Source organism: Phaethon aethereus, assembly GCF_964289735.1.
Source record: "Phaethon aethereus genome assembly, chromosome: 3".
Taxonomy (NCBI): domain Eukaryota; kingdom Metazoa; phylum Chordata; class Aves; order Phaethontiformes; family Phaethontidae; genus Phaethon; species Phaethon aethereus.
Genome location: NC_138576.1, coordinates 109,315,657 through 109,454,930, shown reverse-complemented (window position 1 = coordinate 109,454,930; position 139,274 = coordinate 109,315,657). Strand labels below are relative to the sequence as shown.

At 39.5% G+C, this 139,274-nt stretch overlaps 4 protein-coding genes across 8 annotated transcripts; 2 read left to right on the top strand and 2 right to left on the bottom strand.

Annotated features, from left to right (window-relative positions):
• Positions 1-34,434: 34,434 nt before the first annotated feature.
• WDR26 (WD repeat domain 26) lies at positions 34,435-62,475 on the top strand (the record flags this gene model as incomplete). 2 transcript variants are annotated; one of them, XM_081997147.1, is made up of 14 exons in its annotated part: positions 34,435-34,854; positions 36,481-36,580; positions 36,711-36,767; positions 43,379-43,515; positions 44,091-44,188; positions 45,008-45,164; positions 49,863-50,001; positions 54,084-54,224; positions 55,565-55,684; positions 56,458-56,603; positions 57,120-57,198; positions 57,774-57,903; positions 60,734-60,919; positions 62,450-62,475. In XM_081997147.1, the coding sequence occupies exons 1-14, from the start codon at positions 34,505-34,507 to the stop codon at positions 62,473-62,475; spliced, it is 1,866 nt and encodes a 621-aa protein (XP_081853273.1). In that variant the 5' UTR covers positions 34,435-34,504. The 2 variants fall into 2 exon arrangements, with proteins under 2 accessions (XP_081853273.1, XP_081853274.1); XM_081997148.1 differs by having other exon boundaries at positions 34,436-34,854; positions 36,711-36,818.
• A 9,848-nt stretch (positions 62,476-72,323) lies between these two features.
• On the bottom strand, positions 72,324-81,308 carry CNIH4 (cornichon family member 4; the record flags this gene model as incomplete). 3 transcript variants are annotated; one of them, XM_081997386.1, is made up of 5 exons in its annotated part: positions 81,216-81,308; positions 79,395-79,463; positions 78,223-78,335; positions 72,943-73,083; positions 72,324-72,351 (listed from the first exon to the last, which is right to left on the bottom strand). In XM_081997386.1, exons 1-5 carry the CDS (start codon positions 81,282-81,284, stop codon positions 72,324-72,326), a joined length of 420 nt encoding a protein of 139 aa, XP_081853512.1. In that variant the 5' UTR covers positions 81,285-81,308. The 3 variants fall into 3 exon arrangements, with proteins under 3 accessions (XP_081853512.1, XP_081853513.1, XP_081853511.1); XM_081997387.1 differs by lacking the exon at positions 72,943-73,083; XM_081997385.1 differs by lacking the exon at positions 72,324-72,351 and having other exon boundaries at positions 72,725-73,083.
• A 388-nt stretch (positions 81,309-81,696) lies between these two features.
• Positions 81,697-125,301, top strand: NVL (nuclear VCP like). Of its 2 annotated transcripts, none has more exons than XM_081997146.1 (23): positions 81,697-81,841; positions 83,397-83,470; positions 84,578-84,630; positions 84,720-84,816; positions 85,717-85,771; positions 86,298-86,564; positions 88,101-88,227; positions 88,523-88,599; positions 88,883-89,017; positions 91,179-91,280; positions 93,176-93,293; positions 93,771-93,915; positions 97,241-97,472; positions 99,999-100,217; positions 100,851-100,955; positions 101,706-101,768; positions 103,136-103,255; positions 105,081-105,180; positions 112,754-112,860; positions 117,036-117,112; positions 118,589-118,677; positions 123,266-123,336; positions 125,165-125,301. In XM_081997146.1, the coding sequence occupies exons 1-23, from the start codon at positions 81,785-81,787 to the stop codon at positions 125,207-125,209; spliced, it is 2,535 nt and encodes an 844-aa protein (XP_081853272.1). In that variant the 5' UTR covers positions 81,697-81,784; the 3' UTR covers positions 125,210-125,301. The 2 variants fall into 2 exon arrangements, with proteins under 2 accessions (XP_081853272.1, XP_081853271.1); XM_081997145.1 differs by having other exon boundaries at positions 97,241-97,511.
• A 6,782-nt stretch (positions 125,302-132,083) lies between these two features.
• On the bottom strand, positions 132,084-136,204 carry DEGS1 (delta 4-desaturase, sphingolipid 1; the record flags this gene model as incomplete). The annotated part of the gene is made up of 3 exons (XM_081997384.1): positions 132,084-132,230; positions 134,361-135,103; positions 136,123-136,204. 3 exons carry the CDS (start codon positions 136,202-136,204, stop codon positions 132,084-132,086), a joined length of 972 nt encoding a protein of 323 aa, XP_081853510.1.
• Between the last annotated feature and the right edge of the window lie 3,070 nt (positions 136,205-139,274).

Genomic DNA, 139,274 nt, shown 5'->3' with positions numbered 1-139,274 from the left:
AGCTGGGGTTAAACCACAACAATTATTTTTAATATAATATGCACTTTTATCCTGAGGAAAGAGTGCTGATTTGAATCAGGATTCAAGGACAGTAATTAATAAACCAACCAGGAATAAACTGATGTAAGTAACCTTTTATAATTGAGCTGCTCCAAACTGTACATGTGATTTGATGCTTTAAGAAGGACAGAACATGGCAAATAGTAATGAGCTTTGCTGTCATACAGGGATGCAGTAAATGCATTGTAATTCTCTGACCTTTTAATTCTTTTGTATCTGAAATCCTGCAGAGCATATGCTTGCGAAAGTAAATGGTTTATTCATAACCACACATTTTGAAAAGAACTGTAAATGAGGTACAGAAGGCATCTTTGGATTTTATTTCTTTTTTGCCACTGTTACTTTAGTATCTGTATATATGTTACTAAAAAAACCCCCCAAAAAAACATTTCTTTCTGGAGCGCTTATATGTATACAGATATATATATACACACATATCTATAAAAATATAAATATACTGTAAAGAATTAAATAATAAGACAGAGGTGGAAACAACCATTAAATCTCAGATCAGGACTAGACTCCAAAGTAAAGATTCTTCTGTTTTTCATCTCTCTCATCTTCATTTACATTCCAGCTATGTATTTGGAGCTATTCAATGATAGGCAAAATATTTGTTTCTCATTTTGCAAGGAGACAGTTCAACAGCCCAACACTTCCAAGATCACGCAGTCTTTCCTGATACTGATTTTGAAACATATGGCCCATTAGCCATATTTCTAGTCATTAATCATTGCTAGTGGCCATCTAATTACAAAAGTTTCTGATACACAGTGAAAGGACAATCTATCGAGATGCATTTAGGACATTTTTGTCCTACTGAATTCTTCTTACATTATACCATGAGGATACCTTAAGTATCCTGAGATATTTAAGTGGTGCAGAGTCATGGAAAGGTTTACCCTTCACTAAGTACATCTCCGAGATTTGTCTCAGTAATCACTAAAAAGTCTTCCTTACCTCCATCTTGTTACAAACTCATTACACCTCTCTGTGGCAGGAGGACCTCGCAGCAGGGAGCCGTTCCTTTGTCATTTCTGAACGAGACTACTGCAAATCACGGCATCTGAGGCAAGCGGTGAAAATCATACGGATGTGCCTGACCCTTTTCTCACTGGTTTAAGCCTCTGTGAACACAGCAGGAGCATCAGTCTGTCTATTAGCTCCCTATCCGTTTCTAAGGTCTTGGTCCTAACCTTCAAATGAACTGATGGATCTGATCCTAGCTGCATGAGAAATTACGTTCCAGCACCCCGCTGTGCTTCTTTGAAATATTGCATATCACAGAGGCCAGAACAGAAGGTGTGGGAGCTGAGGATGCAGCATTATCATCTGAAGGGATCTGGAATACACCAGACAAATACAGAGTATAACCACCTTTAGAAAAAAACTGTTGCTTTCAAAACTGCTATTTTAACACTGCTCTCTGCTGTTCAGCGGCTCGTTTTAGCAGCCACAGTCTCAGATGTAGCACCTCATCTTTCATTCTGCTGTCTTCAAAATTTCACGAACGCCCGTGCTTCCTCCAGGTCGTGTATTCCCAAGCCATTCCCAGAAGGGACTGCTGTTCTCACCCTGCGGCACACACCTCTAACCTGGGAGTGCAGCAGCAAAAAATCTTCAGCACGCTGAAGCATGGAGATGAATTTCAGACCAAGTAGAATGTCAGTTAGAAACAGAAAGTAAATTCCTGTTCAGATTGATTAAAAAAAAAAAAAGTTTGTATTCTCTCTTCTCATCATTAAGCAGAGTCTGTTTCTGTTAAATGTATTTGCTGATAGGTCGCACAAGGTACTTCAAACTTAACAATACTTCCTAGCACAAGTTTTCACAGGAGCTGGTTTTGTAGGCTGTATCCCACAGTATACACAAGCAGATCATGACAGTGTGTTTGTAAAACCTTCAGAGAAAGGTTTTTTTCCAAAAAACTGTAAAACTGTGGAATGCTACAGTTATCACTGAAACATGTTTTGTGGTTTGGATTTGGTGTTTGTAAACAGAAAGTATTTGTCTTTACCATGCATACTTATTGGAAAATATGATTGCAGGTTCCTGAAGGAACTAAAGAATCAAGCAGATCTTTTTTTGCAATACAGCCTGACCCATTTCATGCAGAGGCATTACAAGAGGATAGATAGTGGTGCTGCTTTTGTACAGCTGGTGCTGAGATGCTGATTTCCAAAGCTATCACTCTACAAATATTATCGTAAGTCAAAGCACAAACAGAGAGGATTTGGGATTTTTTACTTAAGGATGGCTTTTTACTTTGTGAGGATCTCTATGAAGGGACCAAAAAAATTCAGCCACTAGATGAATAGGAACAAAGGAGTACATCCGGTGAGCAACAGACAGCCCTCAAAATTAAATGACATCCAATGTTCCTATAGACGTTGTGAAAACAGATGGAGTAGCTTAGTGAGCTTGAGATGTCCTTACGTTAGCAGGTCTCAGAGTACTTGATTTTATATATGAGATTACCTTTTGTGCTAGATGATGAAAGGATCTGAACGCACTAAAAGCTAAAATGACCATAAGTCCACCAACAAGGTGGTATACCCTCAGCCAAGGTGGTTCATAGTTTTAAGTGTAAGATATTACTGCTAGAGTAAAAGCCATTACATTAATCGTAGTAGAGAACTGTCACTCATTAGACTGAGTATCTTTTCATAATACAACTGACTCTCTCTTTCGTGAACTTTAAATAGTGTTAAATAATTTAAAATGCTTATATACAAATTGCCATAATTGGGCTTTACTGCTGATATCCCATAGAGTTTAATGGAAGCATTTCATACTCTTATGCATTATTATTTTAGGTTATCTGCAGATTCCAGATGAAACGACTGCATTCCTTTATGGTCAGTTCATTTTTGAAAGGTTACCTTTGCAATAATAAAGGCAAGCGACATTTTGTTAATGAAGTCTTACTTTCAGACACCAGGAATATGATAGTTCACAAACCCACTGACAATAATCCCATTTTACTCCTAGGCAAATAAATACGCTATTTCACCAGCTGTTAGCAAGAATACTGTTCCCACCTTCTTTTGTAGAAATCGTCTGAATAAAATTTATCTACTGCTTTATTTATAGAATCATAGGGAAGTTTATGTTGGAAGGGACCTCGGGACGTCGGTAGTCCAATCTCCTGCTCAAAGCATGGCCAAATGCAAGGTCAGACTCGTTGCTCAGGGCTTTGTTTGGTCAAGTCTTGAAAACCCCCAAGGATGGAGATGTTCTAACCTCTCTGGGCAACCTGTTCCACTGCCTGTCTCAGGTCGTCAGCAGACTTGTCAGTTCCCAGCCTGTGTCGTTGCCAGGGCTTATTCCTTCTCTAGTACAGGACTTTACATTTATTCTTGTTGAACTTCATAAGGTTCCTGTCAGGCCATGATCTCCGTGTCTAATCATTGAAATCCACTTTAAAAAGCACAGATTACTATGCAATACAGAAATGTTCCTAAAGAGCAAAATAAGACCGTTCAGAGCATGACTCTATACTGCTTTGGTTCCACTATTGGCTTGCCAGCCGATATCAGAATTATACATGATAATACTCATGCCCGTAATCCCCACTGGCAAAACTGGGGCTTCAGATTTGCTACTTAGATCACTCACCTGAACTAACTGATCTCAGTAACTGTTCTGTCCCATGCTTTGATAACCGGCACTACAGAGGCATAATATACATTTTGACCGTTCATGTCACTGAAAACGCGCTAGCAAATAGAAGACTGTGTGAGAACAGGGAATCCAGGGCTTTTCCATTATCTGCAGGGTTAGTGGCGTGATAGTGTGAGCAGAGATCTCACTGCACCTCTTCATGCTTAAGCCGTGCTTTTCTGCCCCGTTTCTCCAGCCTTCTCTCCCTGCTACTGCACAGTTCTTGCTCACTAGCCTGCCTTTCCCTTATCTTCTTGCTACTTTATAGTCTCAGCCTGAGCCATCCACTGCCTCCCACTTCCTCACCTCCTCCAAATTCAGCTTTTGTCTCCTGGGAGTGCTTTAAGACTGCTTCCTCACCAGTGATGAACTATCTGGCAGGATACTAAGCACTCCAGAAAGACAGGATCTCTGCTCTTGGTTCCAGGACAGAGTACCAAAAGCAAGTGGAAATAGCAATTGCAGGGAAGGTCCCACTTTAAAGCACGATGAGTGAAATGGAATGGGGAAATAATTTGCTTAATTCCAACAGATCTCTAATAACTATGTGTGAAATTTTTTGAAGGATTAGAATTAGCCAGAGACCATAATTATTCATGGCAACAGCAGAAGTCATGTTCATTTTACAAAAGTTACCTCTTTCCAGATGTGAAGTCCTTCCAATACATAGAGAAGGCAAGAGTCTTTCATAAATTAGTAATAAGATTTTCAGCATTGGCAAAATAGCGTCTACTTTTCTTTCTATGAATTTTTTTCTGAACTGTTCAAGAGCTTTAGCCTGGAGATGAAACCTGACATAAAAACGGGACCCCCTGAAGGGAATAGAGAGTAAGATCTTAACATGGAATATCTGAAACAGCCTTAATTGCCTTTGACATTACCTGTTTTGATTCTGATCAATACATGGAAACGTCACACAAGTAATTCTTGCTAAGATTGGTTAATCCTGCAAAGAAGGAATTTAATTTGGGTCTGTGCTGGGGAGAGAGTGGGCTCCAACTTTATCAATTCTGAATAACTGAATTCCCTCAAGGGAATGAAATTGGAATAACAAATTTTCTGAACAACTAACCTACGAGAAATCCTTCATCAGTCACTGAAGATCCTGCATATCTAGCTATGCTAATAAGACAATTTGCGTAAGAGATGCATTCGTCCAAACACTGAAATAACATTTTGGGCCAAATTCCTCTGATTTTAACGGTGTTTCATTTTTTCCCACCCCAGAGCCTGAAACATTCTGCTAATATACAAGCCCTGCTGGTTGCTCCCACCCATTGCAGGCTCTTTCAGGTCATACCTCATGGCTCCGTCATTCTGAACAGAGAAGCCAGAAGAGTCAAATATGTGATGCCCTTCAACAGTTCTCCTTCTCAGAGGAAGATTAAATTCTCTCATATTAAACTAAAATCTCCTTCCTCTCTATCTCTTTATACTGAGACTGCTGTTGAATGCTGCTGAAGGCTACTGAGTCTTTGCTGTCCAGAAAACAACAATCTGGGGCAGTAAACCAAAGCCTGGTGTCTTTCCTATAGTTCAGAAAAATTTCAGTATTTCACCAAACTGACATATGTGTTCTAACTGAATTAGCGGTCTTAGTCATTTTTAACTTGCACACGTAAGTGAATGGTTACAATACGGTCTGCATAAATAACAGTGTTGACTAATGAATGCATACACGTTAACTTGTGGCTGTATTTATTCAGGAAAAGTGTTTCCACTTTTGATGCAGTTTTATGAGAGGTGAGTACATCTGTGATGTGAAAGGAAGGAGAGGCTATGCAAGACGTAGAGCAGCACGCACTGCACCGACAGCACGGATGGACTGGTCGCCATCAGCTCAGGACCCTTGCAACCCTGCCTCCTTGTCCTCTGCCTCTGCTCAATTAGTATCAGGTTTTACTGATCTCTGTTTAAAGGGGAAAAAATCAATTGCCCAAAAGCCGTGAGTTGTATTATTAGTACATCAATAACAGAACTCTTTATCAAATGCTGAATTTAATTAAAGATTGTCCACACTGATCCCCTAAGCTCTTGTAACTTTGAAATGTATTTCTGATGTTGTACCAGAGAGAAAACTAAAACCCCATAAATAGGGATATTTTTAACTGTAGGAGTTAAACTAGTGATTGTAGCACTCTGTATCTCTTAGAATTTCTAGTCAGTTCAGCTAAAGTCCCTCATGAAAACTATTTTAGCATTTGACAACAAGAACTGAAGAATTCGTACTGTGAATTGGAAAAATACCAGAAGAAAAGGTTGGAGGTGGCAAGGGAGGAGTGGGAACATGTTTAGCAAGAAGTATCGTGAGAATGCTATGCTGAAAGATCATTCCTATTCTAAACATAAACCTTTAATACATTAGCCATCCTATTTTTACCATCATATAAAATATCTCTAGTCTGAAGCAGATCCAGCAAGACAAGGTGATTCTCTGCGATTTACCCATCTCTTATGAAGAAGAGAATGGGAAAGGTTTGACAGCCTGGTTGGAGGTTCTAGCGCGTTTCATACCGCAAATACATTATCTTCATTTGGGTTCTGTCTTCTGTTTCTTTCTGTTATCTTGAAAAGTCTAAGTAAACTTGCCTGGACCACAAGGATCAGATAATGAAAGTTTGAGTCTAGATCTTTGGCAAATATTCAGAATGCCATCTGAAGTTTAACTCCAGGAATAGCTAGGAGAAACAGTGATTGTGATGTAGTAAGTAAAAATTCTGCCCATGTTGGGCTTGTTTTTGGAAGTTAGTATAAAATCTATGTCATTCAGAGTTGCCTTTTTCCGAGTCCTGTATGTTTTGTACCTACATTAATCAGTAAGGACAAGCTATGTGTTCTTTTGTTAAGCCAATTTTTGCTTTTATTTCTGAGACAAAAGTGGCTGAGCGGGGACAGGTGCCAGCTCGAGTCATCCATGCTCTCCCAATGGAGCTCTCCCGTGTTGTTTCTTAAAGACCTTACTTGTCACTCAGAACTCTGAAGCAGTTGTTCACTGGAAGATCAATGAAATACAAGTCTCAGAGATTGCTAGAGAAACGGAAGAGCTAAATGTGATCTTAACTAGTCATTACCTGGGAAGAGAACAATGACTCATGTCAACTTCAGAAAGTTAACAGCCTTTAAGAAACTATCATGACTCACAAGTACTGCACACACACACACAAACCTGTTTCTCAGTTCAAGGCATTTAGTTCTTCTATAGAGAAACGAAGGTCTCTTCTCCTTGAACAGCTTTACATTAATGTAATTGCCTTGACATCAGCCAGCTCATTGATTCAGAGGGGTACATGCTATATATATGTTTCTTGCTGACTGGGTTGAATAAATTGTTGGCCTATAAAATGATGTGAAACTGCACATAATAGGAATGAGTTGGGTTTTTTTCCACCTAGCAGCTGTTGTAAGAGTTTGCTTTGGATTGCTATTAAAGTAACTCACAAAATCAAACTGAATCCAGGCAGGTTTTCTTTGTGGACATGGTTATCTAAAAGGGAAATATTTTTCAGCAAGTATTTAGGTGTGGGGTTATTTTGGTTTCTGAAGCATTCATTTTAGTGACAATCATTCCATATCCATCAAAACAATTAACGTAAGCAAAACCATGCAGTTAAGCAAAGCTAATAAAGTTGGCAGTCTCGGGCTTGAAACGGAAGCAGAGATGACATTTTAGCAGTACTGGCATTTCCAGTTCCTGTTAATGATCTATCAGTTACTGTTGTCACTAAAGTGTATATGTATGCTACCTTCCGAGAGGCACTTTGAACATCCTGGTAGCTTAAAATCAGAAAGCGTCTTTGCTGATTTGAGCTGCGGAAGAGTTTTCCACAGTGATGATGTGAACATGACCAGGCAAAACACATGCATTCGGTGGAGATCATGCTGCAGGGAAAGGTAACACACTGGACAACTCCCTGCGTATTCTTCATATCTTTGCTCTGGCCCAGATGGAGAAGATAATTTGTGATAATTAGGGTGTAAATCTCCGAGCACTGCAGCTTAGCTGCCCTAATTCCCACTAAGGCCACTTTGTCTTGCTCAGCGAAAGTAATCTTGCTTTGAAAGTACAGTAAGCTATTTTGCCTTTACCACTGAAGTGTCTCCAGCAAAACCAGTGTGAATTAGAGAACTGTAACTTCACACTCAGTGTGGATTCATATTAATTTCCTTCTGTTAAAATGCCCATAAACAGGCGAGGTGGCTTGAAGCTGACTAGCAGGCTAATAAATGCCCAGAAAGAAAAAAAAGTCTATCACAAAAGTGACGAAAGTCACTGGGAATATGAATTAAGATGCTCTATGTCCACTAACAGCATTACTGGGTTCATGTTCACCTTGAAGAGGAGGGACTGTTTCTAGTGCATCCCAAGGAAGAAGGTAAAAATATTGCAAACGAGCTTAAGTGGCTGAGTAAACAGCTCGATATGCCGTAACAACTAACTCCTCGTCTGAGCAACTAGCGTGGCAAGGTGCGCTCAACACGCTGCGTTGAGCCTGACACAGCGGCCGAGAGAAATGGTCCTCTGATGGTTGTTCACCAGACTGTCGTGATAAGCAAATACAATTCTTATCAGAAAGGCGCCCGCCTTGCGAAACTCGGGAGCGTACCAAGCACAACGATACTCTCCTGCTAAGCATCTCAGTGCAAGCAAAGAGGAACAAAGACGTAAGTGCTCTTCTGCTCCAGCAAATGGTGGCTCTACACTAACATCCAGAAGCTGCGCTAGGGAGCGTCTATGCCTTTACCCATTCCAAAACCATCCTGCGTGGATTATTTCGTCCCGCAGGGCTGCCAGGTCTGAATTAAACCCAAACACATTACGTGGTTTCCAATCCTTTGATTGTATTTATCAATATTCTTTGTTCACAGGTATGGGACTTTCTTTGAACTTACTTAATAAAAATATGCTCGTAAAACACTGACCATCTGTCCGAAGGGTCATACTGTGTTTTCTTAAGGTGCAATTTAAGTGTGTTCTGAAAAAGGCACGGAGGGCTGCGAGTTGCTTTAAGTCGAGTCTATTTACTTACGTGTTTAGCAACATATTCTCCCTTTCATGTCTTAGAAACCAGCAGGAGCAAGTTAAAATGAACGAAACCAACTTGTTGACTTTTAAGAAGCAAAAATAAAAATGTTGCCTCTGTTAGCTACAAAAGTGCATGAATAGCAAAACCAGCTGCATTTTCCCAACACAGTGTTAATAGTCAGATAAAAATGTCAACCAAACCTTCCTTAACCTACATTTGAAAATGTTGTGTGAAACAGTGTCAAAATCTAAGCGTTAGGACATCTGGCTTTAATTGCTCTTTCCTTTTCCCAAGGCCTGTTACATTCTTAATAGAAAGAACTTTATTCCATTTGATACAATTTTACATTGATTAATCATCTTACTTTTTATTCAAGCGTCTTCAAATGTTTTCTGAGATTTAGAGAAGAACAATACCTGAAATACTTTTTAAAAAAGTCTACCTACCTACTAAAAAAAGAGAAAACCTAGATTTTTTAAAGCCCAAATATTCAGACTGCTGCTTTGTTATTATATCTGATGGACAGGGTAGCTACATTTCAGAAAAGAGATGAAACCCTGCTACCAGCCAGAACCTTTTGGGTGAGTTTGTGTGGAGGATCATACTTTATTGACACAAGCAGAAGGAGAAATACTAATCTCTCTGCAATTGGTAAGTGCTGTGCAGAAGCAGGGAAAGACAGTGGAGTAAACAAAGAGCAGAGGAAAGCACAGCCTCAAAATTTAACATTAGAGCAGGCAGCTGAACTGCACAAGCACATTTAGAAATAATTGAGCTGCTCTGTTTGGTACTTCAGAGGTCACAAACTACGTTGGTTCTTTGCTTATTGAAAGTATCCATTCAGTTGAGTGACCTCTGTTATTTATCTTTAGGTTTCATCCTAGGTATAGGCGACTTTCATGGCAAAGAATGCATAGAACTTGTAAATCTCTGAGGACTTACTCAAGGTACATGAAGTCTGAAACAAAAGCCAGGGTATGGCCTTCCTGTGCAGAGCAGTCTGGCTCCAACTTTGTTTATAGTCTTTTTTTTTTCTGCTCTTTTATGACTGCTAGGTACCATATTATGAATGGACTTGAGAGCAAGAAGTGGGAGAGGTGCGGGAAATACAGAAGAAGATGAAAAATGGCTGGGATAGGAGAGGATTAGGACAGGGACTGACCTTTCACCACTCCAAACAGTGCAAGCTACTGACCTGTCCGGTGAAGAAATGCCTAAGGAAATCCTCAGATTTCGTGTCCATGTCTGCTGGAAGTTTTGACACACCTACATCCACCAACCACCTGTTATACCAGGGGAAACCTCCAGGAAAGAATGATCTGGTTGTGAAAATTAGGTTTGTTACGGCCTTGTAGGACAAGTGACTTAGCCCCCAGAAGGCAGGCTGCAATGGAAGTGCGGGGAAGAAAGAAATGTCTCAAATTGTTAAAAAAGGAAAGGTCCAGTTATCCCATGAGTTGTATTTTGTGTCCAGTTCTGGGTTCCTCAGCACAAGAGAGACAGGGACATACTGGAGAGTCCAGCAAAGGGCCATGAAGATGATTTTAAGGGACGGAGCATCGCTTATAAGAGGAAATTCTGAGCGCTCGGACTATTGAGCCTAGAGAAGGAAGACTCAGGGGAATCATACCAATGTGTATAAATACCTGAAGGGAGGGTGCAACGAGGATGGAGCCAGGCTCTTCTCAGTGGTATCTCCATACAGGACAAGAGGCAACGGGCACGAACTAAAACACAGGGCGTTCCCTCTGAACATCAGAAAATACTTTTTTACTGTTGGGTGACTGAGCACTGGCACAGATTGCCCAGAGAGGTTGTGCAGCCTTCCTCCTTGGCGATACTGAAAAGCTATCTGGGCAACCTGTTTTAGGTGACCCCGCTTGAGCAGGGGGGTTGGACCAGGTGGCCTCCTGCTCTCCCTTCCAACCTCAACCATTCTGTGACTCTGTGATTCTGTGATCCATTGCTACTGAGCATGGGGAATAGTCAGTTTGTTTTACAGGTTTCCTAACTTTATTTAGGAGACGTGCTACAGAAATCAGTGAAGTAGATCACAGGTGGGAAAGGCCCCAGTTTCTTAACTTCAGGCTGACAAGGTTGAAGCTCCGAGGATGAGCTACGGACACAGAAGAAATACAGCAACCCTCCAGCCGATTAAGGAACAACCCAGGTCTGTTATCAAGAGTCTTACACAGTTCTTGCCAGGTGACTGTAAAATATGGTTTTGAAATAATTATTTTAGCCTGCTATTGTGAGTAGGACAAATGAAGATAAAAGTTCAAGGCTGTAACGTTTCTCTAAAGAAATCAATGGGAACGTAGAGTTTATTTACACTAGTTATTTGTGCAATCCCCATTACAGCAGTACCAGTACTCTTCCCAATATTTAATGTACTTCTCTTCACAATAATGCTGTAAGGCCAGTGAATCTGTGAAACTGCACAGTCAAAATACAAGATTCATGTACCCCGAGAGAAAAGGCTGTGATAAGACTCAGTAAACCAATCATGAAGAGTAACCCAGTGACGAGATATCTCCTCGAGGAAAAGCATACGTGATTTCTAGGTCCTGCTTTTAACATTTCAGATCTGCCAATACCACTAAATCCAAATATATTGGAGTGACTGTACATGCACAGATCAGCTTGGCATGTGCCATCAGCCCAGCACAGGGTAGGACAGGCGTTTTTAGGCAGTGACTGAGCTCTTAATATGCACCTGTGCAGCTGCTATCATCTGAGTTTTGGTCACCTGGGAACAAGACATTATTTTCCTGCTGTCTGAAACGATAGCAATTACCTGTAAGAACACGCTGCTCTGGAAGGCTTAGCAGGTGTGTTGTTTACCTATTTTATCCAATGAATGATTACATTTAAAGTAGATAAATAAGCCTGGAAGCACTACTTACTTAGGCACGCAGCTAACCAGCTGAACTTACAACTCAAATAACTAAATGATTTTATGAATCTGACCCTAAAATGACTTACCAAAAGCCACAGAATGAGCAGTCCTGCCTCAGTCCCAGGCTCTCATCTTAGTCGCATGACTATCTTTTCTCCCTCATCTTCTCTCCCTGTGGCCTGATTTTTCAAAGAAAGTGACTATAAATTTAGAAGAATATAAATCCAGGACTGGACATGCATTATAGAAAAAAAATCATGTGGTGAACATCTCAGCAAGGTTTGAACATGTTTTTTCATCTTCTCAGTGCTTGGCTGTAATAGAAATACACTACTAGTAGCTCCCAATTAATAGATTTCTCAAAGTATCTGCCAGACTGCAATGTTACTTGTCTTTGTACCTTATCAAACGAAAATCCAATCCTGAAGCACTTCCAAAATACAAATAATACATATGTATTATGTATACAAATAATAAATTTTACTTTTCTCAGTGTACCCACAGATGTTCCATGAGTGTGAACCACTCATACGAAGAAGGCTTTCAAATCAGATCCATACCTCACAGATTGTATTCAAACCAATACTCAAAGAACCATAAGAGAATATATTTTGTGTTTCGTTTTTATTTTGCAGAGGACTTTTTATTAAAAAGTAAGTTGTAATAATGCTGAGTTCCAGCTTCTGCAAAAGAACAGAGGCAGAGTTAAGCTACATCACTTACTCTAGGCTTGAAAACATTGTGCATGGCCATTGAGAGGTTAAATTCTTTAGAAAGTCCAACACTGATTTCAGGACAAAATATTTTCACAACGCTGATACCAGCACACTTTGGGATTGAAAGGCAAAGCCTTCAATTAATCCAATTCTGCCAGGACAAACATCTTCCCGAATTTAGTGTTAGAGAGAGCATCTTCCTGGGCATGAGCTCTGGAGCCTACAGCACCAAGCAGGGAAGGGAGCGGGATGACAATTGGCAGGAGAAAGGTCTCCTACTGGCTCCGATTCCCACATTTGTGGAAATCCAACCCCCACTTTCACCACTGTAGCTCTTGAGAAGCAAAGCAGTATCTTAGAAAATATCAGTGCTGGAAAGAAATTCTAGGTATTAATCTGAGAGTATGGATAATAACTTCAATTTTATGAGCAGGGTCCGGAACCTGTCATTCCGACAGAATTATGCAGATTTGGTGCCCCCTGCTGTCATTCGTTTTACTGCCAGAGTGACCGATGGAAAATATGTGTGGAAAAAAGTGCTAAGTGCACCGAACTGCACAGAACACCTCCAAAGGACAAACTAAGGACCCCGCTTAAAAAACCTTAAATTAGAGTGTGAGTCCACAGACTCTTTTGGTGAAGCATCCAGGTGCTGAGAATAGCAGAGCTGTACGTTGGTAGTGATCACAAACAGGGAAAAAGCATCAAGTGCGCTATTACCGAAGGGAACCTCATGGAGACTTGAACTTCAGCCTTGGCACACCTCCGTGGCTTGACAGCAAGACCACAGAAACGACTCAGTCTTTTGTGGGGATAAAAACACATGAAATCTTTGTGGTCTCTCTTTCCTTGCTCCGCACTGGGTCTTCTACATTTCTGACTCTCACCCCCAAACAGAGGTGGTGGAGTCACCATCACTGGAAATGTTCAAAAAAACATGTGGACGTGGCACTTTGGGACATGGTTTAGTGGGCATGGTGGTGTTGGGTTAACGGTTGGACTTGATGATCTTAAAGGTCTTTCCCAACCTTAATGATTCTATGGTTCTGTAAATAGACTCTAAATACTTTTATATTATGGTAGCATCTAGAGTTCTCAAGAAATATTGGTACCAATGGTCCTCCCAGGTACATACTGGGTGCATCCACATAAGCTTTTGTATTAACTAAACTGGAAGAGGTGCTCCGGGAGTCTACACAATACCCTACCCACCTCCTGAAAGGGACAACCATAGAGTTAACCCAAAGTAAAACCACCCCGATGCATACCGCGTGGCTGTTGGGACAACAGCACAACCTGTTTCTCTCCACAGAGCCGATCCTCGCGGGCCACGCTGCATGCTAAGGGAGATGCGGTATCCACTTAACATGAGACTCACCCACTGAATCTCACTGCCGCCAAGGGTGGTTGCCTAACCTCTCCTCTCCTCTAGCTGCTCATTCCCTGTCCATCCATTTCGTTAGCACCAGCAACCGTCTGGTGGCACGCAGGGCTTGCTTAATTTCCAGACTCAATTAAAAACTAATCTTTTTTTTTTTTTTTTTTAAATGCCAGTGCTGATTTTCCATTGGATCAGTTTGTTGTGTGGTCACGTGGGTGCCTGGGCTGATGTAAGAAGGGGGAGGAATGTCCCTTTTGGCACCAGTACAGTCTTAGATTGGTTTAAGCTAATCATGAAAATTCTGGCCTAAATTAAATAAGGGCGTGAAGTGCCAACAGGTGCAACGGCTTGTCCAAAGTAATACAGCACATTTCTAGCAGAGCTGGATTGAAATCCTGGTATAATCAATGGCCGAGATTTTATACCCCTAATTTTTTTAATTTCTCCATTGGTTTCTTGTCCCTTCCCTGTACTTCTCCTGGAATACTACACAGTGTAAGTGATGATGAAGCAAAGCTACAGTGCCCCACCTGAGCCTCTGCAGAGCACCAGATGAGACTTTTTGAGGAAGAATGCCTGTTTAAGTGATTTTCTACTGTCAATCAACAGTAGGCTAAGAACTGATAATTTTGTCTCTTTATTCTCAAAGACTTGACTTTACAGGGACCTTTGTTCAGCAGTCACAGCAATAAATCAGTCAGTCAGTTACTTCCTCCCTTCGGCATCTGTGCTTGAAGGTGAAAAAAACCTATAAAAACTCCATAGAGAATCATAGAATCACAGAATAGTTTGGGTTGGAAGGGACCTTGAAAGGTCATCTAGTCCAACCCCCCTGCAGTGAGCAGGGACATCTTCAGCTAGATCAGGTTGCTCAGAGCCCCGTCCAGCCTGACCTGGAATGTCTCCAGGGATGGGGCATCTGCCACCTCTCTGGGCAACCTGTGCCAGTGTTTCACCACCCTCATTGTGAAAAATGTCTTCTTATACCTAGTCTGAATCTGCCCTCTTTTACTTTAAAACCATTACCCCTTGTCCTACCGCTACAGGCCCTGCTAAAAATTCTGTCCCCATCTTTCTTATAAGCCCCCTTTAGGTACTGGAAGGCAGCAATAAGGTCTCCCCGGAGCCTTCTCTTCCCCAGGCTGAACAAGGAGGAGAGCAAGAGAGCAAGAAGGAAGCAAGAAGGAGCAGTCCTGGCTTGCTGCAACAGGGGCATTTAGTGACTGAGACCGGTGCCTGTATTCAGGAAAACACTGGTGCTACGATGGCGTTGTGCTGTACTTCAAACAGACGCGCGGCCGGGGATGCCTCATCATTTCATATTCTCCTGGTGTTAGAAGGCTTTTAGGACTGACGTTGAAACGAGTCACCGACTGTTCTGGAAAGGCTTTATGGTGAACAAGATGAAATTTCTGTCATTTGTAGGGTCTGAGAAGGTTTTTCAACTTCAAGAGAAAAGAATTTATGCAGCTTCTCTGACACTTATTTATATACACAAGTGTTAAACAGCCATTTTCAACTCTTGAACTCCTGTGACTTAGTGAGAGGGCATGATCTGTATTACATCTGCTGTAGCACTATTTAAACAAACATCCTTTAAAACATCTTGCTCACTCCCATCACCCAGAAATCCTATTTTGTATTTTGCATGTTTTCTTTTTACACCTCAGCATTCAGAACACTAGAAGGCAGTTCAGCCTGCTAATTATTAAACGTTGCACCCTGATACAAAATCAACTTGCTTACTACATCCTTTATACTTCTTACTTTACTCGGAGTACCGGCTGCAGGGGCTGAGTCCAAAAATTCATTTCTATCTCTTCTGACTGTTGTGTAAGTCGGAGGTCTGTCCTCTTTTTACCCCTTTTCAGGGTGAAACACATCCACACACAGCCATGTTAGGGGTTGTGCAAGAAGAAGATTATGAGGGTGGATCCACTTGTTTTGATCTCCCGACAGGGCACTGTGGCTCACCCTGCTTCCAGGCTCCAGGGCTGCTCCTGCCACCGCCTTCCTGCTCTTTTTCCAGTCCTAAGCTCTCTTCTTTCACACTTTTTCTTTTCCTTCTCCCTGAAATTAATAAATTAATGTGCGTATCTAACAGCAACCACTTGCAAAGAGCCAGGCCTTGACGCTCTTGAGAGCAAGGAGCTAATTTTTACCTTTTGAAATGAACTTGAGCACTGGAAGAGCTGGTTTGTCACAGAAGGGTGGTGTGAAAAGAGGGATGAGTGTGGAGGTTTAAGTCAGAAAGTCTTATTATCGCTAGACCTCAGGGCACCAGCTAATCAGTAGGGGTGCAGCTTTATGGGAAAAAGTGTACTTTACGATATTTATGTTTGTATCTGAAATATTTGGGTTTGGTGAGACATCAGAGACACTTCATCAGCCACCAGTGTGCCGCATCAGAGCAATTAATAACAATTACCGGGAGATTCCTTTCCAGTGCATGGCAGGACCCCGTGTGCAGGAAGGGATGGAATACATCACTACTCATGCTCTTCCAAGCTCTTCCCAACATATAAACTAAGGCAAATATCAACACACATGTCAAACTTCTTTCTTCCCTCAGCATACTCTTTTTCCTATCATTCAAGTATTGGAACACATTTCTTCCAGGCAGCACATATCTGGATCTTCTTTTATCTAAAAATGCAGATTTGTACATTGTGAGTTGTAGCTTTCTCCTCATAGGATAAGCAAACACTTTTCCAATAAAGAATGCAGAACCGGGCAACAAAAAACCCAAACTCAGTTCACAGTGTAAACAAAAGATCTTGCACTTACTACACTTGTTAGACATCCTGTCTCGAATAGGATGGCAAATTGCCCGAGGCCTTGTTTATGCTGGCTAGCAAAATGCTATAAACAAAGTAGAAGACAAACTGGTTTCTAACATGATTTGTCCAGTCTGCGAGGACTAAAATCCTTTTTAGGCTTTTTGAGGCTAAAGAGCAACAACCACAACAACAACAACAAACCGAGTGGGAGGATTGAAATGAGCTACATGTAATAAAAAAAACCCCAAGAGCAGGAATCTGTGACCCAGAGCCAGAATTCAAGTAATTCGAATATAGAATAAACAGTGGAGGGACTCTAAGCAAAAACAAAGTTCTGCAGCAAATATCCGTATTTCAGGGTTAAAGAGCAAAAGATCTGTTCATGGTATATATTCTTATGTTCTTTTATGTTCTTATGTTGGAACAACTTTATATCACATACTTTTGTTCTTATCAGAAGCTGGAAGACAAAAACACTCTTCATCCTGCAGTTAAGAACACCAGGTGAGAAACTATTAGTCTACATAGTCAACAATGCATTTTATGAAGCATTATTTCATTTTATTTGAGTGCACTCTTCTATCTGTTTCCATCTATTGTTACCTATGGTATCTTTAGACTGTAAGCTCTTGAGAGTAGGACTAACTTTTTCTTTGTGTCCTTGTAAAGATCAGGACAGCAGGATCTGTAACCAGGACTACAAAATGTTACAGGAATCTGAGTAATGACATATAAAAATTCTGTATTTTTCTTTGTAAACAAATTTAGTTCCAACATGTGCAGTTTTTGTGAGGTATTTTTATCTTGAGTTCAGTATTTAAGCATTTTGGTCATGACGAATATTTCATGTGATTTCATGTGCAACATGGATGGTCGTAAAAAAAGTGTGAAAAAGAAAATATTGATGTTCTTGGAAATTAATGCTGTAACACAGCCTTTCAGCGTGTGTCTCTGTGTGTGTGCACGCGTGTACATGTGCGTATGTGTGTCTCGAAAGTCTCGTTGCTCCCTTTCTGGCCGCAGTTTTGCTGCATGGAAACTGGGTAGGGGAGAGATGAATAAATGGTGGGAATTCAGATGTCATCCCAATTCTGGATGTAGAGAGAGCACACGCGGTCAGGGAGCTGAAGAGCACTTCTGAGGCACACAGTATAGACACAGCTAACACAGCCAAGAAGAGGGCCTTAGGCAATAACTGACTTTGCAGCTCTGCCTAATCTCCAGTTTTATAACTGTGTGCCTTCTGAAGTTGCTCCTTGTGCTGCGTAACTCTTCCTACCTGTACGAAAAAGCTTCGGTAGTTTCATGAGACATTCCCAGACAATAGATATAACGATATATATATGAGGCATGTGCTGCTTGGTCCACTGCAATTAGATGTTATGAATTTCGATGGTATTCCTTCATTTAAACCAGGCCACCAAGAGTAAATATTTTATGGTCAGTGATCCATAAACAATAGAATTGAATTTCTCATTTACTGGGTGTATGGTACTAAATCTGTATCTGGTGCTCTGTAATAAAACACAGCTCATAAAGTAATATTATGCTTTTGAATATAAATAAGATGCATTATACACAACATATCATTTAATCATTCTTGACTACGGCATAAACGGTTGGAGGTGAATGCCGTCTAGACTAATACTAAGTACACCTTGCACCTTTACGAACATACTGGCTGAAGTACTTATCAGCCATGCACACAAGCAATTTGCTCTAAGCCACACAATGAGTCAGTGGCAAACAAAGGAGGGGAAACAAGGTCCCTTTATCTCCCAGAGTTCTTCTGCGCCAGGTTCTTGCCAACAAGAATTAAAAGCCATTTCATACTTCACAGTGATAAAGTAACTTTGTCAGTCATCCAGTGTGTTTTATCGCAGCTGTAACCTCAGCCTCACAAGATATTAGGAAGTTTTGTACAAGTAGATAAAAATACATATATATTTGTTAAACAGGGTAAAACCTAAATTAAATGGATGAAAGTCTTACAGCTCCTGAAAGAGGTTATTTTTACTATCCATCTGTACACATTACCAAGGGAAAAAAGCACTACTCTTAAAGGCACACTTTTACTGTGTAAACCTCAGTGTTTTCTGTAGCCTTCAGGTTCACTGCAGTCATTCTGCACTACATTTTTATGGTTCTTTAAATGACCACTGGGTGTCACAGTTATCAACAGTAAACCCTACACTTGGAGGACTTTCCCAGGTTCGTTTCAAAACAGATTCGTATTATCAGGGATAACACCAATTCCTATACCCTATTAATAGCTACCTCCGTTTGAAGATGAGGAAATGGTTTCCTCAATAAAAATAAAAATCAGACAGTTAATACAAAGTCTGTTCTTCTAGATACTATAGCAGAATGGAGGTTTGTCTTTCAAATTTATTCTGCAGGTAAGATCCTGTCATACTGCACATTTGTGAAGTATTTTCACTGCTAGAGTGGAATGAGGCAACTCTAGACTTCATGGACTTGAGGAATAATTTCCATAGGCTGTCTCTTTCAAAAAATATGTGGCAAGAGAATCAATTCTTTCCTCTCCATTTCTTAAGAAACCCATTCACTCCAAGAAACTCTAAACATTATTTCCTAGCACACATAACACTACTGTCTTATGCTTCAGGTCCCAGCTCTCAGCATTACGCAACTAGCAGAAGAATGTGAGTTTTCACATTTTTCCATTTAAAAGTAAGTTTGTGGTCTTCATCACAGAAAAGAAAATGTGACCCTGGTATAATCGGTGCCTATTCAAGTTTGCAGACAATAGCTTTAAAACATGTGAACTGCTTTGTATCTTTGCTCAGCTGTGAGCTCCAAAGGGACAAGCCAGTGTTAATCCCATGAAGGACCCCGTCTGATGAGGAGTGTATCTGGTCGGCTGCTTTCACCCACCCACATGTATGCCTTACACCTGGAGTAATGGAGAGCTGCTCCATGCATCCAAAGCGTAGGCAGCACCAAGTAAATTATTTGCAATTATACAGGCTACCATACTACATAATTTAAACCATGTAACCATAAAGCTGCGGTTTAGACTCCAAACGCTCTGAACAAATACTAGCAGGAAGGGCTGGCACGGCTGTGGGCACCTGGGAGAGGACACAGTGGACAGCCAAAGTGTGTCAGGAGAAGCAGGCTGGTGCTCCTAAGTGCCTGAGGCCACCACGATGTCTGCAGGATGCTCAGGGAGCCCTTGCAGTGCATGTGCTAAGGGATACCGGTCTGGAGCAGGTGCGGAGATCAGTCAGGACCTCAGGTTTGGGATCATCCCGGACAACAGAGGTTTTGGGATCTTTGCCAGGACCTGTAAGATGTGTAGAAGGAAGAAGGAAGGTATTTCCTGGCATATATTGGATTTGACATTTGAGAGCTGAACGAAGTAGTGTGGGCCTAATTCTAATTCTGTCCCCACCAGCTTGGCAACTTGTAGCTGCTTCCACATTTCACGTTTTCTCATTCCCTACTTTTTATTACCCATCTCTGACTTGATGGGTAAGAAAGATGGGTTTTCTTACCCATCTCTGACATCTCAGAAATGGAGAGAACTAAAAATGGCCGCAGAGAAGTAACTGAATCCCTGAAAATCAGGCTCAACAGAAGCACCTACAGTTCTGGCCACAGTTCAGGTGATGGGTGAGAGATACAGGCTGAGACATGGGCAGGTGAGACAGGAATGCCAAACAGGCACTGTCATAAGAGATGTGTAACACATGGCAGGCATCAGCCTCTCTCTTATGCACTACGTTTAGGGCCCCAGATCGCCTTAAGCAAAAATCGCCCTGCCTTGCCCAGTGTTTCCCAACTCCTCCATCTCAGACATTTGCTGCCTGATTGGCTAAAATGACTGTCTCAGCCAGAATTGCATTTTTTTCTTATTTTTTCCTTTAACCTATTTTCACCCAAGTCCAGATGTTCATGAAAAGGCACACTCAGAAGAATGTAAGCATTATCTGACACATAAAAGATGGATGCAGAGAGGAAGAGAATTGAGCTGTTCTTCATGCCCAGCATGGCACGATAAGAAGTAATGGGTGTAAACTGCAGGTGGGAGGTTTACATTAGACATTCAAAATGGCTTTTTAACAGTAGGCATGGTTAAGGACTTGAATAGATTTCTTGAGGAGGCTGTGAAGGATTTCAAAAACGCATTAGACAAACGTTTATCAGGAATCTTATTGGTATACGCGTTTGCAGAATGGAGCAAAGAATGGATTGTTCAAGGTCCCTTCCAGTCCTGTTTTCCTGTGATTTTATGATTCAAGGATGTCTAATGGCCTTTCTTCTACTAAGGATTGGTCTTAAACAAAACTCACAGTATTAAACCACTGCCAGCAAAAAAACAGGAAGGATTTTCTTTTAAATTAACATTATTCCGATTCCCTCTCTCCTTACTCAGAAAGCCTTCCCACTCTTCAACATACTCAACTGCAAAGCTGAATGCAGCCAGTAAAATACTGAAAGCTTTCTACTAGCAGCACTGATAGCACTGTGGCCACAATGCAGCAAGCGATCTGAAATCTATATTTCTTTTGACCAAGTTCTCACCCCTCACACCCTTCTCTCCTCCTCCCCACCCTAACACAATACCTAATCTTCTAAATTACTGGAGCCATTATGCACACTTTCATTAACATAGCAGGTGCAGTTATTTAGACCATTAATGTCCTAGCAGTAGTGTAAGTTGGGAGTGACCCCACTGCAAATTAACAGTCCAGACACAAGAGAGGAATGGTCCTTTAAAATACAGCTGGAAAGCTTCCCCTGTACCCAAACAGGACTTGGTCCAGTGTCTGAAAGCTGCTCCCTTAACACAAGTCACTTGAATTGGAGGAGAAAAGTGTTACAGATTAATTCTGGTTTGTGGAGAAAAGAGGCTCTTTTCTTCCAGCTGAAGTTAAAAGCTGCCAGCAAGCATCAGCAACCTATTTGCAAATTTTGGACTGAGTCCTCATGTGATTTGACCTCCGCTATTGTATTATTTCTATGAAGTCAGTTACCAAAAGCTTCTCTGGTTCAAATGTATTTTTTCTGCCCTTTCCCTTCACACTACTGTGCCACTATTTGTCTTCCCTTTTCCCTTCCCATCGCTTCTCAGTAATGACTTCCTTTCCAATACTTTGAAAGACTGATGCCAGCACTAAGAAAAAACCTACAGTGGAGTCCCCCCTATACAAACTGTTCTGTTTATGTTACGTTCCCATTTTGTCTCCTCTTTCTCAAGTGCCAACTTACTGGAGCATGGACAGACATTCATTTTATGCTTGTACTAAATATCTACAAAAATAGGGTTCACCTTGCCTGGGCCTATATATAGGGATTACTGGTACATGGATGTTTAAAATATCATGTTTATGTACTGTAACTAATGCAATGTAATATAATGTCAGATTGTGGGAACCACCATAGACCTTCCTAAGGAAACAGAAAAAATAACCTCCGGGAATTCCTCCTGAAGTATTACACAACAAAAAAAAAGAAAAACAGGAGATGCAGAAAGGACAGTATGATATATCATATTGAGAATGCTCCTGCGCTGCTCACAACCCCGCATATTGAACCACACTGACAATTACTGAATACAGTACTGGCCGCGGAGCGCGGTCCCACAGCGTTTGTTTGGTATTTGAATCACCTGTGCTACATATTCTGAATAACTTTGGTTTAGCTACCTGACTTCTTATTCATATAAACCTGTAGTTAAATGTAGGATATGACTGCACAGCTCAGCGCAGCGCTCCTACCAAAGTCCAAAACAAGATGCTGTGTAGGTGTGTCATCAGGGCACTCCACCCCGGCTAATTAGCACGGCAAGCAGCTGGGAAGGCAGCCCACGGCAGGAGACCTGCGGCTCCCACAGCCTCAGCCCATAGCCCAGTGTCCCTGTGGGAACTGGAATGAGCAGGCCAAGTGTTGGACCCACCTCGCTTCAAAGGCTTAAAGAAATAGCCTTTTGACATCTGTGGAGAACATATGGATGTAAAGATAAGATCTGCTTCTCGTTCAACTGATGGACCTCTTTAAGTGAGATGCCGGTCCAGCTAGGCACAGTGGTCCTTCTTGTTCACAGCCGCCTAAATTGTTCTTCTTCTGCAGACCTACAAGGATATCAATGTGATCAGAAGTTACAAGAAGTCAGGTCTTATGTTGCTGTTGATTGATTATGTCATTCAATAAATGCTAATTTGTTTCAATGGACCCTACTGTGACCTCATACCAATAAGAATTACAGAAAACCTGCCACTGAAGCCAGTAGAATTACACAGGTGTAAGCCAGTCTTAAACCAATGTAAATGTAACTTAAGTAAACAAATAACAGGCCCAATATATCACGTATCTGAACTTACTAAAATAGACAGCTATACCAAATATTATTTGGAGTAATCACCACAGGTCATACCCAGTGAACCTCATTCCGAGTGTTTTTTTAATTTTACTTGTTCTTCCTCACATAAAACATCTTCAATGTAAAGAAAGAAGGATTAAGCCAAACAATTCCATGAAATCATTAGGTTCCCGCCACAAACACAAATCAGATACGCACAAGAATAAAAAGCCAGTTTGGCAAGATACCTTAATGCCAAGTCAGGTCGGTCAGGTTATAATAATTTCTAATTAACACTCTTACAAGTTTCAGTGTTATTTATTTGCATGTCAGTGTCACTCAGAACAATACAATATTCTTTTCTGCCTACGAGAACCTCTAAAAAATGAGAAAGAAGAACTTGCAGCTTTCAGACAAACAGTAATGACAAATAAAATTGATGGCTGAACCTGTCAACCCTTGGTGAAAGCATCTGTAGAAATGAGAAGACTGATATATGTCCACTGATCAAGAAAAGCATAAATCAGAAGAGGTTGAATACCACTGAAGCTATGATTTCTACGGCTTATTTTGATTACATTTGTCCAAGCAGCAAAACCCATCTCAGAGGCCTTATACTGCCTTGCCCCTGGAAAAGCTCCCTTTTGAAACATGGAGTAGCACTGTTCCCTAAAGATCACAAAGGCCCAACATAAAATTCAGCAGGCTGAGCCTGCTAGAAGGTTTCATTAAAAAATTAAATATTTTAATTATATTTGGAAATTGCCTGATGGTGCAATAACTATGCAATATTATTCAAGAAGAATTGTTTCAAAAGCAGTCATGGAAGCAGTTCTGTTGACAATCTGAATCTGCCTCTACTTACTGTATTCAGAATATCTGTAGCTGAAAAAAATCAGACCAAATATCCATAGGGTTTTTTACATACGTTAGATTATTTATGATTTAAATTAATGTTTATAGGTGTACATGTTATATAGGTAAAATTATAAACCCATTAAGAATGTTGAAAGGCATAGCTAAAATTTTCATTCCTATGACAAACTTTAGAACATATATAAAGTAGCCTAGTCTTATTTTTCACATAATAGTGGGCATTTTTTGTTAACGTTATTAATTTTTTAATAATATTGATCAAAAATGTTAATATTTAATCAATGATAAAAGTAAGTAGTACAGGAATATATTAGTTCTGTGTAGAAGACAGATTAAGGATGTTTTCACATCAAATATCTCATAAGACTTCAGTAAAGTCATGATGTGTTGATACTGGTCGTTTTAAGGTACCTGCAAGGTCAAGCTTTTTTAACAATGAAGTAGATGATCCTATGTCTCTTCTCAATGTCGAAATAATGTTACCAAAACATTGACAAATGCGGCATTGCAAGTATCCGTTATGGGGTAAGTGACCTTATAAAATTTAGAAAATAATATGAAAAATGAATGTGTTTAGGGAACAAAAGGGCATATTTTAGACTTTTGTTGAGAAAGCTTTATTTCCAAGATGGGATAGCTGACATCTGTAATTTTTCTTGTTTCTACCAAGGAAAAGAGATTGTGGAAGTAACAAGAAACTGCTGGCAGTTTCGTATATTCAGAATGCTTACCGTGTTTAATCAGTAAGGGCTATTAAGCTTTCATCTTGGTTTTTGCTCCTGTGCAAGTAGCATAATATAAGTTTAATAATTTGCGTATTTTAAAAGCAACAAAACTAATTGAGCAGCAGTGACCACCCTTTACTATCTGATGAACTGCGCATATCAGACTCCAGCTAGGCCCAAGAACCACAAGACACATACCCTGAAGAACCAAGAGGATGGTGACCTCTGTGAGCAGCTTCCACGTAAGAGGTCATAGGTCTAGATCCTCAGAAATCCCTAAAAGTCATCCTAAGATCTTACCTGAGGATTTCCTTAGAGACCTGCTACTTCTTCAGGTGATCTGCCAATAGTGGCCTCAGCATCCCTTCCTGGCTAGTAATTTCCCCCAGATAAATATTAGAAACCATTATGAACTTGAAGACAGATCACCAAGAAGTGATGTGACAGTACGGCTCCATCTTGGCTTGCGAGCTGCATGCAATTCATGAGCCACAGGCCGGCCTCCCAGTATTATGGGAGTAGGCATTCAACTGTCGGAACTTACTGTGGCTGTCAATGCCATATTGGCATCTTTAACCCATGATATGACACTGTTTGCATTTTCAAATCTACCATTAAGTGGTAGAATTTAGGCCAGAATTTGCCTCTTTCAACTGTACTCACCTAGAAGTTAGTGACACAGTCTTATGTAGTTGGGTTAGGCTCCCCCTAATGTCAATGGAGAAAGATGCCAAAAAGTGATTTGTCCCATCCTAAGACAAGTGTTTGGAATGAATCACCTTTGTGGGTGCCTTCATCTCTCCAGAGGAAGCCTAGAAAAATAGATTGTGCTAGGTGCTTAACTTAGAGAGGTATAAAATCAGCCTAGATGAATATCGTGAATTATTTTCCTGCTAATACCATTGACACAACAGTAACAGCAAAGCGGATTTATCAAGCTACCGACTTTGCCTTTGTGTCGATGCTCCTGGCAAAATGGAATTTGTCCTGTTCAGCTGTGCCTTTGGCACTACAGGCCTTTGGCGTTGGAATTCTAACACCACAGGGGGTGGTGTTATGTTAGAACGGTATGGTTAGAATGGTCTTTTAGCTTCAGGGACAGAAGCCTTTGTTTTGAGGAGAAAAAGCCCGAGCTCATTTCAGAATGCACTGTGAGGTTTTGAGTGGCCACGGTGTGTGATATAGTTAGCCACTTCAAGGTGACGGATTTGTTCTAGTTCATAATATCAAGTTCCAACCATGCAATTGCAGCAAATAGTACTACCCGCAGAAGTATGTCTACACGTGCGCTGAAATATTTAAAAGACCAAGACTTTGATCCTAATTTTAAAAAACTTCCCTTTCCTCCTTCCAACTGGAACTACTTCCCACCGTGCCTCCCAGCTCTGAGTGTATCCAGCAGGACACGCTCCTCTCTCGGATGTGGCGTTCTGAAGAAGTGTTATTAAATAGGAGATACTTACAAAGAAGGTGTCAGTATTTATAGAAAACTAGGAACTAGTTGCAAAATTCTGCAGATGTAATTGAGTATATTGTATCATGTGCTGATGGACAAAAATAGGAATGACAATACATAGGGTGCCCTTCCCATTAGTCTGGTCATGAGTAATGCATCCAAATGAATGTCGGTAAAGCCTACCTACCACGCCATGCTTCAGAAACCCTCTCAGCATTCTTCTTCAAGAGAGAGGCCACAAAAACATAAAGGTTTAATCTGCATGTATTTGAAATTACTACATTATTTGTGAGGCAAAGATTCAAATAAGGTGTATTAGTCACCCCAAACAGGTGTCAGTAAAAACTATCTCCGCCTATATTCCACAGATTGTACCCTCTTTAAAAAAACAAGTATTTTTGATAATTTGGGGAACATTAAGTTTTCTATTTGAGAAATGAGGTTGGTTTAGTACCAAAGACCCAAATCTACCAGTCAAAGATTAAAAAAAATAAAGTAAAAAAAAAAAAATTTAACTGTAAGATACTAGGAGGCTTTGGAAAAGGATCTGAATAAACTCTTCTGGAAATCATAACGTAACATTTAAAGGTCATCAGATCACATGGGTTTAACATCTTACTGCTTGCTGTTAGCTACAGAAGGAACTTCTGTCTTGCCCGAGTGTCCTGAGAGCTTGACTGATCAGCCTTCGATACCGTACAATACTGTCATGCTATGACTCTCTTTCCCCCTCCTGCACCTCAGGCCAGTACAGTTCTGGAACAACATCGTTTTTTAAGCATGCAGAAGTAGTATCTTTGTGCTGGGTTATTGGTGGTGTCTTGTGTTCTTTATTACAGTAGCTGTTTGAAACTTTATGAGGTCTTAAGTATGAGAGGTAGTGACAGAGCTGATGTACTGGAAAACAGTGACAAATGAGATGAAGTGGTGAAGTTTTTTTACTATGTAAATGTATGGAGCCACATGAAGGAATCTTTTCTCTAATTTTGTGACTCTGATTTCTGATGTAAATACTATGCACTAACAAGGCTGGAGACGCTTGTGCAGCAAGTTGGATTTTAAGCAAAGATACAGCTGCAACAAAAACTAGTGATTCCCCTTAAAATAAGGGGCACTTAAATAGCAGTGCAATGACATTCTTGTGACAGTAACCTTTAATCTCTTGTCCAAAGCAAGTAAGAAGGGTCTGGCGGTTCACTTTTTTAAGTACGGACTTGGGAAAACCATATATTCCTGATTAAGAAGGGGAAAAAAAAATTACTAAGTAATCCCAGGGCTCCAAGGAGCTATTTACAAGTTTAACATTAAGATATAATCTACCGGTGATTACGTAACAATTTCCCCTCTCTGCCCATTCCAGAGTGGATATGAGATACTACAGTCTACATGCTCGGTCTTGAATTTTTAGTTCCAGGTGTAAGAGCTCATTGCAATATAACCCTCATTTTAAAAAACAGAAAAAGGAGAGAGAAAGGAGTAGTGTACATGTCATTCTGGGAGAGGCAGGGCCTAATTCAATGGCTAGGCATTAGAAAGTGGTGTGTTACCCCACTCAGGGCTAAGCTCTAGGAGCTATGTAGGAGTTGGCAGACACAATGAACAGGCCTGAAATAACAATTACCTTGAGAGCCATCAAGAATTAAAAAGCAGGGGAGCAGCCCTCCAGTAGGAAAAGTAAAATAACTGCAGCAATAGAAGGATAAATCTAAGCTCGCACAAAACCACCGAAAACCCATCTGAGCCCTGGACACGAAAACGACACACTAAGGAACACAGACTACGGGAGACTCTCTAAACAACGGCCTTGGAAAGCCCCGTGGGACAAAATCAGCGCTAGGCTTTTCCGTGGAACACCTGCCAGCTTCTGCTGCACACAATGGTCAGAAGGGGATTTAGTAAGTGTTAGAGTGAACATTCATGCCCATCAAGATGTGGAGGAGAAAAAAAAGTCCAAGCACGCCGTTATTGTGTCAGTTGCGACTGTGGAAACATCTCTTTGAAGCACAGACATGGTGGCTTACCATCTTTCCAAATCCTGGCTATACGTAACTTTCTAACATGTCTCAAAATGACTGATACACCACGGTGTACACAGCCAGATTTTGCAGGCTGATATCTAGGACAGTCCCAGACAGATAAATCATGCATGCAAAGCAAGCCTGACATGTCAGATTCACAGCATATGCAACATTGTCTTGCTGCACATGCTCAGAGAAGTTGCACAGTAAGTACAAGTCTGGCATCAGACGTCTTGCACATGCATGCTTTATCTGCCCATATGGATAAATCTGACTTCTCCCAATACATGGCATCCTGCACCTCCAGAAAGACACCTACAGCAACAGAAATACAGGGAAAGCCATGCCATGTATGCTCTTCCTATGAGCATTGACCATATATATATTGACCATATAATATGACACACTCTGTATTTAAACAGGATACTCCACACTAGATGGGATCCTCAGCACTTTCTGTCTCTCATTTTTGTTACCACACCATGCTGTGATTGCCCAGGAGAGTGCAGAGGTCAACATCAGTGTATGTACATGACTTTGGTGGACAGAAGACACAGTGTGATTACCTAATATTTAATTAGATTACAACAATAGCACTAAATGCCCTTATCCTTGCCACATGAGCTCATCTACAATGCAACACGATGTCCCTACTGAAGCTTTGGGACATAACCCCTGAGACATAACAATTATTGAGTCACCAATATTGTTCCCTCCCATACCACAGGGATTCTTCTAGGAAGTGTATTTATAATCACGGCAAAATTAAAGTTGGGTGAGATCCTTTGCAGGTCACTGGTTCAACCCCCTGCTCCAAACAGGGCTATCTTCAAAGCTAAACTAGGTTGCTCAAAGCCTTGTCCAGTTTACTTGTATCTCCATGGATGGAAAGTTCACAGCCACTCTGGGAACGTGTGCCAGTACTTGACCACTCTCACTTCGAACTTTTGTTTTCTTGTACATAGTTGGAATTTCTCTGGGTGGAACTTCTCACTTTTGTCTCTTGTCCTGTTGGTGCACATCTCAGAGAATAGCCTTGTGCCGTCTTCTCTATAATTCCCCCCAGGGAAGGTGAACACCGTAGTTAGATCCTGCTGTAGCCAAATCTACTTCCTCAGCTTCTCCTTGTACATCACATGGTCCAGCCCCTACCCCCTCAGCAGCCTCTGCTCAGCTTGCTCTAGGCTGTTGCTAGAGGACCCAAAATTGGACAGTGGATATCCAATGCGACCTCACCAGCGCTGCACAAAGAGCATATACCTGCTGGGTATATTGATAATGGATGTCTGTACGTGATGAACTCCCATGATGAACTTCCTTTGTCCAGCAGGATGGCCAGGCCCTTCTGTGCTGGGCTACTCCCAAGCCAGTTGGCTCTCAGCCTGTAGCGCTGTACGAGGATAGACTATCCCATGTGCAGGACTTTGCACTTGTCTCTGTTGACCATCACAAGGTCCTTGCTGGCCCATTCCTGCAGCTTGCCAAGGCCACTCTGGATGGCAGCTGTGGCCTCCAGTATGTCAGCTGATCTCCCTGGTCTGGCACGTAGATCAGCTGAAAACTTACTGAGGGTGCATTCTGTCCTACTCCTGAGTCAATGATGAACATATCAAACAGGACGTGCTCCAGCATTGATCCCTGATCCCTCCTAACTGGGCATCAGACTTCAAACCAATGAGGTGCTACCCTTCAAGCCTGGTGGTACAGCCAGTTTTTCACACACATAGTCTGCCCACCCCATCCACACCTCCCCAGTTATAAGGTTACTGAGGGAAACCCTGTCAAAGTTTACTAAGCCAAGCTTAAATGGCATTCTCTGCTTTGCCCTTGGTCACTAAGCCAGAAGTCAGTGAGGTTGGGTCAGACATAACTGAACTTAGAGGCATAACATTTGCATTTTTTCAGTCATCGGCAGTCTTCTCCTAAACACCACAGCCTTTCAAATGTCACAGGGAGTGAGCACAGAGTAACACTGTCCAGCTCCTTCAATGCTCAAATGCACACCAGCTGGTCCAGTGGACTTGTATATGCCCATTTTGATTCAGTAGACTTTAACTTGACTACTGTGGGTAGTCTCCTTCTTCCCCTATACTCTGCTAGCCATGGAAGCTTGGGAGATGCGGGTTTTTTCCCAGTAAAGGCCAAGATGAAGTATGGCTTGAGTATCTCAGCTTGAGTATCAGCATTTTCCTTGACCTTTATCAACTAGGTCAATCACCCAATTCTACAGCAGGCACACATTTTCCCTCGTCTTTCTGTTGCTGCCCATGTGCCTGCAGAAGCCCTTTTTGTTGCCCTTCACATTCTCCTTCAGTTGCAACTCCAGCCAAGCTTTGGCTTTCCCGATTCCACTCCTTTACTAAACTACCAACCATCTGCATGAAGTGATTGAGCTGCAGCCCAGTATAGTTTGCTTACAAATCCTCTATCTGTTGAATGCTTTCTAGAAATGCTATTTAAGGAAGGTGGTTGTTTTTTATCTGTATCTCATCTTTTGAAAGTTGCAAGCATATGCAGGTGCCTGTTCAAGCATTTATTTAGCTGGTACTGTGGAAAATGCCATTGTTGTAAATTATTCTTTCTTCCTTTTTTCTTTGTTATTAGTTGGTTTCTTTCCAGTAACCTCAAATTTGGTGCAGAAGAAAAGGAAAAGGAAAAATATACACACATATACCTGATAGGAGGGAATAAAACAATTCATTACTTTCATCATGCAAATTTGACTGCTAATCCATCTCTCCAGGATTTTCTCTAATATTTTGTAATATTTCAGTTCTGCCTAAGCAACTTCACATGATTATCTTAAAAAAAAACCCAGCCCCTTAATGAAAGAGTTCCTTCCTATTATTCAGATGTGGACTTCCTCTAAGGCAAAATGAAAAAAAAAAAAAAAGGAGAATGAGAGAAATTAGCCAAAGTTTTCTTAGTTGTAGTCAGCCCATAAGTGATAAACTCAAGGGTTTTTTTCTTTTTTAGCTTTCCACATCTAGAAAAGGGAGGTGTTTCTCGCTTTTCAAGCACTTGTATTTAGTCTAGAGTGTCCCAAGACGCTTTTCTTACACATAAAGATACCACTTGTTCTACATATTCTACACTTGCTCATTTCATTGGTTGGTTTTGATATGAAGCAATTGGTCTCTTCAGTCTTCCAAACTTTCACAATAACTAAGAAGTGTTTATGAAACATTTTCTATTAAAGATACCGCTCTGTAAAATAGGAAGTTGAGTTACAATATAGTCAGAATTGTACATATTCTGCATAGTTATGTATAACCTCTGTACTTCAGTAACATGGTTGATATTATGACAGCTGTATTTAAAGTTGCCAAAATTTGTCTTTAAAATTCCTCTTCTGGGTGTTGATAAGTTCGTCAATTTTTACTGCTGAACTGTTGCATTTATTCTCTACTTTTGAAGATGTCTGAATATGATGAATGCACATCTCTGTTATTATTATAAAACCCTCTGTTGTGAGTGAGATGTGTTTTGTATTTAACAGTTGATTTGTCCAATTGCTCAAAAAGCTGCACACTTACTTGGATTGTCATTAAATCTGCTCTCTCTCATAAGGGTGTGGAATAGAATTAGGATCCAAATCAGGGCTCAGCTGATGAAAGACTGACAAAGCACAGTGCCACTGCCCCTTTCCTGATTCTCTTTTTCCTTGCTGCAGCATAGGGAGGAAGGTCTGCTAGCCACAGACCTGTCTCTGAGGACCCTCTCCTGGTGACTAGTAGTAGCCTAGGTGAAGGAAAAGCCTTTTTTATGATTATGAAAACCATAGGTGGCAAAGGAGGAAAGGAGCAGGAACTGCCCTAGGAACTCTCCACATGTGGGCTAGGATCTGGCTGAGGCATGCTCTTCACACCTGGGACTCTAAATCATTCCCCCTCCACACCTTCAGGTCAGCTGGCATCCTGAGAAACTTTCAGATGTCATGTCCCAGTAACCGGGCCTGTACCATCCCAGCAATACCCAGCTTCTTCCTCCCAGCTCTTTGTGTTTCTGCTGGGATTTTTCCTCCCCCAAAGAGGAAAACGAGGCAGGAGTGGGAAGAACTTTCACTGTGATTAATGCACCAAGATGTACATCTTAAAGGTGATCTTTTAAGTTTTTTCAGCTCCAAACACTACTTTTACTCCAAGAATATTTCATTGAAATGAATGGGGCATACCGCAACTTTGTGAGACCCTTTTCTCTATCACAGATGGGTATATAGAGCCACTTACCCATGTGATACCATCCAGCTACAGGAAAGGGATTCTGCATTTCCTTCATCACAGATGTACTCTTCACAGGGTCATCAAGACGGGAGCTGGTGCGTGGGAGCAGCAGGCTACACGCAGGTACTTGCAGCAGTGACTGACTAGGGCACTGTGAGGGCAGCGTGGCAGGGCAAGGAGCTGGAGGGACAGTGGCACAAACGGGTATGGCGGGAAGGGGTTTTTACCCCCAGCTCCAGACACTGAAGCATAGGGCACGAAAGAATGATGGGCAACTTTACCTTCTGGAAAACCCAGTCTTGCTCTTTAGAGCTCGCTCTTGTAAGGTGCCTCCACAGGCTCTATGCTGCTCTCCGTACTGTTCCTGTCATCTTTACCCAAAACTTTGAATTAAAGATTCAGTGATGGCACCTGGGGAGGGGGAGGACTGAGGAAGAACTCAAGAATGATAAAAAGACAGAGTATGGAGACGAAAGGAGATACGGCAGTGGTGAAGTGGCTAAAACACAAGCAACACATTCTCCAGCAATGGCTGGTGAGCTAAGGAACACAAAATGAACACACTCCTCTCTCTGGAAGACCAGTGTTGAATTTAACACTACAGGCACAGCTGGGCAGTGCTCAGTGACAACATTCTTTCCGACTTCTCCCTTTGCTGTAAGAGTGCTTCAGCTGCTATCAGTCAAATACCTTCTGAGGCCTCTAAACAGGGCCAAGGTATGGTACCTACTTCAACTGGCCAGGCCTCTGTGAGGTCTCATCTCCTTCTCTGGTTTCATTCCTTTCATAGATTTTGTCTCTTGACAGACTTCTCCACTGGTCTTGGGCCCATGGTTTCCCTCAGTCAGACCTCCTCAAAGCTGCACTTGAAAGCAAGTACTATTGTCCAAACTTACCATTTTAACATAAGTGCTCCTAAAACCTCAGCTTCTGAAGGCAAAGATGATGAGGTATTAATCTCAGCTTTCATTAAGAAAAAAATTTTCCCTTTGGGTTTTGGAATAAAGCTTGAGAATATAAAAAAAGAAAATTCCAGGCTCTAAACCGAGTAACACACAACGTATTATTTCAAGACACTATTTTTAAAGACCAAGATTTCACTCGTCTCATGACTTTTCACCAGAGACTTGGCTGAGGATTTGAGTTTCCCTTCCATCGCACAGGAGGGGATGGGAGGGAGACACCTCAGAGCAGAGACTGGGACGCCCAAAATGCCCAGTGTCTTCCGACAACTGTGCCCCAACTCCCAACATTCCTGGAAGATCTATGACAAAAATGTCATTTTCTACCCGCTCCCATGCCAACGCACGCAGCAACTACAAAAGACAAGACCAGCAGCGGGTCTGAACCCTTCCAGTAACCAACCTGGGCAACCACAGGATACAGCTTCATTGAGCATTTATTCCTTTTTTAAAAAAAACCAACCCAGATTGCTTGAGGAAATTACTGTAAGCCTCTCCTGCCAGGTCACCTCCACCGCATTATGGGGGCAGCCAGTCCCACCGAGACGTGCCGGGCGGTGGGCACTCGCCACATGTCATGCGTGCCTTCGCACGTCTCCGCCATCGAGCTCTCGCCCCGGGTCTGACAGGCGCGGGCAGATGCACAGGACCCCCAGGAGTCCCGCGGGCAGGACGCCTACAGCCCCCATAGGTGTCAGCGGACCCCCGTCCCGGAGGCCGGGCGGGCGCGGCGCAAGACGACCTGCGGCAGCCCGGGAGGCCCCAGCGGGGCATCAGCGGCGACCCCGAGCCCTGCCCCGCTGCCGCCCCCCAGCATCTATAGGGCCCGTACCCCACCCCCAGCCCCGGGCGGCGGAAGTGTGTGTAGGGGGCAGTATAGGAATTTCCTGTGACGTCCCGGCCCGGACTCCATTAGGCTGCAGCTGGGCTGAGAGGAGACAAACCCAGCAGGCAGCGAGCGGAGCGGGCCGGGCGCCTGGGGCTGCCGGGCGGGGGCTCAGGGCAGCGGCGGCCGCTATCGCCAGAGGGAGCCCCGAGCGGGCGGCGGCGCTGCCTCCGGGACACCCGGGGGGCACAGGGCCCCGCTCCGCCTCCCCTCACCCCCGCCGCCTCCCCCTCCTCGCCCCCCCGGCTTCCCACCACGGCCGCTCTCGGCGAGGAAACTCTGGCCTCCGCTTCCTCCTCCTCCGACTCGGACACCGGCGGAGCCTCCCCGCCCCCGCGGAAGAAAGCCCGGGCCTCCCCGGCGGCGGCGGTGGAGGGAGCAGGAGAGCCCGGGGCTTCCGCGGGCAGAGCAGGCCTCACCTCGTCCCAGTCCCCCTCGCTCCCCGCCGGGCTCGCCCCCGCCGCCGCCCCGCTCAGAGGTAGCAGCAGCAGCGGCGTCGGTAGCGCTATGCAGGCCAACGGGGCAGGAGGGGGCCAGCAGCAGCAGCCGCCGCAGGGGCCGGCGGGCCCGGAGCTGGGCTGCCTAGGCGCCCAGAACGGCGAGGCCTCGGCGGGCACGGCCGCCAGCGACCAGCTGGCCCACGCCAACGGGCTGCTGCCTTCGGCCAACAGCGGCGGCGGCAGCCCCGGCGGCCTCAGCGTCAACAACGGGGTGCCCGCTGCCGGGGGCCCCGGCCCGGCCGCCGCGGAGCTGGGGGGCGGGGGCGGCAGTGCCCTGAAGAAGAAGAAGCGGCTCTCGCAGTCCGACGAGGACGTGATCCGGCTGATCGGGCAGCACCTTCATGGCCTGGGCCTCAAGTAAGTGGCCGTGGCCGCGGAGGCGGGGAGGCCGCGGGGGGTGAGGGGGAGCGCAGCCGCGGGTGGGGGGGTTCCTTCCCTCTCCGCGCCGGCCGGACCGCCTGACCGAAGGGCCTCCGAGGGGCCGGGGGAGGCCCCGCACGCACGCCCTGCCGTCCTTCTCTCCGTCCTTCTCTCCGTCCGCGGGGAGGGGGCGGCAAGGTCCGGCGCGGGGTCGCGGGAGGCCGGTGGTCCCCGCGAACGATGGGCAGCCCGAAGCGGGGAGCTGGGGCGCGGGGAGAGAAAGGGACCTCTGAAGGGAGGGGGTGTTGGTGGCAAAAAACTGCCCTATCGCAGCCTGGTAGTCCCTAACGAGGAGAGACCAGTGCCCGGGTGCGAGCGAGGCAGAGCCAGTGGGGCCCGCCCGCTCGCAAAAAAATGGAGCCGGAGATGTGTTTTCCAAGCCTGTGCCGGTCAGCCTGGTGTCTGCGAAGGGACAGGCCGGGAGCTTCCTCTGCCAGAAATGGCAACATGGAAGTCGAGTTGCACACCGATAAGGGTAGATTAATACAAATGTGTTAGTGGTGGAGAAGTTATCTGGTAAACATAATGGAGCCCGCAGCGGGGCGGGGGGTGTGGGGGGGGGCTTTTTGCAGATGAGCTCCAAGATTTGGCTTGTCAGCTTGGAGGAAGTGAGCACAAACTAAACTGCCACTTAAATAGGCTGTTTGGTTTCACTCTGAAAACCTTCGTCCCTGTAAATGTTGAAGGCCTCTGCAGATTTGTGCTGGACACATGTTTTTCATAATAACCTTATCTGTAGACTAGAAACAAGTATGTTGTCTCTTTCTTAAAATCAGAAATAAGGAAAATAATCTCCCAGTGGAGTAGGGGAAGCCTAAGAATTTAATCACAACAATTGCTTTGAGTAAAGCTAAAGCCAACACATCGTAATTTTGGAATTAGGCTAGAGAAGTCCTGTAAAGTCTTCACGTAGCTACCACAAAAGACAACTTCAAAACACTGTGGAATGGGTCAATTATAAAGAATTTAGCACATAAAATAAATTGCCTCTGACACAAGAGGCAAGTTTACAGCAACAGACAACTCGTGACTGTTCATAGACGACACCGCAGTAAATAAGCTATTTTTAGTGTAAAAGGGGGAGGGCTACAGGTTCATGAGTTTGTTTATTTTATTTTAAGGAGCCAGTCTTTTAATATGTGATGAAGAAGAAAAAGATGGGCCTGTTGCAGATGTAGGAGCTCTCTGTGTTCTTTTTTTTGGGGGGGGAGGGAGAGGGCAGGGGATAGTAGCCAGTAGCTAACAGCGTTCTAGTCTGTATCTTCCTTCATTAAGTTTATCTTCCGTGCAGGGATGGCTGTTTGTGGTGACTGGTAAGTCACATACTTGATGGTACTTCAGCGAAGCTTTCAAGCTCATTGACAACTTGCTTTAGATATAGGTAGCTGTTTACATGTCTCAGGCAGCTGAGGTAGTCTTTTTTGGACAAACATCTGAATCTGGTCATAGTATTCTTACTTTGATAAAAGTTACTTTTAAATATGGTTAACTGTTATCATGGCAGGCGGTATATTTGTGAGGGTAAAACTGGTCGGGTTTTTTTACACTGTATCTCTCCTGCAGCCAGACTGTTGATCTTCTCATGCAAGAGTCAGGATGTCGTTTAGAACATCCTTCTGCTACCAAATTCCGCAATCATGTCATGGAAGGAGAATGGGATAAGGTAACGTAGGGCTTATAGGACTGTATTAACCACTGTTTAAATTTATAGTATCTATGAGAGAATTCAAAATCCACCCTCCTTATATACTTTTTTGTTTGTGTGTTTTTTTTTCTTATGCTGATTTCTGCAGGCTGAGAACGACCTGAATGAACTTAAGGCCTTAGTGCATTCTCCGCATGCAATTGTGGTAAGAGGCACACTTGAACTCTTTCAGAGCTGTATAGTTGGACTAATTGTAGTGATGTAATCTTCCACTATGGAGTTGGTTGTCCATAGTTCTTGTTTTCTTTTTTGTTTACTTTAAGTGACTTGCATGCTGTCTCAAACGTCATACTAATCTGAACTTTAATTCTTTTTTAGAATGTAAGGTAGGAAGCCTGAAAGTATTGAGGCTAATATTTGGTGTATTGAATGTTTAAACTTTGTTAAGCATACTTGACTGATAAAATATAAATCCTGAAATAGGTCAGTTTCTGTAGAAACTGCCTATGTTGAATACTAATGTTGAACTTGGAATACTTCTCACAATCCGTGTTTATGGGAGTTAGGTTTTCTTGAGGGAAGAGAAGTTTAGAAATAAAATGCAGTAATACTAATGTGGAGTTGGCATTGTAATAGCATGTTACAAGAATATAGAGGCTGCTATAGACCATGAACAATACTGTTGCTTTTCCAGATGGCTTCTAAAGAGCAAATGCATTTGTATTGCTGTTTGGGATTTTATTTAGAGCTTTTTCTCTTTGGCTGGCTGTTTTTTAAAGATGAACCTAGAAATAAAAGGTCAAGTCATGGGGTTTACCAACAATTACAATATGTGTTGTTATGATTTCAGTTACTTTGAGGGAAGTGTTTCTTGGTTTGATTTTTCTATCTTGAGATGAAAATCATTACTTAGCTCTTCAAATGGCTTGTCCCTTTGTGTTTAATTTATTTTAATGAAATGAAGTTAGAACAACTATGGTCACTTGGGAAGAAAACAGTAGCAAGGCTTTTTGAAGTGTCTGTGACTGTAAACAATGAAGAATCAGCTGATGGCTGCTTAGCTCCACTTCTAGCTGATTCATTTGTTGTCAAGACAATTTCCTGTCTTGTGGGGGAGGGAGAGAAAGAGAGAACAGGAAGTGAAGTAGGAAAACAGATGTTTAACAAAACATCAGAGGATACTTAAGAGAAGTTTACATTCTGTTCTATTAATTTGGTCAAAGCTTAGCAGCTCTTGATTTGACTAGTAGTTCACTTTCTCTTTTCTCAAAGACTTGATATACATAAGATTTGTTGTTAAAATAGTTTAGAATATTGCATGCAGCTTTCAATAGTTTGTGGAGACTGAAAGTATGAAACCAATGTATGTGAATATGAATGGCCATTTGAAGCAGATTTTCTCATGTTTCTAACTTCTGAAGTTACCAAATTTCTCAGTAGTATTGAAGTGTTTTACATGTCTGGGAGTCAGGGGTTTAACTGAGTATTAGCATTGTAACTTTGGAGAACTTAATTTGAGGAAAAAGGGGACATTTTCCTTCTCTCATTTTGGAGGGCTCTGAAAGCATGCTGTTCTTCAATGTTGATGTCTAACTGCTTGAATAAAATTTGGTGCAATAAAAATACTTGGCTTAGATTGAACTTTACCTGAACCAAGTATTAATTATTTTTGTTAAAGTTCTGCTTTATATCAATTTCATATAATTTAAAACAGATAACAGTATTAAATGTCGTGTGTGTGTTAGTAAGACAATACTGATTTGCAAGAGTAAGTTGAGCTTGTGCGTGCTTCATCATGTGTGCACTGTCTCCACCTCCCTCCCCGCCCGACTCTTTTGTACGTGGTTGAGATTATGGGTGCGTATTAGTATAGTCAGCACCCAGCAAACTAGTGAAAGATCATAACAGGTAAGGAGGGATGCTTTATGCTCTGTAGGTAATCCTGCCTGCAACAGAGTCAGAGGTAATAAAGGTGATAAATGTCTTGATTAGGGAAAGTCCAAACAAGGACTGCAGGTAACTCTTCAACACCAGAAAATAAGATTTTGGATTTCCTGACTCCTGACTTGTGACTCATACTGTATGACTAGATGTTTCAAAAATGTGTGCATACAAGAAGAATGGGTACCTAGAAGTTTAGATGACACAGAGTATTTAACAAAGTAGGGTGTGTGTGTTTGGTGGTTTGTTTGGGGTTTTTTGGTGTGTGTTTTTTTCCTTATAGTTAATATGACCCGGACAAAATAATCAGGATATACTGCTGCTTTTGAGATGTCTGGTTAGTGAAGAGGATATGCATGTATTTTGAAAATTCTACTCCTGTTTTAATTTCCTTACTTCTGCAAAGTACTTCAAGATCTACAGGTGAAAACACTAAACATTAAATGGCTGATTTCAATTTGTAAACCTTTGCTGTGCGTTGATATGTTGGGGGGGATGACAGTCTGCTATTTCTATTTGTGTCAACACAACTGAGTGCTATATAGTGTGGCATTAGTCATGTTTACTTTTCCAGCATGTAAGATACAGCTGTCTTGAGACAACCTGTAGGAAAACTTTATAGTAGATGGAAGCATGTTGTTTTTCCTTGAGTAACCCTTAGTAAATATCAGCTTCAAGCCAGCCTGAAGTTTTGCTTACTTTAAGGCTACTCAAGCATATTATGGCATCTATCTGGGGTAACTAATTGAACCTAGGAAGAAACCTGGAGATTATTCCTCTATAGTCATCTACAATACACTTTCAAATTGTCCTCTTTACTTTTTATTTTCATGTACTTAAATGGGGCTTTCCTGCAGTTCTGGAGGTATACAGCCCACAGCAGGCAATATGACCAAAAAAGTGATTTATATCTTGTCATTTGAGCAAAGTGCTCCACCTGCCTGTATGGTGACCCTCTTGCGACCAGCATTAAGGGCAGTTCCCTGTTGGAATGAATTGCTCTTTAAGTGGCAGGATTTGGTATGGTTGAAGCCTTCTTAAATTGTATAGGCCAGAGTATTTTCTACCTTTTACATATCAAATCTTAGATTTAAGTTTTGGATGGTTTTTAAGTGCTTTTATAGTGTTTTACAAGACTATCAAAGTAATAAAGGCTAAAGACAAAGTAATGAAAATTGGGGTCTCAGTTCTGCAGGCTTTAAGCAGATAGCTACTGCATTAAGTTTGTCTTGAAACATTAGCTGATCATTTCAGCATGTCTTTTAGTTACTTCATTTCAAAGAAGAGTTGTTTCAGCAGTGTTTACTTATTTATTTTGAACTCTTAGTACAGTAATAAAACTGTTGTGGAGCTTGTTAAGATATGCAGGTCAAAAATAACACCAAAATATAATCCTGAAATTAGGTTATTATGCATTTTACTCTTTTAAACTCTTGAAGATTTGCTGCTGTAACCAGTGATCAAAATGGCCCAATTTCCTGACAGTGGTAGGATGCTTGTCCTATTATTTTCACAGTTGTGTTGCCAAGGCTTTCACCTTTGGTGACTTAGCGCTGGTCAATCGTGGTGCATGCAGAACTTCCTAGAATTTAAGATTCTGCAAGGGGCATTCCTACTAACAGTTAGGACAATGAAGAAGTACTAAACATTAATGTTGGTAATCAGGGATGTAGTGTGAAGAAAGCAAAATGCTGATAGTACATATGTTAAAACAAACAAAAACCTATTAACTCTGTCTTTAGTTTTGCCCCAGGGTGATCGGAGATTCAGCTTACACTTAAATAATAGCTTCTAGAAACAACAAGGTAATGAACTCTATCGTCATCCTCTCTATAGAGTAGAAAGGCAGGCTGAGGTAGTGATAACTGAACAAATCCAGCCATAGTGCAGTGCTGAAATTGTTGTACTGGACTCTTTCATGGGTTCTACAAGGTGAAGAATCTTTGTTATAAGCTGAACAGTGATGCTGTCTGGATTTAAATTGTTCAACAGTAAGGAGCGTAATGATGTTGAATTTCCATTGCAAACACTGAGATAACAACAATTCCCAGGAACTTGTATTATGTTGTACACGGTATAATTTGGATTATGATAATTTTTGTTTCCCTTCTTTGTAAGGCAGCTAAAGAATATGGGGAACGAGTAAGCTGTTCTTGTAGGTGCATTGCGTCAGATTAGTTTTATAGTCATTCTGTTCTACTTAAATAGTGGGGTTTGTGCTTTTACTTTACAGCTGCCAATACATAAACAGTTCTCCTTCCCTCTAGAAGAGGTTGTTTGAGCTCTAGATGAAGCAATGTACTCAAAATAGTCTTGTCTGCCATGAGAAGGTGGTATTGGAAGTAATGAGCAGTACTACTAGTGAAGCGCATAGGTAATTGAGAGAAAATGAAAACAAAATTCAGTTGTTCAGTGAAATCTATTTGTCAAAGTCACTAGTTGCCCAGAAATACGTAGTAGGAGGCTGTGAGTGCTCTGATACAAAAAATTACTTGAAATATGATGTCACTGGAGTGTGACTTCTGCCTTAAGGAGGCTGTATTCATGCCATTGTTTGATAACTGCTCCAAAACTTGCCCTACAGCATACTCAAAAGTGGCTTAGAAAACCAATTTAATTTCCCTATCAACACTTTACTCTAGTCCCTGCCTTTTGCTATAGATAAGTTACAATTTAACTGCTTATCTCTTATTCTAATTCTCCATTACATTAACAGCAGACTCCTGCATGAAGTGTACAGTACTGTGTTGTTCTGGAGGCTTTTATGTTCGTAAAATGCCAGTCACACATGGCACTGTGACTTTTTTTGGCAGTTATACTTTCTAACTCAACACTGAAGTTACACCTCTTCGGATAATTTGGCAACAGCACTCTGCATGGTAATGCTTCCATGGAATTGTTGGGACTGGTGTTGCAAAAACTGTGTTTTAGGGTTTTCTGCTCTTTTTTTCACTCTTCCCCCTGAAGAGATGCAATTAGCATGCCAAGTCCTAAAAGCAGGGAGGGAGAAAGAGTCATTAGATAGAGGTATGGTTGTCACACTTAAGGGAAAGATGATAAAAATTATATGCAGTGAATGGAGAAGGAAGGGTTGGAGGGATTATAGTTTTTATAACAAACTGGAAATATCATACTATTTTTTTATTTGGTGGTCGTAATCAGCGTGAGGTGACCAAGAGGAGTGAAACATGATATGTGACTACTATCTGAGCATCTCCATGCATCCTTGTGAGCATGTGCATAGCTGGGAGAGGAAGCTCTTATCCCTCCTGCTGCTAGTATGTAAGCAAACAGTGTGAGGTCTGCTGGCCTACTGCATGGAACCAACCACTGAGGTTGTAAATAGTTGGGATAGCTTTCTTTTGGTTTTCTGCATGTCAGAACACCAAAAAATGTTGCCTCACCTGGAAAAACTGTACAGTGATACTCTAACTTAAATTCCAAATTCAAATAAACTGAAGAGCTGGATAGGGAATATAATACGGGTTTGCCTGTCATGTACAGGACAATAGAGTACTACAGACACATTTGAACATAAATCATCTTTACTATGTAATGTTTTATGCTTCACAAAGCTGTGTGGTAAGTTAATAGCGCTGTATGTGGAAACTATTCTTTTGAAGAACAGAACATCTCTGGAAGCTAAAACTGCTTTATGTTTTAACTTTGGATTTTACATATAGTAAGCCTTAAACTTTCATGTAAACTTTAATAGGATGGGAGCATCTTAAACTTCCCAATTATCCCTCTGCTTAAGGAGGCTAGCAGTGTGTTTGAAACAGAGTAAACATTGACCAAATATGAGCATGAAAATAGTGAGGTGCCTGAGGTCTGACAGAGCAAAGGAAGCTGGTGATTGAACTAGTGGTGTATTCATTAGAAAAGTAAATGTGATTTGCTGCACTTAATCTTCATTCTGTTTCTCACTGATGTGTCTAAGAATGTAAATTTTCTTTTTTAACCTGGTGAGTCTTGTGGACCAGAAATGTCTTTTCTCTGTGATAACTGCTAGCAGTAAAGAAGATGTGCAAACACAGAATAGTTGGTTTCATCCAGAAACAACCAAACCGTGTTTCTAATAAATTGGTATTAGAAATTTCTAGGACTTCAGGTTTTTGAATATGGTAAATGAATGCCTCATTTTCTTTTTTTTATCCACAGACATTTGTTGTTAGAATAGCAGGCTTGATTATTTTTTTAAAAGAAAACAACCAAAAACTGTACAAGGTGAAAGGAAAACTATGAAATAGCAGTGATTACTTCTGAGAAGTGAAGTGATTCCTAAATACAGGAAACTTTTTTTTTTCCTGTAATCCTGAAAAATAATACAACACCCAATGAAAACAACTTAATGTGGAACTACAAAACAAAACCTCAGGCAGTGTCAATTTGTTATTGCTATCTGTTACGCAGCTATGCAAACAATCCATGTCAGCTCCTATGTAAGCAGTATGAGAACTTGAGTTGGCCTGATGTGTTCTGTGCTGTCATGCAGTCTTAAATATGTGATGAGCTGCTTTTGAGTGCTTTTCTTGATAGAATGTAAGATTGGGAAGCCTGTCTCATTCAGACTTTGAAGAATGGTGGCTGAAAATGTGAAAATATGGCATATGAAAATGAGACAAGTTGAAGGGGCATCTGAGAAATGATATAGGAGGATACATGTAGCTACATAAGGCAGGAAGGAAATTCATGGATAATTTGCTGCAATGTTGTCGAAAACCCAGCAAAAAGAAATTAAGTAATGAAACATTACATATAGCTGTATTTCTGAAGGGCATAGTAGAATGGTTTCTACTGTTCTGTTTAGGCTCAAACGTTTTCTGAAACTTCAGTCAACCTTTTTCCCCTGACTGCTGCTTTCTGTCATGTCAGAGGATGAAGTTTTTGCTGCTGCAGCAGAAGTACCTGGAATACCTGGAGGATGGCAAGGTCCTGGAGGCACTTCAAGTTCTACGCTGTGAACTGACGCCTCTGAAATATAATACAGAACGCATTCATGTCCTCAGTGGGTAAGTGTTTGGACTCAGAGAGCTCTTTCGGTGGAATTTTCTGAGGAATTCTATAGCTTTTTATAGCTGACACTATAAAACCTCAAACTGTATTAAATCTACTATCCTATTGATTAATAAGCTGTAGTGAGATGTGCTAAAATGGTGAGTAAAGGATACTATTCAGTAGACAATGTTCTATTTCAGATGCTTCAAAATAACCTGATTATGATTTACTTTTATAGTACTAGAACCCAAATTAATACATACACATGTATGGTCATCTGATCTTGAAAATTATTAACCTATAGGTGAATATAGTCTGGTTTGTTCTTAAATGAAAATAAGACATTTCTACCTTCCTAAAATATCTTTGTGGGTGGTTGTTTTTTCTATTGCCAATTTGTAGACATTTGTTCTGAAGAAGATGCATGTTTGTGTGGAAGAGTTCCCTGCCTCTTTTTCTACCAGTCTCAAGCTTAAGTCACCTATTTCCTGTTCATTAAGAATGTTATGATATAGATCATGCTTAAAAGTGAGAAGAATGATTCCAGAAAGACTTGGTCTGTTGGTGTGTGTGCGCTTTTTTTAAACAGGTATCTGATGTGTAGCCATGCAGAAGACTTGCGTGCAAAAGCAGAGTGGGAAGGGAAAGGAACAGCTTCCAGATCTAAACTTTTGGACAAACTCCAGAGTAAGATGTTCTAATGTTTAGAATTTATTCACACTGCTGTAAATCCAGTACATCTTTCATAGTGACGTATCCCAGGGAATTGACTTTAACTGCCTTTGCCGCTTGTTTTTGTATTTCTTGGTTAATGGGGATGCCTTTAGGTGCCTTTACCCTTTGGTCTTCTGTATCTAAACTTTTGCTGTCTCTGATAAACCGTTTGTAATAGGGGCTCTTATTTCTTAGCTCTGCTGCATGCACTAATACTATAACTTGGGGATGAAACATGCAGTTTGGGGGTGGAGGGGAGTGTTTTGTAAATGCCAGCTATACTAAGAGATTGAAGCTAGGTGTGGCCTATAACCACTGGTGATACTAGTACTGGTTTATAGTGGTTTCAGACCTTTCTATGAATTATGGCTTCTCCTTTCTCGTGGCTGTTGTAATACTATGTATCGGATTTGTAAAACCTATGGTATTCTTTATTTTGATAGTGTTAAGAGAGAATTCCTTAAATGAACACAGCTGATACTGTTGTTTTATAATTTTACAGATTTGGTTAAATACTAGGTTTTGAGTTAGCTTGTGTAAATGGTGCTTGTAGGTCAGGACAATATATACTATAACTACAAATACCTTGCGTACAGCTCTGCTTCCCAGAAGTTCATGCTTCTAATTACAGAGAGCTGTAAATTTGACAAGCTGTGTGCACTCTTTTCCTGTAGCTTTTAAGCTTTATTTACTAAGGGCTCTTCCAAAAACACCCAAATCAAAATATGCACTTAGCTGTAACTTGGTTTTGATGTATTTGTTTGTTTGTTTTTCTTAATAACTCTTTTAAAGCGTACCTACCCCCATCAGTGATGCTTCCTCCAAGGCGTTTACAGAACCTGCTACGTCAGGCTGTGGAACTACAACGGGACCGGTGCCTATATCATAATACCAAACTAGATAGTAATCTAGATTCTGTCTCGCTGCTAATAGATCATGTTTGTAGTAGGTAAGAAACCCTTTTGACCTTTAAAATGGGCAACAATACTTTTTCTTTGTATTTTAAAATAGTATAGTTGTACCTACTGTTAAAAGGAACATGAAAACTATTCTGAGTTGGTTTAACAGGAGTTGACTAGGATAAAACACTTCTCACTAAATGAGTAGCGAGGGGAGTAGAGAAGGTGTGTATAAAAGACTTTGGTAGCTGGATATGGGATAATGGGGTCAGACCGGAGCTTTAAAATTTTAATCAGACGGGTATGACTAGAATGTATTACTATGCTAATCCTTAGCCACTTGTTTCTCATAATTTTGGACAGACAGTCTGTTTGTTCATCAACATGTGATTGCTGTGTGTTTTCACTGGAGAATCACTAGTATGTTACTTACCCAGACTTTATCTTCAAGCTTGCTGGAATGCAGAAAGCCTACTGAAGCATACTTCATGAAGTCAACTTACAGCTTCCATTTTTAATAGTGGACAGTGAGGTGCTTTTGAACACAAAGGTTAAAACAGCAGAAATGGGCAATGGATATTTCTGTTTTACATAATATGAATGATATAAAGAACTATTTTCTCAGATTTGTAAGGTAGTAAGAATTGAATGTTTCTTATACCTACGTATTAGCTCTGCGACTATCTGGATAACGTCATTTTTTAACAAAACTGGTGCTGCTTCTGAATCTTCAGAATACCATACTCCAGTAGACATGAGGCAGAAAGATGTTTGCTTATAATAAATGTCTGAATTGAGTGGTTTTTCATCATCCAGGAGAACTTAGCCAAGAACCTAAAAACTCAGTGTAGCTTTTATGGAAGACTGCTGTGCATGGTGTAATAACAGAGTGAGGGCTAGGACACCTAGAAAATAAGGGCTTTATATGATACCCTATGTGTGTGTTCATGTAACAGGCCAATGCTTGGACTTAGAGGGGATTTTTTTTCATGTTAGGGTTAGCTCATCTGAGGAAGTTAAGTACTGATGAACTTGCTTATAGAAACTTCCTGAACTCAGCTGCTTTGACTTAGGTTCTTTAGTTACTTGGGATCTGTTTTTAAAGACACAGACTTCTATAGTACTTCACTGTAGCCATCCTAAGGTTTTAAAATTAATATCCTTGGCACTTCATGTATTCAAGTTACTTTTTTAGACTATCGTCTAGCTTGCAATTTGCTGTATCATATTGTTGCAGCAGTTTTGTGTGTGTGCATGGAAATTTGATTGTTCCCCACTTTAAGAGCTATTGGAAATTATCAGATACTGGAACTGTGGCTTCCCTAATTCAGAAGTGAGTCTTAAAATCAGACTAATAGAAAGAGATTTAATTTTAGTCTTCCTACAAGTATGTAAATAACACTGGGTGTTCTGAAGGGGTTTGATGTGATTAATCAAACCCCAAAGAGCATTCAAGCCAACAGTAAAGAGCATGGTTTACTGAAGTCAGACTAGCTGAAGCCGGATATAAAAGATACTATATGCCACAAATCTGGTCTTGAATTTCAGCCATCTCAATCTGTTTGCTGATGTAAGTTTGACCATAGTTTTTGGTGTTCTGGTTTTTTTTACCTAATGTGGTACTTCCTAAGCTTGTGTATTTGGTATGTATACATACATACTCATGACTACTTTAATTCCCAAAAAACCCCACTTCAAAATAAAGGCTTCCATTCTGTCCTCAACTCAACCTATTGTACCTACCTGTTGCAGGGGTCTGAGATCAGTATGTGGTGCGCTGTACATGCTGCCATGCTTGGGCATAATGAGGTGAGTTAAAGACAGTGGAAGCCAAATTTTGATTAAACTGACAGAAGTAACAGTAATCTAATAGCTTAGACAATTTAAGTTCTGTACTACTTAAATGATAGAACACTGACAACTTTCCCTTTTTTAGTTGGAACTAATCTGTTTTGAACTTCTGGCAGTATTTTGATCAAGCATGCTTGAATTGCACTACTAGGTAAATGTTTAACTAAAACTTAATCACTTCATAAAAGTGAGAGACAAGAGAGAGAAACTGCTGAGAGTGAAGGTGAGGGGTTTTATCTTATTGTATCTGAGATTTTGATGATGGAGAATTGATGCTCTTGGGGGTGGTCACTTCTGGTTTTGAGAGCCTTCACACTAGTTGAGTGTTTTGTTTGGTCTGTCATCCCCCCTCCTTGAATTCTTTTGTCTTGCCTACATGTAAATAAACTTTAGTCTTAGTTTACAAACCAACAGTAAAGCTCAAATGGGAGCTGAATGCTGCTGCTTTCTAGGTACTAGATTGCTGAGCATTTTTGAAAAAGAACCATTGTGGAAGTTGAGGAATAAATCTTCCATTGTAGGTACGGGGAATAAAAAAAAGTAGCTGTTTGTTTTATTTAGAATTTTGAACTTCTGTAAATACAGCAACAGAACTTTTAGATACTTTATTTCAGTATGTGAACAACATGATTCAAGTGTGTTGTGCCGAACAGAACAATTGGTAATGAAGCACTTCAAAAATGAGAAAATAAAAAAAAAACTTCGAGCTACAATTAATATCTAATTACCAAAACCAGAAACTGTTAGACATCTGGTTTTGGTTTCTTGTTTCGAGACTGCTGCTATCTCCTTCTGCAGAAGGTTTATTTAATATATGCTTTGCTATCTGTGAAGTCAACTTGTTGGATTGTATGTTTCATTAGTTAGGTGAAGAGAACTTCTTCTGAGAGTACTCTGATTTGACTGGATTGCGAATAACATAACTCAATATTGGGATGTGTCTGCAGCAGCTGTATCAACTGTGCCTGTTACCATTTTCAGGAACCCAAAGGCCACCTTACTATGAAAATTGTGTACTCCAGCATTATACTGCTTGCTCTTTGTGTCTGCAAAACCTTGGCTGCTTTTCTTAAGTTTTAAAATACAAGCGCTATTGTTCTATAGAGCATTTTTTTTAAATATGCTGAAAAGGCTTTCCTGGGACAGAGTGTGCCCCTTGTACTTTGTATGAGTTATGGATAAAGACTCTTTCACCTTCTAGAGCAAATTGCTGCTCTGAGGAAGAACATTAACTTATTACAATATGGCTAAATAATAACAAAACGCTCTTCCTGTAGGTGCACATATCTGCATAAGGGCTTGCCTACCTCCATGTAGACTTCAAGGAAAAAAATCTTCTTTCATGGGTGGGGCTTTTTACCTTGGGCTCAGTGGTGTTCTAGTGGCAACTAGACAGCTCCTGGTCAGCTTAAAGCAGGAGCAGAACAGACCTGTGTTCTCTATGAACAAGTAAGTAGACATTCCCAAGGAAGCCAACTACAGATATGTATAGGTATGTTTTGTTTATCCTCCTCTACCATAAGACAGGAATGAGGGTTATATGGTTGTTTAGTGCTGCTTGATAGTCTTTAAGCTGCTTGATGCTTTAGGAAGCATCTTCTAGTAAAAGAAAATTGATTGAGAGGATGTAGACCCTGTATGAAGCAGAACTCTTTCTAGCTTCTGGTAAGAAGGAGCCAGGCTGACAGACACCTGAAAAACTACCACCAAACTGTATTTTTAAACACAAATTTAAAGGAAGTAGAGGGGTTTTTTTAGGCCAGTTTATCTCCAGTGATAAGTACAACTGTACATTCACAGAGACTGTTGTTGCATTAGTACTGTTGTGTCCCATTAGAGTTGTGTTGCCCTGTTGTACTGAGCACCATAAAAGCTTAACATAAGACTAAACCACTTCAGGATGTCCGCAGTTCAAGAAAAAATGTCCGTGGTTAGCGACTGCCTTTTAGTGCATCTGAACAATGAACTTGTAGTTACTGCCGTGTTACTTATAAAAGCAGTCTGCTGTAAAAGCCTACATTTATTTTAGCTTAGCTCTCAAGTTCTTATACAGTGGGCAAGCTGTAAATAGGTAAGAACTGGAGAAAAGTTTTTAGTCTAACTTAATTATTTTGACTGTTAGACTTTCCTCAGTGTGTAACTAGAAGATTAAATATTAGCTCTAGAGAAGTGTTTGACTCTTCTCCTTCAGTAGTTTATCATATAATATCTTGGTTGATAAACACTTAATGTTTTACAAAATAACATAGATTTTTGTGAGGGAAAAGAGTTCAAGTTGAAAGCTCATAATGGTAACATGTTAGTTATAGTTCAGCTATTGTGTGTGGTACTCTACAAAGAAAGTGAAAAATTACACAAAATTAAGGCAAAGAAACACTTGTTTCTCTCTTGAATGTGATCTTGCAATGAGACTATTCTTTTACTCAACTTCTATGTAAGAATCACTTCTAAGGATTAAGCAAGATAAAGCTAAGGGAGTTAGGTACTTAGAAAAACCTCACATGTAAATAAAACATTGCACAACGTGGGGTTCAAAGCGGTTTGGACTCCACTATTTTCTATACATAATAGAAGTGTATAGTAGTAAGCTGTTATGCTCCTAATGAGGTCAGGTTTATTCCAAGTTATATGAAAGCATAACAAATGATGTAAGTAGAATGAGAATAGTTCTAAGTTCTTACAATTATTTATGATGACTTGGTGGTGTGAGCCTTTTACCAGATAAGACACTTCATTCTGTACTTTCTTGAAGCAGCTGTTAATAGAGGAATTGTCTAAGTTGTCTGGTTTTGCATTTAAATAAGTTTTTGGTGTAGCTTTTACTAGCTTGATTTACAAAAAAAAAATCTCTTACTGCTTTCTTATTAATCTGTGAATACATCCCTTTCTTTTCCCAGGAAACAGTTCCCATGCTATACACAGCAGATACTAACGGAGCACTGTAATGAAGTGTGGTTCTGTAAATTCTCCAATGATGGCACTAAACTAGCAACAGGATCTAAGGACACAACTGTTATTATATGGCAGGTTGATCCAGTAAGTGTGTAACGTGTTAAAATGTGTATGACTTGTCTTTCCCTTCCCTCTCCGCTTTCTCTTGCTAGGGTGGTTTGATTTTTTTTTTTTTTTTTTTTAGGACAAGCTAACATACACTGTAGCGTGCTGACTAGGGTATTTCTCTAGGATGTAAAAGACTGAAGATCATAGTCAGTGTAAGTTAGCAAAGGAGGACACTTGAAAACCTGATGCCAACAGGCTGCTTGGGGGCAGGAACTTTGTGTAGAACCTGCTGGTTCCGGCCAAGGGAAAGAAGGAGAAGCCGCCTTCCTTCCCTTGGAGGGAAGGAAGCCTTCTCAGCTTGAAGGCCTTGAAGCATAGTGTGAGAGCAGAAAGAGCATGGCAGTGAGGAACCATTCTAAATCACTCTTAGCAAGAGTTCGTCTGACCTATGTAGGTGACTAACCCTTTTCTCGTTATCCTGTTACTACTAGTATGCTTGGATTTAAATACTCAATCCATTTCACTATTCGTTACTCTATTTCTGAGTAATAAAATGGTATGTGCTAAACTGAAGTTGCATCAGTATACCACTTCATGTAAGATTTGCCTTGTCTTGACATGAAGGTTCAAACACTTGTCAGAATCCACTGACACATGGAAGTATACCCAGCCATTTTCTTGCAGATTGCGGTTTTAGGTTTTGATACTAATGTGTGGCACTGTTCCTCTTATGAAATATCCTTCAGCTACAAGATTTATCTTTCCTACCCGTATCTATTCTTACATAAATAAAAAGTTTAAGTGGTGATTCTAAGACTGTTTTAATTAACTGGTAGAAATGATGTGAAAATATGTCCATGTGTTTCAAAACATTTTAAAACTGCAAATAAACTTGAACATATGCACACAATATTTGAAGTTGTTAATGCTTGTAAAGAGCTATCAGAAATAAGATTCTTACAGTTTTTAACTGCAAACTGGTGTACTTGAGTGGAAGATGAAAGGTTTTTGTGGTTCTGTACTGGCTTTCAGTAGGATTTGAGAGCTGAACTTAATCCTCTTCTCCCACTACAGGTTAGGAAGCCATATAACTTGAGTTATAACTTTTTGTTATTAAGAAGATGGGAGAACTTGAAACCCTGTTCCATGTGCATAGTTGTTATAAAGCCCCTGAAGTAACAGCAAGTGCTGTGGGGTTTTCGGGCATAGAACCATTGTCGTTGGTTTGTTACTGGAGTCAGTGTGCTCTGGGCCAAGAGATGTGTAGCAGTTGACTTCCGTAGTTTATTTAGGAAATGATATGTATTTTTTTAACAGTAATTCTAAGTAAATTAAGGATCAAATGTTTTTGCTGTTGATTTGTCACTTGGTTGCAGAGGCACATCTTCCTTTTCTGTTGATGGGTTTTAATACCCAACATCTTGATTAGCACATTTTATAGTGAATTGTTAGCTAATATCTGATTAATCAAACCAAAGAAATGTTTTGTGAGTGTTTTACACTAACCCCTTTGGCCAAGGGTTACTAAAGGAACAAAATCTCTAACAAATAGTTAGTGGGAAAGGAGCTTTGTAGAGTTTTATCCTCTGTATTTGAGTACTTTAAAAAAAAAAAAAAATTGAAACCGTTTCAAGGAGGCGGATACCTAACTAAATTTAGGCCATGTAATTCAAATGGTTCATTTTCATATTTGCCAGAGCATGCTTCACACACTTCCTGTAGCAGTTGACAATGTCTTTTGACCCATAAGTTTAATCAGGTTTTTCAAGGCTTGAGGTATTTACAATTATTCTAATCTGTATATATAAAGTACAGGGAAACATCCGTCCAACTCTGTCTGGGCAAGTGATGGGAGAGCACTTTTAAATGAACAGTATTCTTTCTCCACACACTTCCATGTGTGTGAGAATTGTTCATTTCTCCCTTTCTTTTCTTCATCATCCCTCTTGAAGTGTAATGACACCGCTTCCATGTGTTTTCTTCATTTCATACCATGAATTTCTTATTTCTTTTCTAAGACCCAACAACATGTTTAAGGTGTCTTAACCCATGCTTGTGTTTTCATTTTCGTTTGTTCATTTCAAAGTTCTTATGCAGATTCAGCAGCATTAAATAATGTCTTGAGTGAACTAGCTTTGTGTGTGGAATGCATTAGTTGACTGTTACTAAGTGTGCCAGAATCTGTAGAGTACAAAGGATAAGCAGAGTAGGTGCATCACCTTATCTGGCATTGCATCTTCTTTGATAGAAGACTTGTTCCTTACAGAAACCTTCCTTTTCTTTTTTCCTACACTTTCTAAAAACTGTTGACATGTTTTTGGCTTTTCAGCTGAGGAGCTCAACTACTGCAGACTTATCTTGATACCTGAATAGTTGTTTCATTTACATAACAAATCTGGGAGGCTATGTAAAGGATAGAAGTGCTGAGATTTCTTTTGGTGGTGGGTGGGAAGCAGATTGACTAAATTTGGGGATGTTTGCCTGAAATAGCATTGATTGCTGTTTCAAAACTGCTATACCGTGTTTTGCTCTATTTGGAGAAAAGTATGAGAGCAGTGTGAGAGATTAGTAACAACCACAAAGGCCTATCATTAGAAAAGGAATATCCTATGCATTTTGCTCACATCTCAAATGTGATGCAGAAGTGACAGGCTACTTTAATTCTGACAAAAAAAGAAACACATTGGTTACAGGCAAGCTCCAGGATGTGAGATGTCAGACATGACTTAGTTTCCTTGCAGATCACTTTAGCTACAGCCACAGCAGTGTCTAATGAGGACCAGGAATAATAATTACAATGGAAAAGTGGACTTGAGGAAGTCCGTTCATTTGCCCCATTTTCTTTGTGCTTTGAAGATGATTCTTAGCCCACTTTCTTCTGAGGAATTGAGCTTTTGTAGTTAGCAGAACCATCAAAGCTGCAGGCTGGCTGAGAGTCACCAAATCCCTTGCAGCTGATCCCAGGAAACAGTTCTTCATGTCACTCTGTTCCTCTGACCATGTTCTTTCTCTTTAGAATCAAGAGGTGCTCTGCTGCTTAATACTAAAACAAAAGAAAGAGAAGGACAATTTGAGAAATCAAGCTAAATTTTCAAATGAGTCACTCTTCAAAGAGAAGTAGGAGGTATAAACATCCCCCATGCAGAAAGGGGTGGGAGGGGGAGGTAAAAATGGAGGGGAGGGGAGGAAAATCCACTTGCCCTTTTCCAAGAGGCTTCACAAAAATTATTATAAACAGTGTAACACTTTCTACTTTTCCTACTTTCTGTGTATGCGTGGTGGTGTCAGGAGTCAGTGCTGATACTGTATTGAGTGTTTCTGTATTTAGGCAGTCAGTGTATGGTTGTTTCACAGTATCTAGCTGTGCTATTTATTTTGATAAGCTACTTGAAAGTCAAGTTCCTCTGACAAGGCAGCAGTAGAACAGTTGTAGCATAAAGGTGATACAAGATACTCTGCGTGAAGCGAAGTATGCTTCATTCACTAAATCGGGCAGAAAAGATGCAACAGCTTGCTGTAGGCAACACTTCTGAAATAAGAACACTTCTCAAGGAAGCTTTTACAAATATCTTTCTGTAAAACTTCTCTTGAGCAGCACACAAGGTACACTCAAGTTTATAAAAATGTTGAAGCTTGGAGGTTTTTGCTTCTCAGCGTACAGGAAGGTTTTAGTTTTCTGTTTAACTGTTACAGGCTTCCAGCATATCTTTTAAGAAAGTAACTTAATTCTATAAAACATGGATAGTAGTACTTTTGTGTTCCAGTAAATGTGGAGAGACTTGACACTACAGAAATCTTCTATACTAAAAAAAAATGTAATGTATGACTCTGTACACAGTGGTATTTTGTGAGTTCCACACTTAGAATCACAGAAGACTAGAAAAAAAATACCTACAAGTGTTCTTGTTTTGCACGTGGAACTTAGAAATTTTCATTTTATGGTCCTACTCTGTAAACTAGCAACTCCTTTTCCAGTAGGAACCTATTCATGTGTCTTGTAAAATGCAGGTGCTACGTTGCATCAAGCAAACTTGCCATGCTGTACTTAGATTTAACATATATGGTGTATCCAGTAGGAGTTCATTTGCACTGTCTCAACAGAATCTCTCTTGTTTCAGGATACTCACCAGCTAAAACTACTTAAGACGTTAGAAGGTCATGCATATGGTGTCTCTTATATTGCTTGGAGTCCAGATGACAACTATCTTGTTGCCTGTGGCCCAGATGATTGTTCTGAGCTTTGGCTCTGGAATGTACAAGTAAGTGGTGGCTAAGATCAAAAAATAAGATGTTGTGGTCAGACTACTGCTTTTGTTTCCATGCCTAAATAGGTTGAGCATGAAAGAAGTAATTTCTACAAATCTGTTGTGCAAAGGTGTGAGTGTAAAGAAGAGACACTGCTCTTCCTGCCCGGCCTCAAGTTGGAAAAAATGACTATGGCAACCTACAAATCCTGTACTCAGTTTGTACAGAACTTAAAGTTCAAGTCTAATTGCCTGGGACTGTGCAGCAGTTGTAGTGTATCTGGTTACTGATCATTTCTGAGAAGGAGTGGCGTAAATCCATAGGACCTTAGGGAGCTACTGAAGAGAAGAACAGTAAATCAATCGAGAGAAACAGAGGGCAGAATTATTGTATAAGAGGAGCAGTTTGTTCACTGAAGATTTTAACAAGTAGCAAAAGTAAGATACAAGCTATTTTTACTTTGTGTAACCCTCCCAGTGATGTTAGTGGAAGATCCACAGAGGCTTAAATTTATGATTTCAGAACTTCATCTTTCAGTCAGACACTTGGTCATTCTGCAGTTTCCTCCATGAATTTGAAAATCCTTTTCTGCTGTTGACTTTTATGGGCACTTGAGTTGGTTTCAAAGCTTCCCCTGTCTCAGTTGCGGGCCATGTAGTCTTTCTTGTGCTGCCTTGTATTCTGAACTAATTTAGTTCAAAACAAAATTGTTCCCTTTTTTCTCCCTTGGAATATTTTTCTTCTGTTTAACTGACTAAATTGGCTCGGTGAAGAGCACTAGAGCTGGCACAAAGGAATAGAGAGAAGTCCTTATTGTTTTGACAATGGTAAGTCACTCATTGACACTCTCTTGTGAAACAGTAGTATTACAAGCTAGGGATGAAAGATAAATGTTGGCATGGAGAGCTCCAGCTTAGGGAGGAAGATGTTCTAAATACTCTGATACTCCCAACATTTTGCTAAAATGTATTTTGTCATCTCTATTTTCTTTTAGTCTCTTCCTGCCTCCTTGCTTTTCATGTTTGGGTTTTCTTTTTTCATTTCATATTGCTTCTTTCTCTTACATGTTCTTCCAACTTTTAATTCCTTTCTTTACTCATAATCTTCCAGTTGCCTGACACACTGTCTCTCCTTATGTAGGGACAAAAGAAATTGTCCCAATTCGATTCCAGGGTCACTGGAGATGCTGAAGTAGTTCTGCCTCTTTATTGCATTACTCATATGTTTGTGTTACTTTTTAATAAATATTTTGAAACGTGCACTTCCAAACACTATGCATGTCAGATAAAATCATTGATGCCTTTTTGGGAAAGGGTTCTGGTATAAGGCCTTGCTGCCTTTGTTTATTTTCCAGACTGGAGAGCTGAGGACAAAGATGAGCCAATCTCATGAAGACAGTTTAACAAGCGTGGCCTGGAATCCTGATGGGAAGCGTTTTGTAACAGGAGGACAGCGTGGACAGTTCTATCAGTGTGTAAGTTCTCTGTATCTGTTCCATTGAAAACAAAGCAAGAAATCAAAGTTTTATCACAGTCAAATTTGAGGTTCATGTATTTTCAGTTCTTTCATGCGTGTATGCTAAAACTTCTGATCCTTTGTAACTCAAAGCAGCAATATGTTAATGCTGGTATTTCAGCAGCACTTCTGTATGTAGCAGTTAGAAGGGTTCAAGCATATTTTGTCTTTCTAAAGGAGGATTTGTGGGCTGTGAGTCTTTTCTGAGCTGCTCTAGAAAATATACTAATAAAAAGTAGAGCCTTTGTCCACAAATGTTGCTTATTCCACAGAATTTTGACTATGTCTGTCTTAGTTTTTGCATGCTGTCTTTTCTTAGTGTAAAGAGAAATTTGAAACCCTCATTACTTGACTAGTGTTGATTTTGGATGGTGGTCCACAGTCTTATCTGTACTCTTGATTATTTGTCATATGAATTGGTGCCCAGAATACCAGTGCAATATGCAAACCTCACTCACTGCCAAGGTGAGCTCCGTGACATGATGTAGATTTCACATTTCACACACAACAAAGTCAGTGAAGAATGGGATTCTCCGCTCTCCAGGACAGATACCTACAAAAGCCCTCAGTTAAGACAACCAAGTCCCAATTCATTAAGTACTATCTTTTACAGGGTAAAATTGATTTCTGTAGCAGTTGTCTGGACAGAAGGTGAAAAAGATATTTGTGTCACAACTCCACAGAAATGAGACTAAAACTAAAAGTTCTTCTTTTTTTTTTCCTTCTGATCAGGATTTAGATGGTAATCTCCTTGACTCCTGGGAAGGGGTGAGAGTACAATGCCTTTGGTGCTTGAGTGATGGAAAAACTGTTCTAGCATCGGACACACACCAGCGAATTCGGGGTTATAACTTTGAGGATCTTACAGACAGGAACATGTAACTACCTCTTTCTTTGGCTTTGAATTGTTGGTTCTTGGTGTCGGAAGCAGATTGAGGAAGGGTTTATGGGGCAGCATGGGAAATAAGTTATTAAAATGCTCTCAGTATTAAAAAGAAGAGGAGAATAACATGGGACAAAATTAGCGAGTTCCAATTGCAGCAAGGAGCATTAGATCAAATATTAGAAATAACTTCTTAAGCACTGGAGTAGGTTTCTTGTGGGTGTTTTGACATTTCTGTCACCAAGAGTTGTCTTCTCAATTCCTGGCAAGTTTTAGTAGATCCTGCCTTGAAGTTAGGAGTTGGATCTCAGTCCGTTTTGGTCTTGGGATTTGTCATACGTATAAGCAAACTATTGCAGACTTGGCTTATACTGACATAGAGGCATGCCTAATTTCAAATTCAGAACTGTCTTTACCTGATAACATTGCAGAGACAGAACATGTCTTTTGTCTTGGTGTTGCATCCTTGTTTGGTTAAGTGTACTCTTAATATTCTGTCTTATCATTTCAGAGTACAAGAAGATCACCCTATTATGTCATTTACTATTTCAAAAAATGGCCGTTTAGCTTTGTTAAATGTAGCAACTCAGGTGAGTTGGTAATGATAAATGGAAATGCAAATAAATCTGCTTGCAACTGCTACCTGTTTTTAAATATTTTGATATATATTGGAATGTTTGATACTAACCAGTTGTATTTCCTGTAATATGAAGGCCTTAATATTCACAAATATAGAATGCATGGCGTTCTCTGAGAAGGCAGTCTCATTCTTGAGACTTATTTTTTGACTGATTTATAGTCAAGAGTTTCATACTATGAAATATGTACTATTAATTGTTGCTATCCGGCTGTTGCATTGAGAAGCCAGGTACAGCAATAATTGTGGCATGCTGACATGCCTAGGGGCATGAGAATTAGATTTTATTTATTTATTTCTACTTTTGGAACCTTGGATAAGAATTGGAGCTTTCCAAATGGGAGGGACCATAGACTGGAAGTTTAATGTAGTAATTTGGTATATCTTTACTCTCTTAATCTAGTAACAGTACTGAAATTGGCTTGAGTAACATACTTTTGTTAGGTTTAATTTTTTTTAGTGTTTTAAAAGAATGCAATGAATAATGTTTAATGATAAAATAACTTTCTTTATACTACTCCTTCCCAGGGAGTTCACTTATGGGACTTACAAGACAGAGTTTTAGTGAGAAAGTATCAAGGTGTTACACAAGGATTTTACACAATTCACTCATGTTTTGGAGGTCATAATGAAGATTTCATCGCGAGTGGCAGCGAAGGTAACATCATTCCTTTTTGTGCAGAAAACTGGAACAGTGTATCCTTCTGATACCTTAATTTTATATTGCTGCTGTTAGCAGCTGTCATCTATAAAAGCCAGCAACTGGTTTATTAAGTAAGTCTGAGGAGCACTGAGATTGGGGCATACTTCAAGAAATAATTGTGTGCTAGCAGAAAGAACCTCTTGAGAGATTGGTGGTAGTAGAAAGAATTAATGAAACTTTTATATTGCTCCTCTAAAGCAAAAGCATCTGCACAGTTTTAATTAGAAGTGGGTGGGGTGTTCTTGCGGCTTTTTCTTTTTGTGGTATGATACTTAAGCTTATGGTTTGAATCAAAAATACTTCTGGAGAGTAGCAGCTTCATTTGACTGTTGAAGATATAGGTGTGGTGAGGTTATTTTGATTTCAATAGAGTAGTCAGCTTAATTACGGAAGGAGTAGTCTCAAATTAAGCAAAGTCACAAATTAAGCAGTTGTTGACATAGTCTGGTAGGGTTTCTTGATGATCAAAGGCTATGTGGTATATGCAACTGTTTGTGACAAGAATAGAAATTAGTTAATGGTTTATATGTTGAATTGGTTCAGTTCTGTCACTGATGTAGTGCTATTACATCCCATGGAGGTCCCTTAAGATCAAGCCTATGCAGGGCTAAGAATTAGACTTGGAATATGTAAGCAATCACTGTTAGTACTATGTAATTCACAGCTGGTAGGAAGTAAGGTTGGCTAGGACATTACTACTGTCCTTTGCTGGAAAATACCTAATATGTCTAAAGTAAAACCAAATGTCACCCTCTGATCAGACCCAGGGGGGAATATAATGACTGAAGGACAGCACCTTCAATCCAGTGTGAATGTTTTCATGGTTGAACAAGGTTCTTGGTTTGGAACCCGAGTACCCAAAAGTTCAGGACTTGTGTTTAGCCATACTGGTGTGGTTGTGTAGGTGTAGATACTACGGTGCACCAGTCCTTCCCCTCTCCCCTCCCCTCCCCCCCCATTTATTTATTACTTATTATCTTCATTGTTTAAAAACTACGAAGCAGTACTTGAAACTGATGGCACCCTATTTATATTTGGACTGTCTGAAGCTGTTGCCTCTTTGTGCTGAATTGTTGCAAATGTGGCTACTGAGAAAGTCTATGTATCTTAAAAAACAAGCAAACAAAGCAAAAATAACAGATCACATTGTCACAGCCATTTTTAAAAAAAAAAAGTAGTAATACATTGGTTACATTGTCATAACCTCTTAAGGTATGTTATCAGCTAGGTAGGTTTTCTTCTAACATTTGCATCAATCAGAAGAAAATGGAGGTCTCTTTCTGAGAGGGAAATTGACTGCTGCCTTAATCTAGCTAACTTGTTTTTTCCAAAACAAAATACAGGCATTCTGACAAGCACCGAAATACTGGTTTGTGTTTAGGCTTTGATTCTCCCAGACAGCAGAGGCTTGCGTGTCCAGTGTTTAAGCAGAGTGTGAATTGTGTTGTTTGATGAATAGTGTGGATATGTAGTCTCTTGAAATCGTAAGTGGAATGTAAACACAACCAGAACACTTGCATCAATATAAGTATATATAAAGGTGGTGTACTCGAATGAGCTGATTCAGCAGAAGACAATTGAGTTATGACACGGTTCCATGATGCTATTCTAGCAGGTAGGTCAGAGAGCAAGTTTGTTTTGAAAGGGGTTGGGAGGAGAAATAGAGGAAGATTGGTTCGTTTGCTAATCCTTCAGAATGACATCACATTTAAAGCTTTCAAATAGGTTAAAATACTTTCATTTGATACGCTAGACCTAAATACTAGGCTCCTGTGTAATACTAGTCGTACATACTTGTTCAGTTTGTATAGCTCTGTTTGGGATATTCCAAAGACATTCCTAGAGAGGTCAACTCATGGGTTTGTTAAAAGCTGCTAGTCTACAGTTGGGGGAAAAAAAACCCAAAAAAGCCCCAAACCAACCAAACAAAAACCCATCCAAACCAAAACAACTTTAGTCATTTATTCTTAAATATGGTTGGTCATAAAGCAGTAACATTTCTCTAAAAATTGCAGTGGACTAACTAGTTCACTATTCTATTTCTAGCATGTTGCTAGAAGTAATTAAAAGCTTCCTATCACAAAATAATATCTGTGGGGTGGTTATTGCATCTGCTTTAATATGTACAAATTAATATCTTTACCACACAAAAATTAATTCTTATCAAAGACAGTAATAGCTCACAATTTGAGACATTAAGCTTTGTTCCTCTCACTTGTTCTGTTAGTACTTTCACTGGAATGTTTTAGGTCTTAAGATCTATTTCATAAACTATAGAGCTGTGATCTGATGTAGTACTTAGCAGCAGGAGGTGGTTGTAAACATTCTGCCTTGGTACTCATAATTTTATAATGCATATACTAATCTGTAAATACAATTGTTTAAGAAAAAAAACCTGCAAGACTTCCTTTTGAATAAGATTACAATTCTGTATCTTCAAGAGTAGCTTGGTTTCCTCTCTTTAGCCATGTGTTGGCTTACTTACATTGTAGTCAAATGTTTTTCTTCAAATACCAAGTGTACTAGACTTGCAAGTCTTAAAAGGGAACGTGCCTCTTAATGGACAGCTTTACCCATCCCTGTGTTCTTTTGATCACTTTCAGAAGAAAAAGCTTTTAGTGCTATTGCACGTTCAACAGACAAGGGTTTTAGACATGGGTTTTATAACATTAATGGGCTTTTTAGTTGCTGAGAGCTTGTGTGGAAGTGCTATTTGATACGACAAATTGGTCTGTGCAGAACAATGTTTCTCATTATGCTTTTTTAAAATGTGTATTTTATTTAGATCACAAAGTATATATTTGGCACAAGCGCAGTGAGCTGCCAATTGCGGAGCTGACAGGGCACACACGTACTGTTAATTGTGTGAGCTGGAACCCGCAGATTCCATCCATGATGGCCAGCGCCTCTGACGATGGCACTGTTAGAATATGGGGACCAGCCCCTTTCGTAGACAACCAGGATATTGAAGGTAAAAAACAGAGTATGTGTCTGTGTCTTCTCATCACTAAAAGCTTCCATCAAAGGTGGTTGGTTCAGTGGATTTTCTTTACCATAAATAGGATAGAAATAAATGCTTCTAACTCTTGGGTTAGAATCATTACTTTTATTAAAAAAGAAGTTACTGTTTGTTTATATATGGCTGTTGATTTTTATCCAAGTTATTTATGTTTGTGGAATAAAAAGGAAACAACTGATATTTCTAAAATGATAGTCAAATTTCTGACATGGCCCTATAGAAAACTGTGGTGTCACTAAGGCCTCAGGATTATATTAACTTATTTACATAGACTTCTTAAATCTTTCCTCCAAAGCTTGAGGTTTAGTAATATACAAAGTTATTAAAATTTAAATAATGCATTCTGACTACACTGCAAATTGCGTAATGGTATTACAGTGCTTACCAAAGGAATCTCCAAAGTCTGGAGAGTGAAGATTCCCACTGTAAAATCTGTACACAATTGATTCTTTCCTAGCCATCAGCAGTCATCTGTGTCCAGGAGAGAGGGACAATGCAACTTTTTTCACTGCCAAAGTGCACACTTGTTCCCAACCCGTCTTATCTCCCCCCCCGAATTGTTAACAGGATCACTGCTGAGGGGTTGTTCTGTTGTCTATAGGCTTCTGTCATTACACATTAAACCTTGTGGTAAAAAGTTACAGTAGACATTAAAATGAAATACAGTATGTCCCACTGCCACAGGACCTAGTGGGTACTAGGTGTGGACGTGAGTTCAAGGGGAACCCGGACAAAGTAAATCAAAGAGAAATCCATTGAATGTTACTAGATAAATAGACACCTCTAGTTCGGAATGTCCCTTACGTGAAAATGGCTGACAGTTGGAAACGATTTTAGGAGGAATAATTACCTCCTCTCCCTGTTCTGTGCTTTCTGATGCATCTGCTTCTGCTGTTGGACTAGGTGGACCAGCCTGGCCAATTGCCTGTTTGTAACACCTTGAATGCACCCATAAGGGCTCAGAGCCTATCCTCCAGTTGGTTTGACTCATGGTTTTGTTTGTTTGTTTTCTCTATTTAGCTGCTTGCTCACTTTTTTGTAGTACCTCCATAAAATGAGCTAGTAAAGACCATAAAAATCAAAACAATAAAAACTGGATTTCTCATAGTAGTGCTTCCACAAGAGGCGTAGGTGCACGGAATAATGTCTAATAACTTAAGAATCTTAAATGGATGACAGACGGCTGTAATTGGCACACTCCCCTGGAACTGGAATGCAAATGTGTTACGTCTTTTTGGAAGAGATGCTTTTTGTACACCGACACCTAACATGCTAAATTAATCCCTAAATTAATATGAATGATGATATCTAAAACAAGTAAATTTTAGCATGGGATTTAGTTACATTAGTTAATGGCTCTTATACTGTAAGTTCAGTAAAACTTATGTAAATACACTGTATTAATGACCTTATAATAGAAATATTAAGTATTAAGATCTTCAAGGTGTGATTTCTTTCTCTTATGTTTTTGTTTTTGCTCAGAGGAATGCAGTAGCATGGATAGTTGATGGCGAATTTGGAGCAGACGACTTCAGTTTAACTTAATTAGTCGTATTTTAAATGGCTTGGGATTTGGTGCAAACAAACATGATTGATAGCTGGACAGACATGCTCGTCATGAAAAAGAACCATTTCTGAAGCCCAGTTGGGGCCAAACATTTACCACCTTGCTTCATAGTAACCAGTCGAGATGAAGCACGTCGTTAGAACATTGTTGGACACCATGTTGAAATTACCCCCCTCATCGGTTGTGAAGAACTGTGCTACATTCAGGCTAACCATTGAACTCAGTATATATATTTTTCCCTCCTGCCTTTTGGTCTGGCAGGCTACTGTTCTTGTTGCTCTTCTGTGTAATGAAGTTTAAATGCTTGTTTGGAACACTTTATTTAACAGTTTAGAAGGCTTGATAGAAAGAGTGCTTTAGTCTGAAGAGTATACATTGGATAGGAAAGTATTTCCTTCTCTTGTTTCTCAAGTCTCTCTCCGCCTTACTTAGCTTGAGATCTTTGCAGCTTGGTTCATGGATTCTAGCCTTGCCCGTTGCGCAGTATATATAAATTGAGATGATAAACAAATGAACTATGTCAAAAGCACTCTCAGTATCACATTTGACAAAAAGTTTTGTACTTTTCACATAGCTCGTTGCCCTGCAAAGGGGTTAACAGCACAATTTTTTAAAAATAAATTATTTATAGGATTAAAATGACTTCATTTGTATACATTTGGAATTAAAACAATGCAAGAAGTGTCGTGAAACATGGTATCACTGATGCTTTTCTGGAGTGTCTTGAGACCCAAACAAAAGCAGTGGCTGGAAGGAGCTTTACATAGCAGTGAAGCTTGTTATAGGAGGAGAAACTCACTGTCCATCTTTACAGATACTTTAAAAAAAAAGTGTTCAGAGTGCACCACCAGACTAAGAGTTTAAACAAGACAAGGTCTTTTTGTTTTTTTTAATTACATAAATATATGCAACAGTGCTGGCAAAAGGTAGACTACACATCGAGGGAAGAATGTGTTGAACCCTTTCTTCATAAAGTCAATTTTTTGTAAAAGTAATTAACATACAAATTGTAATTAAACACTTGTATTACAATGGAAATTTTTCTTTGATAAACAAAGGTATATAGATTTTCTTTTTGAGAATATACTTTTAAGTTTGCAGATTTAAATGACCCTCTCCCAGACCTTGTTGCAAACTGGTGCTGTGAACATCTTGACACATCTAATATTCCATGTTAAGAGAATGGCATTTATAATTTAAGTATTTATTCTTTTTGACATAAACAAATTGCCTGGCATCTCTGTGCTTCTGTGCTACACACAAACTCATTATGGGTTGGCACTGGACTCCCTTTTGCCACCTTGGGTGGAAAGGTGTAGTGTTGGTACTGCTGGTGAAATAAAGAGGGAGCAGGGAAAGGCATGCCACCAGGAATTGATGTGAACAGAAGTGTGGACTTCATCCGCTATTGAGATAATAATCCAGTGTCCTTATTAGTCATGTGTGAAAGAAGGGTGGGGGAAGGTTTGCGGGAGTTCCTGGGAAGAGAAGTGTAGCCACTTTGATGAAGGGGAATGTGGTGTTTAACATAAACAGTCCCTTTTTTCTTTCCCAGAAAAACAAAATGAAGCTTACCAGGTTAGAAATTTGTATGGTGTTTGGGTGAGGGTTTTTTCAGATTCCAGCCATCAGTTGGTGGTGGTGGTTTTTTTCTTGCCTTGTGTGTAAACTTAAACATGATTTAAGATTCTGATACTTAGGTTGAGACCAGCCCTGAATCTGACATACTTGTCTCTTAGCACCTCCAAAATAAAGTAGGAACTTAACGTTCTTATCTTCAGTCTAGTACATTTGTGTTAAGGTGAATTTCTTTGATAGCAATTACTGTTCCAAGTAATGGGAATACATCTGTGAACTTAAGACTACAAATCAGTTCCCTTTTCTGTTAGCTAGTTCTAGAGGAAGCTGTTTGTTTCTCTTCCTAGTTCAGACAGTGTAAGATTAGTTAGTCTTGTTCCTGTGGCATCAGTGCTGCAGGGAAACAGACAACTTCCTAAGGTCAAATTTGAGTAAGCTAAACTTCTGGGTTTTAAATAAAAAATGAGTACCGAAATTGTAAGCAGTGTTTTATGTTCAAAACATGGTATAATTCATAACCAATGCCAGTATGTGAATCTGTGGAAGATACCCTAGTATTGTCTTACTCTGGAACGTAACGTTTTCAAACAAAACATTGTTTAGGGAGAGTAAGGAGAGTAATTCTTGTTTTGATGTCTTAACAGTGTCTCATATGGTGGTCTGGCACTACTTCCTTACCTCATACTTGTGGGGCTTCAGTGGGGACTTTAGGCAGGTGATAAAGGCTGGATCAAATCTCAAGCTTAGATTTAAAGCCTCACATGCACTTCAACAGGCATTTTTAACGTGGTGGCCATATCTAAACAAAGTGAGACTCCTTGCCTGGTACAAGCTGTGTGGGTATGTATGAGCTGATGCCTACTTTCCACTGTAATTAGAAATTTAAACTTAGTACTTTTGCCAAAGTACAGCCCCTCCGTTCCGGGGTTTCTCTTCTGGACCTGGTTTGTACTTCTAAAATACACTTCAGGTATTCAGAAGCAGAGTTAGGGAGAAGCATTGTTCTGATGTCTCCACTTAGTTTCGTGGTGTGACTACACGATGCAGAGGAAAGCTCTGTAGAGATGGCACTGTTTCCAGAGTGTCTCAGCAACAGCACAGTGCGCAGCTCTCTGCTTCTCATGGGTGATGAGCAGAGATGAGAGAAAGGTGAGAGTAATCTTCATTTTGCCATGCTACTTGGTCCCCCAGTAAACTGATGTTAATGACCACGGTTCCAACCTGTAGATTAAAGAGGAACCTAAACTATTTCTAAGATGTCACGTATTCACAACATGTGAATTGAAAAGTACCAATACTTTTTGTGCGCAGACTATAAAATGAGACTGGGGTGGGGGAACCAAATAAGTTTGCTCATTTGCAACATGTTGATTTCCATGTGCTTAAAAATGTTCATAGGCTGGAGTCTTAAGGCTGGAACAAGTACACACCTGCAACAAATGACTGTATTTCTAGACAACAGACCTATCCTCCTAGAGAGGAGAATACTGCAAGTCTGTACTCCTTCTGTAACTTCTTCTGGTCAGCTGTTGGCTTAAAATATTCACAGTGGCCCCAGGTTACTGTTAAGGCAGATCTTTTTAAAAAAAAAAAGTTGATGCTGAAGCATTTTATTATCTGAATGTTCTTTAGCTGTTCAGGTAAGTAATTTTCAAGGCACAATGGAGCACAAAAGGGAAAATACTAGATCTGTCCTTGTTTCGGAGGGGAGGGTAGTGGGGGGAAATGACACCTTTGTTTTTAATTCCCTCTTTCCCTTGCCTTTTCTAAAGTTCTCCAACTCTAAAGTTAACTTCTTTTTATGATGAAAGCAAAGACACAAACTAGAAATCTATCTCGATCTTGCCAGTTACTTCTCAACTTGGCTTCAAACAGGTAATGTTTAACAAAACTCACTATGTTCTTGGGTGTTGGTGTCTAGGTGTATACTTTTACACTGCTAAGTGATGCTCCCACCCAAAATCAGTTTTGAAGGCTTCCTTAGCAGGAAGCCAGGACTCATACAATTAGCTGTAGTTTGAGGGGAGATGATGTAGACCCAAATGGGGAGGGATGTAGAGAAAGAAGAATGAACATAAAAAGCAGGACTGACTGACCAACAAACTACTGTAACTTAAGGGGGAGGAGGAAAAAATGCACTTTCAATAGTTTGTCCATGTTTTTAGCTACAAAATACACTTGTATCTAACTTTTTTTTGAGACAACTATTAAGAGGAACACCCATCCGATAAATGGCTAATCCTCTCTTTGACCTCCTCCTGTCTTTTCCACATTGGCCTGAGTCCATTTTCAGCTGCCATACTTAACTTTGAAAACTGCTACTCTTAACAATGTTCAGAAAGAAAGGAAAAAAAAATCATTAACTCTGACACTTTTTTAAACAGGGTGGACTTAATTGAAGTGTGCAGTGATGAACTACTGCTGCAGTAGCTGCCTCTAGTTGTTGAAATAAACTGTAGACAAGTTTTCTGTCTATTAATCCAGATAATCTGGATTCAGTAAAACGTCTGTGAGAGTGTTCCTCCCATCCGGTATGAATGTGTGTGTGCATGTGTTCCATGAACAGAGAGAGAACCAAATGTTCTAGGTACTTGTCATGTTTTATTGCATACTTTAAGTCATGTGTATGTGAAGTGTCCTTTGACCAGAAGGTTTTTGGTTAATATCAGTATATTTTTATAAATTTGAAATTTGTTGTGCCCCATCTTTTTTCTTACACATTTTTCATTGTTAGGGGATATGTGCTAGATTTGAATCTTAACATTTTTAGGCACAGATGGAAAAAGTTATTGGCTCCTTGAAAACATATGGGACAAAATGGATCCTCAAAGCATGTATGTACTTACAAACCAAGCTGTAGAGATCAAGAAAAGAACTTTACTGTTGATCTCAAGATTTCTAAATTGTCAAGATTTATATGGAGTTGTGGTGGAACTAGTTAACACTTAGAGCTTTTGGTATGTAATGACTATTTGCTATGGACTGATATTAAATGTTTCAAAGGATTGCATTCTTAAAACTTTCTGGATTTTTGTTACTCTCCTCGGATTATATTAAGTAGTTAAAAATTTCTTTGCTATATTACATTAAAAACATAAGAACTTTGGGTCTCGTATTTATTTTCACTTGTTTTACTAATTATTTACAGAACACCATTTTAACTTTTTTATTTTATAAATGTGTAGTATTTTAAACATATCTTTAAAAATTGTTCAATTGGAACTACATTAACTTCTGATTTGTTTTTATTAGGATTTTTAAAAAAAAAATACACTTTTTCCATGTTGGTGCACAGCACTTAACGGAAATGTTTGTATTCCCTTTCTTTCAATTCAATAAACAGAATAAATAACTGGAATGAATAGTTCTTAGTTTCCCTAACTTCACTTACATGACTGACTTGGATGTTAATTTATTGATAATTAATTATAGATTTCTTCCATATTTATAGTATTTTGTTTCCTCGCTAGGAAAATTAATTTGTGGCAGTTTAGCTGAAGGCAAATTCACTCAGCGTCGCGTGCAGGCTTTCCAGTCCTTGATCTTTGTCTCTAATCTCCCCCCGGCTTGTGTTTTCACTGTACACTTCGCAGCCCACTTGCCCGTGTCCGGTTTTGTGCTTATCTAACTTGTTGAATGTCTGGCTCCTTCGAGGCTCCATGAAAGCCTTAATTCCTTAATGCTGGAGTTTGCTTAAATACCAGATAGAGGTGGGTTTTGTGGGGGGTTTTTTGATACTTCATATTAAGAAGGTGCTCCTAAAGTACTCGCATCTCCTGCTTAGACTTCTCTTAAATGGGAGATCAGAGACCTCCAGACTTCTACCTGAAGTTGACCTAAGCAGCTTTTGTGGCTGAGAGCTCTTGAAGCTGCTTCTCAGCTGTTGCCTTTGTTCCCTCCAACTAACCCTGGGTTCTGGTTCCTTCTACCCAGTGCCTTAAAACAGAACCTCATCTTCGTCCTGCATTTTGCATCTATTTTAGGCATTTTCATTCATGTTCTATTACATAAAAAGCTGTGCCTAAATTTGCCCTCCCCTTCCTGTAGCTTTTCCAAACCCAAACTTTTTGCTGAAGTACATTCAATTTTTTAAGTCTTTGAGCTTCTATATTGATTAGAAAAGGTATTTACCCCCCCTAGTAGCACCTTTGTATTAACTTTATTCCCTCCCTTACAGTTTAAGCAGTGTATAGATAATTACGGCTTAAATGCAGCTGCAAACAGAAGGGGCATGCCATATCCCTTTCCATGTGCTGCTTCCCTTGGGTACTAGTAACTGCAGGAGGGTTGTTGGATCGCAGAGCCACTTTAGTCATAAAATACCCCCACCCAGCAGATGCAGGCAGTTAGGTTTTTTGGCTGGGTTACTGCATTTCATCTGCTGTCCTATGTCTGCCTCTGGTGAGAAGATTGCAAGAGAAACAGGTGTATGATTTTTATAGAACTGTAAAATTTCAGCATATGTAAGATTTAAAATTAATTGCAATTTCTTTTTTTTTTTAAACCCTTCAGATTATTTAAAAGAAAGTGAGCATTTCATAATTAGCTTAAATCCAAACTCTGCCTGAGGTAGGGTACTTCTCCAGAGGGACAGTTCCTGGTTTACTCTGTCACATTACACCTTGGCCTATGCTTTCTACGCTGCCTGATACATCTCTCTGCTACTTTGCATGTGTTGCATGTGCGCAGGCTACCTACTCACTGTAGAAAGATGGCAATCCCAGTTGCTTCCTCAACTTAAAGACCTACAATGCTCTGAAGAGTAACCACTGATGTTGGTATACTGCTAACCCCCTTATCTTTGGCAGAAACATTAATGTACTGATAACTGCATGGTGGTCAGTATAGTGTAAATTTTTCTGGTGCTACCTCCAATCTCATCATTACCATAATAACCCTACAGGCAAAAATGGTCTTTTGTTAGCATTTGTACAAAATCTAGAGAGCTGCTTGTGACAAAGAGCATTAGAATAAAGCTATGCCAATACTGAAAAGAGAAAGATTTGCTTTTATAGCCATATCAGGGTATCAGGTTGGTTGATAACCCGCATGTAGAACTGTTCTTAGGAGTACTGATTATATGATTAATCCCACCAATTTGCTATGTTCCATAATACAGAACTAGTTTAGAATAAAACAGTAGCTTACTAGAATGAGGAGATAAGTATATTCTTTAATAAAACAAGATAAATAACCAACAGTCTGTAACTGTAATGACTAATTAGGGGAAATATGCTATCGTACATACCTTAACTAATCCCCCTCTCCCAAGCGCAGTACTGTAACAGCTATCTCATCTCCCTGGAAAATGTTGCATGACTAATATTAGCAAGTTGACTAGGCTCTACACTGTGGGTGAGGAAAAGGGCTTAATAACCTTGGTTAAAAGTTAGAATCCCTACAGGCCAACTTCAGATTTATTTTTGTGGATTAAGAGCTTTCTGTAAATCATAGCTCATTGTTTGACGGCTAAACTAATGGTCCCCTCATGAAGTTATACTTGGATACCTTATCTCCAAAGGGAAATATATTCTGGTGAGTGAATAGGAGGGAGTCTGTGTTTTGGTCTTGTACTGATTCATAGTGAGAGTTAGGTGAATTTTTATTTAAAATCAGTCTAAAGTTTGTAGCTGTCTTGAATTCTGTATAGTAAGCTTGGATTTAAATTACCCTGTTCTCCCCTGATGGAGGCCCAGAAAGTAGGGAATTTGTTTTGATTTTATACTACTATAAAATTTCTGTGGATCTCCCATGAGATAGATGATGCTAGGATCTGTATTTCCAGCTAATGAACTACAATTTTAGCAATTACAAATACACTTTTGCTATTGCTGACACTGAGCTCTGTGAAGATCTGTTAAGGCAGGAAATGACCCTGTACTGTAAGGAAAGCTTCAAATATTACCAGTATCATTACTCAGCAGAACTGTAGTCTCTGGAGCCTACTACTGAAGTTTTTACAACTATTACAACACATTGTTAGGTATGAATGAACATAATTTATCTGTATTAAAAAAGTGGGGCAGGAAGTCTGCATTTATATAAAAGTATAGTTTGTTTAATATTTGACAACAACTACTTAGAAAACATGTCTGCATTATTTTGTTGGTCTACCATGGTTGTTAATTCATTCTTGAGGAAAGAGGGGGGGAGGAATCCACAATAAATCCCTCTAGGCCAGGGATATAAATTGAGACATATGCTACCCCTGTTTCTTGGAGTTTTTTCCAGATGTGTTGTTCTTTTCCCTTATGCTTCCTTGTCCTGCTCCCATCTCTGAAGAAACACTTCCCTCAGTAGAGGGAGAACAGAAGTTTTCATAGTGAGTGATAAATTTTCCCAATTCCATTAGGGAACGGGTCTACCCTGTCTAATGTCATCACTGTATTTCTGAGGTGCTAGTAGTTAGAAATCACTGAAGACAACATATCTTACAAACATTTTCATTAATAATAAAGCTCTTACCTCAAAATCATGTCTTTAGAATAAGACATAAAAGTGCTAGTTTAATTGGTGGACTTCACAGATTAACAATCATGTTTCTTAGTGTGAAATGTCATTAATGATATGTATCACTACAGTGAGGACTTAACTCAAGCAGCTTACTAACACTGCCCTTTTTTCTAATAGATAAAACCCAAAATATGTGTGGTATGTTTTCTTCACATACAAATAAGATAGATAGCTTAACTGCCTACCACATAAACTGCTACAAAAGTTACTGACTTTCCTCTCTCTCAAAGTTTTATTGGCTCTCCTTTTTCCAGACCTACATCCTGTCTGGGTTTCAGCTTTATAAGGCAGTACTTAGTACTGTAGTTTGATTTTTCTGGTGTCAAGTAGCCAGTGGCATGCAGCTGTGGTAGCTATTTCCTTAGTTATTTTTAATGAGCATAATTTTCAGCAGTTTTTTATCTTTGCAACAGCTGAAGTTGGACTCCATCCATCATAAATTTAAAGCCAAACTCTTCCTAGAACAAACATTGAATGCAAAGTAGCTAGAGAAATCAAGCTTCAGTGTTGCCTGTTCACTGCTGGCCATGAAAACAATCTGCTAACTACAGCTAGACACCAAAGAACATGTACTTAAGAAGGAAAAGCTCATAAATTTTAGGACTTAATTACAGAACTGTATTTTTGAAGTGTTTCACTTGATGTGTTTGTTTAAAAAAAAAACCTGTTTCTATGCACATATAAAAAAATTAATGACAGTTATTAGACAATGAGGCTACCAACTCAGGTTTACGTATTTATCACTGATGCAAGAGCTTCATGAAAAGAACGCAAGTTTGCTGGTGTCTCTGAAGCAGAGTGACATCAGAATGGGGATAACTGGGTTATGGTTTACCAGGCAACATCCCCGAGCTAGACATACTCTTGATTCATCACACTGGATATGGAAACAGGAGGTTCATGGAGCAGTGACTGCAGGTAGTCTTTTTGCTCTGTAACCAACACCAACGCTGGTGCAATATGCTGTTTACTTTGGAGGTCAATGAGGTATTTCAATGACAAAATAAGAGTTGAAGGGAAAAAGCAAGTATTAATCATGTTTCTTATTGATCTATTTTTTCACTCTTACACACAAGTGTCACTTTCACCAAAGGGACCTTAATCCATCCAAACACATGACCTGGTTGTGGCAGGGGGGGTGGAAAGGGAAAAAAGCTTAATTTTTATTCCAGTCCTTTTTAGCTGGAAAAAACACCAACACAAAGATATAAGCTGTGCTACTGTTCCACTTTGAAATCTATGTTTCAAGTGCTGTTTCAAACTAGGCTCAGCCTAGTTTGAAACTCAGCCTAATTTCAGGACAGCCTGACAGCCAGAGGCACATCCTGACACCTTTCAGCAGGAAGCAGACATCAGAGTTGCACTTAAATTTGTTCTGGAACTACCACTATTATCAGCCCACGCTGCTGAAATGAGTTTCCCTTCTCACCATTTAATTCCTAAGCAAGGATTTTGTCTTACAGAAGCAGCAGCTCCAGCAGTTTGGGTTGTGAAGGAACAAAAACAACTGCTACACCAATCCAATGTCTTTTGAAAATATTTTATGTTAAAAATACAGAAAAATATTTCTTGTTCAAAGAGGAAAAATATACTGCATGACGACACTGATCTAGGTATGTTCAGAAGGTGTCTGTGGCTCCACAACCAGTCACTGGAGTGATGAAGCAATTTGGCAGCTAATAGTTCTTTTTCAACTTCTCAATCATTTATCAAGGCCAGAATCATACTGTGACAAAACAGAAAACATGAGACCAGTGGATTACTGAAGCATGTGCAATTAGGAACAGCTATTGCTTTCATGAGAACTGCACTTGATTCTGAAATAGAAACTCAAGGCAACTATGCTATGTGCTTTGCTTACGAAGACGAGGACTGCAGAAGTAATACTGCAGTAGAAGAACAGTAGTTCTTCCATCTTGTTGGAAGTGGCCCCATCACAGAACTCGTCTGTTTATAACTTACCCAGATCAACTTTATTTTCTAAAACAGAACTTGCAAAATAAATTTGCCCCTCAAGGTGATTTCCATTCAAATAGGCCACTTATTCTAGGTGCTGAAATACTGTAACTCTTTATATTGCATTTAGGGTGGGTTTGAGATTAAGGAGTAGTCTGACTTTCCAAACAACGTTTCATCAGAAAGAATAAAGGCATATAATGAGCCTGGAGATAGCTGTCAAAATATATTACTGAGGCTTAGCAGGATGCAAAAAGATAAGACACTTACTAATATGAGCAATTACATTAGCAGAATAGCGAAGATAAAAATAGCTGGCAGACAATTCCTTTGTTTCTTGAGAGCAATATTTGAAACTAACCTGTAAAGGTACATGAAGAAACAGAGCAGATGAAAGCCTAGTTTAATCATGGCTTCCTTCATGTGTGATTTCAGTTGTCCTCGGTTATGGATCTCTGTGGGATCAAATACCCCCATGTTTCCACTTGGCACCATAATGTACCTGAAAGTTTAAGAGAAAAAAAACAACACAAAAAACAAGTACAGTCATCAAAACATTAGGGAGTGGAAGGGGAGAGGGAGAGCTTGCACAGAAGGGACTTTCATCTACAGAGTTGTTTCACAATTCAATATAAGGGAGCTCTTTTTTAATTCTACTTCAATTTCAAGATATTGCATGTATCTGTGCCACTATGACCCACAAACAAAGAATAAGAGGACAAGAAGTACTAAAAGCATCAGTCCAGCTTCTCGTGTATAAATGGGAGAGTTTCCAGGTAATGGCTGATTCCAGTTCATTTTAATTGTTGTTCCTGGTTACTTGGTGTTAAAAAGGAAATGTCCACCCACAGTGAAAAGATGCATTAGACGAAAGGGACTGGAAAAGAATTCATTTAGCTAAGAATTAGTGATTTATTAAAAAAAAAAAAAAAGATAATCACAAACTCCAGTGGTCAAAATGAGATAGCATAAGACAAGACAAAGGTTCCGTCTATTATTCCATCTTTGTCACAACCATCCTGTGTTATCTCAGCAGAGACACTGGACCTGACAGGCTGAGAGACTGGGCAGAAGTGAAGAAGTACTGCTGTACAAACCCACATAGAACAAAAATTGAGTGAAACAAAGTGAAATGTAACCAAGAGGAAGAATAAAACCAGCAAAACAAATGTTTATGTCCTGTGAAAATTCAACAAGCAGCATGTTCTTTTGTCATAAGCATTTCTCAAGAGAACAAATGCAAGCACAGGAAGTTCTCACTCCAGCTGAGCCCAGCCTAGAACAGTGTTATTATTTCACTTAACTATTATACAGGCTCTACCTGCCTGGAATAATACTCTTTCTACACAGGAATTTGACTCCTGGTCTTTCACCTGGAGCAAAAGCAAGGTCTCCGGACTGAACACTTTTTAAATTTTATTTATATACTCAAAGAATGGCACCACTTGTACTCCAAATGGCACTCCCCCACCTCTTACATTTATTTCAAAAACAGGAGGGAAGGAAGGGAACAAGAAATAGAGATGTTTTCTAGCAGCAGCAGGAGACCAAAAAAAAAAAGTTAAGACCACAGTATTTGTCTGTATTTCACAGAGGCATTAAAAAAGCACTGCAGCATATTTGACTAATAATGAAGACAATTATGTCTCATTAAAAATAGCTCATGTGAAATAATTACAGTTTGAAAGTCTCTTCTAAATTTGAAGTTTTAAGTGATTGGTCTATTTTTAGTATTGTAACACATATTACTGTCCATTTACTCAAAAATTATTCCAATAAAATGCATTACAAGGAAGAACACAAGTTTCTACCAACAGATAGACTGCATCATAGTTTTCTTATATCTCTAGGATTTATTAATTTTGCTTTTTAAGAAGAGCGGTAACACTTAAAAGATGCAACTTAATTAAAGCCTGCAGTATTCAGGAGGTAGTTTTTCCTCAGAGGCCCACAAGCTAGTACAGCTTATATTACACATCTGAGGATCTGTAGTCATGGACACAGTGATGTTAGATGCTGACAAACACAACTGAGGCCAGCTGTCATACTCTAAACAGCAAAACATTTCTGCAGCAAAACCACACAAAACAAGAAAACTGTCAGCTTTAATGAATATACACATTAGTGCCTCCAGTATCTCCATTCAGGGGAACCTGCTGCCACAGCAACAGGACATTTCCCTCTAGGTGACACAATTTTGTAAGGGATGTGGAAGTCCTGGTCAGAATTTTCACTGTATTTTAAAGATTTTGGGTTTTGGTAGCTTCTTTTTTTTTTTTACTCCTTCATGTTTATGAGAGGTATGATCTACTTACAGACATGACAAGAATCACATTATTTTGACCAACAGTCTCAAGTATGTCCATATAACAAAAAAGAAAGCGAAGTGTTCAACTTTTGTTTGTGGGTTTTGTTTGTTGTTTTTTTTTTTTTTTTAAGAGTTGCTTTCTTTTGTCTACTCGCATTCAACATTTCCTTTCTAATTCTTGCTTCTTTTACATAGCAACAGGTCTAAGAAATATTTTAAAACTAAAAAATATCTATTTTGAAATATGATCAGATTCCAAATAAGCTGCTTCAATATCCAGTTTCAAAACAAGGAGAACATAAGACAAAACTATGTCTCACTGGAGATTGTATAAAACACTACAAAGGTCAGCAAAAAATAAACCAAATTAAATGAGCATATGAGTATGCTTAACAGGAAGGGCCAGTAGGATGTTACAATAAACATGCTGCAGTTTTGAAAGTCTCCCCGATACTGTTTTTGACCAATTTAGCCTCCCCAGAATTTGTTTCTGATGTCCCTTTCACATAAAACCTCTCTATTCTCTCTGAAATCACTGAGACAATTAGTAAATTAAGCCAGTACTGCCTGTAACTGTACCATTTACTCATCAAGATTAAGCAGGTTTTGAAGGAAAAAAGGATAAGGGAAACGGATTATCATCCTCCCTTTCTCTCTATTATCACTTAGATATACTACAAAGCACAGACTTCTTCAATCTCAACACAGTTATTTTGATTTCTGTACTCGTCTTGGAGTAGAATGATAATCTTAAACCTTTCTGAATTCATGCGCAGCAACACTTACTCCAGAAATTGGTTCTTGAAATATTATAACATATGAAGAAGATTCAGACACATTCAGCTGACACTGGAAGTTTGCAGCTGATGATAATGGGTTCAGACTTCATCTGACCCTACTTAATCCTAGTTTAGTCATTGACACCTTCTCCTCTCTTCAGTGTATTCAAACTACTTTACAGTCCACCATTTTTCTGACTACCATACCTTTTGTCCATTGAACACTGGGACAAATGTAAGTTCTATCACAAATCATCAGATGTCCTTCATAATGCTAAACAACACACTTGCTTTTGCAGAACTCTAACTCCTTCACTACAGATGGGATAGCCCAGGCTATTAATGTGGGTGAAATTCCTTGATCCTCAGAAAGAAGGCAGGATTAGCAATACAGGCTTAACGTTTTGATTTCCTGAGGCAGGACAGGCAACGTATCATATTGTCATATTCATTTATTGCCTACACTGCACATCTAAAATTGAGGAAACAATCCTGGATTTTAGGATATTCAGAATGTCTACCCCATGTATGACAAATATAAAATGAGAGCTGTCAATTCAAAACAGCAGTAAAGCTTACTGCCTGAAGTGCAGAAATAGAATTGTCTATTTTAAAATTCTCTCTGACCAGGTTTAGGAGGGAAAGCAAGTGGCTACTTTAAACATTAAGAGAAGTAAGCAAAAGGAAGCAGCAAAGGGGTAACCAGTAAAAGAAATCTTCAAAGCTTCAAAGAAAATTGTCTAGTGTCTCTGTAGAAACAGTCTAGCTTAAATGAAACACCAAATAGAAACCCCATACTTGCCAGCAGATACCAAAGGGAATACTGGTCATTTTGTGCAATAGTGTACAATACAGTTGTCCATACAGCTGGCCAAACAAAACTATCCCTATATGTGTGTGCATTTAGGCAACATTTGTTAAGCATACAAGTTAGACTGTCTCGTGTTACTGCAGCTTAGAAACATCTGAAGACTTTGCTAGCAGTTTTGTAGAAAACAAGGGTGTTAAACGCATGATTATTCTGCCCAAGAACAATGAGGTTATCAGTAAAAGGGTCCTCAACTTCTTTTTCATGAGAGCTATGAAATGTCTGGTTTAGTTTTACCAGCAACTCGACCCATCCCTGCAAACAGTTAGTCCTAGCAGGCTCAGGCAAACAAGAATTACAGACAACTTTTCACATCTCTATCTTAAATGCTTGGTCTTTTGGACTTCCTGTAGCACTGTGATTAGAGATAATTCGCAACAAATCCACACACAGTTTTCATTAGCATAGCACCTGTAAAGGTTGAATTATCAGCACATCAAATGATACAAAATAAGAAAAGAACATTTTTGAACCAACAGTCCCAACGTTGCCGCACGGAAACCCCTACTGTTAAGTAAATCGTTTCAAAGTGGCGGACGGCCCAGCATACAAAGACCAGTAACACCAACAGTTGTCATAAGATGAAGTCTGCAAACCTTTCCAAATACAAAGAGACAAGATGGGCAACCAAAACCAATGTAAACATGGGGGAGAGACATGACAGTAAACGAAGGATGGTACGGAGCATAACTCCACAGCTCAATGATTTTACAACCATCAGCCATGCTGACCTAAGTACTTTTATGCTGCTATCACTATTAGGCATGTAGGCACAGCATGAAAAACATTAACAACTATTGTTTGCAGTACTACTTCATAATCCAAATTAACACGCTATTATTTCCTATGAACTTGGGAATGACTCGCTGTCCTGGTTTCAGCTGGGATAGAGTTAATTTTCTTCATAGATGCTAGCATGCGGCCATATTTTGGATTTGGGATGAAAAAATGTTGATAACATACTGATGTTTCCAGTTGTTGCTAAACAATCAAGGATTGTCCAGCTTCTCATGCTGGCCTGCCAGCAAGCAGGCTGGGGGTGCACAGGAAGCTGGGAGGGGACCCAGGCTGGCCAAAGTGATATTCCATACCATATCATGTCATGCTTGGTATACAAAGCTGGGGCAAAGAAGAAGGAAGTGGGGGATGTTTGGAGTGATGGCGTTTGTCTTCCCAAGTATCCATTATGTGTGACGGAGCCCTGCCTTCCTGGAGATGGACAAACACCTGCCTGCCCACGGGGAGTGGTGAATGAATGCCTTGTTTTGCTTTGCTTGTGTGCGTGGCTTTTGCTTTACCTGCTAAACTGTCTTTGTCTCAACCCACGACTTTTCTCACTTTTACTCTTCCAATTCTCTCCCCCCATCCCACTGTGGGGGAGCAAGCAAGCAGGTGTGTGGTGCTTAGTTGCAGGCCGGGGTTAAACCACGACACTCACAAATCAAGATTCCTGGGTGCTAGACAGAATGCAAGGAAAGGCCAAAAGCTTCATATGCTTTACACTGTTGGTTTTCTTGTAATTTTCATTGCAAGGAGAGGAGAGGTTTATGTTAGATCCATGAGGACTGTTAGCAGCTCAAGAACACAACCAAAACATCTCATCACGACATACCATTTATCTTCATACTACACTTAAAGCTAAACCAATAACAATGGAAAAAAAAGTACAGAACCCTTTGTACTTACCTATATATATTCCATGTTGCTACTGGCAAATTAAGGAGAAAGATGAACCAGTGCAATGAAATAAGCATTAATACAGTTACAAGAGCATGACCAATCACCTCAGGGACGACCCACTGTAAAAAAGGGAAGAAAAGAAAAAAGTTATATGCACAAATATAAATTCCTTTCTGAAAAAGAGAGATCTCTATGGAGTTATCACCTGATTCTAATCATATAAAACTCAGACAGAAAATTCATGTCAGAAGCATGCGATTCATCACAATGTGGGGAAATTAATACCTTCAGACAGATTCCATGTTAGACAGAAATCAGGCCCTAAGATATTGTAACAGAGGTACTTTATCCAAGTATTACAAAAATTTCTAGAGAGAAGCACAGCAGCTGTTTGAACACAACTATATTACACAAGCACTTAAGAAAGTGAGTTAAAGTATACAGTGCACATTTGAAATCACTGCAGAGAACAGTGCATTTAGGAATGAGGGAAGCACATAATTAAAATCTGCACAGACACAGGACATACAAACACCCTCAGGCTTTGAGCAGGTAAGAAAGTTGATCAATATGAAAACTGGCATAGTTAAATTGGGTCAGGCCCTGGCAAAAACACATTTTTGGCTTGATAGCACCCTGTAGCATTCGCTATTAAGAAAGAAAATACTTTTAAATTAAAGTTAACACCCATGCGGGAAGGCCACATTGATTTAATGAAATCAGTTTTAAGCAGACTTGGTTAAAACAGTACTTTTCCTTATCACAGTAAAACTCCCTACTGTTCAGGAATGGTTAGAAATTATACAGAAGCATCAGAGAAAGTTGCTCTAAAGATCTCAGAGTTCAGTCACGAGTAGACGTCCTTGGTGTGGCAGGCACACCTACAAGAACAAAAGCACAGAACTCAAGAGCTCTGCAAAGAGCTAAGTGTCATCTTAGTCCCATGAATTCAGAGTAGCGCCCATCTCAGAGCACCAAGGGCCAGAAGAACAGCCTTTCGTGACTGAATTTGCTGAAAGATGGGCATCCAAAAAAGACAAGCAGGCTGAAATAAAGCATACATGCAAAATATTGCCAGTCAAGGCTCTTCAGATATACATTACAACACTGTTATTTGTGATGCTAAGACAAAGGACTGTTTTCTTAAACCACATTAAATGCAAAGAATAATAATTTACTTTATTGAGTTTTGAGCAGCACGATCTAGCATTAATGTAGTCACATTCCAAATCTGATAGTGTAATTATCTGAAGTCCAAGATAAGGAAAAACTGTATGGTAACTCAGAATATACAAAGCTTTATTTTTGTCCAATAAGTTGGGGAGAGCGCTCTGCTCTCAGCATAGACTGTCGTCTTCTACAGCTGATCTGCCAAAGGCATATTTCAATAAGTTATAACTCATTCCTACTGTAGGTAGAAAGTTAGGCCATATTTTATCACCAGGCCAAGTGACTTTATGATGTTTTTCCCATGGCAACCATTGCACAAGTGCTAAAGTTCAGTTCAAACTTAAAACAGGCCAGGAGGCAAACTCAGTATTTTTAGTATCAGAATTATTACTACAACACTTGAAACCACAACTTAGAAGGAAGAAAAAGTTAAGGCACTTTCTAAACTTTCCTCACAGTAAAGCCAAACTGTGCAGTTTTAAGAAGTTGATCTACTTTTTTTACATTTACAGCAACATTGGCTTAATTCATATTTTGCTAGGAAACAAGCAAATAGAACAAGGGGTAATGGTTTTAAACTAAAAGAGGGTATATTTAGACCAGATATAAAGAAGAAATTTTTCACAATTAACATGGTGAAACACTGGCACAGGTTGCCCAGAGAGGTTGTAGATGCCCCATCCCTGGAAACATTCCAGGTCAGGCTGGACAGGGCTCTGAGCAACCTGGTCTAGCTGAAGATGTCCCTGTTCATTGCAGGGGGCTTGGACTAGAGGACCTTTAGAGGTCCCTTCCAACCCAAACTATTCTGTGATCCTCTGAAATAAGAATGTAACATCATTATCAAATGAACTTTCAGCAAATGAAGTATGAAGATTTCAGACAGAAAAATCCTCTCAAAAAAGGCTTAGCATGCACGTAATCATGCTATATCCTGTAAAGCTCATGCTCCTTTTCTCCAAGACAAGGAAAGAGCACGAGATTTGTTTCTATCCCTAAAAAAAAAAAAAAAAAAAAAAAAAAAAAATCGGTAAAGCCTTTTAGTTTTTCAGCAAATAATCTGTCCTTCTAGGATGAATTTCTTTCAAGCGCTTCTGTACTTTTTTCTGTTAGAACAGGGTAGATTCTGAAATAGCACCAGGATTTGAAAGATTACGAGAGCCAATTCTCCTTTGTTCAGAAAAAATAAGAAAAGGAAGACAAATCAGTGCTTTTACATTCTAACAACGCCAGGTAGCAAAGACTGTAGGCAAGTTTTTAACAAAGAATTCTGTTTGTCGAGGAACTCAGAATCTCGCAGCTATGAGCTCACACCTAAAACAGAGTAAGGAATCCTTACAATTAAGAGACTATCGTCTGGCCATATTTTTTTGGGCCTGGGTAGTTTTCGAGGGTGTGAAACCTGCTTTCAGCACCCTTTTGACTACTCCAACACCAAGCACATGCTACTTCTGCCGAGGCATGATGTATTTTCCACAGCACGGGCCGCACACGTCCGTGGCAGCCTACAGCCACCCGAGCTCCAGCCCCTGCAGAAGCGAACATACTTCGGGCACTGAATCACCCGCTCTTTCCCCGCCTCCACACCCCGCCCCGCCCCAGCTGCCGGGGGCTGCCGCCCCGGGCACCCCCCGCCAGCGGCCGTTACCCGGCACAGGCCCTCACGCCCCGCCACCCTCAACCCACCGCCAGCCCAGCGGCTCCCGCTCCGCTCGCCCGCCCTCAGCGGCACCTCAGCGGGCCCGGCCCACCTCAGTCCCGCCGAGCACGGGCGAAGCCCCAACCCTGCCCACTCCGGGCGCCTCCCCAGCCCCGGTGGAGAAGGATACGAAATAGACGGAGAGGAAGATGAGGGCGCAGCAATCAATCAGCGAGAAGATGAAGACCACCGACTCCATCCCGCCACGGACACCGCCCTCCCGGCCGCCGTAGACCACGCCCCACCGCCAGGGCAGGGCCGCGCCCCGCCCGGCCCCTCTCCGCCGCGCAGCATGCTGGGAAATGGAGTCCCCGCGGCAAAGTCCACGCCCGGGTCTCCTCAGGGGTCGCGGCCGGGCGGTGAGAGCTGGGGCAAGTCCCTGCGCTTCGTGAGGGCGCTGCCCGGGATCTCACGTAGCCCTGACTGAGGGAGAAAGGGAAGCGCCTATTTTGAAAATTAATAAGCGGGCCGGCGTGTCAGAGGCGGGAGAAAGGAGCGCGCTCGGAGCTGGGCCCCTCTGCCGCCGCCGGGCCGGCCTGCTGGTGTAGGCGGGTAGTTGGAAGGGGCCTGCGGCGGCGTGGCTGGGGCGCCCGGGCGCTGCCTGCGGGCGATTCCCGGTCGCCCTTCGCAGGCGGAGCGCTAAGACAGCCCCTGGGCCTGCGGGAAGGCCGTCGGCCGCGGGGAGGGCGACGAGCGGCGATGCGGAGCCGGCCCGGGCACTTCGTGGACCTACGGCTGAAGCACCGGGTTAAACAGGTACCGCCTGGGCTGACGGTGGCGGCAGCCGGCGGGGGCTGGGGGGGGCTCCCTACGGCCGGCAGGGCGGGCCTCGGGTGTCTCCTTTCTCGCTGCGAGGGGCCTTGAGCACCCGGCCCACTCAGGTGCGGCGGGGAGTAGCAGCCAGCGGCAAAAACCCGGCCTCGTGTCTCAGGACTTTAAAAAAGGCTTTAAAAAGACATTGAAGAAGGTCTTTTTTTCTTCTTTTTTTCTTTTTTGCTTGTTTTGTTCTGTTACTTCCTTCTATCTTCTTCGATACTTCTGATCCTGAAGTTGGCTGCTATTTCAAGTATGAAATGAATAGTAAAAAAACCATATACTCTGGTTAGATCTATGCAAATTGGAAGTGTTTGAGTTTGCAAACATATTTAATATAATCGATGTATGAGTGAAGAAAGGGAAAAAATGTGTTTGCTTCCATAACACACGTGTGAAGAGTGGGGAGAACAGTGATTCCTTCAGGTGGCATAGTGCTGTGTTGTATTTTATGAATATTTATGATGACTTTGCAAATTAAACACCATTTGCCTGTGTCTGTGTCTAAGTGTACTCTGCTTCTAATTCCTTAAAATGTGAGCAGCTGCTTGAAGGAGCTTGCTTATTTTCCTTTGCAAGATCACAGTAATTAATGTCTTGACTGATCTGAAATGGAAGAACCAGCTGGATTTATGGTAGGCTTGGTATTTTCTGCAGGTCAGTACCCGTGAGTGACGTGACATCTAACATAATTTTTAAAAATAATTCTATGTTTATTTTTAAGCAATTTGATTGTTTTAAGTAGAGTTATTAATTTAAATGAGATTTTGAAATTCTCCTTGCTGTGACATTTGTGATACCATATCTGCTAGAGGGAGATTCTCTATCTCCTTTTTCTTTTTTAAGAAAGCATTCACCATTACAGTGAACTTATCTGGAGAGTGGAGGAAGAAAGCAAATGGAGAACAATTGTACCTGAACTGTAGTACATTTTCTCACACTTTCACAGTTTGTGATTCAAAAATGTGTTGAAACAGCTGCTGTCAGGAAAAAAAAAGGCTTGATACAATTCACTTTCATTTATATGCTTTTCTATGTTATTCTTTGAAACATCTTGCAAAGATTAAAGTTCTTATCATGTTATCCATAGTAATTGGTATAGATTGTCCCATTTTTAAGGTAGGAGTTCTAAACCAAAAGAAGGTTAACTGAGAGAAATCAAGAAGTTTAGAAGGATTGATAATAAGATGGTGTGTGAGTTACAAAGTAATTTTCCATACTAAATGAAAACAACGGAGTTGCACCAGCAGAAGGCACAAGCACCAGAATATAGGATGCTCCTTTTCCCAGGGAAATGTAGCCAGCTAGTTAGCTGCATCTTTATAAACAGTTCATTAGGAAATATTCTCTAGTGTGTTCCAAGGCAGTTCAAAGCTGTTTCTGATTTTCATTTTGACTTCCAAGAAGGGTACCATTTGAAATAGGCATATTTGGACTAGCTGTTTTGATTAAATAATTGACAAAGATTTTATTTGCTGCTTAAAATTCTTCATTTCAGTATCTTGCAAGTAGTAAATGTGGCCAGTATGTTGACATTGGAATTCTAGCATCTGATTTGCAGAAAACATACAGGTGAGCAAAGATTTGTATTCTAATATTCTACATTAAAAATATGGACTGTATTATCTTGCTGTTTTGCATTTGTGTATTTTTAATCAAAATCTTAATTTTCTTTGTGTTAACTTCATTGCCAGTTGATTGAAACAATAAGATCATTTCCACTCCAGTGTTTTCCTCTGATACATATTTAGTAACTTATATTTTATTAATGGATTGGTATTGGAAGATCTAGTTGTGGTTTGGGTTTTGTGGGTTGCTGCTTTTTTTTTTTTTTTTTAATTAAATGGCTACAGATGCATTACAGCATGTTGGCCCTTACCTCAGGGAGCTTAAAATATGAGGGAAAACAAGACTTCAGTGCAGGCAGATGGGGGACATACAGGATTCAGTAAGACATTAAATCTTGCTCAGCAGGACTGTCAGTCTTGCCACATTATTTTTAGGATGTTATGCTTTTCTGGGTGGGGAGCAAGGTTGTGTTTCAGCAGATCATTGATGAGTGTGGGAGTTAATGAAGGTGGAGAAGTATATTTATTCATGTTCTATTTATTTGTGCCTTGTTAGAGTTGGCTTGGGATGCTTACAGTTCTTAGGGGTTTTTTTTTTCTTCTCTCAGCTGTTGTGTAAAAGCAAATAAATAAAATATACCTTCAGGAAGTGACGATAAAAGGTTGATGATTTTTGTTTGCTTTTAAGGATGCTCATTGAATCATATTTCCTCCTAGTGACCGCTATTAATTATCACAGTTATTCCTCGCTGGACTGTCCTTTCTAGATAGTAGTCCTATGTCCTGATGTCCTTGTTTGAATTAAAATTTAAAAATTTATAGTGTTGTGAAATAGAATCCAGTGTGCTCATTTGTACATTGCTGCTTCTCTATATCTACAGTTAAAGAGGACCATGATAATTTATACTAAACATTCCTTTAGAGACGAGTATAGTTTAGTGGCTTTGTTTCACTCCAGTGATTGAGCTATTCCAGGCTTAAGAAAAAAGAAACATGCTTTCACATAGCTGGTTTTTAATAAGAACTTGTGTAGAAGCTTGGGTATCAACTTACAATATGTTGAGGGGGAAAAGCAGTAGGTGTAACCTGTTTATTTTGGGGTTTTTTTCAGTGCAGAATATGGACGAAGAAAAAGAAATGCTTTTAGAATACAAGTTGAGAAAGGTAATTCTGTTAGTATTATGTCCAAGACACCAAATTCTTTGATTATGCTTTGGCTGTTTTCTTAACATGTTTGAAACTTTTTCTTCCAGTGTTTGGAATAATCAGTAATGAAAAAGAACGTGAAGATTTAGCAGTTTTAGAAGCTGAACATGTGGCAAAAAGAGCAAGACAACAAGACAAAAATGAGTAAGAAGAATTTTTACTATTAGATTACTTTAATAATGCCATTAGCATTTAGAAAGCTTTAAAAAATGCTGTCTTCATCTTATTAAATTTTGATAATTTCAAGGTTACAGATAGATCCTTGATTTCCCATAGGCTTGTCTTCATCAAAAGTTACTTGTAGTTAAGGGAAGCACTTTTTTCACTGAAGACAAGCAGATACTAGAGCCAATCATGATTTCTCTGTTATGGGGAACATACAGCCCTGAATTAGTGAATATCCTTGGAGCTTCCTTGATAGCTTTCTGTACAAGGGCCCAGTCCTTATATGATTCAGTTCCTTTGTTTTGTTCTTAATCTTTCTTGGGTGTGAAAGATATTGGCTAAATCTGAGAGATGAGACTACAAGACAAGCAATTCAGAGCAAATAACCATTGGCTAGGAGACTGGTATTAAGATTTCCTAACTCTTAACCCTGTGTATAGTCTCATGGACCATTCTGGTTTCTGTAACCTGTGATAGATATCAAGGGTCTCATGGGAAGATTAAGACATTGTAATCAGAAGGACTAGTCTAGTTCAGCAGTGATTTGCTACCACTTCTCGTGTGACAGCATTGGTAATTGTGTGATCTCTTGGTGAACTGAATCAGATTGATCTGACATCACTTTTTTTTAGGATTGTCTTTCAGCCAGGTTGCCAAGTTGATCCAACTCATCACAAACTTGGAAAGGATGCATTTTTTAACCCTTCACAGTAATAAGTTTAGAGCATGCTAGTCAGGATTTTTTTCTCCAGTCTTAGGCTACTTACCATGGTTGTGGGGAACCACATTGTGGAAATTGCATTTGTTCTGTTTTGTGGGTGTCTCGCTTGCAGTTGTGCTCTGATATGTTAATAGTTTTTGTCTTCCTTCTGTGTAAAGGACTGCAGGAAGTGCCACAGATGACTCTGATTATGATGATTATCCAGAAGATCTAGTAAGTTTTATTTTATTATGATCATTTGTATTTGCAGAACACATTATTCTATGTTGTGAAATTATAATGCACCTGGGGGGTTTAAAAGTAGAGATGAAGATGAGGTATAGTCAGAGTTGGCAATTCCAGCGGAGAATATATAGAGCTAAAAGGAGGTATTTTCTGAAGAAAAAGGAAGAACCTGTCGTGGGGAATCACTTTTGAGGAAGGCACACTGAGGGCCCAAAAGACTTGGCTATCGAATGAAATGATTGAAGGAACTGACATATCTGACTATTACTAAAAGGTGACTGTCAGTTAACAGGGGTCATTTCAGGGTAAATTACAAAGGCTGCTGTGTCTTCAACCAGAAGATGTAGTTTTGTATGCAGTATTTTGATTTTCAGTGGGTTGGAAGATGCATAACTACTTTCTCCAGCAGGGAGAATGCTAAGTGATGTTTATGAAGTAGTTAGCATTGGCCTCTTAATATAAACAATCCAAGTTATAACCTGTATATTTTCTTTTAAAATACATTAATCTGCAGTCTACAAATCATATGAACAGTTCCCTGCTCAGCTTATACAAGAAAGGAAATCCCAATTCTGTTCCAACCACTCCAAAAAATGAACAAATGGAAACCCCCCCTCCTGTGCGAACAGCACCTCAAACAAGCACCCTCTCACCAGGAGTAAGAGTTGAAACACGCACCTCTGAAGGGGGCTGGTTCATTGATAAAACTCCGTGTGGAAAAAACTTTTTCACTGACCTTTCTGAGGATGGAGAAGGAGATGGAAAGAAACTGATTTCTGAGGTACTGTGTTTTACAAACCCGATGTGATTTAAGTAGCAAGCATGAATATAATGTCCTGTGTAATTTGACCAGCTTTTGAAAGGTGATACTAAGACCAAAAGGACTGTCTGTCTTCCTGGATTTTTAAAACACATTATTTTTATTACAAACATGCATGCTGTGTTTAAAGATAGTGAACATGTTAAATAGAAAGGAAAGATTGTCTTAAGCCCAGTGGAGTATTTGTTTTTAGCTTGGTTTCTGAAGAAAGGGCTTAGCCCATTGTTCTGCTGTGTCAGAACTGATTTTTGAACCTTCTGGCCTGTTTCAAGCATGTTTGTATGGGAGGTCAAAAGTCATGAAATTCATAATTTCCTCCATATTTTTTGAGGAAGATGTAGTGCTCAGTATTAGGGAGACCCAGACTACTGTCCATACTGAGAGAAAGATAAGTGGAACTTAGCTGATATTTATTCTGTTTGCCAGTGACCAGTCTAACTAGTTAGGAAGCATGTGGCTTGCTGTAGCCATAGCCTGTGGTCTCCCTTAGCCAGCGGTTAAGTCTTGGTGAGCCTGGAGAAAGCTGAAGTTTTGTGGATGGACAAGAGTTGGTGAAGTTGAAAGGAAATTGCATTGATTTATAAAGCAGTTAAAAATAGGTGCTACACCCCATTCAGAAATATTGCCTGCTTTGTGATATCCGCCAGCAGGTTTTTTTCTTTCTTAATAAAAACCAACTTTGTTTAGCTATTGAAAACTTTTGATATATGTGTGGGAGATAACATTTATGTTGTTTGTCTGACCAGATGTTTTGGCAGGACGCTCTTTTTTTTATCTGAAGAACTACATTTGCATCTACCTTTCTAATTGGAGAAAATGCTTACTGAATAGGCAGATTTGACAAATCATCCCTTTATCCTAGTTGTACTGCATCCTCTTATATAGAGAAATTGAATAAAAGGGAGATCTTCAAATTGTAAAATGTTTGCAATACTGTATTTAAAAATAAAACACTAAACACAAAAAAAACAACAGCCCCCCCCCTTCATCACTGAACATTTTTATTTCTTTTCTCCTGTATTAGTCCTTTCCTTATATGCAGTTAACTTGTGTAAGTACTGAATATTTTCTTATAGTAACTCATAACTTACTACTAATAAAAATTGTTTCCATTGGAATAAATACATTAATACAGTTTTATTCATCTCCAAAATGGATTGCTCTATGGTATGCAAATAACTGGTGTCTGATTTTGGTTAATGGTTTGGGGGCTTTTGAGGGGGGTTGTTTGAGGGGGTTTTTTTGTTTGTTTATAAGTGTATGTTCTTAGCAAAAAAAAGTGACTGGTGTAATTAACCCTTTTGAAAAAAGGCGAATCCTAAGTTAAAGTATTTTCTACAAAAAGAAGGGGTTAAATTCCTGGCTTGCTTGTCTTTATTCATATAATACGTGTAAGGTAAGCATTATAGACACTTCCACATTTTGTTCTTTTAAGTATTTGCAGAAATTCACTGACTTGGAAGGTTTTATATATATAATTCTTGTTTTATGCCCTAGAAATCAGCAGAGTGCTCTGTCTTGGAGAGTGAAAGAAAGAAGACAAAGGGTAAGAGAGCAAAAAGAAAAAAAGAAGAATTTCCAGATGTAGATGGAGAAATTGATGCTATCTTACTTAAAGAGAAAGGTGAGAAGTTACTTTTGGCGTGCTGCTCCAAACAAAGAGATGGTATTTGACTGTGGAATCCTGTTACCAGAGAAGTGTTTTACACTGAGGTGCAGAGAAGTGACTTCAAGCGTTTTGTTAAGAAATTTAGCCTTAAATTGTTGTACTAAAAAATACTCCAGTCCTGTGTCTACTACCAAAAAATAATACTACTCCGTGTACTTGGCTAATTCCGTAGGCTGAGTTCTTTCTTTTTCGGTGTTAGCAACTACTGTTACGCCATGTCTAAATTTGCATGACTTTTCTTCCTTAACAGTTAGAAGTAAGGGACCAGAGCTTTACCACCCTTCAGTGAAGTTTGAAGATGTAGGAGGCAATGATGAAACTTTAAAGGTTAGTTAAAATTTTAATTGTGAGACACAGAGTGCTCTGCATAAAACATCGCATGAAAAATGACAAACAAGAAATCTGGCAGAATTAATCTGCGTGGCACTGAGAATAGCTGCTTATACCAACAGCAAGAAAGTTTTGTTTTGTTTTCTTTCGCTAATCTTTCTGAAAGGAGTCACTGAAATTATATTAACAAACTTACTTTTATTTTGGCCTGTCTATAATACTAGCAATCTATAATACTAGTTTCTTCAATTTAAATAGAGGTCTCTCTTGTCCTTGACAGGAAATATGCAAGATGCTCATTCATGTCCATCATCCCGAAGTCTATAACCACTTAGGTGTGGTTCCACCTCGTGGTTTTCTTTTACATGGACCACCAGGATGTGGAAAGACATTACTTGCACAGGCAATTGCTGGGGTGAGATAGCTTTACATGTACAGTTTCTTCTGTTTCTGAATTATATTTAGAGATAAACAAAATAATTCTCCTTCATGATACATTAGATCCCTTTCTCTTTTCTCTACTTCCTATCTTAGTCTAAAATATATTCATTTTCACTTCCTTTGTTTAAATTCCATCTGAATCTATACTTGAAAGAACCTCATATGAAGAATGGACATAGTGACAGGGTTTTATGTTTGACTTAACTTTTTTTAGGCATTCCCAGGGCAACAATACAAGCATGGGTATTGAGAAGGCTATAAATGGAAGATACTTGTAGTTAAATTTAGCATAATGTTTTGTTTTAAGTCTGGACTCAACCTTACCATCTTTTATGAGGCATCACATTGGTGCTTGTTGGGTGGCATCTGTTAAACAGTGATTTCTGAATTCCAGAACTGGATGTTGCTTTGCCTATGTCAAACTAATGATTTCACAGAATCACAGAATCACAGAATCACTAGGTTGGAAAGGACCTTTAAGATCATCAAGTCCAACCATTAATCCAGAACCACCATGTCCCCTAAACCATGTCCTGAAGCGCCACATCCACACGTTTTTTGAACACTTCCAGGGATGGCGACTCCACCACCTCCCTGGGCAGCCTGTTCCAATGCCTGACCACCCTCTCAGTGAAGAAATTTTTCCTAATATCCAATCTAAACCTCCCCTGGTGCAACTTGAGGCCATTTCCTCTTGTCCTATCACTAGTTACTTGGGAGAAGAGACCAACACCCTCATCGCCACAACCCCCTTTCAGGTAGTTGTAGAGAGCGATAAGGTCTCCCCTCAGCCTCCTCTTCTCCAGACTAAACAACCCCAGTTCCCTCAGCCACTCCTCATAAGACTTGTGCTCCAGACCCCTCACCAGCTTCGTTGCCCTTCTCTGGACACGCTCCAGCACCTCAACATCCTTCTTGTAGTGAGGGGCCCAAAACTGAACACAGTATTCAAGGTGCGGCCTCACCAGTGCCGAGTACAGGGGCACAATCACCTCCCTACTCCTGCTGGCCACACTATTCCTGATACAGGCAATTCCAGTGCATATGACAGTATTGATAGCTTGGTGTGTGGTGGGGCTGCTGTGCTGCTCTGTGCCTGCCTCGGATATAAATCTAGGGGCAATTTAGGGCTATTCAGTGATAACCATGGACATTTCTTTGTCTTTAGTACAGTTGTTCCTTAAATGTCACATTACAACCTTAAATTTAGATTAATGTAAATTACAAACTTTTGTACCAGAGCTTTTATCTTTGAAAGAAATTACTGGTGTTTATTACTTAAATGTTGGTTAGACCCTTCTGACACGATATGTCAAATGTTTTAATTCAAGAGATCTGTTTTTTTCCCTTTTAATGCCTTATTATATAAAGGTACCTGTTGAATCTATGATACTTAATACTTCAGCGGGTGTTTGTATCCTGGAAGGTTACTAAATTTAGGGGAAGAAACATGACACAAGTGAAAATTTTTCAGAGATGAGATAAATTTAATGACAACTTCTTAAATAATTTTCTTAAATAAGATATTGTCAGTAGTTATTCAAGGCAAATTATCTCCTCCAAGCCCCATCTAGTGCCTCTGCTGGCTGTGATTTGTCTACATTAGGATTTTTTTATATGTGCATCTATCAAAGTTACAATCTTGTTCATTTATTTTTAATAGCAGAAAACTTTGAGTGTGAGCTTCACAAGTATCTTACTGCACAGTCCTGCTTAGATATTTCTGGAGCAAGACTAAGGGAAATAAACCTGGTAGGAATCTCTTCCGCACTGCTAAGTAATGTTTTGTTACAGTTGGAAATAGGCAGTTTTCTCAAAAAGGGAGCCCAAGCATGAACTGAAATATATGTCTTGTATATGCACCAAGGTTCAAAGCTATTTGACAGTACAATCGTTCTCTAACTGACTTAGGGAAACCTGGTTTTAGTATCTATTTCTGTTCACTTGCCCAAATGGCTCAGACCCATTTTGAATTGGAGGATACTACTACTATTTTTTAAGAGCTCTTTAAGATTTAGTCTTGATTACATAATCTTTGGGTGTAAAAGATGTTGTATTGGAAAATATTTGTCCCCTAGGACAGCCAACGTTTCTAACCTCTAGATAAATAGTACAATGTTCCTTGTCTCTTTCAGGAGCTTGAGCTCCCTATGCTGAAAGTGGCAGCAACGGAGATGGTGTCTGGAGTGTCAGGGGAATCTGAGCAGAAACTGAGAGAATTGTTTGAACAGGCTGTGGTGAGACACCCGTTAGAAATAACACTGTGAATTGTTTGCTCTTTTCTTTGCAAAGATTCATACTTTGCTGTGGTTTGAATTTGAGTGAATATTAGTGAGTGATTCTTTATACTGCTGCACACAAGTCATAGTGTCTCCCCTTCTGGGACCAGAATACCATTGTACTGTCATGCTATCACAGAGCACAAAGATTACTCTTCTGAAATCTTGACAAAAGATATTTCATCACATCAGTGTAAAGGAGCAACATAAATTATTTACCTATTTGGAGCTGCTTGGCTTGATATATAAAAATAGAAAAGATGTAAGAGCAGTTTATTGTGCTTTTTTCTTACAAGTGTTTTTTGCTGGTTTTGTATGTCGTGGAATTTGAGTGAGTATGAGGTACTTAAGACTTTGGGAGTTTAGGTATAAAGTAAGAAATTTGGGACAAATGTCATAAGAGCAGGAGTCAAGTTACAGTTGAGTCTTGTTTGGTGAAACTTCCAGAATTCATGAGAAGCAAAGAGAACCGACAGGCTGAGATGATTTTAATTTAAACAAATGCAGATTTTTTCTTTTTTTAGTATGTGGTTAATGTTTTATTTCACGACGAGAGTTTTCTGTTCCTGATCTCTGAGAATGTTCTGGTTTTCCAGCTTTATTCCATTTTTCTACTCTCCCCAACAACCGTATATAGGTGTTTAAACTATGTTCCTGTATAAAAGTATGCTAAATGGGGCAAAAGGTTTGATTGTGAAGCTGTTAGATTATTATGTTTCCAGTTGATACTACATTTTAAATTTTAGAAAGCCTTGTTAAGATGTTGTATAGAATAAAACTAAATAAGTGATTGCACAGAGTTTTTAGAAATTACATATCTTTTGAATGCATAGTGACTGAGGGAAAGTTGCTATGAAAGCTATTTTTGAAGAAATAAAATGTATTGCATAAAACATGTTTAAAAATAAAATCTGTTGCCTTTTTTGTAGTCCCTTACATTCAGTTAAGTAGCTTTTCCACTTAGTTTTTGTACCGATTTTTGTGCAGGGAAAAAAAGACATAGTTGCACAGTACATGCATAAGGTATAGGGGAATCCTTCTAGCTTAGTTGCATTTTTTTCCCTCTATCAGGTGGCAGGAAAGTGAATGACAACTAGATGGCGCAGTTGCTACCTGATTACACAGAATGCATGGATTTTAAAATACTAATTTTTTTTATATGATTCCAGTGTTTTCCTTGAGTATTTCTTTGCACTACTACTACTTTTTGAGAATATTAATAATCTTATGTCAGTTAAACACTATTCTGTTAGTTACTGTAGTTGTTGCCCTATATTATTGTAGGCTTTTTATGAACATGAAGTACATGGAATTTTAGAACACTTGTAGGAGTTGCCCATTTTTACTCTTTGAAACATGGTCAGGCTCTCTAGTAATCTAGAAGTTGGCAGATCATTTTTCATGACCACCTACTGCTCCTTTTTTTTCATTATGTTTGTCAGTAATACTAGCTCTTGAAATTCCACAGCTCTAATATCACTAACAAAACAAACAAAAAAACGAATCAGACCTTTGTTGTCTGGTTTTCCGTTTTTTGGACTTAAGCAAGTAAGCAGTCACAATGGAATATTTATGGAAAACATAAAGCAGCATAGAGGTACCTTTAAATTTTAAACAATATCTAGAGATTTTGAATCTCATGCCTTAATTATTTCATAGCCTCAGCTCACTTTTGTAGTCTGGTGGCTCTCCAGATAGTCAATAAGAACAACAGAATTGTTACAGGGCAGGTTGATTGTGCAGCAGACTTACAGTAATAATTATGGTACAGAAAATCTGAAAAAGTTCTCCATCTCTCTCATAATACATTATGTCAATGTAATTTTGTAATTATTAATATTTCTTGTTCCTAGTCCAGTGCACCATGTGTGCTTTTCATTGACGAGATTGATGCAATCACTCCAAAAAGAGAAGTTGCGTCAAAGGACATGGAGCGAAGAATTGTTGCTCAGTTCCTAACTTGTATGGATGGTCAGTCTCAGGAACATCTATACTAAGCTAAACTTTCTAATTGTCAGTCTCACTGTCTGCTTTCCTTCAGTAGTGACTCATGGTTACTTTAGTGGACATAGTGGTAATAATTTTCATATTTTGGCACAGTTTACTGGGGGGGCGTGGGGTGGGGTGGGAAGAGTCTCACTAATTTGAGGGGATGTTACTACATTATTTTCATAGTAGTCTGTACAGCATTATATAAGCCTGTCTGTTGTATAAACAGATAGAATGGGAAAATGTGTCAAATGTCATTTGAAATGCTTATTTTTGCTAGACTGTGCAAAATGCAAATTCTAAGTAGCAGAAATAAGGATGAACAGCAGTTTAGTATGACTGTTGGTTAGTTTATCTCTGCTGTTCTGAGTATTATTGTGTGCTGCAGAAACAGTCACATAGATGTCAGAACAAAGTTGAGACAGTGAGTATGAGTACTAACTTCCTTCCTTCCTTTAGACTTGAATAATGTGGCTGCCACTACCCAGGTCCTTGTTATCGGAGCAACTAACAGACCTGACTCGCTGGACCCCGCACTGAGGCGAGCTGGTAGATTTGATCGAGAAATTTGTTTAGGGATCCCAGATGAAGCGGCAAGAGAAAAGTATGTGTTATAAAGTTTAAGCTTCTCTTTGATTAATTAATAAATAAGGAAATAATGTATAAGTTAACATGCGAATTGAGGAAAAGTACTTCATCATGTTTAGTCCTCTTTGTGCCTGTACACACCTATGGATCAGCACACACTGAAAAGTGCAGAACACATTCAGTGTGCATCTACTCTTTGTCTTGGTAGCTGTGTCTACATTTGGGGTGGTTTCCTTTCTTGTGTGCAGATCTGCTTTTAGCATTATGTTAATGGCTTTGCAAGTGCTTTAACAGTATAGGTGATGGAATTAACTTCCTGAACAACAGAAAATATATATTTAACATTCTGGTTTTGGTGCTCCCTATGTAACTATTAAATTAGGAACATAAATTGAGTATAGCTTGTTTGTTAGTCCTCTCAAGCACATACCTTAAGCAACAGGCCTAGATTCTTCCATTCCATTCCTCATGGAAGTACACCAGCCCAGGCATTAAGCTGAGCTGCAGTCATCCTGTTTTGTATAACTGACCCTTCTTACTCCAAAAATTTGTGACTGTCAGACTAGATTAATTTTTTTTTTTTGGTAATTAAAAAGGAACTGCTACTCATTTCCACAACAGCAGAAAACACAGAAAAGGAAGTGTAAAAACAGCTGTGGCTTATCTTGTTATGGGAAGGAAAGAAAGGTTAAAGGATAAGTTCCTTCTAGCTCAACTAATCATTTCTAGGTTGAAAAAGCAAACTGTCTGCTTGCGGTATCAGTCACTTTGCATTGTCAGCTCTACTGGCCATTATTCCACCCTTTCCCCCCATCTGCTTTCTGGCCATGCCTCCACTTTTTTTTTTTTCTCTCCCCTCCTTGTTCCTCCAGATCTACAGCCCTGAAGTAATTACGTTGCTCTTGGTTGTGGGAAAACATACAAGCAGTTAGAGGTAGAACTGAAGAGTTCACTGATGAGAGTTCTAATTCTATGATATTTCTTAGGTTCTTGTTAAAAATATGATATTCCCAGAAATAGCACTGTTTTGAAGGACATGAGTTGTGAATGAGAGAGCCATCATAGTGTGTAGAGATTGTTCACAAGTTGAGTGTAGTCACATTCATTTATGTTACTGTTTTGTGCAATTGTTTGTTTTCCTGGAGGTGTAGATTTACAGGAACTATTGACTTTATTTTTTGAATTTTTCCCTCCTCCCTGCTTTCTGTTTTGTTTTGGTTTTGGGGTGTTTTTTGTTGGGGAGGTTTGTTCCTTTTTTAAAATAAAAGGGTCATATAGAAACAGAAGTCCTTATAGTGTGCTGATTTACCACATAATAAATCAGTCTTGCTGCAAGTGTGATTTGAACTGCTTAGCTGTGGTTCTACAGCCTGAGCAGGTTGGAATAGGATGAAGAGGTGTACCTGGAGATCTTCTTTACTTGCAGTGTTTTCTTGTGCATTTATGAAGCACATAAAGGAAAATAATATATGTAGGATAAAAATTCAGAATAAGCCATTTACAGTTCTTAATTTTTTACACTTTGAGTCACTTGATGAGCTACAGCTGTTGTCAGACTGGTTGAAAAATTCATGAGAACCAAGCTAACATCACTAATAAAGATTTAAATGAGAGATAATGGAACCTTGTTAGTGGGGGAGGCAAACAGAGGAAACGTATTATAATTTCAGAGTTTTGAATGGTTTAATAACTCGTTCTTTTCATAACTTTTCTGTAGTTACATTACATGATCTGGAAATAATTTAAACTAGTTTTCATTGGAACTAGAAAATATGTTAATGATCTTGACGACTTTGGTTTGTGCTGCCTTTTTGAAATATTTTCCCAGTGAAGTGATGTTTTGCTGTTTTAAACAAGTTGATTTGATCCCTTTGCTCAGAGTTATTCAGCACCAGTATTTGTGCAGTGACATTTGCTTTTGTCCTTTTTTTTTTTTTTTTTTTTTGACTATTCGTGTAATTTTCAGTTGTCCTTGGCTTAGAAGAACAGCGGGAAGTCTTGGTGGACCTTGAAGGAGGTTTTTAAAGCTTCAGCCTCGATAGAGAGTGAAAAACTCCCATAAAAAAAAGTGTGAAGCATAGCACTTCAGTCAGTTACTTAGAGCTGTTTTGTATTAGTGATGGAACTGCATAGGTAGGTGTAACTTTAGCTTTTTGAATGAGGATGAGGTAACACATGAGGTGTACACATTGGAAACTTTACTGGGGACGCAGGAAACATCTGCGGTTATATTCCACTGACAGTGGTAGGGGAAAGATACTGAAGATCAAAAGACAGAGCTCCTAAGTCTGATTTTATTTATTCCTTACAGAATAGTTTGTTGTGAATGTTTTTCAATAAATAAATAAAAGTGGGATGGAACAGACAATGCAGAGTAAGGTTGTCAGGAATACAGGGTTAAATATCTCAACAGATAACTCGTGTGCATCTCTGTGGTACACTCTGAGATCTACTCTGTCAATTTTGAATCATAATCTAAGGTTTAAAGAATCTATAATATTTAGATTCACTAAAACTAGCTTTTGCCCACTGACTGACATTGCCTGGTTGATGCTGTTGGTTTTCATTTAAGAGCTAAAAGGAAATATATAGTATGGCTTTGTGGATTTCAGTGTTGGTTACTTCCTAGTTGTCCTGGTTTTGGCTGGGATAGAGTTAGTTTTTCTTCCTGATGTCTGGTATAGTGCTGTGTTTTGGATTTGGTATGAGAATAATGTTGATGACACCCTGATGTTTTTAGTTGTTGCTGAGCAGTTGTAGTGTTTATACTCAGTCAAGGCTTTTCAGCTCCCCATCCTCTGCCAGTGGGGAGGTGCACGAGGAGCTGGGAGGGGGCAGAGCCAGGACAGCTGACCCAGACTGGCCAGAAGGATATTCCCTGCCGTATAACGTCATGCTCAGTATATAAACTGGAGTTGGCCGGGTGGGGGGAACTGCTGCTTGGGGGTGGGCTATCGGTCACCGGGTAGTAAGCAATTGTGGCATTGTGCATCACTTGTTTTTGTATATTCCTTTATCAGTAATTTTATTATTATCATTGTTGTTTCCTCTTTCTTTGCTGTCCTGTTAAACTGTTTTTATCTCAATCCATGAGGGTTTTTTTTCGATCCTCTCCCCCACCCCACCTCAGTGGTAGGGGGTGAGCGAGCAGCTGCATGGTGTTTAGACGCTGGCTGAGGCTAAACCTTGACACTGGTTGAGTGAAAACTGTTCCCACTATACTACTTCAGTTATGTGGACTGAAAGAGACCTTAAATTGTGCTGGGTTTTTTTCATACAAAAATAAAAAAAGCCACAGCTTCATCTCTATTTTATTGTTCTTTTTCTCCCTACTTGATTAGAATTCTTCGGACTTTGTGTCGAAAACTTAAGCTCCCAGAGTCCTTTGAATTTCATCATTTAGCACAGCTGACTCCAGGTTATGTCGGTGCTGATTTGATGGCACTTTGTCGTGAGGCAGCTATGTGCACAGTGAACAGGGTCCTGTTAAAGCCTGAGAAGCAGAAAAGGAAACGCATAAACGCTGGAGGAAATGCAGCTGAAGAAAGCATGGAAATAGGAACAGACATCCTGGTGGAAGAAGATACCAAACAACTAGAACTTCCTCCTAAGGTAGTTGTTCCTTGAAGCATGTGCCTCTGATATTTTAAGAATTGAGCCATTTTATAATTGTGAAAGTCATTGCTCATAAATCCTTAAACATCTGTGGCCAATGTAATATTAAATTTAGATTTAGAAATATCAGCTCTTAAGCCAGACACTTAACTCCTAATGACCCATATAATGGGTCTGAATAAGTGGCTCCCAAAGCCCATACCTTCTTAAAAATCATGTTAATGTTTATACAAGGTGTGGGGTTTTTTTTACCCTTGGCTTTTTCATTGTTGTTGTTTGTGTTGTGTTGTTTTGTTTTCTAGCAGACTAGAGGTTAAGATAATGGCCATATCTGTCTTCAAAAGTGTATCAATTGTAAGAATGTCAGACTTGCACTGAGTGTTTACCAAGCTAATTGCTGTGCCCTCGGTAAAATATCTATTATGACGCCTGGGGCTCTTCCCTGACCTGGTATAGTTACAGTTAGCCAAAGTCTAGAAGTATTTATGCAGTCTGCATTTTCCCTTCAGCTATGTGACTACTTGGGCTAAATCACATGTGTTGTCTAGTACCTACAGCAAGTTTGAGGAAGAGGTATCTATCCAGTAGAAAAGTTGGGTTAGCAATATGACTTGAGCTGCAGAGCAAGTACCTGTTAATGTGCAGTACAGCTGGAACTCTGTTGCAGAAAGTAGCATTTCCAGTGGCAGAATTATTCTGTGGCCTAAGTAACATGCTGTGGTCAGTGAACCAGAACATCTTCATACAGAAATTCTAGGCCCTGCTTCTCAAAATTTGGACTGTGTATGTGCCTTCATTATGTGTAGGCCTCCTAAGGATTTGTCTGGAGAAGTAAAGCAAAGTGGTCTTAAATCCACATTGTACTCTGATTCTGGTTTTAAAAGTACTGTCAAAGAAAACTGTTGCTGTAATTAACAAAAAACTGTGTAAAAAGCCGTAGTAAGCCTTTGTATTAGTAGCATAATCATACTGCATACCTCCCAGTGTTTCCAGGGGCCTGATGTAGCCAAAAGGCAGTGGGGAGGGGCAGGTAGTTGCAGCTTTTATCAACATCACCATGATCAAAGGAGTTACTGAGGATGAGGAAGTCTAATCCTAACAGAGCCATATTTTGATAGCAGGCAGGAGGTTGACATATTCTAATGCAGAGTATTGTCATTAAAACCATCATATTATGTTTATAAGGGATAAATAAACATACAAACCCTTTTAAAATCGTTCACACAATTCAAGTAAACAAACCCAGTGGTCCTGGGTTTTTCAGAGTTTCTCTTAATGGCTCTGTTAAGAAGAGGAGGGAAGGCTTAAAAGAGACATCAGGCACTATAAACATTTCTATTTCTTTATGGTCAGTTGTAGAGCTAGCTTAGTTGCAACAAATAGGAAGTGATTCTTTTCCCCTATACTGCGGTAGGAAAAAATGTTGAAACTTAACAGCGTTATTACAATATTTTTTTTTTCCTCCCTCTATCTTACAATGAAAATACTGCTATAGTTTTACTTGTGGTGCAGCATCAATTTGCTTTGATACTGCCTTTCCATATTAGAACTGGGATGTATTTATGTTGTGAAGGTATAAAGGTCTTTGATCAAGTATTTTCTCAGATAGTTTCCCCAGTAAAGAACTGATTGGGGAAATTGGAGCATACCTGCATGGCGTGCTGTGGTCTGCAAGATGGGACTGTGTTGAAAAGCATTGCCCTGTACCTCTATTCTGTTTGCCCAACTTTATCAGGGCCTGGTTACAAAACCAGGTCTAACCAGCCTGAGAAAATGAGTTGATGACTTGAAATCAGATTATGTTGCATAAAAGTGCATAATCTAAAAGTGTGTGTGTGTGTGTGTGTGTGTGTGCGTGTGTGTTAAGAGTTTTAAAGGTTTTTATGTAACCAAATATTCCACAAATTGCTGAAATTGTGATGTTCAGCAGAGTTGTTCACTTTCTCTTGAGAGCAATTTCTTATTAAAAACAGAATTAACACATATAATTAATGCATGTTTTGGAAATTTCAGCATGGAAAAAAACTTTCTCCTAATCAGCGTGGGAGCAGCAGTAGGAAGACAAAATACATGTGCTAGCTCTGTTTCTGTAGTATCTAAATCAAGGTTGTAGTCTGTCAGCTCAGTGGTTTCACTTTGTGTTGAAAACTTAAGCTCCCAGAGTCCTTTGAATTTCATCATTTAGCACGGCTGACTCCAGGTTATGTCGGTGCTGATTTGATGGCACTTTGTCGTGAGGCAGCTATGTGCACAGTGAACAGGGTCATTTCAGATGTTAAATGTACGTAGCACTTGCCTGGAACATTTTTATCATTAATATTAATTTTTAATGTTATTTTATTTGTATTGTACATAATAATTTGTTTTACAGTAATTAATATTACAGATGAAGAAAGTACTGCTTTGAAAAAGCCCTTAAAAAAATGGTTCCTAAAATCTGATCCAGTGCATAATCTTTTTCTCTCCCTTTCCATATATCCTAAGGAAGAATTGCAGAGACTTTTGGATTTATTGAAGAAGCAAGACCCCTTGCCTGAGGAGCAGCTGCAGAAGCTGTGCATTGAGATGAATGATTTTATTGTTGCGCTGTCATCAGTGCAACCCTCTGCCAAGAGAGAAGGCTTTGTCACAATTCCTGATGTGACATGGGCAGATATCGGAGCCCTGGAGGATGTTCGGGAGGAGCTGACTATGGCAATATTGGTATGTCTTAACCTTGCTTTCAAAGATTTTTTTTGCACTTCCCCATATGCAGGAAATAAAACCATGGCTTTTTGTTTTTTAGAAGTTATTTAAGGTATAATGTTCTACCCATGAGTTCTAACATGCGACAAACTAGAGGTTTTGCAATATCTTCATTTATAATAGTCAGACTTCTTAACTTGCTTTCAAATTTGTTACAAGTCTGGTGCATGTATTTAAGATTTCACTTATTCATGCTTTCAGTTTTCAGTATGTTCATTATTGCTGAGTCTTACGTATTCTAAAAGTTTTGCACCAATAACCTTAGTTACACAACTGCCACACAAAGAATTGGAGACCACTTAGCTGGAAGGTTTGCAGTCTTGCTGCCACTCAGAGGTGTACTTAACACTAACACCTTAAGTTGCGAACTTAGGTAAATAAAACTTTTGCCTCTGAATAATGACACTTCTTCCATTTTGGGGTATTTATCAATACAAGACAATAAATGCTCATCGATTGTTTATTCTTTTTGCTCATAAAGAGTTGGAATGAAGAACTTGCATATAAATCATCTTTCATCCAATTGTAACTGAAATGAAAAGTTTCATGTTAGCTTTTTGTCACAGATAAGTATGATAATTTCTTTTATAGGCACCTGTGCGAAACCCACAGCAGTTTAAAGCTCTGGGCCTGACTACTCCAGCTGGTGTTCTACTTGCAGGGCCTCCTGGGTGTGGCAAAACACTGTTGGCTAAGGTAATATGTTTTCTAAATGTGTTCAAAAGCCCTGGAGAATCTTGTTGAAGTGGATGTTTTTGTAGGAATGACTGAGTCTGGATGATACTGCCAGAAGATGGACTTTTGCACTCCTCAGTAGAAAGTTGAATTTGGGGCTCTGTGCTGAAATTGTTTGATTTTTCTTGTCATAAAGTTGTAATTTTGCTTCAATGAGAGGGAATTATTGCAAAACTTGAAGGAATTAAGTTGATTAAGAAGAAAGTAGCAAAGATAACCACTTCTATGGAATATTTTGCTGTAACTAAATGATGTATTTGGAAGTAGTCTACACATATTATATGTATGTATTTTTATTTATTATATTTACCTTACTGAAATTCCTTCTCCTCAAGCATTTCAGTTCTTGTGGCCTCCCCATGTAAATGGAGATAATTATGCAAGTTTCCAGATTTTCACTCATCTTTGTCTTCAAATGCTCTTGTGTAGCTTTAACTCCGGCTAATTATTGAGAATTTTTCAGCTAATGTGGGGGAGGGGAGTGGGGTGTGAATCTGGATCACTGCCTCATTAAAGAGAGAGAACACCTTGCTAAATTTCCCATCCCCCTCCCATTCTTAATTGCATATAATTATACTTTGTACTGTTTTCTATATTTTACAAACAATTGATAACTGTGTTCCTTAAGTTTGTTTATCTGTTTATGGACAGAACCAAAGAAAACATGAAAAATATGTGTTTTATATATATGTCTGTTTTTCTTTTTGATAGGCTGTGGCAAATGAGTCTGGACTGAACTTCATATCTGTGAAAGGTCCTGAACTGCTAAATATGGTATGCACTGATACTTTTGTTATTTATGGAATTCTTGTCCAAAGTATGGGGCAAGCAAAATTCCTGGTAATTACACAACTGATACCAGTGCAACAGAAGTTGCCTCGCTTAACCTCTGCTTACATTTTTTAAGCAGTGAAGTTGTTCATGTGAAAAGGAAAAAGCTCTCTGGCTAGTTTAAGTATATATCTTGGTTTAAATTACCTGGCAGATGGAGCCTAGTTGACTGAAGTAGGATTTCTAAAAGACAAACTACATGCATCAGTGCTGTTACATAGATCAGGAAAAAGAATAAAAGTTCAAATTTAACAGTGAGAAAAATTGGTGATCAGTAACTGCAAATTGGCAGCTTTCAGTAAGCAAAATAAAATTTTCAAGTTTGGAAATGTGTTTTGCCAGTCATTTTAGCTTCTTAATGGAAGTTTGAAGCCTTGGAAAGCAATATTGGTTTTTAGTTGATAAAAATTATTTTTAAAGATTTTAAATGCTAACAGATAAAAGTGCTGTAGTCTGAGTTTTTGAAGCACTGGACTGAGAAATGTTGTGATATAACTTCAGTCCCTTTTAGCATGAAGAGAATGTGTTGAACTGAGAAAGGTGGCTGCAGCCCACATTTCGGAAGACCATGGCAGTTACCTGTTTATCAATAATGTGGAAGCTAAAACCAAAATACTGGATAGATTGTTATTTTGCCAAATATTTTTTTAATGTGTACTGCAAGTACTGCTATCAGGCAGGATATGAGGAGCCCTACTTCCTTACGGAGTAAAGAGAAAATGTCTTAACACAGTCTCTGAATCATAGGCAGACATGAATTGTATCAAAACACGTTTGTTTGGAAAAAGTGAAGTGTTTGCATTTACAGCTTATCAACCCTCACCCCTGCAGTTTGCCATTCAAAGTGAAATTCTGGCTTACCTTTTAGTTCCCTACTGCCAGCCCTCCTGTCTTCAGGCGATGACTATATAAACTTCAGATGTTCATTGTGTTCAAATTACTCACTGCATTTTTTTATGAACAGTTGAAGAATAACAGGGTCCTTAATGAAGACTGTATTTGTTAATTCTTATCATCAGAATGATGGCAAGTTAGATGTGTTCCCCAGAAAGTAGGAATTCTATTAAACTCTGAATGTACTGGAAACTGTCAAAAGTAAGCTAGTGACAACTAGTTCCCAGGTAAATCTTGATCAGTAAGGAAATACAGATAACAGACTGTTATCAGAAGTAAACTGGTTAGCAGGTTGCACTTCTCCCTTGCAAAGCACCTCAAATAGTGTTTAAAACTGTGATTTTTTTTTTTTTTTTTCCCCCAAGCAAAATCTTGATGTCTTGCATCGTTTCACTGTGATTTGTCATTTGTTTTAGTATGTTGGTGAAAGCGAACGTGCTGTACGTCAGGTATTCCAGCGTGCCAGGAATTCAGCCCCTTGTGTTATATTTTTTGATGAAGTTGATGCTTTGTGCCCTCGGAGGTCTGACCGTGAAGTGAGTCTGTCTTAAAATATCTCCATAAATAAATACTCAGTTGCAACTTTTGTGTCATTGTGCCACAGAAGTACCTGGAAGGGTACTATGTTCACTTATCTCCAAGGAAAACAATCCTATAGGCTTTCTCATATTTGTGGAAAAGTATGTTGATCAAATTTTGTAAAGCTTAATACTTCTTTTTTATTATGCATATATAGAAAAAATATCCAGAGAATATGTGTAGAACCACCAACTTGTCTGTGTAGAACTGTAGGAAAAGATGGAGTGCAATTTAATATCATGTTTAATTTATGGCCAAATCCTGACACAGCTGTAATACTTGCATGAAGTATGTATTTATTTTAACAACATGAACTGGGTCATGAGGCAGGAGCATAAGTGGAATTCATTAGACTTTATAGCTATTCCACCTGTGAAGTCTTCTCTGTCTTGATTTTTTTGTTGTTGTTTGGGAACAGGCACTACCTACACCTAGGATTAACTTCTGCTTTTGCGGGGGTGGTATTAGCGCTGTGTGTTGGAGGAAAGCCAACTGGTTTTTATGCAGAGGAAATGCATTTATTTTATGATACTGTACTGGTGCATGTATGTTGATGGCTGAAAGAAAAGATGCTTCCCCCCGCCCCCGGCACCGGACAAGTGGAGTGCACTACTGTTCAGATATTGTCATCATTGACTTTTAACAGAAGGACTCTTTAGTTCCAGTTCATAGGAGAGAGGAAGTTTGATCAACTGTCTCTGAATCATACCTTGTCCTCTGAATTTGCATACTTCACTTCCTATGAAAGATAGCCAAGCTGAAAAGTTCAGACTTGACTTCTTGAATGTCCTGAGGTGGTGATTTCCACAGAGTCATAAAAGAAGGTGTCCAGTACTAGGCACCACAGTAGGCATAGATGGTAGCCAAGGAGGGGGAACAAGTATGCTTTGGCCTCACTCCATTTCTGTGGCAGCAGCAGCAGGCAGCAGCTTGGTGCCTAGAAGCCCACCCCTACTCTTCACAGCCTCCTTTTAACCATGTAGAGGTACTGTCTGGGCAGGAGACTGTTGACTTCATTACTCAGACTGTGATACTGGTGACAGTCTTGGGATTTATAATTGAAACTCAGGGGTGTTTGGTGTTTCCATTGGCTTTTTGAGACTTACGTGCATTTTTGCCGCATATTCTAATTATCCATAGGTGGATTTATATTTTTGTATGTTTAAAATAACACTGTAACACTTAGAACAACATACTTCAAAATCATCAAGCAGTTTTACTACATAATTGAACTCTTGTTCTCTATCTCCTGTGCTTTCTCTCTCCCTGTCTCCCCAACTCTAGAATAAAATTCAGATTAAGCTATTGAGTTTGGTTATAGGATGTCACTACTGTGGACTTAACATTTAACTTTGAGTAGCTCACCTGCTGAAACTGTTGTTTCAGAGTTTTAAATATTTGGAGAACTTTTTTCTTTTTTTCAAAACCTGAATATTGAGAAGTTTTGGGTGTTCTTGTTGAGGTAGATGTGAGAATGGTTAGCATAAATATGTGTATGTACTACTTTAAGTGAGACCTTCATGTTTAATGGGAAAGAAAAGGTTTGCCACATGTTAAAATGTGTGGTGGGTGTTTAGGTAGCATGAATTTAGGGTGGAGACAAACTGAGACTATGATAGTAGAAATCCAGAATGCAGCTACATTAAAAGTGTGAAAAAGAAACTTTTTCTTTGAATAGTATTTCAGGGCAGGGAGCTAGTAGATCTTTTGTTTCTTTTACTTTGAAATATTCCCACTCCCACAGTTTTTTTCAATTTTGTTGACAAATTTCTCTTTTTAAAGTCAGGAGCCAGTGTCCGAGTAGTTAACCAGTTACTCACAGAGATGGATGGTCTGGAGAATCGTCAGCAGGTTTTCATTATGGCTGCCACAAACCGTCCAGGTAAGGACCCAAAAATCATAAACAGAGAAATTGGACGTCCTTGGTTCTCTTTTAATGAAAACGTGTGTCCTTACGTATTTGACTTCTATAACTAACCTTGTTCTGTACTTAAAATTACAGTGTCTCCTCAAATCCAAACTTTTCTGATCAATTAATCTGTTCCGCATTCTTGTGACAGTGTGAGATGAAGCAACCTTTGTAAAATGTATGTTAATTAGCACCTGACATCATTGCTGTAAAATGCTTTGAAAGACCTTTGACTTAACTGGACTTTGGATTATCTCCTCGGAACGTAAAAGAACAAAAAAAGAACTAAAACATAAATTATGTATTTTTTGTTGCTTGCATTGATTTTTCTATCAAAAGCAATCCTACAGTTTTCTGCTATTTTAATTTTTTTTGCCTTGAGGCATCTATCTCATGTTAAGTCATTTTTCCATTTGCTTATCTTTTGCTTCCTGGGCTGTATGTTCCGAACTCGGTTCCCCCAGCCTGAAGTTATGCTGCTCTTCCCTCATGTTATGTCAAGCTTTGATATTGACAACTGTCTGTGCTCCCTTGCTGGCGTTTCAGTTTTTGGGTTTTTTTGGTTTTGCAATTCCTGCAGCATCTTTTTTCTTAACAGGGAAAAATAGTAACATAGCTACTTTGGATATAAATTGGAAGATGAGAAAGTTAAAATACTTGACAGATTGCTTGTGTCCTATAGATTAAGGAAAATTTGGTCTGAAATCACCTAAAAAAGGCAGCTATGAGGTGTTTTTTGTTTTTTCCAATAGTCAAAAAATTCAAAGATTTTGAGGAAAATTTTCCTGTCTCTTGAATTCTTTGCACCATGACAGACTATCAAGCCTTCTACACGGTGAAGTACGAGCAGTAGATGCTTAAATCTGTATCTGCTTGTAGAAATTCTTTGATTTTGAAGTGGTAATCTTCCTGGCATGAGCTTGATGATTCTGACCTATCGAATCCAATGTAGAAAAGAGAATAAGGTTATACAATGTAGCACATCTATATATAGATACAGTTGGATGTACCAAGAGCGTTAGCACTAGTGTCATCAAGTTGCCTTAGGAAAGAGATCTCTCACTTAATTAGTTACGCTAATGCAAGTATTTATATCAAGCAGCCTTATTTGTTAGTGTTTCTCAAGGGCTTCATATCCATTTGCTGATGACAGTAAACTCGTCATTATCTCTGACTGGTAGCTTGGGGTGTGAATTCCAACACTTTTGAAGTTGAGGAAACATCCAGCTTGACTTCTTGCAGTGCCAGCTCAGGTGTACCACAGGTATACACAGGGCACATACTTTTAAGGCCAGTGTGTGTACGTGGCACTGTTCTGAGCTAATGACCCCTCTTGTAGGGGCAGCTGAGTGCAAGTAGTTTAGTAGCTTTGCTAAGGGCCAGTTTAGAGTAAATGTTGCTCAGATGTTAATTTCAGGATATGAATACTTGTGTGTGGCAGGTTTGTCCCAATTCCCAGCTTTGACACTGATTCAGTACTTGCTTATGGGTCTCGTTTTCATGCATATATGAAACAGACATCAATGCAATTGTTAAGTCATCCCTTTATATGCTTTATAGTGGATGCAGTATAAAGTACCTTTGTAATGGTTTGGGGATTTTTTTTTTTTTTTCAGTTTTAAAAAATCGGTGTTGCCTTGTTCAGCTGCAGTGGTAGATGTACTACTTTACTATACCAGAATAGTTAAAATTACAAAACTTTCCTGAGTAATGAGGGTTGAACTAATATTTGAAGGAAGCTGGGAAATTTGTAAGGCATGAACTCAGCGGTGCATTACTAGCCAGTGACATTGATGAAAAACATGAATTTGAGGTAAAAATGCCAAAAGTGAAGGAAATGCAAAGGCAGGAATAAGAAATACAATCATCAAATTGAAGAGTATAAATATATCTGCAAATTCTGTAAACGGAAATGAACGATATCTTGCTAAAAGAGTTGTTTTGTCAACACGATAAAATAATTTTTTCTGAATGGCAAAGCTTGGCACATCCAGCTTTTGCTAGAGGAAGTAATTATCTATGCATTTTGAATACGATGGATCACCTACTTCAGAAGGGTACCAGCTGTGTATGAATAACACTTAGGATAGGTTTAGACTACAAACTTTTGCTGTGATATCTGCATTTGTCGATGTGAAGAAATGTAGTTTCCAATTGATGCAGCTTTTATTAGAACAACTTTTACTGAAGTTGTGCTTAAATTGGGGAAACTGATTTTTCTCTTGTGTAGTTTATTCACAGTCCATGGGGCTTAAGAATAGGCAGCATTCACCCAATTAAATTTTGCTAGTATGATCAGGGTACTTAAATAGGAGCACACTGCAGGTAGAGAACTGTGAAGTCTAGGCTAGTAAAGCAGTCTCACCACCCTAAGAACAAAATGTCCAAGCAGAGACCTGTAGGAGACCCTGGCTAGTATATTGAAGTGATTCCTGCAAGCAATGAAAGTTGTGGTGCCTCAAAAACTCTTTTGTTTATAAGTCTGATATTTGTATGAAAGATTTTTCTGCCATAGTTACGTTGAACAGAGGTGGTGGGGAGTTGTGTAATATAAATCTAAATAATAGATGTGTCCCAGCAGTATTTCCTGAAATCTTCCACCGGGCCAGTATTGCAAAGGGTGAAATCTCATCTTTTTTAATCCATGTTGGTATAATTTAATGGGAGAGAAAATGGCTTTTCAAGATGCTTCTTTTTTAGAGTGGTTGCATGCATGCTTTTTTAGAGTTACTTGCTGTTACTGTTCATGACTGTTAGTGTATGTTGTCAGCATTGTATTTTCTGAGACAATCGTGCAGAAAGAAGAGTCTTGTTTCATAAAAATACTATTATTGTTATTATTATGAACAATAATAGTACTTGCAGTAGGGTAGCAGTGGCTCAGCCAGTTTTGGTGTCAAGGTATGTTCCTGGCACAGTTGTTCCAGTGAAGTGTTAGCACCTGGGACAAGGTATTATTGTGAAATGGTCATGTTTTATATACCCCGTGGCTTAAGACTGCCAATTTTTTTTTTTTTTATAATAGCCTTTAAGGACTTGGAACACTCTTAATTCCCATGTTGCCAAAAGGGCAGGCACAATAGATTGGTTCCTTTGTTTATCATATGCAGTCTGCAAGTGGTAATTCTTATTCTGGCAGTGCTGAAATAAGCCTTTGATCTGTCCTTAAAAGCAGGATATTTGAATGTTTTTTGCACTTAGTCAGTGACTTTGAAAGTCCTCTGTAGTCTGTCTTGACTACTGCTAAATTAGCAGGGATGCAGTATTCCCAACTCAATCTCTTTCCACCTAAATGCAGAACCAATGTCAAACTTTTCTGAAGAGGATTAAACTTTTAAAGCACTCAATGTCATTAGAAAAAGGGGGGCGGGGGGAAGAGGCAGAAATGTCAGGTCCTGTTAGAAACTTTATGGGTCAGAATAGTTACATTCTTTTTCAGTCTACTTCCTTCCCCAGAGCTGAGACTAAATACTTACAAAACCACTGAGCACTACTGTTAACTAAGGTCTGTAATTTCCCACAGTTTTCTAGAGTTTCAGTATTGGATACTGATGCTTTCTGCTCTTTTCTTACTGGCCCAGGCTTTGAACATTTATAAATTCTTTAGAGAAATACTGACCAAGGCATCAGCACCATTTTCTGTGAGATTTAAGGAACTGTTTGTAACCTGAGGAAATGGACAAGAAATCAGTGAAACACTACAAACCGATAGTGATTGAAGTTTAACATAAATTGTGATGATGTCTCTGCTTTTATTCATGGCCTTTTTCTCTAGCTTTTTAAAAATAATTCCTGCAAAATTCCCCTTCTGCTGTTACCTTAGGGCATGGTCCTAGTTTCAGTGAGCTCTTTTGCTTTAGCAAGTTTATGTTAGTTTTCTAGAGCTATTCACCTGAACCACATGTTTTGAAACACAGTAAAAAATAATCTTCAGTCTGTGACAATAGTTACAGTTTTTGTTTGGGTTTTTTGTTTGTTGTGTTTATACCTGTTTATACATGTTGCTGAATTAAAGGCGAGATAAGATCTAAGAAAAGCACCTAATATGTAAGGCATGGAACAGTTTCTTTCATGATAGTTCTAATTCCCACAAATCATATTTCTGTATTTCATCAGCCCTTGAATGTTATGTATCTTTCACAGTAACTTTAGTGGAGTTTGTTTGTTCTGTAGGAGCAAAGTTGTTAACAGCAGTGTTCATTTGCAGTCTCAGAAAACCTTTCAGGGCTTCTGAGCCAACGTTCCAGAACGTCACAAATGTGAGGACCTAGATCTTGTATACTTCAAATATAATTTTGAAAGCTGTAGTGACTATAGGGGAAGTTTGATCAACTCAGCACAGTAGTTGTTGTTGCTGGTATGCACTGAACTTTCATAAACATGGACTCTTACAGTTGAGACAAGACATGAATAATCAACTGGAAATGAGTGTGAGACTAATAGATTATATTATACAACAACAGAATGTCACATTATAGGGATTCGTGCAAAGATACTTTCAAGAGAATTTAATGAAGAGGATAACATTTTGCAGTAGTTTGGAGAGCAGTGTAGCAAACTGAAATATTACATTATTCTCTAGAGGCTAGTGCCTGTTTTAACCTTTAAAAACAAAGGAATGGATGTATTCTAAATGTTTTCTAATGTAATTTTGTCGAATTATTTGGAAAATGGTACTACTGTCTTCTAACAACATAGTCAACACCATTGACTACATCAGAAGACCAAGATAGAAAATTATTAACTAGACTTTTCTTTTAATAGAAGTAGATTCTCTCTATGAGACAGCTGCTTTGCAAGAGAAGTGCTGTGTATTGTCACATTTTCATGTTTCACTTTCAAACTTGAGAGATAATAACAGGCTTTGAAAGAGGTATCTACGGTAAATACCTTAATTTCATTAAAATGTTAAATGTATCTAAAATTAGTTGACTCTTTTCTATTTAGATAAGTTTTGAGATAATAGATATGGAGAGAACATTATGATTTATCAGGATGGAATGCTTTGAAACTCCTAAAAGGGGAGCATTATTCAATTCTTTAAACAGATATGAAGTGCATCTAATGAGTGAGTTTGACTAATGAGTAAATACTAATTTTCTGTGTTACGTGACTTGAATTTTCAAGAACTTCAGGCCCAGGACTGAGCCAGCAGTGTGAAGCGAATTGACTTAGAAGGAGATGGGGAGTGTAGATCTGTGTGTTAAACTTTGGTACGGTCTTCTCGTTGTAAACCACCATTACTGCAGCTTATCGAGTTAGTATGAGTTGTGGTAACTCTTTGTATGCAGGCAATGTAATAATTTACATACAAATGGATGAATGCATCTTTAGACCATATTGCTAACTTCCTATCATTGGACAAGTAGCGTGGCAAGTGCGATGTTCTCAGCATGCAAAATGGAAACAGTATTTTCCATATCAAGCGTAATGTTTTTGAAGAGCTTTTGAAATTTCAGAATGGGGAGGTTATCAAGTGTGTGGTGTCGTAATGCATTCCTCATTGAGAGTATTTGTTTTGATGTCTGTAATTGATCTGTTGAGGGAGCTTTGTCATCTCATCTTAATAATGTGACAAGACTTCCATCCACAGAGATGGAAGTCACAAAAACAGGAGAGTGTACTTGTGCCAAAAGCAAAATAAAGTATCCTATAGCACTATGCACAGACTTATAAGAAAGATGTTTTTGTCTGTCCCTGCCATGACAAGGATTCTGTTTAACCCTTGTTTTATCTGATCTGGATTAAATTAATACATCAAGTCCTCCCTTTTTTTTTCCTCACTCTTCTTGTCGCATTCGCAATAGCTGATTTTTGCCTATATAGATGCCTCTGGCCATGACTGCTGTATCTTGGGGGGAAAAAAAATTTAAGGTATGCATCTCATTCTACTTTTTGTCCTTTAAGCATAGTTGAGAGAGTAACTTGAACAAAATCATGCACGTCTTTAGAAAGTGAATCAAGACTACATTGTGGTAGGATCAGGTATTTGGAGTCTTGACAGGGTTATGCAAACTTCTTTCATTTGCAAAAAAGGGATAGCTGTGCTTCCATGCTACTGTTTTGGGGCTTGGGTGGTGGTTTTTCTGTTTTGGTGTTTTTTTCCTTTTAAACATCTGTACAGTAGGGATTAACAGCTTAATTTTTCCCAGGTCTTCACCTTTAATATACATGAATGCATATAGTTTGTCTGTTAGCTACATTTTGTCAAGAGGACATAATGATTGTAAGGGCTCAATTGACAGCTTCATTTGGAGTCCTTGATAGTTTCCAGCTTGCTTAGGTGTAACTTTCAACTGTTACTTTTGGATAAGGTTCTTGCAATAGGTACCTAACACATCTGTATAACTTACAGTCTTAAAGTCTGTTATACTAAAAGTACAGTTTTCTTATCTTGTATGGGTGCTTTGGTGACTTTGCTGTTGACATTACTGTATTATGTAGGATATCCTCAAACCATTTAGATTGGAAAAGACCTTTAAGGTCGTTGAGTCCAACCCTTAATATAACACTGTCAAGTCCACCACTAAACAATGTCCCTACGTGCCACATCTACATGTCTTTTAAATACCTCCAGGGATGGTGACTCAATAGAATTTCTTAGTGAAATAGAGCAAGCATCATCATTGCTGGTAGATGGGGAAAAGGGGCATCAAGAAGCATTTAAAAACATCATCCAGGCAGTTTGTGCTGAAATACAGGCAGGAATTGAGGTCTTTCCCAGGTTATATGTCCTGTTTGTATCTCTTGTTATACCAACAGTCCTTACTATTTATAACTTGACTTACTGTTTGTGGAAGTTCAGTATTGAAGCCTGTGATGCTAAAAGGCCGCTAGACATTTCTGTTACATTTAAGCTTTGAATGGTTTTCTAGAAACATTTGTGATGATTTTTGTTTTCTTAATTCTCCACACATAGTAAAATCTGGAGTCTGTAGCTTTTCCTGGAAAACAAATGCTGTACTTTGCAGCTCTATTTTGTGTTTTCATGGGTTTCCTATTTTACCATTCAGAAAATTAATATGTAGTAGAAATGCAAATGACCAGTAAAATTAAGTTTACGTATGGGTTGTTATGATTGGCTCTTGTACTTGTTATTCTTAATTTATCACTGTGCCTTTCAAGGAAAATTGCAATGGTTATTCTATTGGAGTTCCTTCCAATAGAACAAACTGGAAGCATTTTTTTCCCCTTGTTATGAATTAATCTGTAATTCCTCACTTGACCATGCTAGGTATGACAGTAAAAATGTTTTAGTACTGTATTGGCAAAGACAGACTTGTCTTCACAAATGAAGAGATGAAACTGGTATTTATGAGCCATCTTTGAGCGATGTGGCTTAACTGTACTGGGTAATAGAGGTTCCTACTTGAGAGATGAAACTATTTCAATCAGCTATTTTCATGCTCAGCTTCACATCATGGCACAAATGCTTCTTTGAATCTCGGTACAAGTATGTACATATTCCTTCTCATGTGTACACTGTCCTAAGGGTGTATCTCATTTCTGGATAATTTTTTTCTTTCTCTTTTTTTCGCTCCCTCAGATATAATTGACCCAGCTATCCTGCGTCCTGGTAGACTGGATAAAACACTCTATGTGGGTTTGCCACCACCTGAAGATCGACTTGCTATTTTAAAGACCATCACCAAAGTGAGTATTTGGAAATAAATCCTTATCTCAAAGCTTAGTGGAATGATTTAATACAAATTAAATTTTGCAGAGCATTGCAGGATCCTGTCTCATTAAACACTTGAGGTCATAAAAAAAATCAGCCCCATCTGCTGTTAAATTTGCTCCAAGACTGCAAGGGGTTGATAAATCTTTTAAGGCAAACCTGTTAAACATAGAAACTGCTGCCTTTATAGTCACAGTTCGAACAGATTTAATTAAAAGATTCTTATCTGTGTGAGTAATGGGTCTAGAAGTGTTTTGTAAGCTTGGGGGGGGGGTCCATACAATTCACCAAAATTATTCGCTAGCTCCAGTTGTATTTGCTCAACAGTAATTGTGACACTTAATTGCCTCTAGGATTAAAGGAAGCTTGTGATGATAGAGGTTGTAGGTCAAAGTAAATGTGAAAATGTAAAATACCTGCCTTCATGGGTCCTCCCTTTGGTTAATGGCACATTCTGCCACTTCAGAGATTTGCATTATAGAATTCTATTTTAATATTTCTGTAAGTATTGTACAGCAGTAATCAAGGCCTTAAAAAAAGAACATACAAAACATTATGAATTACTTAGATATTTCCTACTTTTTCCAGTAGATCAGCATTGATTGTTAAGAGCAGGTGTCCTATCAGATTTTTTTTTGAGCTGAAAAGGAGACCAGTCTTCACTATAGAGAAAAGATAGCGCTGTATTATGAAAAGTGTTGCAAAAATTACTTAGCAAATTTGTAAAAAAGATAATTCAGACTTGCATAAGCATAAAGTTGTGGTGTAGACAACAGTTAATCCCACAGGAGAATTAAGAAAGTGAGGACTCGTTCAAGCATGTCCTTTCATGCCAAAATAATTGTTCAAAAGTCAGACTCTCATTACAAATTCAGGATGTTAGACTTCCCTTTATTTGTTCTGTGCATTACTTCATGGAGAAAAAAGTATGCCCCCATTTGTTATTAGCAGTAGCTCAGTTTATTGTTTCTAAATTTTATAAAGATTTTTCAGTTAAAACTTCTTATAACTCTTTTCTTAAAAATGGTTGCCTTTTAAAAGACCTAGAGAGAATTTGAGTGTAACATCCGTTAATCATTTCTCAAATATACTGTAAGGAATTACGTTTTTATTTTACCCATTTATTTTTAAAGATAATTCGGTGTTCTTTAAAAAGTGGGCTTATATGATTTTTCTGACTTAATACAACCAACCTTGTTCTTCTGGAAGAAGTGGGTAGTAAGGGTCAGTAACTAGACTGTCTAAACAGAGCAGGATTCTGGTACAGTTTACGTCTGCTCTGGTTTTTAACATACAGGTGTTGAGCCTTGCTGTCCCTAATTTTTGCTGAACAATCTTTGGAGAATTGTAACTGTCTCAAGTGCTCTCACTGTAATTAGTGGTGCAGGAAAGTAGTGCAGCCAAGTGTGGCGCAAGACGTTATGGGAGGGGAGGGTGGTATTAAGCAGAACTGATTTCTCTCCCTCTCTCATGGATTTCACTTGCTCACACTCTTACAGCCACATACAGTCACTGAGATGCATGCATCCAAGTGGTAGGGCCAGCATCACTTGTGTGCAACACCGAGGATAAGGAACTCTGTGTTCTCACTTCATCTCTTGGCTTCCTCTTGACTGGCGATGACTAACTGGTTGTTAGAGAACTGTTTTCTAGATTCCCTTTAAGAATCAAACAGTTCATAATCGTGCTTATTTCAGCTGCAGCAAGTCTTGGGCAAGGCTGCTGAAAAGTGTCTTTGCTCCTTCCTTCTGGGAATCTTTGTGGCTACAGTCTGTCTTCCTGTTGGGATAACACCAAGAGGAGTGCCACATGTGATGTGGTAATCTTGTCATTATCCTGTTATCGGAGCATATGTGTCTTCTGCTGACAAACCATCTTTGCTGTGGCCGTATCTGATTATGGAACGCCTTGTGATGTAAGCAACGCATTGCACGGTTTACCAGCTTGGTTCCTGTGGATCCTGTCCTTGGTTATCAGGGCATGCTATTTTTGGAATGTGAGATACTTCCCTGCATACTTAATTCATAGTAGTCTTAATATTTTGGTTACAAATCTTTGTAGTGATGAGTTCTTAAGTCCTTAATGGATTTTTTCCCCTCAGCTCTTAATTAAGAGGCCAGCAGAAATGAGATAAAAATGCTCTCTGAATGAGTGTTTTCCTTGGCGTTTCCATATTCATTCCATGGGAGGCTGGTGCTGTTCTCATTTTACTACTCCTGCAGTCACCAGAGTTCTCATAAAGCTAGGCAAAGATTTGTATTTCTAGTGTTAAGAACAAGAAATAGGTTGTTACTTTCTTTAAAAATGTATAGGAGTGATCTGCAAGAAGAACACGGAATATGGAGAGAGGAAAATATGTTAAATTAATCAAAATACCTTATTTTTTTTGTCAGACTTGATCCATGCATTCTACATAAGGAAATTGAAAAAATTTGTGTACAGGAACACTTGCTTAAATATGTGCCTAGGGCTAGATAAAACAAAATGTTTGGTGCAGATGTGAGCAGCTTCTGGGTGACAGTATGCATTCCCAGAAATCCCTGAGGAATACATGCACAGGATGTGGAAACTGAGAATTGTTGCTGAGGGAAAACATGGATGCTTACAGAGGCAGCCTGAAGAGTAGAAAAGGGAGTTAGGGGGAGGAATAGATCATAAGGAAGACAGACAGCCTAAACATAGGGTCAGGCTTTGTTGTGAAAGAGTTTTATTTCAGTTAACTTGTATAAATCAGTCATTTTCAAATTGCGTATTAATTATGCAAGAGAAGCATGTTTTCACATGTCTAAGTTACTAGTGTACTTACGTTCCTGCAAGCTGTATCAAGCTTCTCTTGTGCACGTACTGCTGAGCTTGTCTGCAGAGTAGGCAGATCATCCCACTCAAAAAATGCCCAACGTACGTTGCTACTCAAACCAATAGGTAAAACATTTCTTTTTAGCGGAGGAGGTGTCTCTCTGGCTTGCAGTCTTGTACAACTATTACTAAATTATCCCATATGAAATTGTGCAAGGCTTCCTTGTTTCCAGGTTCAAGTATCTTCTTTCAAGGTGTTTCAAAATCAGGCTGTTCCTTTGTCTTTTTGTTGATTTTGTTTGTTTGTTTGCCCCTATCTGGTATTCTACCAAAGATTTATTCAGGATTGCTTCCTTGCTCTGCCTAGTCCTAGATTATTCTAGTGTCTGTTAAGTATTCAAGGGTTTTAACTTGTCAATTACTATACTTTTTTTTTTTTCCTCTTTAAGGTATTGTAGGTATGTGGTATATCAATTCACCTGAAGAAGTCAGAAAAGAATTATATGAATTCGTGTATTTCTGTCAAATGAGTTTCTGGCAGAAATATATCAATTATATCAAAAAGTGTCCTTTCATGTCTAAGTTCGGATATTGCTTGATACTATAGACATCTAGAATCTCTGTACTACCATGATACTACTTCACTGTTGCCTAAGAGTAATAGGGAGATCTCCATGCTTACAGTGTTTGAAAATTTTGTTGGCTAGTTTCAAATATAATGTTGTTCAATATTTTCTGCTGTTGGAGATGCAAAAATAATAACAAAAGAAACCACTTCTGGCATCTTGGATGAAGCAGTATTAATATGGAAGAGTAGCGTCAAAAAGTCTACAGGAATGTCTACAGTATATGTAAACTTTCATGAAATACAGAATTTAAATCAACATTTGAAAACATGTCTAGAACATAAAAGATATACAATTAATTCAGTCTTAAAGGTGAGGAGATAAGATTAATTCTACATGCTTATTGCTTAGCTATTTGATTGCAGCACATAGTAAAACTAGAGGCAGTTCAGCCAAACAATGCTGCCGATGTAACCAGCTACTTAAGGCATGTCCACATATTGCCCAGTGACAAGCTGGCCACCATTTTGTTGGAGCAAATCTAATCTGTTGGTGGGAAGTTAAAATGTAGCATTACTTATTATTTCATAATTAAATGGTTTTAAGACTCGTCCTTCTTGTCAGTTTGAGATTAAAAACAATGTTAATATTTGGATATTTTATTTCAGGAAATTTGTCAGACCCCTATATGATTCCTGATAGATGAAATTTAATCACTTTGGGGATAGCATGTGTCAAAAAAAAAAAAATTTCCTATCTTCCTCTTTTTATTATCTCAACTCCTTTAGGATGGCACCCGGCCTCCACTAGATACTGATGTAAGCCTTGAAGAAATTGCTTACAGTCAACATTGTGATTGTTATACGTGAGTAGCTTCTAGTTTTGACTTTCATGTGCAGTGCCAGCAGTCCTCTGATGCATGATAATGTCTGTTATGTTGTTATTATTAAGAGGATCTCTTAACTTTCAGGCTTTATAAGCCTTTTCGCTAATGCTATTTTTCTTGCTTTCACTTGTGCTTTTTTCCAAGGAGTAAATAGGAATATATGGATGCTGAAGTCTTTTTCACCTGGAATAGTCCTCTTCGTGTTGTAAATACAGATCAGTAGACGCCACTTTTTCAGGCTTTGCTTAGGTTTATTTTATAATTCTTGCATAATCTGAGGATAAAAGAGCCCTGTTTAAGTTGTAGACCCATATACAATGATGATGAAAGCAAATTGGTTAAACAACCGTAACCAACTAGTTCTGTCACACAGTTGAAAGCAATGTATTTGACAAAGTAACGAGGGCCTATTTCAACGTTTGCTTTGGGAATACCAAGGTGTGGTTTTTAGGAAAGCGTGATAGCCTTATCTGGTCTGAATAATTTGCAGTTGTGTTCTACAAAACTTCAAAATGCTTTAATCTATTAAATTATTTATTAATAGTGAATGATTTTCTGGAGTTCAAAAGCGATAAAGTTTATGACGTGCTGCTTGTCGCAATATTGCTTTTGAATCTTAGAAATGGAAGCTATCACCAGTAATGATAGTTAGTTTGTCATTGTTTTGTACTTGGGAAACATGAGTACTTTTTCCTTCTCTGCCCCTTTTGCTCACTGTCTTTTTTTGGCAGGGGAAGTGGTTTTTGGTTTTTTGGTGAGGGTTTTTTTGTTATGTTTCGGTTTGTGTTTTAGGTGTTGTTTGTGGGGTGAGCTTTTGTGGGGTTTTGTCTTTGGTTTTTTTGTTTTGTTTTTTAAATACAGTACTATTCCCAGCATCCCCAAATGAAGCATGAGGAGTTACTTGTGAAAATTTTCTTTGGTTCAGTGACTTGCACCAGTTTGAAGGCTTGTGAAAAGTTTAACAGCTGGAAACTGGAAAAAAATATTTAGAAAGACTGATCTGACCATATTTCGTGGATACTGTTACCTTAAGAGCATGTTAACTGTTGATCCAGCTTTGAGCAAGGCAGCTCCCTTTTGTAATAATTCGTGGTTCCATTTGAATCTTTCGTAAGACTGATACAAAAAAAAAAATGTATCATGTTCCCACCAAGTGGCACAACGTTAATCAATCCTGTGGCATTTTCAAGGATGCTGGGTGGGGTTTTTGCCTCTTCCCTTGCTTCTCATTTATTTGATCTTAATCTGTGGCTAAATCTGGAAGACGTCACTCCATAATGAAGGTTGCAGCACTGGGTAGTCCTCGAATCTCTTTCCAGTGTTCTTAAGATGAACCTTTATGACAACACAACCAGTCTCTTTACCATCATGTGTAGTTTATTACCTTTCTATATGCCATCAGCAAAAGATGAGAGAAATTTATGCTAAAATAACGTATTCTGTTTGTATCTGTAGAGGGGCAGATCTTTCTGCACTCGTGCGTGAGGCTTCAATTTGTGCCTTGAGACAGGAAATGGCCCTGCAGAATACTAAAAGCAAGGAAGGTAAGAAAGCATTTACAAAAATCTTAACTGAACAGTGAGAAGATAAATGGAATATAAAGTATTTAAGGTAGTTCAAGACAAGCACAGATGTATGAATGCTGTACATAAATGATTGATGACTTCTGAGCCAAACAAAAATTGTCAGGTTTCAAGAATACATAAGCATCTGTGAAGCAGATGTAGGGGAGAGTACAGAGAAAAATGGTTATGCTGGAGGTTCAGCATAAACTTTTTTTTTTCCCCCTAAAAGAATTGAACCTTGTAACCTTAAAGAAAAGTATATGATAAATGGTAGTATAAACTGACAATTTATATTGTCTAGTCTAGATATTCAGTCTAGTGACTGAATATGTCTTTGCCAAATTTCCACATCACTATCAAAGACTAATTATACTGACTTATTTGCAGATTTGAGTACAGTTGTAACTGCACACATACTGATCACATACCTTTGGCACACAATTGTATTGTGTAACTGAATACATGCATCTAGTAATAATGGTGCTAGGAAAATCTTGAGTGCCATTTTTGTTCTTAAGTGTTCAGCTCATCAGTGGCTCTTGCCAGGACTTTAACAGGGAGTTATAAATTGTTTCAAGTACCATGTCTGCTCTTGCCATATCTCTCTGCACTTTCATTTTAAGTTGTATTTTCCTGTTTTTTATACAAAAGAGTTTCACTTTCCAGTTACATTTTCCTATCTGCACAGAAAAAAACAATTTGAAATACGTGTGTATCTAGATCCTTCTGCACTAATTCTGTTTGTTATTTTACCCCTAAGTCAAAATGCAAAGCTCAGACAGAATTGTTACTTTTCAGATTATGTCCTTGGAAAATATAGGCTTTCATTATGCCTCTGAGAACCACACTGGAATTTTAATGGCTTTGGATCATTCTTTTTTGATCTGTACATATCCAGTCTTACCTGGTTTTTAACAACAGTAGGTTAACAGAGCAGAACGTTTGTATTTCTTGTTCTGAGGGAACTAGCATGTTCATTTGGGGGGGATGGGGGGTGGAAATGAAACAAACTATAAAAACCTTCACTGTTGTATAACTTGGTCACCCATTTTGCTTGCTGTAGATGGAAAAAGCTCTTGATTTTGAGATGGAAATTTCTGAGTTTGTCCTGGTTGTTTTTATAATTATCCAGAATACAGCAGGCTTGATCAAAGATGTTAATCACTTCAATTCAGTCTTCACATTTAGGACTGCAGCCTGATTATTTATTGTATGGATGTGTTGGCAGCCAGCAAGTCCGTAATTAATATATGCATAGTCTGATCCGCATGTTTATAACAGCTGCTTGTTTGGGATGGCTTTGGATTCCCAAGATGTCAGCCCTAGGTGGTATGAACATGTGTAAGGTGGTTTCTGACTTGAGACCTTCATTTATATCTTCAAAGTAGTAGTGTGCATACAGAGACTGGAGTCTTTCTTCCTTCAGTGTTACCATAGGAGGTACACAACTGACTCCGCTCCCACACTCCCCTCTCCATGGGCCTGTAGATGGGTGCTGTGTGTCCTTGTCAGTCTGTGCTTTGGAATTGCCTGGCTGAGACTTTGGATTTTGTAAAGTTCCCATGCACCTTCCTTGTTGTACCTGGTATTTTTCCCCTGGCATAAATTCAGGGGTGTGTTGTGTTTTTCGTTTGGGTTTTTTTTTTTTTTTCAAACATTCATCAGTGGTTTGCTTGAAAGGACTTCTATAGTGAAAGGGAAGGATATCCTTCTGGTGGTATTTCTTGTAAGAACCCATAAATTCTGCTTCCAACTTGAACAGTCCTAGAGAGCTGATTATGTCAGTCACTGTGGTCTGGGAGTTGACAGATAACTGCAGTTTGTCTGGGGGAAGAGCAGGGGGATCCTAATAAAGAAGGGGCAGATTTTCAGTTTTATGAGATCATTCTAAAGTTCCTCCTCTGAGCCCAGCATTTGACTGCCCAGAAGAGTTCAATATAATTTCCAAACTTAAGAGTTTCCATGTCTGGCTCCCTTTTCCAAACCACTGATGAAGATACTGCATAAAACTGATTTCAGCTCCAATACCTGAGTTGCCTGTTCCCTATCCTGAAAAGTGACCACTAAGCCTTACTTGCTATATCATATCTTTTAATCAGCTTTCAGTCCACCAAAGGCTCCTTTCCTACAGTTTTTTGGAGTTTACCAGTCCTCTGGTAGCTATAACAACAGGTTACAAGATTTGGCCTGCAGTTCTGCAGTTTCATAGACAAGTTCCTTCAGAACCTTTGGGTAAACACCATCTGGTCCTGGTGACTGACTTCCTGTTAGGATGTTAACTGACCTATTTTAGTTTAATACTTCTTGTGTATTTATTTCAAATAAATCTAGTTACAAGGAATGTATAGTGTATGAAAATCTCTTAACACTTTCAGCTGCAAAAACCAATGCAGAGAATTCATGGACCTAAACCATGACCTTATCCCTGAGTATCCCTTTTTATATATTACACTTGTTTAAAAGATAACTAGTGACCTCACATCACCTACATAGTCTGTAAAGCTGATATTCTTAAGCAGAGTCTATGAGACTTCTTGTTAACAGCAGTTAAGAGTGAGTATGGTTTAGCAAGTGAGATTAAAGTTTTGTATCTTTGCATTTGAATTTGCAAAGCAAGAGCTGGTCCTTGTTTGATACTTTCAAATCAAGAGGAAAGGGAACCAGCTATCCTTCATTCATCTAGGTAAATAGGAAAAAAAACATTTGGTGTTTTAAGTAATTATTTTAAATAAGACTAATAAAACATTCTTACTTATTCAAAATAAATGGTTTTGTCATCAGAAATCAAGGCAAACTGTTAATGCAAGTAGCCAAGTTCTGACAGCTAAGTTCTCCACAGTATCAAGCATTGTGCCTGCTTTTATCACACAATAAGCATGAAGTAGCCTAACTGACTTTCAGTGAGAGGTAAACTACTTTTACCTACTGCTAGGTAAAGTATGTTTATACCTAGCCATAGCTAATACTATTGTATTAGTATCATGGACTATTTCACCTTGATGTTTTCTGATAACCATGTCCTTAGTGATACTGATCTTCTTAGCTGATTAACACTGTTTTCTCCTTTCCTTTTCTTCCCTCCCTATAGTTGAGGCTATATATTGTTTCACAATTTGATTAAAAAGTTACAGACTTAAAAACAAAAGTGAAAGCAAAATGAAATTCTCATAGCTCCATTTTATTATTTTATGGAGTTTTGATTACTATCTTAATTTGGCTTCTGTGAAGGACCCAAGTTGAACTTTTTCTTACTATAAGTAGTGTTTCCTTGGGGAAGTAAGTTAAAATGCTGATATTTTAAATTTACATCTTCATTTATACTGGTATAACTTTGTATGGTAATGGGAATCTTGAATAAGAGCTTCAGAGAGCTGAGATGAGAGCACAACTAGGTTGTATGTTTAGTTCAGTGAATTTTAACCTTCATCTTTACTTTTAAAGCAAGTAATAATAATTGTAGACTATTTGCTCTTCTGTTTCATACCTTAAACAAGTTCTCATTTAATTTAGTGCCTTCCATCTGCTACATAGTCTTTAACAAAAATCTTCTGCTGATACAGCAAAACTCAGACATCAAATACATTAATGAGGAATCTTAACAGTTTTTTCATGTCAGCACATCCCATTTCACACTACAAAGATGGATGCAAAGGTAGTGGCAGTACATATCTGGAAGCAAAAAGTGTCTTAATGAAATACATTTAAAAAGGCACCAAATTGACTCAAAACATACTTTTTGCACCTGTATCATATCTGATACCTGTGCATAATGTTAGCAATGTAATGAATCCGTATAGTAGTGGCATCTTGGGATTCTTAAACCTAGATTAAACAAGGCACTTGCTTGAGAGCAGAGGAATCCATGATTTGAGGTATGCTTACATTTTAGCACACAACAAAAAAGCCTGTTCCAAAAGTTATGATTAGGAATAATTACTGTGGATAAGCTGCATTAAGGTCAAAAAGGGGATTTGCATAAACTTAAAGGTAGGGAGTTGAAAGTAAAGACAGCTTTTGTGACTTCTGTGTAATGCCAGACAAGGCAATGATATGAAGTCAAGAATTTAGGAACTGAGCATCCTGTAGAAGAACTGGAATGATAACAAAATGTTTTCTAGGTACTCACTAAACAACACACTGTAGGGAAACTTTATATTAAATATATGTAGAAAATCCCAGAAGTGGAAGCAGCAGGATTTGAGGAATTCACTTCCAGAAAGGTTAAGGGACTCATTCTAACTGGATTTCATGTAAACTGCAGTTAACTTGGCATCTTTGAGAATGAAATTCTCCATCTGCAGGAGGAAACATTAATCTCTAAAATAACTTTCTAAAACAAGTAAGTCAGGGATAGAGGGATTAAGATCTTGCCTAAGATCATAGGCAGGAGCTACATAAGAATTCAGGTGTTCATAACACTACTGAATTAGATCTCATCCAGCTGACTAGCACATGCAGTTAGCTGGGTTTCATGGATGCTACCTTAAAATACATGCAAAAAAAAAATCAATTGATTGTCAGTTGCCTGCAATTTGATTTAGTCATTTATTATGCTTTGTTCTTCAAGGAGAAATCAAGATTTCCTGTAAACACTTTGAAGAAGCTTTTAGGAAAGTAAAACCTTCAGTATCAAAAAAGGTAAGATAAGCTTCAAGTATGTAAGACTCATTACTCCCCTGAAAAGGATACTCTCTTTTATGCTGGAGGCTGGTGAGAATAGTTAAGGTTGCAGTATACTTGCATTATATTTCAAACTGACACTCCCTGTTGCTGCATTAAACAACCCTGATGGTTTTTTACAAGTTCGGAAGTTCAAGTCTCCCTTTTCAGCTGCAGATGATGCATTGCACATAGATGGATTACCATGCTATCAAGGTAACCTTTTAGTATGGCACCTTGGACTTCTCACTGACATTCCCAGATTCGTTACTGACCTAGCCCCAACCCCTTAGGTCTGTGGAATTTTCAGTCAAAAGTCAAGGCCTTTAGAGTGCCACCACACCTTCCCACTACCTTCACCCCACAGATGGATAGGACACCCAAAAATGCTAACCATTTCTGCTAATGTGCAAGAGATGTCATTTTGAGATAGGACATAAAACATTTTATCATCTTCATTATTTCTTATCAGTTTTTTCATTATTTGCATTTGTCAAGGAAGTTTGTTTTAACGATTTTCTTATGACCTGTTCTTTTTAATGACTGAAAGGAAATCTGTTCAATCATCTTAATTGCGTAATTGAGAAGTTAATATATAAAGGAATTGTTACTGCTGCAGAGCTTCTGTGTATAGGTCTCTATGCATTGCCAAGACTGTACTGCAGCCAAAATACATTAATATATTCACTTTGAACACTAGCCAGAGAAGTTAACTATTTCCTTTCATTATTGTATGTTGTGGTCAGAGACCTCTTCTAAAATTCAAAAGTGATCTTTGGCTGCAAGACCCTTTAAAGATGTTATTGGTTCCTGGGTTCTGCTTTGCTAATCACTAAGCAAACAGTTCAGAAGCAACAGCCACAAAAACTTAAAACATTTAACATAGCAATTACTGGTAAGTATTAGGACAGACTCTTCTGGTTCTTGAAGAGTTAACCATAAATATTCTCCATCTCAAAGACAACTTAAGTGTCACATGTCTCAGAGCCCTATATTTCAATTATATCCATCTGAAGAATTTTCAGTTAGGTATTTTGAAGTATCTTAATGAGTACAAGATACTCATTTCCCGTTTCCAGATGCTACATCCTATCTGCTAGACAAACACAATCTGACAAAAACTTGCTACAGACTGTCCAATGAATACTAGAAAATACAAAAAGCTGCATCTCACTAATTTAGTGCTTCTAACTCTTCCCCTCCCATACACATCTCTGAGTTCAGTTAACTTGATTTTGGTTTATTTGGTTGACTCAAAAAACAAAGTAAGTTCTTAAAACTAGGGAGAGACATCACCTTCTGAATCCAGCTATTTGAGCAGAAATTAACATCTCTAATTATTCTCTTCCTCAAAACTGTCATTTTGAGTGACTAGTGAAAAGGATTAAGAAACAGTTACAGTTAAGGAAGTTAGGCTAACAAAAGATCTTGTCTGTTCATTCTGGCAGAAATCAGTAGCGGAGTAAAGTGTTGATTCAGCAGCTCCCCTCGCAAAGAGGGCAGTATCTTCTTAGTGAAGCTGTGATCTGAACCTAGCATGGCAATACTAAATATTAAGAACTCTGCCAGATGCTTCTGTTCATTACATATCACTGACCATCACTTGCAAACCTCATAAATGAGTCAGGTAGGGTTTTTTCCTTATTTAGTTTTTCATTTGAAAATGGTTTTAAATATAGCTAGTGGCTCATATAGCTGTTTTGTTTCACTTTGTTAAATGATAAGATATAAAGTCACTTTTAAATGTCAAATGATTTTTTACCATTGTCTGAAGTCTTTTTTCCCCCTCTTATCTTGGCACTGCTAGGATCAAATAATGTATGAAGAACTACGTCAGTCACTGTGCAGGTGATACATTTGGACAATTCCTAAAAGAGACTTACTCTCTGCCAATGTAGAGTTTTGTGATACCCATGGCCTGATTTCAAGAGACAAGTTGGAAAAAAGCTGTCCTAAACATCTCTCTCGTTTTTAAAGTGTACCTAAAAAAGGTCATCATAACCTACTGCTCTAAACCATCCTTAACTACTTCCATAATAAAAAGATACAATATATACTTCCTGCTTATCACCATTTGTTTTAAAAGTGAATGCTTTACTACTAAAGAGCTAATACCTTTCTCATACAATATTTGGTGCCCTTAATCAGAAATCACACAGAGGCAGAAAGGCTAACTCTTCAGAGTGTTTACATTGCTCAAACAGCAGTTTTCAACCATAAATGAAAATAGCTGTTTCCAGGAACAAGGACTCTGGAAAAATCACTGGGAAAAGAGAGCTGGGAAAGTAGTCTGGGAAAGTACTGCACTGTATGTTTACATCATTAATCATGCCTTTCCCAAATACAGTGACACATGGCAATTATGCCAGCACAGATTCTTAAGAGTTTCTATCAGTTTCCCTTTACATTATCAAAAGAAGCTATCCACAGATGGCAAGCTGTCTTAAAGTTATCCAGGAGAGAGTAAAGTTTGGAAATCCAAGAAGTGCTATGATACTATGATTTAACAGCCACCTAAGAAACATTTAAAACAGTAAGTTACCTAACAAGGTAGTTCTTAATTTTTTTTTTTAAACAGACAAATCTGCAACAACAAAAAATTTATTACAGATTTGAATTTCTTAGCTTAAGTATTTTGATATTCTCTGGAAGAATGAATTAAGCAACAGGCCAAGCACCTCAAGCTTTTTTTTTTTTTAAATACAAGAAACTTCAGCTTGGAAAGAGGGTCATAACTTTCAGCATCAGCAAACTGGGAAGTATTAAGACAAAACACTGAAATGTGACAGATACTGAGCAACTAATTTCTGAGCCCTCACAGTTGTGGGGTTTTAACCACTGTCATCATTCTGTGAAGTTCTTTAATCATTAATCTCAGTTCCTATCTCTGATCAGTCTTACTCTTCTTAAAAGCACTGTAACCATCAGCCAAGGATCAGAACAAGAAATGGATTATTTCTGCTAAAAGACTTTAATTTTTAAACTTAGCAAAGTTTGAAGTTTGGTGTTATCAAAGCCATAGAATTTCTATAAAAAGAGTAAAATAGTTTTTGTAAACAGTATTTATTCTGTAAGCTTACCCCCTACCTACTTAAGAGGTAAGATCAACCTCTTGAACAACGTGATCTAACATCAAGGCTGACCTTGCCTTGAGAGGGAACAGCCCCTTACAACTTAGATTCGTCTCTGAATTGCCATGTGACAGAAGAAATTGCACATTTTTCCCCAAGGTGAACATGGGAGGCTATGACAAATAGCTAATCACCACAGGCTTGTTTTAAAAATACTGCCATTCATGGCAGCTTGTACTTACCATGGTGATTTTTGCACAACACTATGATATTCCCTCCCTCTTCTAGGAAGGCCTGAGACTGACTCAAGCTGGGGCCTGTATGACTAACAAATTAAGTCCCTGCATATAAAGCAGAAGATGATGTGTCTGCTTGTAAGTGTAAATCAGGCTTGGAGCTTTAGGAATTACTGTCATTCCCAGAAATCAAGGATCATAATTTTATCATCATAATTTTATCTCCATATAGTTTCACTTGTGGATGTTTGTTACTGTGAAACAATTAGTACATATCAGTTAAGTGACTAATTTTAATGTAAAATCATAACTAGATGTCACATACAGAGCTATAAAAGAACCATTTATGTTACATAAACTTTTTCCTGTTTTAGCTCTAAATCTACAAATAAGTTATCATCCTACCTTGGAAAAAAGATGTCACAAGCAAGCCACTCTTTATAGTTAAAAATAACCACAAGTGATTTCTCCCTTATGGATATCTAGAGGAAAATCCTGCTACCATATTCAAGGATACTGCAGTTGATGAGCTTATGAAGGAGTAAGCCATAGCATATTCACCTAAGAATTTTCTCCTCCTTTCCTCTTATGATAGTATTATTCCTGTGTATATACTGATCAAGGAAACAAAGTGGGACTTGTAAAGTAAGACCAAAGAGGAAATACTATTCCAGTAGTAGTAATAACAGTATTACTATTCAAGCAGTAGTAACAATATAGTCTTGTCAAGAGTTCCAACACAAAACATCTGTTTTACATACAAGGTGTCTGATGATCATTCTCCTTAACATGTGATAATGGAAGGAGGAAGTGGGGTGCAGGAGGGTTTGAATGTACAAGATCTGAAGTTAAGTTGAAAGGCAGAAAATGCCAGATTGGTCAATCGTTCACATGCTGTTTGCTTACCTTGTCTGGGCTATGTGTGTGTCAAGGAACAGACAGGTAGGCAACTGAACTATTTGTTCACACAAGAAGTGCTGCACCACACTGCTACTTTTTCTTGTGGGAAATTCTGCTGAGATTATAGTACTTATCACTGAAAAACAACTTGATAAGAGATAAAATGCAAGATCCCTTCTACTTGTAGAAAGAAAATGGGAATCACTTTAAGGAACAAGCCTTTCCATGCAATAGAGACCACTATTTTGTTCTGCATATGCAGCTACCGCCCTCCTAGCAGACATGCCTAGAGGAGGTTTTCCCGCTAGTCATCTTGTTTCTGTTGGGACAAGATCAAGAAATTGTTCATCACGCCATTCTTCTCTCCCTTTTCCTGAGGCTAGCCACATACCTAAATCACAATAATGATTCTGTCCCAGAGCACATTAGTTGGTAACTTAAGCATGGATAGGGGGCAGGGGCAGAGGCAGTGCAGGGAATTGTCAGCAGGAAAAAAAAAAATGCTGTCTTCATTCTTGGCTCAGTAGGAAATTTTCAACATTTTTGTCCTCACTAGTCTTGCATACTACCGCAGGCTTGATTGTGAAATAAAGGATTTGATAGAGAAGAGATAATTGTGTATGTAAAGTTGCAGGTTGCTATACTAAAGGCACATCTACATGATTTAGACACACCTATTTGTCAGATTGCTTCTGCAAGGTCCTAGAAAAAAAACAAACAACAATCTTGCCAGACCCACAAGGGGCTCCTGTGCTTTGCAATGTGCAGGCTAAAACAGTAGAACTTGCTTTGCCTTAAGTCTTTTGAGAGTCTTTCAAATTACAGAGTACACTTTCCAAAAGCTATGTCTTAGACCACTTATGCAAAATTGCTACCTGAAAGCAACTTTTCTCCTGTCTGTCCAACAGGATTAGTATGGCAGGCAGCCTGTAATCTATAGCATTGACATTATTGGTTGTTGAACCAAAAGTCTTAACTAGTTTTCAGCTGACCTCTGGTTCCAGGTAGGAAGTCTTGCCCTGGATCTGGAAGTACAGGGAGCTCTGTAGCCAGAAAGATGCACCCATTTAACACACAACAATTGGCCACTGTTGTAGAGCAGACAGGTTCAACAGCAAAACAAGAATGCCAGAGGCAAGAGTTGTTTTGAAAGAATATACCCACGCCTGTCCTGTGGGAAAACTCATGCCTAGTATGATCAGACTCCAGGATGCATTACTTACTCCACTTAAGCAGCTTCAAATAATTAGGTAGAGGTTAAAGGCCATGCAAGGCAGTTTATTCTGAAAACTGTAAGTTACTCTGAAAGGCCTGAAGGGGATTCGGAGCTCTGCACAATTTAACTGCAGCTAAAATACCTGAATGACATGTTTAACACAGCTGACCCAGGCAGCTGTGTTTTGACAGTTAAACTCCTGTATAAGTTCACATAAAGGAGAGGTCTGCCAAACTGACAAGCTAAGATGCTTTAGTTTCACAGAAGGGAACAAACCCTAACAAGCACATATAAAGGACAATGTTAACTCATTCCATATGAATAGATTTTTGTTAATTGTCAGGGTTCTTAATGGTCTTTAGGTTTAATTTGTTCTTCACTGGTTAGTCAAAGCTCCCTCTAACTTTCAGATGAAGTATTTAAAAATACTAACCTGCTTCTGCCAGATTGTTTTTAAGGAACTAAATATTTTAATAGCATTAATGAAAACTATAACCAGATAGTTCATATGGGTTTTTTTTAATTTAATGCTTCTTATTTCTGTGCCATGCCTTTGGAATAAACACCATGTTTTAAGTATGACTGGAGAAAACTAGTTATTTGTTCAGAAGTATCAAAACAAAGCCAAGTAGTCCAGCTGGTCTTAATTCATTTTACCAGGTGTTCAGAAATGCTTTTATCTTTTTTAGGGACAAAACTGCACTGCAATACAGGTTAACTTTCAGATGATCTCCTTCTGGCAAAATCCCTACTACTGAAGTTAGATGCCAAGGCCTTTTGTGTATTACACAGGTATTATATGCCTAAGAATGGTTAGTTACCAATGCTTGCAAGAATCAGACCATGGTTTCGATCCAAGCACAAGTCTCACTGCCTCAGATTAACCTAGTCCAGTTAAGTGTTCTCCAGCATTCTTTCCTTCAGAAAGATTATGGCAACACAGATACCTCCCTCAGAATTCCCCACTATTCTACAGCTCTTAACACAAAAATGGGATATTTATAATCAGAGTTGGAAGATCATAGTCAGGACACCCTACAGCAACATTTGCCATTTTAAACAGGAGAGATGGCAACTTCAGTCCAGTTGAAAAGCAGGAACTGACACTTGCACTACCCATTGGGAGGGCAGTAAGGGCCATCAGTGATTCTATGAAATAGGTAACCAAGCCCAAGTATGAAAGAACTCTGGGTTCTCAGTTATCCCAGATGAATACTTAAGATAACAAATTTCTCAACTTCAGCTTTTAGCTGTAAAACTTGAGACACTTCCCATCCTTCATTCAGCTATGGTAAGCCATCAACAAAGAGATTTAATTCAGCCATTCACTTCTTAAATTGAGAAACAGTCATGCAGAAGTAGCTTAAAAAGAAACTGCTTTGGAATTTAAGCCTATTCTAGTCTTTCAACCAAAGTCAGTTTTCTTCCCAGTAGAAAGGCAAGGCAGTGATTCTTTACAGTTCATCTATACCGCCACTCAGTAGAACAGGTCTTGCCTCTCCTTTAAAAATACCAAATTTCTCTAAAGGTTAAGTCCTTCAGCATTAGGGGACCAGTCAGAAATTCACCCAATGTTACTTTAATCTTTGCTTTTTAATTACATGTAAAAATACCAGATGAAGTGTATTTCAACATTACACTGTACCCTGAGCAATATGCTCGCTAGCTGGCACATTATTGGAATCATAATGAAGTCATTTTGTAAGTGGCTAGCGCACATTCATACCATTTCTATTACTTAACCACAGGTAAGGGCCCATGCTTAAAAAAACAAAACACACATTAGAAACAGGACTGCAGTCAAGTTAGGGTTAAGACATACTAACACATTCTTCTCAGGCACTCAGCTTCTTCAAAAAAAAGAAACCAGAACCCCACAAAATGCAGGAGCTGGAGGCATCTAAAAATTAAATTACTTACAGCAGACCAGCATGAACAGTAGCTGAGACTTCCATATTCATCAGATTCCATCCTTCAGGTAAGTGAAGAACATACCACAGGATCATCATTTGAGATTTAACGGTGATTTGTAGCCATCTTTGACAGCTTAAAGCCATCATCAATGCATTAGATGATAGAAGGCAAATACACTGTGCTAAGGTACATAGATTCATTCTTCAGTAAGCCTATCCATTCTCTGCTCCCAATTAAAAAACTTCTTACGCAGGAAGTTTGGTGTCACCACCTGTGCTCTCACCACGTTTAATATGACAGACAAGTGTTTATGTAGGGTACTGTAGGTTTAGGGAGAAAAAAGTTAAGATCATTTAGCAACACCTTTCTGTGTACACAAATGACTAACATGCTTAATAGGTAGAGTTGTCAGGGGTTGTAACTAGCCTTGTTTGCTAGAACAGTATCTGCCTCAATTGATTCAGTTTTCCATACAAGCCAAATTTCTAAATGTGTAAATATTTACAGATTGAGCATTTAAAACCATGGTAACAGCAGAACCAATTTGGACAAGCCTAATCATTCTTCTTTGCAGAACAGAAAAAAACCCAAACTGTAACAAGATTTTTTCCAGTATGAAAAGCCTAATGAGTTATATTAGGTTACCTGGTGGCTTATACAAGACGATACTAAATGCTAGCTGCTCAAGCTCTATGCTAAAACAAGCAGCTTAGGCAGTAGGTGGGGACTCACAAAGTTGGCAATACCCTTGAATTCCCCACCTTTTTACAAGGAAGTCACATGAGCCATTCTAAATATGCCACTTTCATTTTGATAGATTGCTCCTTTAAGGTACTTGGAGTAGAAAAAAAATATCAAACTTTAAAGCAATGCTTCAAGTGACATGTTACATATTTAAACAAAAGCAGACTTAACATTTCTGTGCAAATTTAGTTCTTCTACCCATAAGTTAAGAAACAAGTTCAACGGAAGGTTTAAGTTAACAAATCATGTACATTTAGAATTAACAGGTTAAGTATGGCATCTTAACACTATAGTCATTTAAATAGCATGTTGTGGGCAGTGTACTACACTGAGAACTTCTAAAATATTCAGTCAGATTATTTTATATAGATTTAACACCTGCCAAAGTAAATTCTGTAACAACGTGATTCAGCATTATGCATGTAACACTGATCCTTAGGCAAACATATACACATTAAACCAATGAATCTGAGGACTGCAAGGAATGTTATAGCTGGTAGGAGTCTGCTACAAAATCCTTAAGGATGCATTGCTATGTTGCTGTAGATCTTAATTCAGGACACTGGGGAACATCTTTATAGCAGAAGACTTTATACCAGCCACTTTAAAGCAAGCAGACATTTCAAAGTTTTGGTTGCCGGAAGTTTAATCTTGTTTCACTTCACCCTTTAACTGCCTTTTCATACGTGAATATGGGCTGATTGTGTCATCCATCACAAAGTCATACAGTACTTTTATCCAAGAGTTATATTGAGGCAGGTTGGCGTAGTATTCAGCTGCTATTTTCTTCACCTAAAGAGGAGATACAAGGTTTATGTACTATTTATATTAGCACCAATCGTGACAATATTACAATCCTCAGCCTGTAACTTAATGTAGAGCACTAGAAGTTTAATTTTAGATGTTAAGATTCTACAGGAAAGGCTACTAGTGCCACAATGTGAAAATTTCCTGAAGGTAAAAGCAACTCCCTGGTTAAGTAAACTTCTTGTGAAACTTCTATATTGAGGCTAATCAGAACAAACTGCTAACACTCTAAAGTCCATTCACTGTGCTGCCTACAGAATGATGTAGCTCACAAAAGCTATAAAAGCAGTCGGTTGCTAGTGGAAGTGGGTGACAGTTCAGTGCCAACTTACATGTGTATGAGTATCACCAAGAAGGATGTTAGAAATTCTAGGAAGAGATGTTTAACACAGCTGTTTTTACATGTAGTGTCAAACCTCAGCACTCAGAAGAAAAAATATCTTACTTCTGAGGAACTTCTTGTTTCTGAGGACAGACATTGAAGAATGAATATAAACCACTTCCAAAGACTTTATTCTCAGATGTACATGCTGACTAGACCACTATTTTAAACCTACAGAGCTGGAGTTTCATTCAGTTGGATATCCTTACTGATATTTAAGGACAGACACCTAAAGCCTTAAAAACCTAAACAGAACAAAACTGATTTTTCACTGGATTCTGTAGCTTTAGACAGAAGAAAAAAAATTAATCTGTATAAGCACAAACCCAAGGCATCTGCATGCCTAGTTTAGAGCTGAAGATCATTTTGATGCATCATCACAGCTATAGACTAACGAATCTAAGCCAGTATACTTTTATTCAGTACCCCAGCTGGAATCAAGTGTTCAGTACTTCAGTGATCTTTAACACACAGCATAGCAGAGTCCAGTCCAATCAAGTTAACTACACTGTTCTAAAAGAAGGCTTTGTTTTCTTATCAGAGCTGTGGATTAAGAGTCCTGTAGCAGAACTGGGTACTTCCCTCCGCCATTACTTGGAAAAGATCATTCCCTATTTACAACTTAAGTATTGGTGCTGGTTCACCAGCACAGAGCTACTTATCGAAGGAGAGTTAAAGCAACCTCAGCTGTATTTGAAAGATTAAATCTATGATTAAGAGAAATAATGTCATTTTTCAGAAACAAAACAAGTCTCAAACAAACGAATTACAGAATTTAACTGCCCTGCTAAAGACATGATGGAGTAGTTATTTCATCTACAGTTCCACCACTGACAACAGAAATAATCAAGTTTAGACTCCAAAGGCACAAGCTTACAAGGTCTTACTATTATGAAGTGCGATTAACAAAGCTACAAGACCAACACCACAGCTGCTGTCAAACTGCAGATTTAGTGTCTGCTGAAAAAACACTTCTCTGAAGGATTTTAGGTGTAATCCTGGAAGCCTGTGCTCCCATGCTCCAATTGGGAAACACGTATACAATGAGAATTAAACTCCTGCTTAAAAGAAACCAGCAAAGATTGAATTGCTGAGAAACCAGTTTGAAAATTCACATCTACTACTCATGCAGGTCTAAGTCTTAGCTTTGAAGCCTCAATTCTGTCAATGTACAGCTGATACTTATTTAGGGTTCAAAGGTTCTCACTAGAGGAAACTGAGCTGCTCCAAAATAGAAAGCTATTAAACATTTATCAGCAGTACAACAAACATTAGCAGTACCTCAGTCTTTTCCCCACCACAGAATGCCAGTGATAGAGGAGACTCAAGCATAAGCATGCACTACAATATTGTCCTTAAGACTTCAAAGACCAAAGATGACAAATCTCTGAAGGTATCTGTAACTTCTTAACTAGTTTTCTGCATACTTACAAACGAAAGACAACAGAAAGCTGTTGTCATTACAGAAAAGCTAGTGCAAAGTGTAACACCATGTGTTTCCTCCTCCCTCCTTTTATGAGAGGCTTGAGCAGCCAGCACATTGGAAGCCTGTTCAGGACACCACTAGAACGATAAGTAATTACTCCTTTCATCGCTCAACTTAGAAACTGATCTGGGTTTTGTTTGTGGTTTTTACCTTCCAACTTCCATTCTTCTATCAGTTTCCTACCTGATCTTCAAATTAAAGTAGGGCCTATGTGAAGAAAAACTAATAACCCTGGAAGTAAACTTACCAGTGGAAGGCTCTTGCCAGGAATGTTGGGAAAGTCATGATGTTCATTGTGATAGCCAACATTAAAAGTGAGCAAGTTAAGCGGCCCATAGTAGGAATAAGTCTCATGTCCTTTTAAAAACATGTAATGTTCAGCTATGAAGTGTCCTGAAATTGGGTGCAACCCAAGTCCAAGTACTGAACCAGCAAGCATGTAAAAAGTGGATTTGACTCCCCATAAATAATATATCACGACATCAAAGGAAAGCTGAGCCAACAAATTGATTATTTCAAGTCGAGTAATGGGTTTGGGATTAATGCAGAGAGGTCTAATCGCATAGAAAAAAGGCTGAAGAACAATCCATATGAACTTCCTAAAACGGGTGCAGAAAAACCAGCCTTCAAAGTTGGTAGGAATGTCCACATCAATCCCGTCACCACCTAAATAACGATGATGATCCATGTGGTATCTCTTGAAGGATATGGAATACGGGAGACCAAGAGGGAGGTTGGCAAATATTCCAAACCATCGATTCCACATTGCTTTGCTGTTGCCAAAGGCACTGTTGTGAGAGATCTCATGAATAGCCAGAGTCATGGAGTGGCTAATACAGCTTCCAAAAACATATGCCCAGAAGATTACCCATTTCCAGTCCAAGTCTTTAACTAGGTAAAACGCAGTCAACTGCGCAAGAACCATCAGCACAACCACCCAGATCAAGTTGTAGTCTGGCTTCATCAGTGCTTTTATCTCTGGATGTTTAGCTAGATAGGAAAGAATTAAACAAAAAAGGAATTATTTAGAAGCTCTCCTCACAGCCAGCTATCACCATTAGGTGACAAAAGCAGATAGTCATTTCTTCCCTTCCTCCCAATCAGGATTTCTCCACAAAGGTAATGAAAACAGACAACCTTTCCAATTTAGACATTTATTGCTACAATGAGTCCTTCAGAACTAAATCACTTTAGCATTTTTTTCTGTTGCTCAGCAACTAGACACACATATGGCAAGCGCCAGTACCACCTCCACCCTACCCACGAAGAAAATGGCTTTGAACCGACAACCCACCAGTAGTTCAGAAGAGCTCAAGTAAGGTCAGGTCTGATTTAGTCGTCTTTAGTCGGGAAAACGTGGTTATTTACCACAAACAGCTGGTGCCGCGATGACCTCTACGCACAAAACACGATCTATTTCTACCGACCAGCAGACATGACATCAATTCCTCAGCTGCCTTCCGAGCGCAGGAAGGGCTCTACGGAGGCAGGCAGCTGCGACGGCGGGCGGGGAGCGGCCCGCAGCCCCCGCAGGGAGGGGTGACCGCACCGCCCGCGCCCCGGCTGCCTCCGGCCCCGCTGCCGGGCTGCTCGGTGCTCGCGTCGCAGCTCAAAATGGAAGCCCGGGCCCCCCGCCCCCACGCTTCGGGGCTGGGACTCTGCCCCCGCAGGCTGGCGAGCCTCCCGCCCCGCTCCTTCCCTTCCCTTCCCCTCCCCCGCCAGCGCCACCAAGGCGGCGGCTCCCGCCCCCACGTACGCGGCCAGCGCCGCTCCCCTCACGACGGCCCGGGCCGACTTTGAGCCCGGCCGCACGCCCCGGCTTACACCAGCCGCCCTCCCCCTGCGGGGAGCCGCTAACGGCTGGCGGCGAGGGACGGGCCCGCCACGGCGGCGCCCCTCGGGGTGGACGGCTGGCAGCCATTTTGTGGGGTCGTGTCGTGTTCTCCCCCCCCGCCGCCACGCAGCCGGTGGGAAGGAGCGGCGGCAAAGCCGCTACCCCTCCTCCTCACCCAGGATCTCCTTGCGGCGGTCAGCATGAGGCTGGTCCGTATAGACCCACTCGAAGTCCTCCCTGGCGACGGTGTTACCCATCCCGGCAGCGCAAAGACCCCTACTGCCTCTACAGTCCGCAGCGCCCGACTCGGGGGCCCCCCCTCCCCGGCACCGCACTTTATAGCGCCGCGGAGGTGTCTCGGCGGGTGTCCCGCCCACCATCCCGTCCTCTCTCTGCATTGGCTACTGCCTGTTGTCAGGGGCTGACAGGCCCCGCCCCCTCCAGAGTGTCTCGCCCCCCGCCCGCCAGCGCGGGCCTGGCCGGGCGGGGCGAGGCGCCCGGCGAAGCCGTTGCCTGAGGGCCCAGGTGGCGGCTCCCCTCAGCCGCTGACGCTGCTGCTGCCGCCGCCGCCCGGCGGAGCCGCGCTGCTGCCGAGAGGTGCGGCGGTGGCGGCCGGGAGGGCGCAGGCCGCCCCTCAGCCCCCGCTTCCGCCGGAGGGAAGGCGTGTGTGTCCCGCTCTTCAGGGGAGAGATCCCGCCGCTCAGCCTCGGCACCGCCCGGGCGGGCTGCGGCTCCCCGGCCTTCCCGCTGGAGGCGGCAGGGCTGACAGGCCGCCCCGCGCGTCCCTAGGGGCCGCGGGGAGGGGCCCCGAGGGGTCGGGGTTTGGGGTGAAAGGGGCCGGGGTTTGGGGTGAAAGGGGCCGTGACGCGCTGCCGCCTCAAGGGAGCAAACGGCGGGCGGGAGCGAGCCTCTCAAACCGGTAACGTCGCCGCCTGCGCTGTGGGTGCCTTTAGTAATGCCGTACGCATAACATACTTAAGGAGGGAGAGAAAATTCTCGGCTTGTAACGTTGGCCCGGCCTCCCGGAGCCCTCCCGCGCCGAGGCGCTGGCGGAACCCGAAGCGGCTCCTTCATCATTTACCGTGGTAGCGAGGACGACCTGTCCTGCAAGAAGCTGGACAGGTGAAGCCTCACCCGCTTCGTGTTCGCCCACCTCGCCTCCCCTGCCGTCCTTCCTGCCGCCTGTAACGACGTTTGTACGGCTGTACCTGTCTGTGAGATTTCTGCCCCTCTCAAGGTTTTGGGACAACCTGCCCAGAAGCCACCGCAGAAGCCGGGCGGGCCGGGCAGTCTCACCCAACTCGCTTCCTGGAGACTGGAAAGAGGAGCAGCGTCTTACAGCGGCTCCTTTAAAAACACTTTATTTTCCAAATGTAAGAGGTGTGTGGTTGTAAGGACTAGCTATCATTTGTCTAAAATCTAAATATCTATAAACTGCCTAAATATACTTAACTACAATCCAAAACGCCTGTGCCACAGCCTCAGTTTTCTTTACTTTTTGTGGCAAGATATTTTAATAACTTCTTTGACAAACTCCTCTGGAAGAACTAAACTGCATTTAATCTGTCCCTGCATCTCTTTGTCATGTAATATTGACTGTGGGCAGTTCAGTTACAAAGATCACTTTATACAGAAGTTGAATGACTACTTGCTTGGAATTTCAGTTGTCCATATATCCACTCAGATTAAAATAATCTAAATCAATAATAGTGAAAAAACCTACAGACAAAGCTATCACAAAGTAAATTATACCTTATCTGTTTATGTAATATGAGTATCTCAAGGTTAATGGTGCATCCCTTAAAATTTATAGGTAATAATGAATAAAAAAGGCTAATTACTAGCTGCTAAAAGCCTTATGTGCAACTGCAAATGTAGGGGAAATACAGTCCCGAATTGAAAATGTTTACAATCTAAAGCAATGGACAAAGCACAGGATCTATAAAACATAACAGCTTGGTGAGTATTTTTGTTCATGTGCATTTTCAATCTGTGCATATTAGAAGTGAAAAAGGGAGCAAGTAGAGGAGAGGTGGAGAAGTTGATTCACAGCTTTTCCCTCCTGTCACACGATCTGAATTTTGTAGACTTTGTGAGGACTGGTGCAGCGTAAGGGGTAAAACGAATGTTTAGATTTCAGCGAGGCATTTTGTCCTTGCAAGGGATGTTCAATTTTATTTTTTGCTCAGTGACCGCTTCACAATAAACCAGGAAGTGCTTTTGAGTTACCAGTGCAGAAGCTGACTGCAGAATTGCCAGGATCACAAGTGTTTCGCTCAGCTGCACTCTAAACACTGTACATAATGTTTCTGAAAATGTTCCCTTCTTGTTGTAGTTCAAATATTACCACTGCTATCCATCGTTGTGCTAAAGACCTTCTCATCCATGGGAAGGGTCCTGCCTAAAGAATGAATGTGTCTGCTGATAAGAAAGATTTCAGTATGCAGAGGCACTGCAAATGTATATAGGTTTGTAAATGGCCAAAAGTTTCAGCAGGGCAATTAAATAGAAGATCCCAGATTTATAAACTAAAACATTCCATAGCAGCCAAATAAGGCTTAAACAACCAAGAAAAGTATTAAATAGGAAAGTTTTGGAAAATGTAATTGCCCAAGTGTCCTGGAGTGCAAAGTGGTTTTCCTATTTAACCACTAACTCTTTCTGGTTTAAGCAGTCCATGTAACAAATCCAGACTTATTAGGTCTTCAGCAAGCTAACAGTTTTTTTATCTGACATTTTCCCTTCTGAAGACAAAGAGATCCAGCACCGAGCATATCTTCAGCTGGCACAAAGCTAGAACAAAATCCTAGAGCGTTCAGTTCAGTAAACCAAAGCTGGCAGTGCATCCCCATCCAGCCAGGAAGGTGAGATCCAGCAAGCACAAACTGCAAGAGCAGAGAACACACAGACAACTGAGCTGGTCCAGGTACAGTGCAAAGTAGCACAGGAATGGAAGTGGAGACTATCAGAATAGTTCACAACTAGCAGACACGTTGCTATATAATACTCCAAACTGCATTTATTTATGAATGAAATAACAATCTGTCACTGTAATTTGCCAGTTACCATCTTAAAACCATCAGGAACACCAAGGAATCAGGTAGCCTTCTCCTGTGGGAAGACACATTTAACTACATCTTGTATCATCCTATTTTTAAGAGGCTCTAGATGTTGAAAATTTCGTAGGCAATCTTAGTGCTTCCTACAGTTAACTGTTAGATGATCTCAGTAAGAGCAACAAAGTTTCTGTTCAATACAGTCTTACCTTTTATGTTAAGAAATTACATAAAGGTATCCTCATAACATTAATGAACTATTGTGATTAAT

What these genes read in the sequence shown, in the direction of transcription:
- NVL (XM_081997145.1), top strand. Translation starts at nt 81,785, where the DNA reads ATGCGGAGCCGGCCCGGGCACTTCGTGGACCTACGGCTGAAGCACCGG. An exon ending in GATTTGCAGAAAACATACAG is followed by an intron (nt 83,471 to 84,577) that starts GTGAGCAAAGAT and finishes GGTTTTTTTCAG; the next exon opens with TGCAGAATATGGACGAAGAA. An exon ending in TTGCACAGGCAATTGCTGGG is followed by an intron (nt 89,018 to 91,178) that starts GTGAGATAGCTT and finishes TGTCTCTTTCAG; the next exon opens with GAGCTTGAGCTCCCTATGCT.